The 118,799-nt window shown below is 45.9% G+C and overlaps 4 protein-coding genes across 4 annotated transcripts; 3 read left to right on the top strand and 1 right to left on the bottom strand.

Moving 5' to 3' along the window:
- Positions 1-2,059: 2,059 nt before the first annotated feature.
- Positions 2,060-68,817, top strand: ANTXRL (ANTXR like). Its single transcript, XM_082223148.1, has 18 exons — positions 2,060-2,276; positions 11,523-11,594; positions 11,705-11,776; positions 13,851-13,932; positions 14,702-14,732; positions 16,236-16,315; positions 16,671-16,739; positions 18,622-18,702; positions 18,798-18,858; positions 26,889-26,987; positions 28,438-28,507; positions 29,237-29,315; positions 33,071-33,166; positions 40,153-40,191; positions 42,280-42,378; positions 45,696-45,863; positions 48,061-48,141; positions 67,088-68,817. Exons 1-18 carry the CDS (start codon positions 2,089-2,091, stop codon positions 67,313-67,315), a joined length of 1,695 nt encoding a protein of 564 aa, XP_082079274.1. The 5' UTR covers positions 2,060-2,088; the 3' UTR covers positions 67,316-68,817.
- A 5,805-nt stretch (positions 68,818-74,622) lies between these two features.
- On the top strand, positions 74,623-79,264 carry NPY4R2 (neuropeptide Y receptor Y4-2). Its single transcript, XM_082223488.1, has 2 exons — positions 74,623-74,951; positions 77,759-79,264. Exon 2 carries the CDS (start codon positions 77,836-77,838, stop codon positions 78,940-78,942), a length of 1,107 nt encoding a protein of 368 aa, XP_082079614.1. The 5' UTR covers positions 74,623-74,951; positions 77,759-77,835; the 3' UTR covers positions 78,943-79,264.
- A 16,877-nt stretch (positions 79,265-96,141) lies between these two features.
- Positions 96,142-105,576, bottom strand: MSMB (microseminoprotein beta; the record flags this gene model as incomplete). Its single annotated transcript, XM_082223740.1, has 4 exons — positions 96,142-96,271; positions 98,678-98,780; positions 100,587-100,674; positions 105,403-105,576. The coding sequence occupies 4 exons, from the start codon at positions 105,574-105,576 to the stop codon at positions 96,142-96,144; spliced, it is 495 nt and encodes a 164-aa protein (XP_082079866.1).
- Positions 105,577-113,293: 7,717 nt separating this feature from the next.
- Positions 113,294-116,803, top strand: LOC309532955 (WASH complex subunit 2-like; the record flags this gene model as incomplete). The annotated part of the gene is made up of 3 exons (XM_082223739.1): positions 113,294-113,584; positions 115,829-115,993; positions 116,711-116,803. Exons 1-3 carry the CDS (start codon positions 113,393-113,395, stop codon positions 116,801-116,803), a joined length of 450 nt encoding a protein of 149 aa, XP_082079865.1. The 5' UTR covers positions 113,294-113,392.
- Positions 116,804-118,799: the final 1,996 nt, after the last annotated feature.

Here is a 118,799-nt window from a genome sequence, read left to right as displayed (position 1 = left end):
CCCCCCCTCCTCAGAAAATACTGTATTTTTCGCTCTATAAGATGCACCAGACCACAAGACGCACCTAGTTTTTGGAGGAGGAAAACAAGAAAAAAAAATTCTGAATCTCAGAAGCCAGAACAGCAAGAGGGATCGCTGCGCAGTGAAAACAGCAATCCCTCTTGCTGTTCTGGCTTCTGGGATAGCTGTGCAGCCTGCATTTGCTCCATAAGACGCACACACATTTCCCCTTGCTTTTTAGGAGAGAAAAAGTGAGTCTTATAGAGCAAAAAATACTTGAGGAGGCTGAGTGTTCCCAAGTTGCCATTCAAATGGTGTCCCTGTACTTGTCATATGATTGATTACGCGGGGTGCAGTTTACCTCAGTATTTAATTCAAGTTGGCACCCCCGGGCAGGACACCCATTCGTCACCATTCTCCGCCTGTCTGTCTAGGAGCTTCAGGCTGAAATGTCTCAACAGCAGTTGTTTTATTTTTATTTTTTTCAAATATATATATATTAAGTTTCACAAAATTATACACAAGCAAAACACACACACAAACATAAATCATTTCCTTATTAAAATTACACTTATTGTTAAGTGACTTCCTCGCTTCCCCTTAGTTGAATTTCCATGCATATCCTTATAACGGCTTTCCAAATCATAATTCTTATAAACTTAACTTAGTCCAATAACATCCTTATATCTTTTCAATTCGAAATTGTACATGTTAAACATCACTTAACTTACATAAATTCCTAAGCCAATCTGTTGCCTGCAAGCTATTTCCAATTAATTTAACTTAACAAATTTAGCTAAGTAATCGTTAAATTTTGTCCATTCTTCCTGATACTCCTCCTCCTTCTGGTCGCGGACTCTTCCTGTTAGGTCGGCTAGCTCTGAAAAATCCATCATCTTCATCTGCCATTCTTCCACTGTTGGCAATTCTTGGGTTTTCCACTTTTTAGCTAGTAAAATTTGAGCAGCAGTTGTGGCATACAAAAATAATTTAACATCTTTCTTGGGCAATTCCAAACCTTTTATTCCAAGAAGAAAGGCCTCTGGTTTCTTTAGAAATGTATATTTCAACATTTTTTTCAGGTCATTATAAATCTTTTCCCAGAAGTCTTTCACCTTGGGACAGGTCCACCACATGTGATAAAAAGTTCCTTCCTTTTCTTTACATTTCCAACATAAATTATCACAGTTAGGTTATATCTTTGCTAGTTTGACAGGAGTCAAATACCATCTGTACATCATTTTCATTATATTTTCCTTTAACACAGCACATGCAATGAACTTTACCCCTTTCTTCCAGTCTTTCCCAATCCTCAAACATTATATTCTGTCCTACATCTCTTGCCCAATCTATCATCACCAACAGCAGTAGTTTTAAATGACTTTCTTTTGGACCCCTAGTGCTCAGAAAACTTTCTACAATATCTACTTTTAGCGAAGTATGCTTGATTAAGGAAGGGCAACCCCGATTTCTGCGCTACGCCCGGGCCCCTCGGCGGTCTTCCCGCAAACGTCGGGGATGAAGCGCGCACGTGTGAACGCCGCTCTTGGCTGCAACCTCCGGAGGGCTGCGCGCTCCGCGATCCCCCGTGGGCTTCCCCTTCCCCGGGTCCTCCTCTGGCCGAGCCCCGAGGAAAGCCGCGGGGCTTTACGCGCCCCACCAAGGCGTCCGCCTCCCTCTCCATCTCCTGGGTCCTGTGCGCGCCTGTGCGCCCCGGTTCCCTGCCGTCCGAGGGAGCTCCGCGCCGCGCGTCCCGGAACAGGAAAGGTCCGCGCGGCCGGCTCGCCTTCTCCCGGCCTGGGCGCGCAGCAGCCCTCCTTCCCTGCTGGCCCGCTCCGTCCGGCCCTCCTTCCCCTCCCCGCCAAGGCGGGCGCGCAGGAAACCGGGGCCGCGCGGCAGACAGCCTCTTCCTGGGGCTTTAGGTAACGTCTCGCCAAGCGCCGCGGGCAGCAGCAGCAGCAGCCCAGCCTTCGCGGCCCTCCGCCGATCGCCCCACCCAAGCAGCCGTCCGCCGGGGCTGCTGAGCCGGGCGCGCACGTCGGAGGAGCGGCCCGCTGCGCGCTGCTGCAGCTGCTGGCGGAGGCGAAGATGGCGCGCCCGGGGAGCGGAGGGGCTCTCTTCCTCGGCGCCGCCGCCCTGCTGCTGGCCGCGGGCAGCCTGGCGTCGGGAGCCCGCCAGGAGAAAGACATCGGAGGAGGAGGGCACGGAGGCGACGGGCCAGGGGAGCGGCCCTCGTCGTGCCACGGCGCCTTCGATCTCTACTTCGTCCTGGACAAGTAAGTGCCTGCCGTCGGGGCTCTCCAAGAAGAAGCCTCCTCCCCAAAGTGCCCTGGGCGCTTACTCCCGAGTAGTCCGTCCTCCAGGGAGGCTGGCTCCCGAGGAAGCCGTCGTGGGCTTGCAGCCTCCCGGTGTAGGTTTCGTCCGGAGAGTTGCACCGTCGTTTTGTCTCGGAGCAACGTCCGCTGCGGGGAAGTGCGCAAACTTCGGGGTTGCACCGAAATGCGTGACAAGAAAGGGGGGGGGTGTCGTCGGGCTGCCCAGACTCCAGCCTAACAGGGGCAAATTGGAGTACTCTTTTTCTGCCAGCTGAAGTTACTCCAGGGTCGTTGTCTTGCAAATCCGTACCTCTTTGTTATATCTTGTGTGTAGTTGCAACCCGAGGGCAATTGCGTCCCCTCCCCTCCTCTCCCCTATGCATCAGCTGCACAGAGGCCCTACAGAGAGAGTTGAAAAGTGCGATTGATGGAAGCGTACAAGTCCTGGTTATTCCTGCCTCGTTGCTGATGTTGTTGTACAGAGGCGTTCATATTCTGCCAGACCGGATTGAATGGCCAGACTTTTTGCCAGTTTTCTGGTCATTGTGAGGAAGAACGATCACAAACAGAAATCCAAGCAGCACAAAGTAGGTTCGGCAGAAAGAGCATTTAAAAAGCACGATCCCAAGGAAATGGGTTCATTTCCAGCAATTCTCCAAGAGGCCAAGTTTTGGCCAGATGTGAAGACTTCTGTGTGCACTGTCAGCGCATGACGGTCTGCATTGAACTGCACCTGGATCGAGTTCCGGGTCTCCCTCATAGTTTGGCACTGAGCAACGCTGCTTTTATTGCATATTAAGATTAATATTCAGACTTCTTAAGCAACTTAACAGCCTAAGTGAAAACACGTTAGCTCCAAAAATTGTTCTTTGCTCGAGCAAGTATGGAGCTCAGACAAAGAATGTTTCACTTCCTAGCATGCACATCATGGAGGGACGCGGGTGGTGCTGTGGGTTAAACCACAGAGCCTAGGGCTTGCCGATCAGAAGGTCGGCGGTTCGAATCCCCGTGATGGAGTGAGCTCCCGTTGCTCAGTCCCTGCCCCTGCCAACCTAGCAGTTCAAAAGCACGTCAAAGTGCAAGTAGATAAATAGGTACCACTCCAGCGGGAAGGTAAACGGCGTTTCCGTGTGCTGCTCTGGTTTCGCTAGAAGTGGCTTAGTCATGCTGGCCACATGACCTGGAAGCTGTATGCTGGCTCCCTCGTCCAGTAAAGCGAGATGAGCTCCGCAACCCCAGAGTCGGTCACGACTGGACCTAATGGTCAGGGGTCCCTTTACCTTTACTTTATGCACATCATGAGCTGAAAGCATTTCTCCTTGGGAGAAATCGGTTCTGTGGACCCCATGAACAAATAGCTTGCAACTCTTAACTCTGCCGTGCGTTTAAGCCGCTCTGTTTAGAACCATGGCTGAAAAATATAGCAGCCGATGGAACAGACCTCCAGCAGCGGCAGCTTAAATTGTCTCACTAATCACCAAACAAACCCACAAAATTAAGAGAAGCCAAAAGAGTTGATTGTCACACAGTTGATGAAAACAACCGAGACACTTTCATTTCTCTTAATGCTGCGTGGCAATTTAAAATACATATATTCCATACAAACTGTCACTGTCGTTCAAGATCCTCCGAAAATGATACAATAATGGCAAGCCGGTGGTCAGTTTATGCTGGCCTAACATACCTAGTTGTGGTATAGAATCGTAGAATCATAGAATTGTAGAGTTGGGAGGGGACCCCAGGGGTCATCTATTCCAACCCCCTTTTGCCCAACGTGGGGCCCGAACCCACAACCCAGTTGTGTGCTGTCTGTACATGAAGAGTGTGATGGAGGGAGCTAGTCTGTGCATGGCGACAAAGAAAGGTTTCCATAATTTCGCTGCCCCTCGCTACAGGCTCAGCACACCAGTGTCTGTAGAGACAGATACCACAGCGCTGTGAGTCATTGTGGCACAGGCAGAAAACAGCCAGCGGCTCTTTTTAAAATGATCTTTTTAAGTTTTCAGCAGAGAGATTCCCATGTGTATTGCTCAGCTCCCAGTCTGAATCACTGGGTAGAACTGATTTATAGACTCTCCAATTCAACAAAGAGCACAGAAGGTACGGATTTATCAGACAAGGGGAAAGAAAAGAGAGACCCCCCCCCCTTACATGGATTGTCAGTCAAAGCAAAAATGCTGTTGAAATCAGTGAGGTTTACTTCTGAGTAGACTGGAGCTCTTTACCTTCCTCTTTCCAAATGGGGATAATAAAACGTAAACCAGCAACTTTCTAATAAGACTGTTATGTTCACCATTGAAGGCAGCAATTATTCATTTCCGCGTTTCCTTTCTTTTTAATAATGCTTAGCATTCATGTATATTTTATTATATTTCACCAAGTTGGTGAAGTAAGCCAGTGTCATTCTGTCACTAGGTTGGGGTGAAACCGTCCTACCGTCTCCAGGGGCCCTATTTGCTCCCCCAACCTCCTATTACAGTTTAATTTGTTTCATAGGGAGGAGTCCAGCGCAGTGCAAACGTTACAGCAGAGTGGAGATTTCTGCTTGTACAACGGACCATTCTCCCCTCTCCTCCCTGTCTCCCGCATGACCCATGAATCTGTTCTAGGGGTTTCCGTGACTCTCTGGAGCAGATTTGCAGGGGGCGGGACCACAAGAGTCATCTAGTCCACCCCCTTGCAATGCAGGAATCAATAATAAATAAATAAATAAATAAATAAATAAATAAATAAATAAATAAATAAATAAATAAATAATTTACACCAGAGTGGGAGATAGCATCCTTGCAACTGATGCAATTTTATTTTATTCATTTGTGTTCATTTGTTGTTTTTATGTATGCAATTGGTGTATATTTGTGTCCTTGGATGTATTCTCTGCTTCCCACCGGTTTGTTAAGCTTGTGTGAATGCTTAGCCATCCGCAAATGAAACCGCAACAGCTTAATGTTATTGTGGTGTGTCACTGACTGTTTTGCTCTAGCCAATTTCAGTGTTAATTTCCATCAGGCTTTCAGGGCTTTGAACGGTAATGGGGTGTTTTTTTCTGCTTAAATATTGTGGCTATGTTTTATGCAGAAAGATGGGGTAGAAATTATCAAAAGTGAATAAACGGTGTCTCCTCTTGAGAAAGCAAAAACTGAGTTCTGTGTTTCACCAGGAAAAGACGGAATGAAAAAAATAAATAAATACTGTTATTCAAAAAGAGAAAGCAAACCAAACCGTAAATAGCCCAAGATCCCCTAGTGGTTTTGTGTGTGTGTGATTTCAGTCAGTCTCGCTGAATTAAAAAAAACCTTGCCTGTACAGTGGTACCTTGGTTTGCAACTGTTTTGGATTATAACCGTTTTGGATTACAACCACGTCAAACCCGAAAGTGCTTGTCCCTTTTTTTGGATTACAACCCATTTTTTTGGGAGGGGGAGGCCCCATTGGTGAAAGCGCACCTTGGGTTACAACCTGTTTTGGTTTACATCCGGACCTCCGGAACAGATTATGGTTGTAAACCAAGGTACCACTGTACTGGATGATCAGAGAGAGAAGAAATAACAACAACAACAACAACAACAACAACAACAACAACAACAACAACCCTTTATTATTTATACCCCACCCATCTGGCTGAGTTTCCCCAGCCACTCTGGGCGGCTCCCAATCAAATGTTAAAAACAGTACAGCGTTAAATATTAAAAACTTCCCTAAACAGGGCTGTCTTCAGATGTCTTCTGAATGCCAGGTAGTTGTTTATCTCTTTGACATCTGATGGGAGGGCCTTCCACAGGGCAGGCGCCACTACCGAGAAGGCCTTCTGCCTGGTTCCCTGTAGCTTCACTTCTTGCAATGAGGGAACTGCCAGAAGGCCCTCAGTGCTGGACCTCAGTGTCCAGGCTGAACGATGGGGGTGGAGACGCTCCTTCAGGTATACTGGACCGAGGCCGTTTAGGGCTTTAAAGGTCAGCACCAACACTTTGAATCATGCTCGGAAACGTATGGAGAGCCAATGTAGGTCTTTCAAGACCGGTGTTATATGGTCTCGGCGGCGGCTCCCAGTCACCAGTCTAGCTGCCGCATTCTGGATTAATCATAGTTTCCAGGTCACCTTCAAAGGTAGCCCCACGTAGAGTGAATTGCAGTAGTCCAAGCGGGAGATAACCAGAGCATGCACCACTCTGGCGAGACAGTCTGCGGGCAGGTAGGGTCTCAGCCTACGGACCAGATGGAGCTGGTAGACAGCTGCCCTGGACACAGAACTGACCTGCGCCTCCATGGACAGCTGTGAGTCCAAATAGACTCCCAAGCTGCGCACCTGATCCTTCATGTTTTAACATGAAGCTGTTGAAAGGAAGAAGGACCCTGCCTAGATGGAATGTGACAGCTCTCCTGTTTACACTTACTTCAAAGTTGCTTCTGAGGAATTATGCACAGGAGCCAAACTAGCAGCAAGGCATGATGCCACTAAGTAATGGGTAGTTTGTCTTACCAAAGCACTTTGGGCGGCCCAATCTAACACCTGATTTGGAATTGCATGCCTGTTCTTGCAGCTTTCTCTGCTGTCTTCACGGGGCAGGGTGTGGTGACAATTATCACACAAGCTTTTCATTTTCTAGCAATGAAAAACTATTGCCAGGGGATAGTCATTATGGTAAATATACATTGGAGCAAAATCTAAAATCCATTGCACACATTTTCCGTTTGACGAGGGTCATGGCAGAGAGGGATGCAAAGGTGAAAATGCAAAGGTGAAAACATGCATCCCGTTTGTATAAGAGATTTACTTGCTCCCGAAACCGTTCGGACAACCTTTATATGCAAATATAACTTGTTCTTTTTAAAGCACGGTAATTATCCTAAGGGATAATCCTAAGGGACCCGGGTGGCGCTGTGGGTTAAACCACAGAGCCTAGGACTTGCCAATCAGAAGGTTGGTGGTTCGAATCCCCACGATGGGTTGAGCTCCCATTGCTCGGTCCCTGCTCCTGCCAACCTAGCAGTTCGAAAGCATTCCAAAAAGTGCAAGTAGATAAATAGGTACCACTCCGGCAGGAAGATAAACGGCATTTCTGTGCGCTGCTCTGATTCGCCACAAGTGGCTTAGTCATGCTGGCCACATGACTCGGAAGTTGTACGCCGGCTCCCTCGGCCAATAAAGCGAGATGAGTGCCGCAACCCCAGAGTCGGCCACGACTGGACCTAATGGTCAGGGGTCCCTTTACCTTTAGAAACTGCAAATCGCTATATCTTAACAAGTACAACTCCCCTCTGCCTTCTCTGTCTTATTTCTTCGCTATGGAGCAACCCCCCCTCCAAAAAAACCTCCACACATTGATAATTTTGCTGTTATCTCCAGGAGCGACAGTGGAGGATTTTCCAGGTGGACACTCATGTTGCATCTGATCTCCTCAATGTAGACCCTGAATTCGTTTCTGTCTTGGGAAACTTTTCCCCCTTGATTGAGGGTCAAAAAGCCAACTTTGGTGAGTCCCTCAGCTTAAAAAGCTCTTCTGTCCTGATCATAGCTGTCAACGTACAGATTTGAAAATAAGGGACCGGCAGCCTCGAAAATAAGGGATCAGCAGCCAAAATAAGGGATCAACAATTACTTTGATAAAATACATATTTTGTTGCGTGCAAATGGCTTTAGAATGCCTATTACAGTGGTGCCCCGCAAGACGAATGCCTCGCAAGACGAAAAACCCGCTAGACGAAAGGGTTTTCCGTTTTTCAATGCGCTTCGCAAGACGAATTTCCCTATGGGCTTGCTTCGCAAGATGAAAACGTCTTGCGAATCTTGCGATTTTTTTCGCTTCCCCCCCTTTTTCTAAGCCGCTAAGCCTCTTATAGCCTTTTAGCCGCTAAGCCACTAAACCGCTAATAGCGCTAAGCCGCTAAGCCACTAATAGGGTTGCTTCGCAAGACGAAAAAACCGCTAGACGAAGAGACTCGCGGAACGGATTATTTTCGTCTTGCGAGACACCGCTGTAGGTCCATAAATTACCATATAGCATATATTCAACACAAATAAACAGCAACAATTTGTTGCTGACAAAGCACAGCTGGACATAGAAAGGGCCCCATTACCTTCAGTAGCTTATTTAAGGAACATCATCAGTAAGGGACAGCAGCGGGACATGGCACTGGTATAAGGGACTGTCCCGCCAAATAAGGGACGCTTGACAGCTATGAGCCTTTAAGGCAGTGGTTTTCAACCAGCGTGCCCTGGCACTCTGGGGTGCCTTGAATGATGGTCAGAGGTGCCGCGGGCAATACTGGCCTCTGTCCCTCTTTCCTTCTCTCCCTCCTCTGATGCCCTCTTTTCAGCAGGGGGCTGGTCCACTGTCCCTCAGACCTTGTGGGGGGGGCGGACTACATTTTTTTTGGGTGGGGGAGAAATGAACGAATTCCTATGCCCCACAGATAACCCAGAGATGCATTTTAAATAAAAGCACACATTCTACTCATGTAAAAACACCAGGCAGGCCTCACAAATAACCCAGAGATGCTTTTTAAATATAAGGACACATTCTACTCATGTAGGGCTTGCATGGCTGTTTGTTGCAGCAGCCCTGGCTACAAGCTCCGCAGGCGAATGGGGCTTCTGGGGCTGGCCAGGGGTGCTGGTTGCCAGGAGCTGAGGCGGCCTTGGAGCAAGCAGGCGGGCGAGGGAGCCCAGCCAGCCGGTCCGCCAGCCCTTGCTGTTGGGAATGGACAGACAGATGGGAGACCAGGCAGGTGGGCACCATGCTGACCTTCCTTGTGTGGGAGCTGAGTGCCCGGCGGTGCCATGCAGGTCCGGTGGTGCCCGCTGCTGCCTCCCAAGGAGAGTAAGATGGTGGCCTCACATTTGGGCCAGTCTCTGTTGGGCCACTAAGGCTGGGGGCACCCTCTTCCCCGGCCCCTGTGGGGCAGTGTGAGAGACCAGGGATGGCGGCGGCAGATGCCCAGAGGACCCCCAAGGAGAGGGGAAGGGAGAGGAGGCTGAGGAAACACTCCCCAAGGGAGGGTGTTTGATTTCCCCCCCCCAATTTTTTTTTATTGGTTTTCACAACATTATAAACAAACAAACACATAATACAAACAAACATAAATCTTAGCCTTATTGAAAATTACACTTATTAACATTGTTAAGTGACTTCCTCGCTTCCCCTTGGTTGAATTTCATTGCATATCTTTTTAACGGTTTTCCAAATCACAGTTCTTATAAAATTTAACTTAAACATTAACATCCTTAGATCTTCACATTATGAAATTAAACATATTAATTCATCCATTAACATAAATAAAATCCTAAGCCCATTAAGAGTCTGCAAGCTGTTTTCAGTTAATTTAACACATTAAACTAAGTAATCATTAAATTTAATCCACTCTTCCTGATACTACTCCTCCTTCTGGTCGCAGACTCTTCTAGTTAGGTCAGCTAGCTCCGAAAAATCCATCATCGTCATCTGCCATTCTTCTATCGTTGGTAATTCTTGGGTTTTCCACTTTCTAGCTAACAAAATACAAGCAGCAGTTGTCGCATACCCTCCCAAGGGAGGGTATTTGAAAAGGGGTGAGAGGCTGCCAGCTCTGCAGGCAAGGTGTGACATAACTGGGCTCCTGAGCCCCACAGGGGAGCCGCAGAAAGAAGGTACAGTGGTGCCCCGCAAGACGAATGCCTCGCAAGACGGAAAACTCGCTAGACGAAAGAGTTTTCCGTTTTGGAGGTGCTTCGCAAAACGAATTTCCTATGGGCTTGCTTCGCAAGACGACAATGTCTTGCGAGTTCCTGCTGGTTTTTTTCCTCCCCCCCTTTTTCTAAGCCGCTAAGCCGCTTATCAGCTGATCCGATCAGCAGATAAGCCGCTAAAAGCCGCTAATAGCGCTAATCCGCTAATCCGTCAATGGGCTTGCTTCGCAAGACGAAAAAACTGCTAGACGAAGAGAATCACAGAACGTATTCTTTTCGTCTTGCGAGGCACCACTGTAGTTGGTCAACAGAGCCATGAACCCCAAAAGGTTGAGAAGCTCTGCTTTATGCTATTACCGTAATTATTTTGTTCAGGTAGCAGTAACCGAAAACAAATGCGCAGAGGAAGGTTGTTGGTTTTTTAATGATGATGATGATGATGATGATTTTATTATTTATACCCCGCCCATCTGGCTGGGTTTCCCCAGCCACTCTGGGCAGCTTACAACACACATAAAAAATGGTAGAACATCAGACATTAAAAATTGGTACCTCTGGTGACATACGCTTCAGGTTACATACGCTTCAGGTTACAGACTCCTCTAACCCAAAAATATTACCTCGGGTTAAGAACTTTGCTTCAGGATGAGAACAGAAATCGTGCAGCGGTGGCGGCGGGAGGCCCCATTAGCTAAAGTGGTGCTTCAGGTTAAGAACAGACCTCCAGAACGAATTAAGTTCTTAACCCGAGGTACCACTGTATAGGGCTGCCTTCAGATGTCTTCTAAAAGTCAGGTAGTTTTTTATTTCCTTGACATCTGGTGGGAGGGTGTTCCACAGGGTGGGTGCCACCACCGAGAAGGCCCTCTGCTTGGTTCCCTGTAACCTCACTTCTTGCAGTGAGGGAACCACCAGAAGACCCTCGGAAGAGTTCCTCAGTGTCCGGGCTGAATGATGGGGGTGGAGACGCTCCTTCAGGCCATTTAGGGCTTTAAAGGTCAGCACCAACACTTTAAATTATGCTCAGAAACATACTGGGAGCCAATGTAGGTCTTTCAGGACCAGTGTTATATGGTCTCTCCCAGTCACCAGTCTGGCTGTTGCATTCTGGATTAGTTTTAGTTTCTGGGTCACCTTCAAAGGTAGCCCCACATAGAGCGCATAGCAGTAGTCTAGGTGGGAGATAACTAGAGCATGCACCACTCTGGCAAGACAGTCCGTAGGCAGGTAGGGTCTCAGCCTACGTACCAGATGGAGCTGGACACAGAATTGACCTGTGCCTCCATGGACAGCTGTGAGTCCAGAATGACTCCCAGGCTGTGTACCTGGTCCTTCAGGGGCACAGTTACCCCATTCAGGACCAGGGAGTCCCCCACACTCACCCGCCCCCTGTACCCCCAAAATAGCACTTCTGTCTTGCCAGGATTCAACCTCAATCCGTTAGCCGCCATCCACCCTCCTTTTACTGAGTTTCTGCCAGAAGCTATAAGAGAGTTGAGTAAAAGTTGGCCATTGCTGATCTGAGTATAATTCACTTTCAGGTCTGGAAGCGTCAAACACCACTGGATAGAAATTTATTCCTTTGTTGAAAGTCTGGCTGAGAAGTTCATAAGGTGAGTATAAACACCGGGAGATTTAAGAGCAGTTGATTTCAGTATTTCTAATCTCCCTCCTTATTCATATTCACTTATTCACTGTGCTTTGCCCTGCCTTTGCCTCACAGTCCGATGCTTCGAATGTCTTTCATTGTGTTTTCCTCGCGAGGGACCACACTTATGAAGTTGACTGAAGACAGGCAAGTGTCTATATTTTTAATTAAATAAAGAAGGGGAGGGGAGGCGAGCAGAGGTGTTCCTGTGAATTGGTTGGTAATTACCTAGGATGAAAGAGGGGCTAGTTTTGGAGAGAGCGTTGGTAGTTACTGGTTTGTACAGTTTCCGCCCAGTTACAACTGGGGAAATAAGAAAAAACCCTCAGTTTGTATGCACTGAAACGTATTTTGCCATTTGGCGATACTTTTTCCAGTTCTGCTTGTTGTGTAACTTTCTTCGCAATCACAGAACGCTGGAAACTTGAGAGAGGCAGGCAATTAATTTTGCCTGAGAAAATAATAATAATAATAATAATAATAATAATAATAATAATGGTAATAGTCATACCCCGCCCATCTAGGCGGCTCCAAACAGAATATTAAAACCATTTAAACATTAAATATTTTAAAATATTAAAAATTAAAAATATTGAAATTAAGGTCAGCGTGCTAGAAACCAACTACAGTTACCACGGCAACAGATCCAGGATGCTGATGGAAAGACCCTTTAGGTAACTAAAAGCTGAAGATGCCCCTTCAGCCTGCTTGATATTGAGGCCATTGAATTGTAGAGTTTCAAGCGTAGAGGACATCTCAGTGATGGGCATCTTCAGATATTTGAAGGTGTCTGTTATATTGCATGTGGATAATCTCTCCTCCAAGCCAGACAGCCCAATCTCTTTGACCTTTCTTCATAGGCAGTGATGGCCAAACTTGGCCCTCCAGCTGTTTTGGGACTACAATTCCCATCATCCCTGACCACTGGTCTTGTTCGCTAGGGATGATGGGAGTTGTAGTCCAAAAACAGCTGGAGGGCCAAGTTTGGCCATTGCTGCTCATAGGTTTCCAGGCTTCTTGCCATCCTTGTTGCTTCCGTTGTGTTCTTGCTTGATGGTTAGTAAAGCTCGCTTGAAAGCAACAACCCCGATTTCATGAAACCAGCGGAAGCCGTTGAGGTTGCTGGTGGAGTTTTGTTAAGTTGTTGTCAGCTGGGTGGGATGTGTTGGTTGCTGGGTTTGTTTATTTTTAAAATAATAATTTAAAAAATCAGATTTTTTAATTTAAATCAGGGGTGTTTTTTTTATTTAAATTGGATTTTTAAAAATTTAAATCAGATTTTAAAAAATAAAATGCTTTTGGAGGAAAAAGCTTTCTAAAGATAGTTTTCTATTTAAGTTACATTATAGTCCAAAGGCTATTCATCAGGAAATAAGGGTTAGTTTTAAGTTTTTCATGTGTGCTAAAACTCAGTCTAAGTTGGGTTTTTTTAAAAATTGTTTAACCACATTAGTTAACAAACACGGATACATATGCTATAATGTTATTGTTTTAATTAAATAAATTGTTTAAATTGTTATTAAGGAAATGATTATTTTTCTCCTTCCAATAAAGTACAGCAGAAAAGTTCTCCTAATATAAACAGCTAACTTATTAAATCTCACAAATTTCATAATTATCTGTCTATGTATTTCTAATGGTATAACCAAATCAGTAATTTTTGATATAACTGTAAAAACCACTCTGAAATTTATCATTCCAGAAATGAAACCTTCATCTGGTTGTAAATATTAAGACGATACCAGCAGGAGTCTTTCTGTAAAAAAATAGTAATGATTTAAATCAAGTCTTACTGACGAGTGATTTAAATTGTGATTTAAATCGATTTGATTTAAATCAAATCCACCTTGGTTGGCTGATGGTTGTGGGTCGAAACACAAGGGCTTGTCGCTGTCTAATGTACGGCTTCCATTTTGTTGGGTCGTGTTGAGTTTGTGCATAATTTTCAATTAGATAGAGAGATCTAGAGATCTATGAATATGTTAATTCAGAGAAGCATTCCAGTTCAATAGGCTATGTAGCAGTGAACAGGACCACCTATTTTTATTTACGTGCACGCAAGTCCCCAGGGGGGATGCAATTCCGAGCGAGCTTAGGTGATGTACAACGCACGCTTTCCGGTCACTTTTTAGTCATGTCGCTTGCTGAGGGTTTGCTGTCTTATTGCAACGTTTTGCGGTGGCGAAGCAAAAACGTTGAAAAGCTCTGCCTTTTTCCCTAGGGAAGTCATCCAGCGAGGCCTTGCAGTTCTTCAGAGACAAGTGCCTGGAGGAGACACATTCATGCATGAAGGCTTTAAAAGGGTAAACGCTGCAGTGCTGTGATTTACACATACTAAGTGCTTCCAATTCATTTCGGGACCCAATTCAAAATGCTGGGTTTTTGGTTTGTTTTTTACCTTTAAAGCCCCCAAAGGCTTGAGGTTGGGCTATTTGAGGGATCACCTTCAAATGTGGTGCAGTATACCTGCCTGAGTGTTGAGACCTTAATAAGAGGCCATTTTTAGCTTAGTGAGGTGGCGTGGATGGCGAGCAGGGCCTTTGTAGCGGTGGCACCCAATATATGGAAAGCTGTGGTCTCTTGTCAAGTGAAGAATCTTCTTCTCCTCCCAAGGCACTTGCTATTCCCCTTGCTGACTTAATCTTGGTTTTAAGTTGTTCTTCGGTTACATTGTTTGTGTTGGTTTTAGCTATATTGGTATATTTGTAAATGGTTTTAGTGGGGTTTTTAAACCATTTAATTGTTGTGATGCACTTTTAGTGGTATGTAAAGGACCCAAATAATACATCATCATCATCATTTATTCTTTATACCCTGCCCATCTGGCTGGGTTTCCCCAGCCACTGTGGGCAGCTTCCAGAAAAATATTAAAATACAATAATTCATCAAATATTAAAAGCTTCCCTAAACAGGGCTGCCTTCAGATGTCTTCTAAAAGTCAGATACTTGTTTATTTCTTTGACATCGGATGGGAGGGCGTTCCACAGGGCGGGTGCCACTACCAAGAAGGCCCTTAGTTATGTGAGTGGTATGTAATATATGTAATAAATAAATTTGTATCCTCTGTTGCAGGCAAATGAACAGATCTATGAAAATTATGGAGGTAGGAGATGTTTCTGTTAGGAGCACTGTCACTTCCTACTGTAAGCATCCCAGGGAGGGATATGCGAGGGAGGAGGCCTAATAGGAGTTGCCATTAGATTAGGCCATGCCTACCATCTTGAATAAGGGACGCGGGTGGCGCTGTGGGTTAAACCACAGCGCCTAGGACTTGACGATCAGAAGGTTGGCGGTTCGAATCCCTGTGACGGGGTGAGCTCCCGTTGCTCGGTCCCTGCTCCTGCCAACCTAGCAGTTCGAAAGCACGTCAAAGTGCAAGTAGATAAATAGGTACCGCTCCGGCGGGAAGGTAAACGGCGTTTCCGAGTGCTGCTCTGGTTCACCAGAAGCAGTTTAGTCAGGCTGGCCACATGACTCGGAAGCTGTCTGCGGACAAACGCCGGCTCCCTCGGCCAATAAAGTGAGATGAGCGCCGCAACCCCAGAGTCGGTCACTACTGGACCTAATGGTCAGGGGTCCCTTTACCTTTACCTTACCGTCTTGAATAATAATAGTAATAATAATAATTGTTATTATTATGAATACTCTGCCCATCTGGCTGGGTTTCCCCAGCCACCCTGGGCAGCTTCCAGCAAAATATTAAAATGCAGTAATTCATCAAATATTAAAAGCTTCCCTAATTTATCTGTTTTGATTTGGTATTTTTTACAATTGCTGTCCAGAATATTTTCTTGAAGTCGTTAACTGTCTTAGGTCATTGCTGTTCTTATATGATAATCTGAAGGTATCATTTCACAGCCTGCAAAAAAGTTAGAGCAACCGACTATTGCCATTTTTTCTTATTACATCCAAGTGGGTTTTTAAAAAAACATTTGTGCCATGCAAGCTTGATCTTTTTAACATCAAAACTTAAATGGCTTTTGCTTTCCGTTTAGCCACATTTTCTAGGAACTAGACTATTTCATATGAAACAAAGGGAAGAACTGGATGCCAAATGATAATCCCCTCTCTTGCCTGCGTTTCTCCCAAGAAGCAAGACGAATGCGCCCGCTCTCTCTCTCCCTTCCCAAGGTCACCTTGAAGATCTTGCGTCTCTGTGACATGAACAAGAAAAGAATATTTGACATTAAGAACACCTGTCAACAGTGATCAGTGTCTTTAATTTCAAGCTAGACTGAGAGAGACATTTGAAAATACGATGAATTGTATTAGGAATGCACCCAGTAATAAAACAATATTTTAAACGACTGCTTAGCGGCGCTTTCAGATTGATGTATGTAACAAATTTCACAAAAGCGGTTTTCTTGAGATTCTTCATTGAGCTACCTACCTGTTGCTAATGGCTGGGTTTGTAGAATCCCCAGGCGCTTCAATGAGAGTGGCTACTGTATGTTGGAGTCTTGCTTCTGTGCATGTCATTCAGCCCCAATCCAGTTTCTCTGCTGGTTGATGCCCAAGTAAATTACTAGCTTTTCTCTTAAGCTGAAGCCTTTTTCTCTTTTTTAATTGAAGAATCTAACATATATTTTATGCTGCCGTATTGCAGGACTCCAGACAGCTAGCGTGATCATAGCTCTCACAGACGGGGAGCTGCAAGAGGCCCAGTTTTATTACGCAGAAAAAGAAGTAAGTTGAGCCTGAATTTCGTCAGACTATGTGGAAATGTTCAAGTGTGCACAACATGCCCCTTGGAAGTTATATAGAGTTTTTTAATACTGTTATGTACTGAAGTTCTCACCCTGGGCCAGCAGGGGGATACTGTAGATAGTTATGCAAATGAAGGATCGAAAGTGACGTTCAGTGATTGGATAGTTTTAGAAAGTTGCTACAGTAACGTTGTACTAGAGCTCTATATAAGCAGGCTGACTGAGCCCTTCAGCTCAGTTCTGTTCTGGCCTCTGAATAAACAAGAGCTTTGAAGAATCGCTGTGTCGTCTGATATGTTCACCCACAACTTAACAAATACTACCTCTCATTTTAGGCCGACAGAGCGAGAAGCCTCGGCGCAATTGTCTATTGTGTTGGTGTGAAAGACTTTAATGAAACTCAGGTAATTTTCCAAAAAAAAAAAAAAACGTTCTTCTACAAACGGAGTTTGATTCTTCCATTGCATTAAAGGACAATGGATGGTTCCTGTAAGACACTCCCATACCTGCAAACAAAGACAAATATTTTGTCTGAATAAGTAACACACACCTTTGTCTTTGTTCTCCTTTAAGGTCAAGCACCCTAATCCCCCCTTTACTAGTATTAGCATATGAACATCCATACACAGTGTCCTTCTTCAAATGACTCTGTCATACACATTTTCCTCTGTGCACTTTGGCCTCTTTGAATGGCTATCATTTCTTCTTTCAATTTCCAGTTCTACCTCATTCGCATCCAGACAACAAGAATAATAATAATAATACAGTGGTACCTCGGGTTAAGTACTTAATTCGTTCCGGAGGTCCGTTCTTAACCTGAAACTGTTCTTAACCTGAAGCACCACTTTAGCTAATGGGGCCTCCTGCTGCTGCTGCACTGCCGGAGCACAATTTCTGTTCTTATCCTGAAGCACTATTTCTGGGTTAGTGGAGTCTGTAACCTGAAACGTATGTAACCTGAAGCGTATGTAACCCGTGGTACCACTGTAGTAGTAGTAGTAGTAGTAGTAATAATAATAATAATAATAATAATAATAATAATAATAATAATAATTTATTATTTATACCCCGCCCATCTGGCTGAGTTTCCCCAGCCACTCTGGGCGGCTCCCAATCAAGTGTTAAAAACAGTACAGCATTAAATATTAAAAACTTCCCTGAACAGGGCTGCCTTCAGATGTCTTTTAAAGAAAAGATAGCTGCTTATTTCCTTCACATCTAAAGGGAGGGTGTTCCACAGGGTGGGTGCCACTACTGAGAAGGCCCTCTGCCTGGTTCCCTGTAACCTCACTTCTCGCAGCGAGGGAACCACCAGAAGGCCCTCAGAGCTGGACCTCAGTGGGTGAACGATGGAGGTGGAGATGCTCCTTCAGATATACTGGACCGAGGCCGTTTAGGGCTTTAAAGGTCAGCACCAACACTTTGAATTGTGCTTGGAAACGTACCGGGAGCCAATGCAAATCTCTCAGAACTGGTGTTACGTGGCGCCAGCAGCCGCTCCCAGTCACCAGTCTAGCTGCCACATTCTAGATTAATTGCAGTTTCCAGGTCACCTTCAAAGGCAGCCCCACGTAGAGCGTATTGCATGTGCAGAGAGTAGCACTGGTCTCTTTGGGTCACCTGGATCACGCCGCCTCAAAAATCGTGTGACCCCCGGCACCCCCCTTTTAAAGAAGGCTTTTATGATCTCTATTGCTGCGGTTGATTGATTGTGGTTCATCACGCTGCTTTCTTTTCTCTTGTTTTATTACTATGCTTTGTGCTTTATGTACATCTTATTTTAATGTATGCTGCTTTGAGGGTCTCCTCTGGCCAAGAAGCTGAGTATTAATGTAAGTAAGAACCAAATAATACTACACCTGTGTCCTTTCCAAAATGTTGGTGTATGGCAATAGTTAAGCTGTGTGGGTTGCAAGTTCAAATTTTGCATCAGCTCATTGATTGGCCTTTGGGTAGGTCATTATTTTCTTAATCTTGGTTGCCTCCCACCCATGAAATATTGGGAAATAGAACTGGCCTAATGGCAACGCCGTTAGGCAGATTACTGATATATGTGAAATGCTACAAACTTTCAAATGCATCTCTATAAATGCGAAGCCTTTTATGACAAAGAAATCTGCATGTATTTTAATAAGTGGCCTTAAATTCTTCCAGTCAGCCTCTACTCTGGGCACGCAATTCTACCATGTCTCTGGGTGGATATCGCTGGATAATTTAAGTCTCTGTTTATAATTTAATAGATATTATTTTCCCCACCCCACATTTATGAGTGTCTTGTCTTTGCAGCTATCAACTATTGCGGATAGCATTGATCACGTTTTCCCTGTGACTGGAGGTTTTTATGCTCTTAGAGGCACCATTGATTCAGTAAGTAGCTTATCCAATAAATGCGCCCTTTTCTCAATTTGTCAATCAGCGTCAGGCTACCCTTGACTGCAAACACCGTTCTTTCAATCCTACAGATTCTGAAGAAATCGTGCATTGAGATCCTGGCCGCCGAACCATCAAGCATCTGTGCAGGAGGTGAGTAATTGTCAGGGGATGGTTAGCTGCTTGTGCTTAAAATTGTGCCCCTTCAGAGTTTGTGCGACCCCACAAACCTCTGTGTGTGACAGAGCTCCTCAGACATGTCTGCTCTAGTCACTAGTAGAGTCTGACAGTGGCTGTCTGCGGAAGCGCTTCCAGCAAAGAAGTTCCTTAACGGAAACGCGTCTCCTGGACTCACGACGTGGCAGCTTCCGGCGAAGCATGGGTCTCCCTGCAGTTGCTTCTGACACCTCCCCGCTATTTTCGCTCGAAGTGTCTCTCACCCCTTTCTCTCCCCTGCTGCTTCCTGCCTGGGCTGCTGCGTCTCTCTCAGCATTACTGAGATCCTCCTCCAGAGACCCCGCGCTCCCCCTGCTGGTCCCTGCTTTGGCTGTTGACTCTCTCCCAGTCTCTGGGAGCCTTACCACTTCCCTTTCCTCCGATGTCAGTTCCCTGACATCCACCTCCCCTCCAGGGCCCCCCTCTCCCCCGCCCCTACTTTCTCCTCTGGGCGGTGAGGAGCTGAAACCCCTAAAAGAATCCTCTTCATCTTCAGACGTCTCGAACAATTCCCTCCATCGGTCTTCGTTCCGACTCGCTGAATCCTCCTCCACCTCGGAATCAGCGAACCCCTCCAACTCTTCTTCGTCGTCGGTGGTGGCGAAGTATTCCCTCCGGAACCTCGCCACTGGCTGGGGTTTTCTAGGGAATCTCTGATGAAAAGTTTCAATCAAAACCTCGTCATCTACATCCTCTGCCCTGACCCAGGTGTTTTCCGACTCCGGCTCCCCTTCCCACATTACCAAATACTCTACTTGCTCTCCCCTCCACCTGGAATCGAGAATCTCCGCTACATGGTAGCTGTGTTCTTTTTCCTCCATAGCTGGTCCCCTATTGACCCTCCCCTCTCTGTCCCCTATATACGGTGACAGCAATGATCTGTGGAACACTGGGTGCAACTTCATGTGGTTCGGTAACCGGAGTCTGAAAGCCACTGGGTTGACCTGTTGCGTGACTTCAAATGGGCCCAGTCTTTTGGGTCTTAACTTCTTACAACCTCCTTTAAATGGTAACCCTTGGGTGGACAGCCACACCTGGTCCCCCACCCTAATGCTTTCCCCTTCCCTTCTGGTTTTGTCTGCCTGCCTCTTATATTCCTCCTTCGCCCTGTTTAAATTAAGTTGGAGCTGGCGATGGATCGCTTCCATTTCTTCAACGAACTGTTCTGCGGCAGGAACGCTCCAGTTCTCCCCCTCCCCCCCTGGGAAGGCTCGGGGATGACACCCATGATTGGCCAAAAAAGGGCTCATCCCCGTGGACACGTTCTCTGCATTGTTATAGGCAAATTCTGCCAACGCCAGCTTCTCCACCCAATCATTCTCTCTGTCATTCACATAACACCTCAAATATTGCTGGAGGACACCATTAGCTCTTTCCGCCTGCCCATTGGTTTCTGGATGACGGGCAGTGGAAAAATTCACCTCTACATGCAATAAGCTCATGAGCTTCCTCCAGAACCTGGAAGTAAATTGTTTCCCTCGGTCCGAAACCACCCTCAAGGGGGCACCATGCAACCTAAACACATTTTCCACAAACAATTTAGCGGTTTCTTCTGCTGTGACCGCATGTGAGCAGGCTATAAAGTGGGCCATCTTGGTTAACAGGTCTACCACAACCATAATGGCTGTCTTCCCTTTGGACCTGGGCAGATCAGTCATGAAATCTATTGCCACTGCCTCCCATGGTCTTTCCGGCGTGGGTAGTGGTTCTAATAAACCTGCCGGTGCCCGCCTCTCCCCCTTGGCTCGTTGACATCGGTCACACCCTCTCACATATTCACGCACATCTTCCCTGACCTTGGGCCACCAGAATTCCCTGGTAACCAGCCACATGGTTTTGTGTTGCCCAAAATGCCCTGCTGTGGGGCTATCGTGCAGTTGCTTGAGTACCTTTTCCCTCAATTCCCCTTCAGGTATGTATAACGCTCCCTTGTAGTACAACGCCCCGTTTCTCTCCTCAAAACCCCCGGGTTTGTCTCCCTCCCTCCTGAGACCCCTGAGTTTGTCCTGGGCGTATTCATCCTGCACCGTTCCCTCTACCAGTTCCCTTTGCCCCACCAAAGCCACCCCACACACCCAGCGGTCCTCGGGAATGACATGGGTCTCTTCGGGTGCACCCTCTCCCTCCACATATTCAGGTTTGCGTGAGAGAGCGTCCGCCCTCACGTTCTCCGGGCCTGGTACGTAACAAATCTCAAAGTTAAATTTGGAGAACTCCTGGGCCCATCTCAACTGCCTTTGGTTGAGCACTCGCGCAGTTCTCCAATACTCTAGATTCTTATGGTCCGTGCACACTTGCACCTTCTGTTGTGCACCAATTAGTAGGTGCCTCCATCTCCGGAAGGCCTCATAAATCGCAAGAAGTTCCCGGTCGTACACCGTGTAGTTTCTCTCAGATTTGTTCAGCTTTCGCGAAAAGAAGGCACACGGTCGCCACTCTGACCCCTCCTTCCCCGGCTGCAGAAGAAGCACCGCCCCTATGGCTCTGTCAGAAGCGTCTGTTTCGACCCTCAGCTTTTTTTGTAAATCCACATGTAGAAGTTGTTCGTCAGAGGCGAAGGCCCTTTTCAGTTCCTCAAACGCTCGCTCCGCCTCCCCCGTCCAAACAAACTTCTTTTTGCTGCTGAGACAGTCCGTGATGGGCGCCGTCAGGTGGGCGAAGTTTCGGATGAACTTACGATAAAAGTTTCCAAACCCTAGGAACCTCTGCACATCCTTCTTGGTCTTGGGTGTTTTCCATTCCAGCACCGCTTGAACCTTGCCGGGGTCCATGGCCAGCCCCTTGTCTGACAAGCGGTACCCCAGGAATTCCACCTCCTTGGTATGAAACTGACACTTCTCCAGTTTCACCCACAGTCTGTTGGCTTGCAGCCTGCTCAACACTTCTCTGACGTCTCTCACATGTTGCTCCTCATTCTCCGAATACACCAACACGTCATCTAAGAAGGCCACGCAATTCTTGTAGAGCAAAGGCCCCAGTACATGGTTCATAAAGGCTTGAAAACACGCGGAGCCTGTTTGTAATCCAAAAGGCATAACGAGGTATTCAAATGCCCCCAAAGGGGTGAACATGGTGGTCTTCCATTCATCCCCTTTCCTTATACGTATCAGGTTGTACGCCCCCCTTAGGTCCAGCTTTGTAAAAATCTTTCCTTTTCGCACCCTGGTCAAAATATCATCAATCCTGGGCATAGGAAAAGCCGCCGGCTCTGTCACTGCATTTAGGGCCCGAAAGTCACATACCAGCCTCGGCTTGTCCGTGTTTTTTTTATCCACAAAAAACACTGGGCTACCCCCCGCTGCCTTGGACTCTCTGATGAAGCCTCTCTTCAGGTTCTTGTCAATGAACGCTCGCCACTCCTGCATCTCCCTGTCTGACATGGCATACAACTTGCCTACAGGAAGCTGTGCTCCAGGGAGTAAATTGATCTGGCAATCAAAGGGCCTATGCGGGGGTAGTTGGTCCGCTTCCTTCTCGCTGAACACGTCGCTGAGATCAGCATACTGTGGTGGCACCTTCCCCTTCTCCATTACTTCCGTCCCTGCTAGGGTGGCTTGGGCCCCTGCTGACCCCTTTTCCGCCCTGCAGTGTTCTAAGCAGTGTGCGGAACCGAAGGAAACCACTCTTTGATGCCAGCCCACCAGCGGATCATGTAGGGCTAGCCAGCTCATTCCCAAAATAATGGGAGCGCCTCCCAAGGTGGCCACATTAAACGCTATCAGTTCTGTGTGCCTTGCCACCCTCATTATCATTGGGACGGTCTGCAAGCTGACGCCTCCTCCCAACAGTTCCCTGCCATCGATCGTGGTCACCTGCAGGGGGTTGCTTAAAGGGATAGTCTGTATCTGGTGCTCAGCAGCAAACTCCTTGCTCATGAAATTGCAGGAGCTGCCTGAGTCCAACAGCGCCTTTATTTTTAGGGGGTGTCCATTTTGCAGCTCTAGCGACACTTCAATCACTAGAGCAGGTCGAGGAGCTTCTGGCACTGGCACTTGGGGAAGGGGCACTTTCACTGCTCTTTGGCCTGGCTGCAGTGCCCTGCTGGCAACCAGGCGTTGGCTTTTACCTGCTCCGTTTCTCCCTGCTCTTCCCCCTCAACAGCTCCCACCATCCCTTGCCATTCCTTCCTCTGGGGGCAGACTCTGGCAAAGTGGCCTGGCTGTTGGCAGAGATAGCATTTCCGGGCTCCCTTTCCCTCCTTCTTCGCCCCCTCACTGGGCTTTGAAACTGCGCGCGCGCGGGCTGTTCCGATTTCCATCGGCTCTGCCGGCGGGAAAGCTGGCTCAGGAATGTCTGGAATGCGTAACTCCTTCCAACGTTCCCCTCTCCCTTCCCGCCTCTCCAAGGCTCTTGCCTCCTGGCGCGCTCCAATGGTCAGCGCAGATTTGGTCAGCTGATCCATAGACACCGCCCTGGGGCTCCTGGCCAGCTCGTCTTTCACAGCTGAAGAAAGACCTTCTTCAAATAGCATCTGAATGGGTGCTGCCGATAAATCCCACCCCAATCTGTGAATCAGCATGGTAAATTCAGTCCAGTACTCACGGACAGATCTGCTTCCCTGCTTGCAAGCCATTAGCTGTCTGCGCACCACCCCTTCCTCAATATCGCTGGAAAACATGATATCCATTGCACGAAAGAATTTCATAGTGTCCTTTAGGATATCGTTGTGCGTTGCCATCAGGGGTCGAACCCAGTCCCGCGCCCCCTTCTCAAGATGCCCAATTACGAACGCAACTCGCGATTCCTCATCAGGGAACTCATCAAACTGCACATTCAGAGCATATTGCATCTCAGTCCTAAAGGCATGGTAATCCTTGGGGTCCCCCCCAAACTTCTGCACCAATCCTGGTACCTTTCTGGGGAACTGAGTGGTTCTCCCCTTTTTGTCAGCATCCTGAGCCCTTCTCTCCTCGAGCCTCGCCGTCTGCAGCGCAAGTTGGACCTCCAGAGCTTGATACCTTTCTTCCAAGCTTGGACCAGCTCCAACCCCTGCGTCTCCGGTTCCGACTGGGTTGCTCATGATGCTTTCTCCTGCACAGGCAGCGTACAGAGACTGTCAGACTGCTGTCAGGGGATGGTTAGCTGCTTGTGCTTAAAATTGTGCCCCTTCAGAGTTTGTGCGACCCCACAAACCTCTGTGTGTGACAGAGCTCCTCAGACATGTCTGCTCTAGTCACTAGTAGAGTCTGACAGTGGCTGTCTGCGGAAGCGCTTCCAGCAAAGAAGTTCCTTAACGGAAACGCGTCTCCTGGACTCACGACGTGGCAGCTTCCGGCGAAGCATGGGTCTCCCTGCAGTTGCTTCTGACACCTCCCCGCTATTTTCGCTCGAAGTGTCTCTCACCCCTTTCTCTCCCCTGCTGCTTCCTGCCTGGGCTGCTGCGTCTCTCTCAGCATTACTGAGATCCTCCTCCAGAGACCCCGCGCTCCCCCTGCTGGTCCCTGCTTTGGCTGTTGACTCTCTCCCAGTCTCTGGGAGCCTTACCACTTCCCTTTCCTCCGATGTCAGTTCCCTGACAGTAATGCTACCTCGTCCGTTATGGATTCTGGTGATCTTTCTAGATGGTGATGTGAAATGCTGGGCTCTTTTAAATAAAGTTCTGGCTTTGATTTTCCACACAATATCACAGAATCGTAGAGTTGGAAGGGACCTCAAGCATCATCTAGCCCCAGCAATGCAAGAATATCCTTGCTTAACCAACTAGTTTTTTGCAGCATGGTGCATCCACATTTTAGGAATATGCTTTCTTCTTCTTCTTCTTCTCTGTTTGTTTGGCAAGCCATAGCCTACGATGTGTTGTTGTTGTTCCCTGCTGAACGAAGGACTTGATGGTCAAATTCCATAACATGCAAATGGCTCCTACACTCGTGAAGGAACAACCATAGACTGCAGGACGCCATATGCATTCCAGATCACAATGTGCGAGATCAGAAGAACGGTCAGGTGTGTCCTGGAATGGGTTCTTCAGAAGACAATGGTTCCAGTTGACTTGCGAAAGCGAAGCAAATCATTTCGTTTCACTTTTAATTTGTATTCCGCCTTTCTATTTTGCTGTACGCAAGGGGGCTTACAGCAACAAAATATACAACAAAGAACACACGCCTTTATAATAATCTGACAGAAAGTCATAATAAAACATAACTCTGAAATGGAATGACTAGTATCAAATAAAGTAATATTAAGTAATCTATTAGAATATAATAGTACACCATTAAAATTAACTATCAAAACATCGGCAAACAATAATTGAACAGAAATTCACTCCCCGTGGAACGCCCTCCCGTCACGTGTCAAGGAAATAAACAACTATCTGACTTTTAGAAGACGTCTGAAGGCAGCCCTGTTTAGGGAAGTTTTTAATGTTTGATGTTTTATTGTGCTTTTAATATTCTGTTGGAGCCGCCCAGAGTGGTTGGGAAAACCCAGCCAGATGGGTGGAGTATAAATAAATTATTATTATTTATTATTATTATATTTATTATAAATAATGACTAAACTATGATCAGTAAAAATGACTGAGGGACCGTGAACCAGACCCCCCTGCTGAAAAAGTTTGCTGACCCCTATTCTAGCCCAACCCCCTGAAATATAATAATAATAATAATAACAACAACAATAACAATAATACTAATAATACTAATAATAATAATTTATTATTTATACCCCGTCCATCTGGCTGAGCTTCCCCAGCCACTCTGGGCGGCTTCCAAAAAAATATTAAAATACTGTAATATAGCAACTAGAATCTCAACTAAAGCATCCTTTGCGTTTAAGAACGGGTCTCTCTGTGTTTGTATTCATAGTTTTTCCACATATATTTCCACCTGCCTCTGTTGAATCATGGATAGCCCCCAAGGCTGGTTTTTAGCGATGGAGAGAACTGAATGTTGACTGAGCTGCTGTAGATGGATTAGTCTGTCTGGGTTCTGACAGTTCTCTGAGGCTTAATGTTTTGTGACCCTCCCAATCTGTAAGCCCCCCAACTCGCAGTCCACTCTGCAAATTTGGATCTTCCTTGATTAGAAGTGACCGAGATGCGCAGCCTGCGAAGAGGCCCATCAGTCTGGAGTCCGGATTTCCCAGAAGCTTCGTTGCTCTGATTATACTCACAAGTGCCCTGGCTTGATTGAAAGGTTGCGCTGGATGTTGGCACCCAACCGGCCGCGTCAACTCCCAGGTGTGGATGCAAGCCGTCAGCTCCTCATCAGAGTCACGGAAGCAAAACCGACAGCGCCGCCAGTGCGCACCAGTTTCAACCCACCCTCTCGCTGCCAGCGCTGCCTCTTTGGTTCTGCGCTGACCTTTTCCCCTTCGTTGTCTTGTCAAAATCGGCAATTTGGTTTCTGACAGTAACGAAGGAAGAAAAGGACGCGTGCCGAGTCAGGGACCCAATTTAAATAGAATTAGTCCTTTCAGTTGGCTTGGGTTCCCCGGAACTGATTCGCGCTGTATGGGATTAAGAACGGGGCAAAAAGGGGCACAGGCTGCAAACCCAACAGTTTCCACCGCTCGTCTAACCCGCAATGAAAAGGAATAGTTTCCCCCTTTTTTGTTTCTGTACCTGTTAATGGGAGTGGAAAATGCATAGTGGTCGTTTTCACAAACACCGATAACATAGGGGGTGGGGAATGCAGTCATTAAAACATAATATTTTTGTAGTGTCAGAAAAAGCATTTTTACAGGAGGTGACAGTAATAGTCAGGGAAGAGGACTGTGTCTCAAAAGCATAATTCTCCAGCCTTCAAATAGGTCAGAACTGAACGCTTTCCCCAAGAATATTTTAATGTTAATAGTGATTTCATAGCTCCTCGGCGTCGCACTTCTTGATTTCCTTTATCGTCTGAGGTTCTCCGTAAAATAGTGTTCCCATTTCACAGTCGGTGCACTGAGGACCATTCCCCGTGAAGCCCTGCTGTATGTTATTGGGCCACGCCAGTTTTCCTCATTGTAACGTTTTCTCTTGACAGAATCCTACCAAGTGGTGGTCAAAGGCAATGGCTTTTATTACGCAAGGAACATTGACCAAGTTCTCTGCAGTTTCAAGATCAATAACACCATTACTCTTAGTAAGTTGGCAGGTTAAGCCTTCCCACCCCAGAAAAGTGCTTTCACCATGTTGTGGTGTGAAATGGTAACGGGGAAGAATTTTCACCCTCATGGCTACTTCTGCATCATTCCCATCGTACCTGGGCTTGTCTTGCTGGTCGGAGAGCCAGTGTGGTATAGTGGTTAAGAGCGGTAGTCTCGTAATCTGAGGAACCGGGTTTGCTTCCCCACTCCTCCACATGCAGCTGCTGGGTGACCTTGGGCCAGTCACACTTCTTTGAAGTCTCTCAGCCCCACTCACCTCACAGAGTGTTTGTTGTGGGGGAGGAAGGGAAAGGAGAATGTTAGCCACTCTGAGACTCCTTCGGGTAGCGATAAAGCGGGATATCAAATCCAAACTCTTCTATGTGCAGGAGATGTTCGGCCAATGCATTTGTCATCGTTGGAATGGAAGTTACGAATTTGATAATCCAGAACACAATAGCACAGGCAGGGTTGCAAAGTTTCAGGAAGATGAGGAAACCTACACTAGTTAAATTTCTGCATGTTCTGCAGCTGATGTCAGTCTGTATTCTCTGTCAAGGAGTGTGGCAAGATAGCCACACTAAAAGGGCCTTTGCATTATTTTCCTAGATAAGGATTTCATGAACTTCATCCGAAAGAAGCAAGTTTGAACCTCCTTAACGTATACTTAGGGACGTGGGTGGCGCTGTGGGTTAAACCACAGAGCCTAGGACTTGCTGATCAGAAGGTCGGCGGTTCGAATCCCCGCAACGGGGTGAGCTCCCGTTGCTCGGTCCCTGCTCCTGCCAACCTAGCAGTTTGAAAGCACGTCCAAGTGCAAGTAGATAAATAGGTACCACTCCGGCGGGAAGGTAAACGGCGTTTCCGTGCGCTGCTCTGGTTCGCAAGAAGCGGCTTCGTCATGCTGGCCACATGACCCAGAAGCTGTACGCCGGCTCCCTTGGCCAATAAAGCGAGATGAGCGCCGAAACCCCAGAGTCGGTCACGACTGGACCTAATGGTCAGGGGTCCCTTTACCTTTACTTTTAACGTATACTTAGCACAAAAGGGCAACAACTCAACCAGCATCGGTTAGGGAATCAAATCACTCTAAAACAGAACAGACAAATAATTATCTATCTATCTATCCATCTCTCTTTCTATCTATCATCTATCATCTATCTATCTATCATCTATCTATCTATCTATCTATCTATCTATCTATCTATCTATCTATCTATATCTCAATTTGTTCTACTCTGAATGAAATGAAAGGGAAGACACACATATAACCTGTAACTCATTGGCTGAAATGTTAAAAAAAGCAGAAAGGAAACCTAAAACTATTTGCTGCTGTAACGAAATTTTTTAAAAAATGAAACAGGCACTCTTCATAAACTTGCCATCTAAAGTTTTTATGTCTGCTTTGTACTAGCATAGAAGTGATTTTTCGTTTCTTCCCTTCAGATGAAAAGCCAACAATTGTTCAAGACACATACTTACTTTGCCCTGCTCCAGTGATAGCAGATGTCGGACAGTAAGTACATTGTGCTTTTACCTGTTCCTCACACCACCTCCTGGATGCGGGTGGCACTGTGGGTAAAACCTCAGTGCCTAGGACTTGCCAATCGTATGGTCGGCGGTTCGAATCCCCGCGGCAGGGTGAGCTCCCGTCTTTCGGTCCCAGCTCCTGCCCACCTAGCAGTTCGAAAGCTCCCCTAAAGTGCAAGTAGATAAATAGGGACCGCTTTATAGCGGGAAGGTAAACGGCGTTTCCGTGTGCTGTGCTGGTGCTGGCTCGCCAGAGCAGCTTCGTCACACTGGCCACGTGACCCGGAAGTGTCTTCGGACAGCGCTGGCTCCCGGCCTCTTAAGTGAGATGAGCGCACAACCCTAGAGTTGGACACGACTGGCCCGTACGGGCAGGGGTACCTTTACCTTTACCACACCACCTCTTACTTGTCGTGTTTCCCCCCCCCCAAAAAAAAAAAACCCCACTGAAATACTAAAATGTGAAAACCGCCAACTGAAATATATCAGTTCTAAGGGGTTAGAAACTTGTGGGGGTGGGGAGAATCATTGATTTCATTGTTTGTTACGATAAATAGAGAACAGAGATAGTAAAAATTATAATTTATTATTTATACCCCGTCCATCTGGCTGGGTTTCCCCAGCCACTCTGGGCGGCTTCCAACAAAAGATTAAAAATACATTAAAACAGAGAGAAAGAGCACTGTTTTAATTGACGTCTCTGTTGGCTCTCCAGGGTGGTTTACCTGCAAGTTAGCATGAACAGCGGACTGACGTTCATCTCCAGCTCTGTCAGCATCACCAGCACCCGCTGTGTAAGTATGAACCAGGAAACCGAGGGAAGGAAGGACCTAAAACACAGAAACAAGGACTAAGGGGTTGGGTGGAAGGGTGTGGCTTTTTGACCACCGATCCAGCTCTCAATAACAACAACAACAACAACAACAACAATAATAAATTACTTATACCCCACCCATCTGGCTGGGCCTCACCAGCCACACTGGGTGGCTCCCAACAGAACATTAAAAACACAATAAGATATCAAACATTAAAAACTTCCCTAAACAGGACTGCCTTCAGGTGTCTTCTAAAAGTCAGATATTACTTGACATCTGATGGGAGGGCATTCCACAGGGCGGGCGCCACCACCGAGAAGGCCCTCTGCCTGGTTCCCTGTAGCTTCACTTCTCGCAGGGAGGGAACCACCAGAAGGCCCTCGGAGCTGGACCACAGTGTCCAGGCTGAACAATGGGGGTGGAGACGCTCCTTCAGGTATACTCAAGGGAACATGAACTGGGTTTGACAGGGGCAGCCAACATTGTTTATTCCTGACCCACTCACATCTAAAGCAGATTCTGCCAGGAACGGTTGTGGTTGGCTGCTTGCCAGCGTTATATTTGAAAACACACACAAAATTAAAACGAGGTTTTTAGCACTGTTTTTGTTCTGCTGCAGTCTGGAGTTACAGTCTCTGGGTGTCGAACCTAGATAGAGGGGGACACTGCTCTCTGAAAACTGTTTTGCACTAGAGAAGCTGTGTCTGGCTTTCAAAGAGATGAGCTTGTGTGGCTTCCTTCTTCATAACGAGAAAGCAAGGAAATTGATCTAATGTCCTGCCTGAGGGCCTGACCGCAGCCAAACGACACTCGCAGATGTCACAAGTAGCACATTTATTCGCATCCCATTTTTTCTTTCAAAGACGCATGAAGCAGCTTACAAAAAACGATGCAGCAGAGGTTAAATTGAAAAACGCCAACTAATATAGCAGCAGTAAGCATGGTAAAAGTCCATGATACAAACTTTCATTTAAAAAAACAACAACAGTGGGTCATTAAACGCTTGTTAGATAAAAAAAAATTAATGAAATGAAAAGAATAAAGATTTTCAAATTCAATGCTTAATTGCAAAGGACTTGCGATTAATGGTAGATTAATGGGGAAGAGCTGTAGCCTTGCAGAAGCTCCCTGCTTCACTCTCAGGAGATGGGAACTGTTATTGGTTATACTGGATGAGGGTGGCACTGTGGTCTAAACCACTGAGCCTCTTGGGCTTGCCAATTGGAAGGTCGGCAGTTCGAATCCCCACGACGGAGTGAGCTCCCGTTGCTCTGTCCCAGCTCCTGCCAACCTAGCAGTTCGAAAGCACACCAGTGCAAGTAGATAAATAGGTACTGCTACGGCAGGAAGGTAAACGGTGTTTCCGTGCGCTCTTGCTTCTATCACGGTGTCCCTTTGCTCCAGAAGCGGTTTAGTCATGCTGGTCACATGACCTGGAAAGCTGTCTGTGGACAAACGCCGGCTCCCTCAGCCTAAAAGTGAGATGAGCGCCGCAACCCCATAGTCGCCTTTGATCGGACTTAACCGTCCAGGGGTCCTTTACCTTTACCTATACAGTGGTACCTCGGGTTACATACGCTTCAGGTTACAGACTCCGCTAACCGAGAAATAGTACCCCGGATTAAGAACTTTGCTTCAGGATGAGAACAGAAATCGTGCTCCAGCGGCGCTGCAGCAGCAGGAGCCCCATTAGCTAAAGCGGTGCTTCAGGTTAAGAACAGTTTCAGGTTAAGAATGGATCTCCAGAACAAATTAAGTTCTTAACCCAAGGTACCACTGTACTGGTTGCAGCGAAGGAAGCAAGGTGGGGTTTGCAATGTTTCCCACCCAGCGCTGTTTCTTTGAACTAGTTGAAATTGAGAAGGCAGAGCTGCCTTAGTAAAGCCCTCAGCAAAAGTTCCTTGGCTGCATTTTCCGGGTGTCAAAGCCAGAAGCAATGGGCTCCCTGGGCTCAGCGGGGGGGGGGGGTGTCCCAGATGTTTTAACGAGTGCCCTGTGTACCGAGGGCACCTTGTGGCACTGATAAACAGTTGTGTGGGTGCCAGTAGTTCAACAAGCAGGGCAGCCGTGGGAAGAAGGAAGCTTTTGTTCCCAGCCCTCCTCCTCACCCTTCTCTGAAGCACTGCATGCTGGGTGATAGAGCCCAGTGGAAACCCAAAGGTGTTTGCAGTTAGAATCATAGAATAGAATCATAGAATCATAGAGTTGGAAGAGACCACAAGGGCCATCGAGTCCAACCCCCTGCCAAGCAGGAAACACCATCAGAGCACTCCTGACATATGGTTGTCAAGCCTCTGCTTAAAGACCTCCAAAGTAGGAGACTCCACCACACTCCTTGGCAGCAAATTCCACTGTCAAACAGCTCTTACTGTCAGGAAGTTCTTCTGAATGTTTAGGTGGAATCTTCTTTCTTGTAGTTTGGATCCATTGCTCCGTGTCCGCTTCTCTGGAGCAGCAGAAAACAACCTTTCTCCCTCCTCTATGTGACATCCTTTTATATATTTGAACATGGCTATCATATCACCCCTTAACCTCCTCTTCTCCAGGCTAAACATGCCCAGCTCCCTTAGCCGTTCCTCATAAGGCATCGTTTCCAGGCCTTTGACCATTTTGGTTGCCCTCCTCTGGACATGTTCTAGTTTGTCAGTGTCCTTCTTGAACTGTGGTGCCCAGAACTGGACACAGTACTCCAGGTGAGGTCTGACCAGAGCAGAATACAGTGGCACTATTACTTCCCTTGATCTAGATGCTATATTCCTATTGATGCAGCCCAGAATTGCATTGGCTTTTTTAGCTGCCGCGTCACACTGTTGGCTCATGTCAAAATAAAAAAATTCCTTCCTGTAGCACCTTAAAGACCAACTAAGTTATTTCTTATGGCTCATGTCAAGTTTGTGGTCAAGTTTGTGGTCATGTCAAGTTGTAGCTGTTTTAAAGAAAGAGAGGGAAGAAAATACCTGTACTTTATTTGTTTATTTATTTATATTTTTAAAATTAGTTTTCAGTTACAACAATCCAATAATAGCCTCATTATAGCAATGCCAAATTGTAATATAATTCCTAATACAAATCATTCAAATACCAAAGTACTGTATTTGTCACTCTATAAGATGCACCAGACCATAAGACGCACCTAGTTTTTGGAGGAGGAAAACAAGAAGAAAAAAAAATCTGAATCCCAGAAGCCAGAACAGCAAGAGGGATCGCTGCGCAGCGAAAGCAGCGATCCCTCTTGCTGTTCTGGCTTCCAGGATAGCTGCGCAGCCTGCATTCCCTCCATAAGACGCACACACATTTCCCCTTACTTTTTAGGAGGGAAAAAGTGAGTCTTATAGAGCAAAAAATACGGTATATAATTTAGGTGGCATGCTAGAATTAATGGTTTGATGGTTTACTTTGTTCCTGTGTTCCAAAACCTTACCGATTTCAATTACATGCCCGTCGTAATAGTGATCCCTTATGCAACAGCTGCAATATTAATAACTTCTGTTCATGTTGACACATAAAATAATTCATAAGCGTGCAAGTGAAGATCTCGTATTGAGTCATTGCTTTCCCGGTGTGTGACATTTATTCTGTCCGTGATGTATCTTCCTGCCCTTGCCACCATCACCCGTACACCATACGTCTGAAACCCGCGATTAAATCCGAACTGCGTTGATTGCAATGCGAAATAAACAATGCCCGGTTCTGTTGCAAAATCCGTAACCTAGGAATACCTTGCTTGCTTGCAGCATCGTGGGACGATTGTTTTCATTGTACTTCTGATCCTCTTCCTGCTCCTGGCCTTGGCTCTCTTCTGGTGGTTTTGGCCGCTCTGCTGCACCGTGGTAAGTATTCAAGGCTGTTTTTATTATTACCATATTTTTCGCCCTATAGGACACACTTTTCCCCCTCCAAAAATGAAGGGGGAATGTGTGTGCATCCTATGGGGCGAATGAAGGCTCCTTGGCTTCAGCGATAGCAACGCGAAGCCTGCGCTCCGGAGGCTTCGCGTTGCTTTCGCTGAAGCCAGGAGAGTCTGCTCTTTGAGGCTGGCGGTGGGGGGAAGCAGCGCCTCCCCCCACCGCCAGCCCTACAGGCTCGGGGGGCAGCGGGAAGGCGTGCGACGCCTTCGCGCTGCTCCCCGACCCGGCTTTGAGGCTGGCGGTGGGTTTGACCCACAAGCTGGGTCGAAAAGCCCGCAGGAAAAAGAGAAAAGCTCTTTAAAGGGTGCGTGGCTCCTGTGGGCTTTTGTGGGGGGTGGGGGAATTCCCCCACCTCATAGAAAAGCCCGCAGGAGCCACACAGCCTTTAAAGAGCGCGCCACTCTTGGGGGCTTTTCCCCAAGGAGGGAGAAGGGACTGACTGGCCGAGTCAGTCCCTTCTCCCTCCTGTAGGCTTTTGCGGGAGATGGGGGAATTCCCCCACCTCCCGCAAAAGCAGGGAGAAGGTCTTGGAGTAGTGCACAGGCTGCGTGTAGCCTGTCCGCTGCTCCCAGAGCTGTGGGGGGGGGGTGTCATATTTTTTTTCCTTGATTTCCCCCCCTGAAAACTAGGTGCGCCCTATGGGCTAGTGCCCCCTAAAGGGCGAAAAATACGGTATTTCTTTTTATATATAAATTTTCATTAGTGTTTTTTTTAACATACCATTTTCAACAGTAATTAAACATATTTTTACATCTTATTCAAATTTTTTTACTTCCATCAGTCCTGTCTGAAAACTTTCCAATCCAATCTCTTAGTATACATTTCTTATTTTCCCTGTTGCATTAAAACTCATAACCAGTGTCTCTATTCTTTATCTGCTTTGTTGCACTTCATATATTTCTCCCTACAAAACGTCTTGTAGTCCTACTAGCATAATTTGTTGGTTACAATTGCTCTTCAAATAATTCATATACTTCTTCCAATCTTCTGTAAATCTCTGGTCCCGCAGGTTTCGAATCCTTCCTGTCATTTTGTCCAATTCTGCATAGTCCATTATTTTCATCTGCCAGTCTTCTTTCGTCGGAATTTCTTCTTGCTTCCATTTCTGGACTAACAATACTCTTGCCGCTGTTGTTGCATATGATTTTTTTTTTTTTACATCTTGCCTGTTAATATCCTAACCTATAATACCAAGTAAAAATGCTTCTGGTTTTTTAAAAGTTGTATATTTCAACATCTTTTTCATCTCATATATCATTTCCCAGAAGTTCTTTATTTTCTTACATTCCCAGTATTCAAGGCTGTTATTTGGCCAGGGGCAGGATTTAAAGTCCAGGAGAAATGTAAAAGGAAGAGAAACACTCTCCCTTGTTTGACCTGAGAAATACAGTGCTTCCACCTCCCTTCGCTGCACGCCCAAAATTGTATTGCTTTCCAAATATAACAAGGCTTAAGAAAACAGCCTCCTCTCTTACTAGGTTCCTGAACTTTTAGCAGCAGGCCGACACGTGCAGATTTAGGAAAGGAAGGTTTTTCTTTTCACTTTAGTTTCCTGCCAGGAAAGGCTTCCTCATTTCTATGTGATAGACTGCTGTTATCCTGGGGTATTTTTTAATTTTTTTTCACCAAAGGGTCACATGGAAACATTTTAAATATATTAATAGCATCCTAACGCAGTGAGAGGTCTAGGTGCTGATAAAGACAGCCGTCCTTGTTTCTTTTGCTCAATTTCCATCCTTTTTTCTAACAATGAAGGCATAGGAGATGGGCCAGGATAAACTAGGTGAACATAGTGAGAGATTCAGTCTCAGATCAGTAATGAACTGATGGGACGACTTTGCCCTTTCCTGTTGCTGATCTTTCCCGTTTTGTAAAAAGGCGACAACAGTAAGCGTTCCTTGCAGGGATTTTGTGAAGATTTATTAAGGCAAAAATAGAGTTGCCTGTCCTTAAGCTTGGCTATAAGGAGGCAAAACAATAGGGTACTGAGTGGGAATGGTCAGAGAAGCATCATGAACAGGAGCAGGAAACCTGATTTTAAGAAATTGAATTAAATTAAATTAATTTGGCTTGATTTGTAATAATTGGGAAAATTAATAAAAATAATTTTTAAAAAGAAGTAGCAGCCGAACAATGATGATGATGATGATGATGATGATGATGATGATGATAATTTATTTGTACCCCACCCATCTGGCTGGGTTTCCCCAGCTCCCAATAGAATATTAAAAACACGATAAGACATCAAACATTAAAAACTTCCCTAAACAGAGCTGCCATCAGATGTTTTCTAAAAGTCAGATAGTTGTTTATTTCCACAGGGCAGGGGCCACTACCAAGAAGGCCCTCTGCCTGGTTTCCTGCCAAGATGTTTCCAGAGCTTTGGGGCTTATGTTTAACAAAAGGATGTCTTGAAGAAAGCTTGACTGTGAGCTCCTTTCTGGCAGGAATGGGTGCTGTGTGCTTTCATTGCACAGAGAGCCCTTAGTAGATTCTGCAGCCAGCAGCAAAGCGATTAGAGTCTCGGGCTACATGCCAGGATCCCACCCCAGAACTTGCACTTGCTTGTAAGTTTAGAAAATGAGTCACTTCCTTGCTGCTCAGCTCTGCTTTTGCGAGATACCCCTGGCAGGGTTTTCATCTGGAAGACACTTGCTTTTTTTCCTGGGCACTGGAAAAAGATTCGTGGCGGCTGAGCTTGCAGAATGATACAAAGCCCAGAAACCACGTTTCAGGCAGAGACAGAATTCACTAGATGTTAGTGGTCCACAGACAACAAAGCAAGGTTTGGTTTCTAAGGAGCAAACATATTTTTAAAAAATAAATCAATAAGTTATTTCTTCAGAAAAGGAATGCCAAACAATCCTATTTCAGCTGCCACTGAGGGCTGTTTCATATATTGTCAGCTAGAAAGCTGGGCCAGCAGCCAAGCTGACTGCCCTTGTATGATCTTTTTATTTCCTGCGTTTATACTTTCTGTGTACATTTTTAAAAAATCTTCAAGTATCCACTGCTTGTTAAACTAAATTTAGCAAGCCAGTAGAATTATATGAGTGGATTGCATTAATTTCCTCAGACCAATTACAGTGGTGCCCCGCAAGACGAAATTAATTCGTTCCGCAAGTTTTGTCGTCTAACGAATTTTTCGTCTTGCGAATCACAAAATCCCATAGGAATGCATTGAAAATCAATTAATGCGTTCCTATGGTCAAAAAAAGTCCAAACAAAGCCAAATTTGGTACAACAACAGTTTATTAACTGCTCTTTAAAGTCACACATACTGTAAAGAGCAGTTCAAAAATTGAAGGGAAAATAAATTAACTTTATAAACAAAACATGTCTTTGTTTTTAGACAAAGGAAACAAAGTTGCGAGACGTTTTCGTCTTGCGAAGCAAGCCCATAGGTGAAATTCGTCTTGCGAGGCAAATCGAAAATGGAAAAACCTTTCGTCTAGCGAGTTTTTTGTCTTGCGAGGCATTCGTCTTGCGAGGTACCACTGTATATCCGCGCCATCTTATACCATTAAAAAAAACTGTAAAAGAACAGTTTAATGAGATTGCCAAGAAGCAGAATACCTCTTAACAGGGAGAAGAATGTGAGCACACTAAAATGCGAGAAGCATAACTGACTCGTTCATGGCTGGTTCACGGTGGTAGTAGCCTGTCCTTCCTCGGTTTCTGCAAACTTCACATCAGGGTACATTTTCATTTTTGTCAAATTATCCCTGATTTGCCAGGGGTGTTTTAAAGAGTCACACCCACCACAGCTGCACAGCCAGTGGCAACAAGTTAAAGACAGGTGTGTGGGCTGGATGGCCGCCACAATTCTCCATGATTGTGATGGGATGATGAGCTGCTTGTGCGTAAAAGCCAAGTCCCTCAGAGTTTGTTCAAGTCCGCAAACCTCTGTCTGTAACGGAGCCCCTTAAACATGGCTCCGTCAGTCGCTGGCAGATTCCGACAGTGGTTGCTTTCGGAATCTCTTCCAACATAAAAGCTCCTTAACGGAAACACGTCTTCTGGACTCACGGCGTGACAGTTTCCGGCGAGGAGTGGGTCTCCCTATGGGAGGTCCAGAAACATCCCCACTGTTTTCGCTGGATGTGTCTCTGAGCCATCCCTCCTGCTCACTTTCCCTCAGAGACCCGCCTCTCCCCCTGCTGGTTCCCTCTTCAGCTGCTGAGTCTCTCCTAACCTCTGTGAGCCCTTCCACCTCCTGTCCCTCCGATGGCAGTTCCCTGACAATGATTAAATGCCTAAGGTTGCAATCCTAGCACCCAGCCCCAAATGCTGATTTTTGCCTCTGCTTCTGGGGGGAGCTCCATTGTCGCAGAAGCCCTGAGCTTTTACCCCTGTGGTCTGGAAGCTACTTTCCCGGGGTTAGACTAGATGGCCCTTGTGGTCCCTTCCAACTCTACGATTCCGTGATCTGGGAGTTTCAGGGCCCGATGCCAGAGGCTGGATCCCAAAGCCCCACAGATCTCCCAAGGAGCCCGATCTTTGGAGCTGGTATAGCGAAAAAGAAAAAAGTGCCTCCCTTTTGCTTTGCCCTTTTACAGGAGTTGGCAGGATTGTAAGCGCAGCAGTGAATACAAAACACTGAGGCTTTTCCATTGCCCCTCGCTAGGAATATTGGTGTTTTCCCAGTAGTGATGTATGGAAGTGAGAGCTGGACCATAAAGAAGGCTGATCGCCGAAGAATTGATGCTGTTGAATTCTGGTGCTGGAGGAGACTCTTGAGAGTCCCATGGACTGCAAGAAGATCAAACCTATCCATTCTGAAGGAAATCAGCCCTGAGTGCTCACTGGAAGGACAGATCCTGAAGCTGAGGCTCCAATACTTTGGCCGCCTCATGAGAAGAGAAGACTCCCTGGGAAAGACCCTGATGTTGGGAAAGATGGAGGGCACAAGGAGAAGGGGACGACAGAGGATGAGATAGTTGGACAGTGTTCTCAAAGCTACGAACATGAGTTTGACCAAACTGCGGGACGCAGTGGAAGACAGAAGTGCCTGGCGTGCTCTGGTCCAGGGGGTCACGAAGAGTCGGACACGACTAAACGACTCAACAACAACAAAAAGGAATATTGGTGGAGCAATCCCAACCTTAGGTTCATTTCCCATGCTTTAGCAACGGCACTGTTGAGCCTGGAGCAGGAGTGGCTAACCTCTGGGGCTGCAGATATTTTGGGACTCCCAACATCCATCAGCTCCAGCCAGCATATTCCTCCTCCCCCCCCCACATTATATTTTATTAAGTTTCAATATTTTAACATGTATAATACTACTACTACTACTACTACTACTACTAATAATAATAATAATAATAATAATTTATTATTTATTATTTATACCCCGCCCATCTGGCTGGGCCTCCCCAGCCACTCTGGGCGGCTTCCATAAAAACCAAAAATACAGTAAAATATCACATGTTAAAAACTTCCCTGAACAGGGCTGCCTTGCATAGTCACAACACGAATTTGTCTTTCATTTTTGTCGCCTTCCTGCCCCTTTTCCCATGGAGTTGTTATTGGTAAAACCTATTTGGTGTTTCGCAACTTTCTGACTAGTTGCAGGACCTTAGCCAGACCTAGCAGAGTAAACGCAGAATCCACGGAAGCAATTGGCGACTTGGCTGCAGACAGGATAGACGAAGCACGAACCAGGAACAGTAGTTAGGTGTTTATTATATACAGTGGACTATTTACAGGAACAGCACACGGATCTTATGCTAGCTCTCTCTGATACGACTCTCAGCTCCAACACCTACAACTCCTACTAGCTCTCATTCCAGTTAGTAGGCCATTAATTATCACTCCCTTGAGAGAGCTTGACCAATCAGGGAGCAGTCTTCATGTCTCTGTTATCACCAGGCAGACTTACTCCTTCAGATTGCCTTCTGGCTGTCTGCCAAACCTTAATTGACTCTGTGTGAGTAGCTGCATGTACACAGTTTCCCAACAGTTGTTTTATCCTCCCCTTCTGTCATACCTCATCTTTTATCTATCGCATCATAACCACAATATTATAATCTAATTACTTTTGTTGCTCATAGGTCAAATCCTACTGGCAGGTTCATTATACTATAATATTTCTTTAACTAGTCTGAAAAAAGGCAACCATTCTTCCACAAAACACTCATCATAAGATTCCCTCAGTTTTCCTGATCATTTTGTTGGTTCTGCTTAGTCCATTATCCATTTTTCTTTGGTTGGAAATTCTTCCCCTCCATTTCTGTGCATATACCATATTGGCCCGAATATAAGCCACACCTTTAAAATTCGGGGGGGGGGGGTGGAGGAAAAAAGGCAATACCTGAATATAAGCGACTCCCTTAAAATTCCACAGGCACTCACACCCGTAAATGGCAAATGTAGAAGAAAATCCTACGGCGATATCATAAAAGCCAATTTTTGTAAGATCACGAATTTAAGCTGCACTTTAATTTTTCACGGTCGGAATTTGGAAAAAAAAGTGTGGCTTATATTTGGGGCAATACAGTAAAATCCTAGTTGCTTTAATATTTTTGGGGGCGGATTTCTGCCATCATATTCAACATATGATGTATCTGAAGAAGTGTGCATGCACACGAAAGCTCATACCAAGAACTAACTTAGTTGGTCTTTAAGGTGCTACTGGAAGGAATTTTTTTATTTTGACTATGGCAGACCAACACGGCTACCTATCTGTAACTGGAATCATATTCAACAGTCTGTGATTGTGGTCCAATGGCATCTGAGGGGCACCACTGGTCTAAAGACATTAAAGGGCTCAGGTAAAGCCAACCTTTGCGAACTTTTTGTAGAGATGAAGTTGATGAGCCAGACTGTTTCATTGAGTGAAAAGGTTGTATGTTGATGGGGGACAAAGCTTGCAGGCACTGACAGGCCTGTGTGTGTGTGTGTTTCAGGTCATCAAAGAACCGCCACCGCCACCCCCAATGGAACCTGTAAGTATGTTGTTACTCAAGCTGTTACCCTGGAAGCAGCACCATTCCCATAGGGCAGGAGTCAGCAACCTTTTTCAGCTGTTGGCCGGTCCACTGTCCTTCAGACCATGTGGTGGGCTGGTCTATATTGGGGGGGGGGGGAATGAATGGATTCCTATGCCCCACAAATAACCCAGAGATGCCTTTTAAATAAAAGCACACATTCTACTCATGTAAAAACACCAGGCAGGCCCCACAAATACAGTGGTACCTCGGGTTACATATGCTTCAGGTTACATACGCTTCGGGTTACAGACTCCGCTAACCCAGAAATAGTGCTTCAGGTTAAGAACTTTGCTTCAGGATGAGAACAGAAATTGTGCTCCGGTGGTGCAGCGGCAGTGAGAGGCCCCATTAGCTAAAGTGGTGCTTCAGGTTAAGAACAGTTTCAGGTTAAGTACGGACCTCTGGAAAGAATTAAGTACTTAACCCGAGGTACCACTGTAACACAGAGGTGCATTTTAGATAAAAGCACACATTCTACTCATTCTACACGCTGATTCCCGGACCGTCCGCGGGCCGGATTGAGAAGGCGATTGGGCCACATCCGGCCCCCCGCGCCTTAGGTTGCCTACCCCTGCCGTAGTGGCTTCTGGGAATGGCAGTGAATTGGGCAGGCTAGGTAAGGAGAAGAGTCTCCCATTAATTTAGCCAGTAAGTGAGCGATTGCAAACTGAAACTTCCAGTTCTCTGGGAAGGAAAACAACACGGTTTCCATTTCGTTTTTATGGGGAAAAGAAAGGGCTGTCTAGCTCAGGCTTCCTCAACCTCGGCCCTCCAGATGTTTTTGGCCTACAACTCCCATGATCCCTAGCTAGCAGGACCAGTGGTCAGGGATGGTGGGAATTGTAGTCTCAAAACATCTGGAGGGCTGAAGTTGAGGAAGCCTGGTCCACCTCTACCATTGGAGCTTTCCTCTTTTTTTCCCCGTCCCTCAGAAGGAAACAGGAATGGTGTTGTTTTCTTTTCCTTCAGATATTTGAGGTCACACTGGGCTGCACTCTGCTACTAGCTTCCTTTTGCTTAACGCAGGTTTTTGTTTTTAAGGAAAAGGAAAAGAGGTGCCTTCTCCAACCAGTATCTACATTAGAGATACTTGACACTTTTCCGGCTGAATCTGTTTGGCTGGCGCAGGGTAATGCCTGTTATCCGTGCCAGAGCTAGCACACTTAAAACAGAAGAGGAGTCCCAGCAGCGCTAAAAATGTGTAAACGGGAGCGTGGGTGTACGGGTGCAGGCGCTGTTCAGTGTAAATAAGTGTAACATGATGCACATTGGTGCAAAAACACCTGATACAGTGGTACCTCGGGTTAAGTACTTAATTTGTTCCGGAGGTCCGTACTTAACCTGAAACTGTTCTAAACCTGAAGCACCACTTTAGCTAATGGGGCGACTGTCGCTGTACCACCAGAGCACGATTTCTGTTCTCATCCTGAAGCAAAGTTCTTAGCCTGAGGTAATAGTTCAGGGTTAGCAGAGTCTGTAACCTGAAGCGTATGTAACCTGAAGCATATGTAACCCGAGGTACCACTGTACAGACTAGTGGAGTTTGAGCTGACAGTGACAGACCAGGAAAGTCTGAGGGGTAATTTGCTTCCAGATGCAGTAGCATTTTCCACAAGAAACCATGATCAAAATAATAGTTGTATAACTGGAGCAATTAATAAACAGGAGTTTGCGAGAAATGTGGATAGTTTCAAAAGTATATAATAAATAAGATCATATTTTATTAACGCATTGCCCTTTGAAATATCTAGGATTATAACGTACAATACAGCTTTAGAATCTAAATGGATTTTTGAAGCTCTCTCTGTATTTGATTACAGATAAACAGCCTTAACTAAAAAGGCAAAGAGCCCCTCTCTCCTTTTTTTATGCCCTGGAAGGAGCTGCAGCTGGGAAAACAACGAGGTTTCTGTTTGCTGCCAGGCTATGAATGCAGACATGCAAAGCCACGAATAGAGATTTCAGTTGCCTCCTAGTTGACCGAGCTGCTTCCTGAGAATATACACACACAGATCACTCTCCCTTTCCGTATCTTTCCCACAGGAGTCAGATGATGAAGATGGGTTTCCAAAGAAAAAGTGGCCTACAGTGGATGCGTCATATTACGGAGGGAGAGGTGTCGGTGGAATCAAAAGAATGGAGGTATTGCATTTGTTCTGAAGCCTGGGTGGGGCTCCTAATTCATAAAATCATAGAATCATAGAGTTGGAAGAGACCACAAGGGCCATCGAGTCCAACCCCCTGCCAAGCAGGAAACACCATCAGAGCACTCCTGACATATGCTTGTCAAGCCTCTGCTTAAAGACCTCCAAAGTAGGAGACTCCACCACACTCCTTGGCAGCAAATTCCACTGTCGAACAGCTCTTACCGTCAGGAAGTTCTTCCTAATGTTTAGGTGGAATCTTCTTTCTTGTAGTTTGGATCCATTGCTCCGTGTCCGCTTCTCTGGAGCAGCAGAAAACAACCTTTCTCCCTCCTCTATGTGACATCCTTTTATATATTTGAACATGGCTATCATATCACCCCTTAACCTCCTCTTCTCCAGGCTAAACATGCCCAGCTCCCTTAGCCGTTCCTCATAAGGCATCGTTTCCAGGCCTTTGACCATTTTGGTTGCCCGCCTCTGGACACGTTCCAGTTTGTCAGTGTCCTTCTTGAACTGTGGTGCCCAGAACTGGACACAGTACTCCAGGTGAGGTCTGACCAGAGCAGAATACAGTGGCACTATTACTTCCCTTGATCTAGATGCTATACTCCTATTGATGCAGCCCAGAATTGCATTGGCTTTTTTAGCTGCCGCGTCACACTGTTGGCTCATGTCAAGTTTGCGTCTGCAAAATTTCTCACATACACAAGCAAACGGTTTGCATGTGACCGTGCACATTCAGATGATTGGTGTTAAGGACAGGCAGGATCCAATCTCAAAGTTTGAGAAATCTTCGTAATTTGGGGCCTTCAATCAATCACCTGTTAGTGCCAGGCAAGCTGATACATGGGTGTCACAGGGACACGGGTGGCGCTGTGGTCCAAACCACTGAGCCTCTTGGGCTTGCCGATCAGAAGGTCAGCGGTTCGAATCCCCACGACGGAGTGAGCTCTCGTTGCTTTGTCCCAGCTCCTGCCAACACAGCACTTTGAAAGCACGCCAGTGCAAGTAGATAAATAGGTACCGCTGCAGCGGGAAGGTAAACGGCGTTTCCGTGCTCTGGTTTCCAGCATGGTGTTCCATTGCGCCAGAAGCGCATGCTGGCCACATGACCCGGAAAGCTGTCTGGGGACAAATGCTGGCTCCCTTTGGCCTGAAAAGTGAGATGAGCGCCACACCCCCAGTCGCCTTTGACTGAACTTAACCGTCTAGGGATCCTTTACCTTTACCTTTTACATGGATGTCAACATGGGCAATTCATTTATCAAGCCAGATTCTCTACTGATGGCGTCAGTGGCGCAATACTGGTGTTATGCCAGATAGTTCCTGGCCCACACATCACAAACTAACAATTTTATAATAATAATTTTATTATTTATTATTATTTTTACCCCGCCCATCTGACTGGGTCGCCCTGGCCACTCTGGGTAAACCCCAAAGTATTTTGCACTTGGACCCATGGGAAATCCCAAGGTAATCCAGTAGTGACAGGTTTTTCAGGTTTCACAGTTCTACTGAAATCATATGTTTTTTTGGGGTGTGGTTTTTTTAAATGTTTAGGGGTACTCTTATTTTGACTCAAGAACATCACCATTTTATAGTTCAAATCGGGAAAAGTAAATAAAGCAAATGGACAAAAGTACAAAGAACATGCATTACCTCATATTGCACAGCTGACAGCTCACAGTAACTTCCACATTGGCATGAGGTTGTGTGCACTAACATCTTCCCGAAACTGACCAATCACAGTCCTAGATTCCAATTCCTACTTCACACATTAAATGCTCGCTTCCGCCTGAGACTCATGAAACACCATGGCAGGATATGAGTCCGCCATCGGCGGTAGCACCGGAACTGACAATTCACTGCACTAGAGAAGAAACTAATTTTTTTTTAAAAAAATAGTTTCTTCTCCCGTTAGATTCACAAAATGTTTTAGGGGTACGCATACCCCTGCGTCCCCCCAGGAAAAAAGCACTTCATATAACGAAATTAGGATGAGATCACTGTAATTCTTCAAAGTTCAAGGACATAACCAGTTTTAAGCAGATGCGAGTTCATAATTAAAAAATAATACTGAAGTATGGAAGCATAAATGGTATAGAATGAGACTACCCCTTCCCCCATCCCCCCCCCAAATAAATAGAAATTCAATCTGAGATAGAAATTCAAAATTATATATATAATGTGTATTAGTTTTTTTAACATATCGTTTTCAACAGTAATTAAACATAGTTTTACATCTTATTCAAATTTTTGACTTCCATCAATCCTCCCTGAAAATTTTCCAATCTAATCTCTCAGTATGCATTTCTTATCTTCCCTATTACATTTCAAACTCATAACCAATATCTCTATCTTTTTCTACTTTGTAACACTTCGTATATTTCTCCTTACAAAACTTCTTCTAGGTCCTACTAGCGTAATTTATTGATTACAGTTGCTCTTCAAATAATTCATATACTTCTTCCAATCTTCTGTAAATCTCTGGTCCTGCAAGTTTCGAATCCTTCCTGTCATTTTGTCCAATTCTGCATAGTCCATTAATGTCATCTGCCATTCTTCCTTCGTCGGAATTTCTTCTTGCTTCCATTTCTGGGCTAACAGTACTCTTGCTGCAGTTGTTGCATATAAAAACAATTTAACATCTTGCCTATTAATGTCCTGACCTATAACACCAAGTAAAAATGCTTCTGTTTTTTTTTTAAAAAAATGTATATTTCAACATCTTTTTCATCTCATTATATATCATTTCCCATAAGTTCTTTACTTTTTTACATTCCCACCACATATGATAAAATGTTCCTTCTTGTTCTTTACATTTCCAACATTTATTATTTGTCTTATACATTTTAGCTAATTTCACTGGTGTAATATACCATCTATATATCATTTTCATCATATTCTCTTTCAAAGCATTACAGGCTGTAAAGAGATAGAAATTCAAAATGACAAAAACATAATATGCATGACTTGGGGGGGAAATTATGAAAAGTGTTAACCATGGGTAATGGTAGTGCCGTTAGAAAAATAATAGAAGAGTCTTGTGATAAGACAAAAGAAACTGCATAAACATTTGTGGACTAAAGCCTTATCAGGTGCATGAGGAAGTCTTATTCTCTTGCACATACAGCTGTGGAGGGGGGAAATGTAAAACAGTGGGGTCAGATGGCAGTGAAATGCAAAAACAAGACCTGTGACAATTCATCTGGCTATTTCCCCAGTCAAAATCACAAACACCTCACACACAAAACCCCGATTTCCCACCTGCAAGAGAGAATATCCCATTCCGTTGTGTTTTACCTTAATCAGGTGAGATGGGGTGATAAAGGATCGACAGAGGAAGGAGCAAAACTAGAGAAGCCCAAAAATGCCGTCATCAAATTGCCAGAAGAGGAATTTGAGCCCTGGGAACCCAAGCCAAAGAGAGATCACCCCCGGAGGTTGCCCTCCGAAAGGAAATGGTACACTCCCATTAAGGTAACGCACGTATTTGATTTTCTTCTAGTTTTGCCAGACACCCGCTCCCAGAATTGAACACCAGAACGGCCATCATCGTTCTTTGCCATGATCTTCTTAGGGACTTGCTCTCATGCACATATTAACTGTAAAGAAAGAAACCAAACCAGTTCTTAATTTTATTAAATTTTTATATGCTGCTTAAGAAGCAGAGAAGTGGGAGCGGTTTCAGGCAAGATCTCATGTGATCTCGCCAGAACCTGCCACCATTGTTGCTGCTTCGTGGGCACAGGATCCAGGTAAGAGTGGCAGTGGCAGGAAGACAATTTCCTGTTTTGCCTCAGGCGGCAAAATGGGGTGGGCTGCCTCACTGCAGAACAGTGATACCCCCTTTTTTCTGTGATTGCAAGTTGTTTTCAACTCTTTTAATCTTGTGTTTTGCCGCTGTAACCTGCCTTGGGACCTTAGGGTGAAAGGCAGGTAATTACGATTCATAATAAAGTCGTACCTTGGTTCTCAAATGCTGTGGTATTCGGACGTTTTGGCACCCGAATGCCAAAAACCCAGAAGTAAGTGTTCCGGTTTTCGAACGTTTTTTGGAAACCGAACGTCAGTCGCGGCTTCCAATTGAGTGCAAGAAGTTCCTGCAGCCAATCGGAAGCCGTGCCTTGGTTTTTGAACGGTTTCGGGAGTCGAACGGACTCCCAGAATGGATTAAGTTCGAGAACCAAGGTTCCACTGTAATAATAATATAAAAGTCCCAAGGCAAGGCAAGCAAATGCTGCAAGCAGTCCACTAAAATTATGTCAATCGAGCAAGTTATGATAATATCTGTAAATAATATCTGCCTGTTTAATAGGCCCTTGATCTGATTGCCATGTTGTTAAGATTTCTGAAATATTTTTCAGAAATGTGAGTAACAGTTGGGATTCCAGCCAAATCTAGCCAATGTGGTTAATGATCAAGGATGACGGTGTTGCTGTCCAACCACACCTGAGGAACCAGCGTTGGGAAATGCTGTTTTGTCCTGTCCAATATGATTCCTATGCAATAGATTAACCTGTCTGAGCTGCTTAGAATGGCTAAAGACCTCAAATGTTGTTTCTAAAGACTGGTGCACCTTAATTCTGTCTTAATTCAAAGTGTTGGTGCTGGCCTTTAAAGCCCTAAACGGCCTTGGCCCAGTATACCTGAAGGAGCGTCTCCACCCCCATCGTTCAGCCTGGATGCAATTGTATGCAATTGGTGAATTGTATGCAATTGATGAAATTGTATGCAATGGAGGGAGACTGAGCATCATTCCCTCCCCTCCTGTCTTCAAGACTTACACTCCATCACTGCTGGGACTTCTCTCAAAGCCCGGCATCAACACGGACAGTAAGATGGGATAGAAAGAAGAGTGTTACAGGCTGCAGGTGGCAGTGAGGTAATAAGGAAACAAAAGGGGTCTTACACTCACAGATCTCTTTCTTGGTTTTAAAATTAGCCCCCCACCCCATCCACCCAGTCACTGCTTTAGATGTGAGTGGGTCAGGAATAAACAAGGTTGGCTGCCCCTGTCAAACCCAGTTCATGTTCCCTTGAGTATCCCTGAAGGAGCATCTCCACCCCCATCATTCAGCGCCGAGGGCCTTCTGGCGGTTCCCTCCCTGCGAGAAGTGAAGCTACAGGGAACCAGGCAGAGGGCCTTCTTGGTGGTGGCGCCCGCCCTGTGGAACACCCTCCCATCAGATGTCAAGGAAATAAACAGCTATCTGACTTTTAGAAGACATCTGAAGGCAGCCCTGTTTAGGGAAGTTTTTAATGTTTGATGTTTTATTCTGTTTATTATTGTGTTGGGAGCCGCCCAGGGTGGCAGGGTATAAATATTATTATTATTATTATTATTATTATTATTATTATTATTATTATTATTATTATTATATTTGCTGTCCCATTTGCCCCAGCTGGACTGATTCCTGATTATTAATTAATTCTGCAAAGGCTACGAGACTTGAAAAGCCAGGTCTGTGACCAGGTACAATAACAACCCTAAACTCCAAGTCTAAGTTTTCAAAGGTAATGCAACCCCTTGTTTAACATGCAAGATAAAAACCCTACTGTTTGGTAGAACCTCTTTCTTGCCTGAATTTAGTTTCAGTTTGCTAGTCCTCATTAAGCTCAGTCTAGGAAACCCACCGTTTCCAATGTCCAATATGTCAATCATTTCTTATTTCAGGGCAAGCTGGATGCCCTATGGGCCCTTGTTCGACGAGGCTATGATCAAGTTTCTCTAATGAGACCACAGCCTGGGGATAAGGTAAAGTATTATAAGTGCCTTGACACGTCACTTCCTTCTTGTCAGAGGCTATGCTTTTCATCTTTCTTTCTGTCTTGTGTGTCCTTCTAAAAGTATCTATTATCATTCTGCATTAGTCTGAACCCCAAAGCCATAGCTGGATCCTGTTTTATTATTTAACACGCAATCAACAATATCTTCCAGCTGGTTCGCAATGAAAAAAATAATTAAATACTGCATTCCAAAACTAAAACAATCAGTTAAAAAACAGACCAACAAACAAATCACCATTGATACCAAGAAAGGTCCTAAAACAGATAATTGAACAGTTGGTCTGTGAGCACTTAGAAAATGCTGTGATTACTAAGCGGCAGCATGTTTTTCTCAAAAACAAGTTATGGCAGACGATTCTCCTTTTTTGATGCAGTTCCAGCTTGGTGGATCAGGGGAATGCTGTGGATGTAGTAAATCTTGATTTCACTAAGGCTTTTGGCAAAGTCGCCCATGATATTCTGGCATAGAAGCTGGTAAAATGTGGACTAGATGAGTAACTGTTAGGTGGATTTGTAGCTGGTTAAATGACCGAACCCACAGAGTGGTTTCTCATCGTCCTGGAAAAAAGTGACGAGTGGGGTGCTGCAGGGTTCTGTCCGGGGCCTGTTGTTCAATGTCTTTATAACTGACTTGGATGGAAGAATTGAGTGGATTCTTGCCCAATTTGCAATTTGCAAATGTCACCAAACTGGGAGAGACAGCTCATACTTGCAGAAGACAGAATCGGGATTCGAGATGACCGTAAGAGATTGGGGAACTGAGCCCAGACTAACAAAATGAATTTCAATAGGGACAAATGTCCGTTTGTGCACTTAAGCAAGAAGAACCAGGTGCACAAATATAAGATGGTTTGTCTGCATCAACCAAGTATAGTGTCCTGATCAAGGGAAGTAATAGTCCTCTTCTATTCTCCAGTGTGGAGGAAAAAGCAACCAAGATACATTCCAAACATCGTGATATATCAATGTATCACAATATTTAGCTGCTGAGGTGGGGTGAAATAGCACACAATTTTGTTGCCCATAAACAGGCAGATGGAACGTTATGGGTTATTTGAAGAGGAGTAGTATGCCAGCATGTTTGGAAAACTCAGCAGTGGCCAGATGATTGGAGAAGATCGGTCTACATCCCAATCCCAAAGAAGGGCAGTACCAAAGAATGCTCCAACTACCGAACAATTGCACTCATTTCACACGCTAGCAAGGTTATGCTTAAAATTCTACAAGGAAGACTCAAGCAGTATGTGGACCAAGAACTCCCAGAAGTGCAAGCTGGATTTCGAAGGGGCAGAGGAACCAGAGACCAAATTGCAATCATGCGCTGGATTATGAGAGCTGGACCATCAAGAAGGCTGATCGCCGAAGAATTGATGCTTTTGAATTATGGTGCTGGAGGAGTCCCATGGACTGCAAGTGATCAAACCTCTCCATTCTGAAGGAAATCAGCCCTGAGTGCTCACTGGAAGGACAGATCCTGAAGCTGAGGCTCCAATACTTTGGCCACCTCATGAGAAGAGAAGATTCCCTGGAAAAGACCCTGATGTTGGGAAAGATGGAGGGCACAAGGAGAAGGGGACAACAGAGGACAAGATGGTTGGACAGTGTTCTCGAAACTACCAGCATGAGTTTGACCAAACTGCGGGAGGCAGTGGAAGACAGGAGGCCCTGGCGTGCTCTGGTCCATGGGGTCACAAAGAGTCGGACACGACTAAACGACTAAACAACAACAATACAAAAATTGTGTTATGCTGCATTGCATTGCAATGCAGCGCTGTGCCTTCCCTTCCCACTCCTGTCCCTAAAGTACTGTGTGCAGTTGCAGTTATGCCACAATTTTATGACTGTGGCAACAATGAGGCTTCTGGCATAAGAATGGGGGCAGGCTTCCCATGTAAGCTAAATCTCTGCGGGTAGCGGGGGGGGAGGCGTTGGAGAGAAGCTTGCCTTATGGAACCCTGACCTTGTCCTTCTCAGATCCTCCTTTGATTTGGTTTTCGAAAAGAATCTGCCCTAGTATGCATTTCAGCAAATAACCACACAGGAAATTCCCCAAGCCCTGGTTGACCAAAAACCTCAGCTGAAAAGAGTCAGCATTCATGTTTACTCCAGCCCAGATGGAAAAGCCCGCCATTTGTCTCTGAAAAATGCATGCCCTCTGTTGCTGAACACCATCCCATACATGTCTACTCCCATCGTATTCAATGAGGTTTCTTTTTTAATAATAAAAAACAACAACCAGTGCTAAGTGTGGCCTAGCCACTAATCAGAACCATAGCTGTCAACTTACAGATTTGAAAATAAGGGACCAGCAGCCTCGAAAATTAGGGATCAGCAGCCAAAATAAGGGATTTGGCTTAGCTTATACAGAAATCCCACACTCGTGCAGCCATGCTGCTTTTGCTGCGACTGACTGTGTTTTGCAGGGGTTGGACTAGATGATCCTAAGGGTCTACAACTCCCACCAAAGAAGAGTGGCAGACAAAACTGATGGACGACGTCCAGATGGCAAAGCTTACAGGCAGAATTAGAAACCAGGAAGAGGACCTCTTTAATAAAGAATGGGGAAAGTTTATAATTTAGTTGAAAAGCTATTGTCAAGATACATTGTCATTACATTGTCAATACATTGGTAGGATTGACAGAAAACTTGTAGTAAAAATTGGAACTATGGATGGACAAATGATTTATAAAAATAGAGTTATGAAAGGGATGCAGAGGGGGAAATCACTACATTAAGATGCTGCACTGGTTGGAGGGGATGCTAAGCAGCATGTCGGGGCTGCCGTCGTCCTGGTGCAAGGAGTTCCATTGGCCCTTCCCCGCCCAAGAGGGGGGGAGGGAGAGAGACTGTCGCCCACGCCGCCCGTGAGCCTGGCATGAGGCGGTTGCGGTGCTACCGCGGCCCTGAAGTGCTGCCCTTCGGCGTCCCTCCCTATCTCCTCCTTTTCCTCCTCCCTCAGGCCACCTCCTCAGCCGCCGCTGCCGCCTCTGGCTTCCCCTGGCAGCGCGGCGGAAGTATCGCAAGAGAGGGGCTCCCTCGGCCAATAAAGCGAGATGAGCGCCACAACCCCAGAGTCGGCCATGACTGGACCTAATGGCCAGGGGTCCCTTTACCTTTACCTTTAATACGTACAAGCGTTTACAATGTAAGTGAATTAAATTGCTGTACTTAACAACCTTTGCTTAAAAACCTCCCAAGGAAGGAGAGTCCACCACCTTCTGAGGGAGACTATTCCACTGTCGAACAGCTCTTACCGTCAGAAAGGTCTTCCTGACGTTTAGTCGGAATCCCCTTCCTTGTAACTTGGAGCTGTTGGTTCCGGTCCTGCCCTCCAGAGGAGGAGAAAACAAGCTTGCTCCATCTTCCATGGGACAGTCCTTTAGATATTTGAAGATGGCTTTTAAAAGAAAATAGAAAGAGCAGGTGGGAGCACACTCAAGGACTAGTGTGTGGTTTTTATTTTTAAAAGCCATCCAGGTAAAATCGTCACCTGCACAAAGGGCACATCATTTAGTTGAGCTCTGAGAAAAGAAGGCACAAAGGCCATAGCCCTTCCCCTCTGCTTGACCCCAGCATCAGATTGAGAGTCATGGCTAATATCTGTAGAATAAATCTGTGAATTTATCTAATTTTCCATGAGTTTGTGAGTCACATGTGACCAGCTTGCTTCCCTGTTACCGCCGCGCAGTTCCTGCGGGGTTTCTGATCCCGCCAGTGTCTCCTGCTGTTTTTGAAAATGACAACATTCTGGATATAATAGATAATTCGCTGGAGAGAGCTTTGCATAGCCTCATTGCTCTCTTGCAGTGCTTCCTAGACTAGACTTTTGTTGCCATGACAAGTGACTTGTATGCCTCCCAGCTTGATGCATATGCTTAATATCAGTGACACTGTCTTAATGTTTCCTGATGTTTGCTGACCGTGATGTCTGGGTGTCCTAGTCTAGGGGTAGAGCACTTCAATGATATAAAGCAATTGGGCCCAGAAGTATAATAGCTAGATGACTGCAGTCAACAAATCAGTTTTTGGCATAGGCCGGTCTGTGTTTTGGGTGCTCAAGAATCCGGAGCGTTCCATTCTCTGGCCAGGCATTGTTTGGTTCCTTACCCAGAATGGAGGGAAGTGTTTCATAGGTGAGGAATCATGGAATTCTAGAGTTAGAAGGGACCCCTAGAGCCATCTAGTCCATCCCCTGCAATGCAAAAGCAGATCATTTGCTGGTCGTAAATGAATTGGCTTTCAGTGATTTGCCAAAGAGCACCATGGGCTTGCAACACAGCTGAAAATCTGCCTCTTATGAGACTATTTACAGAAATATTGCAAAATTAATGAATGTTAGAATGATGTCAGAATGAAGTTAAGTGGTTTAAGCAGCAATGTTATAAAGGTGTATGTAAAAATGGATTGTTAACAGGTGAGAATCCAAAGATATAATATATTATGTTAAAGGACTAAGATAAAAACAAAGAGGGAAAGAAATTGCCGAATTAACTAACTGAATTGGAATACAAAAAAGGGAGGTGTGAGGAGGTCAAGGAAACAAGGAAATGAATGTAAGGTATGGAAAGACTGATGTATTTTTTTAAATGTTTTTTATTTATTTTTTGTATTTTGTATTTTTTCTTTTATTTTTTCTTTTGTCTTTCTTTTCTTCTTTTTTTCTAATTCTTGTAATTCTTTTCTTTGAAACCTTAATAAATATCATTTAAAAAAAGAAAAGAAAATCTGCCTCTTATGTCCCATACCCCTCGAGTTTTCAAGTATATTCTCTGCTGCTTCGAGCAAGGCATTGTTGTTTTTTCATGTAAGGATGAAACCCCACCCAGTGTGGAAGGAGAGGATGGTGAGAAGATTCAAGGACAATCAAAGAAACATTTAAACATTTCAGTGTAGTGTAGTACAGTGACATTTTTTTTTTAATTTGCAGAATATAGACCAGGGGTCAGCAACCTTTTTCAGCCGTGGGCCGGTCCACCGTCCCTCAGACCATGTGGTGGGCCGGACTATTTTTTTTTTTGGGGGGGGGGGGGGAGATGAACGAATTCCTATGCCCCACAAATAACCCAGAGATGCATTTGAAATAAAAGGACACATTCTACTCATGTCAAAACACCAGGCAGGCCCCACAAACAACCCAAAGATGCATTTGACATAAAAGGACACATTCTACTCATGTAAAAACACTCCGATTCCCAGACCGTCCGCAAGCCGGATTTAGTAGGCGATTGGGCCGCATCCGGCCCCTGGGCCTTAAGGTTGCCTACCCCTGATATAGACATATTTTCAAGACGAGAGCAAGAGTATCAAGTGATATGGAGAACAATCCTAGTTGTATTTTCCGATGTATTTCTAACAGGTGAAAAATTTGGTGTGCTGCGAGCAAATTTTTATGGCCCAGAGAACAAAGTTTGAGAACCACTGGTGTACCATACTGAAGATGACTTCTCAGCCCAAGCCCTCCTGATGATTTTACCCAGCAGTTTCCAATTGCATGGGAGGCAAAAAATTGAACCTTGTGGCACAGCATAAACTCTCCTTCCATCACTACCCCCGAGAACCGCCAAGCAAGAGGCAGGATCAGTTCAGCTCCCTCCCAGTCCCATTCCTTCCCAGCGGGATCTCTAAATCAGTCCAAGCAAAATCTTTCAGTCTCTTGAATCATCCATGCCAACAGATTTCAGAAATATTTCTTGAAAGCTATGTTTAATACCTGAAGCTGTATGGCCTTTTTGACAAAAATTATGGACAGTACTGTTGGGGACGCGGATGGCGCTGTGGGTTAAGCCACAGAGCCTAGGACTTGCCGATCAGAAGGTTGGCGGTTTGAATCCCCGCGACGGGGTGAGCTCCCGTTGCTCGGTCCCTGCTCCTGCCAACCTAGCAGTTCCAAAGCACGTCAAAGTGCAAGTAGATAAATAAGTACCGCTTGGGCGGGAAGGTCAACGGCGTTTCCGTGTGCTGCTCTGGTTTGCCAGAAGTGGCTTAGTCATGCTGGCCACATGACCTGGAAGCTGTACGCCGGCTCCCTTGGCCAATAAAGCGAGATGAGCGCCGCAACCCCAGAGTCAGTCACAACTGGACCTAATGGTCAGGGGTCCCTTTACCTTTACCTATGGACATTACTGAGCTGGGGACAAACTTCCGCAAAAACCCCATCACCTAGTTTGATGCTAATAATTCTAGAGCTGCTCATGTTCTGAGGCTCACCATTTCTGTCACCTGAAGAATTGGAGCGTCTGATCCTCTGAGACAGTCCAGCTTATAAAAATAATTTAACAAAAAATAATTTTCAGGGATGTGTGGATTAGCATTCTAAAATGTTTTATTAAATATGTGAAGTAACTGCCTTTTTTCAGTGCAAATGTCAGTTGATTGTGCTCATGTGGGAAAAGATTTGGTTAAATATAGATCTATAAAAGCCCTCCCATTTTTTTGTTTCCTCTGATAAATCGTACTGCGTAAATGCACTTAGCAATTAGCAGAAGCCCAGTTATAGAAACTGTTATTTTTTCTACCTTTTCAGCTGTGAAGAGTTGGGTTAGAGAAAGCAGGCATGACTGAAAAACACACTACTGTCTTTAAGTTGCAGCTGTTTTAATCACCCTTTTGATTAACGCTGAGGCAAAAACTGATTTCTAAACCCAAGGCTTTGTTTCTTGCAAGCTGCAAACTGGTGTGAGTTAACCCAGGCATACATTAAGTGACCAACTGCGCCAGTGGCTTCCTAATTTCCAACTCTGCTCTCTATGATAATCAGTAAAATACCACGGGAAGCAAGGGAGGTTTTTTAATCGGCCGTGACAGCCAGCCCATGGCTTTTAGCAAGCATCAATTTCCTTAAAGCGCAACCTCCGATACAAGCCATCTAGTTAACATGAATTGCCAGTGATCAACTTTATTCCAAGTCCGTCTATCTTAACAATAAATCTCATCACCTTCTTTTCTGCTTTGCTGGCACTGCAAGCCAGACAGAGCCAACCCGGCAAGGACCTGCCCATCAGAAAGAATAACCTCCCGGACTTCATTGTGTTGGTATCATCAGTTGACAGATATGAGATGCGTTTGCCAAGTGCCCGGGGCTGCTAACTTAGAGCAGAGAGGCGCATGGTGCTTGCGTCCGAAGCAGCGTCTCCTCAGCAAGTTCCTACAGAGACGGACAGTGTGAAGTATTTCTAAACCAGAGGCCTTGCAGTTCAGGGCACAGAAACTGAAAAATGCGGAGACGGGCATCCATTCAGTTGTTGTTGTTTAGTCATTTAGTCGTGTCCGACTCTTTGTGACCCCCTGGACCAGAGCACGTCAGGGACTCCTGTCTTCCACTGCCTCCCGCAGTTTGGTCAAACTCATGCTGGTAGTTTCGAGAACACTGTCCAACCATCTCGTCCTCTGTCGTCCCCTTCTCCTTGTGCCCTCCATCTTTCCCAACATCACGGTCTTTTCCAGGGAGTCTTCTCTTCTCATGAGGTGGCCAAAGTATTGGAGCCTCAGATTCAGGATCTGTCCTTCCAGTGAGCACTCAGGGCCGATTTCCTTCAGAATGGAGAGGTTTGATCTTCTTGCAGTCCATGGGACTCTCAAGAGTCTCCTCCAGCACCAGAATTCAAATGCATCAATTATTTGGCGATCAGCCTTCTTTATGGCCCAGCTCTCACTTCCATACATCACTACTGGGAAAACCATAGCTTTAACTATACGGACCTTTGTTGGCAAGGTATCCATTCAGTAAGCCGCTCTGAATGTTACTGCTGCAAAGTGGCATTCCTGAGATCGAGACGTCAAATCTTTACAGACAAGCCCTGTCTTTTTCAGATATTTTTTTTTTTATGTGACAGGCCTCGTGTGGCCACCCTGGTTCCATTTTGACTGGAAACGCTTCCGGTTATTGTTTTGTTTTGTTTTTATTTATTCATATCTCGCCTTTTCTCCAGAACCAGGCATCTCACAGATATTTAAAATTCAGGTAGGTAGCCGTGTTGGTCTGACGCAGTACAAATATATAAAAAAATTGTCCAGTACAGTGGTACCTTGGGTAAAGTATTTAATTCGTTCTGGAGGTCCGTACTTAACCTGAAACTGTTCTTAACCTGAAGCACCACTTTAGCTAATGGGGCCGCCCACTGCTGCTGCGCCGCCGGAGCACGATTTCTGTTCTCATCCTGAAGCAAAGTTCTTAACCTGAAGCAATATTTCTGGGTTAGCAGAGCCTGTAACCTGAAGCATATGTTACCTGAAGCATATGTAATCTGAGGTACCACTGTAGCACCTTAGAGACCAACTACAGTCATACCTCAGGTTGCGAACGTGATCCATGCGGGAGGCACGCTCACAACCGCAGTATTCGCAGCCTGAAGCACCACGTCTGCACATGTGGTGATTTGGTATTTCTGTGCATACGCGAGCGCCAAAACCCGGAAGGAACCCGTTCTGGTACTTCTGGGTTCGGCGCAGTCCGCAACCTGAAAACGCGCAACCCGCAATGTTCGTAACCCGAGGTATGACTGTAAGTTTGTTCTTAGTATGAGCTTTCATGTGCACGAAAGCTCATACCAAGAACAAACTTAGTTGGTCTCTAAGGTGCTACTGGACAATTTTTTTATTTTTTAAGATATTTTAAAAATACAGATAAATACACATAGCTTTTTAAAAGCATGTAATTATTGTTACTGTTAAAAAGCAATTAAACTGTCTATGGAATTAAGGCAATGTACTACTAAAATTGGATGCGGGTGGCGCTGTGGTTTAAACCACTGAGCCTCTTGGGCTTGTCGATCGGAAGGTCGGCGGTTTGAATCCCCACAACGGGGTGAGCTCCCATTGCTCAGTCCCTGCTCCTGCCAACCTAGCAGTTCGAAAGCACGCCAAAAAGTGCAAGTAGATAAAAAGGTACCACTCTGGCGGGAAGGTAAACGGCATTTCCGTGCGCTGCTCTGATTTTGCCGGAAGCGGCTTAGTCATGTTGGCCACATGACCCGGAAAAACTGTCAGCGGACAAACGTCGGCTCCCTTGGCCTGTAAAGTGAGATGAGTGCCGCGACCCCAGAGTCATTCGTGACTGGACTTAACTGTCAGGGGTCCTTTTACCTTTACTACTAAAATTATGATTAGTTATGGGATTTGTATAACGAATTTGCATAATAATAAGAAATGTGTATAATACATAGTAATCAATCATCATTCTATACTGAAATGCAGACAGTAAACCAAAAATAAAGGAAAGCACACTATTAGCCCTTCCCTTAAAAGCAATCAGTTCCCCAGAGAGTTAAAATAACTATTCATCTGTCAGTGGAAGGACAACAAAGAAGGAGCCAGTCTAGCTTCTCTAGGAAGTGAGATCCAAAACCTGGGAGCAGCCATCACTAAGAAGGCCCTGTTGCGCATCCCTAGCAAGATGTGCCTTTGAAGGTGGCAGGCTTCATGTCTTCGCTGTGATTCTTATTTTGGCTTCGGGCAACGTGTCAAATACGGAGGGCAGTTTCTGTTGAGCAGGGGACTTCCTGTTTAGAAGCTTAGTGCCTCTGCCACTTATGCTACCCAAGTCTCTTTTCAATAGTCCACCTTGGCCGAATTTTCCCTTTGCTAAGCAAAGCCAGCCCTGGAGCGCTCCTCAGGCTGCTTTTACAGAAGAAAGAGGTTGAGAACAGATTATGCTGAACCAACGCAGGATAAAGCGCCATTGCTGTCTCAAGGGTTTTTCATATGGCGGCTTTAAAATTGACTTATCCCTGCTGGGATTTGCCATTCTTGTAAAAAGAATGACAGCGCTGGCTTACATTTACATTGTGCAGCTAGGAGCACATTTCTGTGCATGGCTATTCTGAAATAAGTTCAATTGGGCTTGCTCTCATATAAGTACAGGCCCCAAAACCCCTTAACTGTTCTGGTGAATGCAGGCTGGCATCAAAATTAAAAGAATTATTAATTATTTGTTGCTATCTTTCACCCTTGTAGCAATACAAGGCTGAAATTCACCTTGATTTCTTGAAGTCTCATCTCCTTTGAGCACCACAGTACAAAACGAGACGAGACTCCTGCGATATTTTGCAAGGAAATGTCACACTAGATCTGTTGATGACCGGGCCCGTTTTGTGTCAGGCATTCCAGTCCAGCTTTATTTTCCAAGACAAACGTAGCACTTGGCCTTTAAATTACCCATCTGTCCGACAAATCAAGTGGTGTGGCAGGAACTGGCAATAGTTTGACGTTGCCCATCAGTTTAATTGAAGTGTAAGTAATGCAAAGTGATCATCCTACAGGATTCACTTTGATTATGGACTGTGAATATATTTGGTGCAGCGAAGGAGGCAGAAAGCAAAAGCTAGCGTCAGGCAGCAGTGCTTCTAAGCTTTGAAATAATAATAATCCAGGCATTAGCAAAGATTAAGAAGCATCTTGTTAATCACAGAGCAATCGGTAACACGACTGATGTGTCTTTGTCTCTGTCTTTTAAAATGGAATCCCCCTCACACACCCCTCTCTTACAAATGTGCTGTAACCCGGTACGATCCATTCTACTAGAGCAGGCATAGGCAAACTCAGCCCTCCAAATGTTTTGGGACTACAGTTCCCATCATTCCTGACCACTAGTCCTGTTAGCTAGGGTTCATGGGAGTTGTAGTCCCAGAACATCTGGAGGGCCGAGTTTGCCTAGGCAAAGCAGTTGGAGTATTATTTCATTGTGGAGTTAAGAGTTTCAAGTAAAAACGAAATGGGTGTGATTCCACCCCACTGCGTCCCATGTAGCATTAACCAAGTTAATTCTCAAAAGTAAAAAGTGCTCCTGGGTTGAGGTCAGGCGGCTGAGACGGAATGGCCGCTTGGTGGATTTCAGATTACCGTGCACCACAAGCCTGCAGAACCAGAAAACATCAGGCGTACCTGGAGCCCGGATACCACACTAGCCTCTGGGGTTATTTTGACTTGTGGGAGCAGTTTCAACAGCTACCAGCCAAGAGCCACAGGTTCATAGCAGCATGTTTCTGCCTGAAATCCGCCGCAGCTGCTCAGCCATTCAGAAGTAATGGACTATGTAAAACACAGGCTTCATAGTTACTTAGGGTTTGCCAGGGCTTGGCAGATGAATTGTGGATCCTGCCCTGTATGTTGGCATTGGCATATCTGCCATAAAAGCCTCGCGGTGCCAAATTAACAGGTCTATGAGACATGAGCCTAATCTTTTAATTAGGCTGTTAGTTGCGGATGTGGCTCCCCCTGGATTCATATATCCCAAGGAAAGGGGCAGTTAGTTAGCACTGTGCGTTGGTAGTGCTGTATTGATGACTAACCAATTAAAGGATTAAAGTGGTACCTTAGTTCTCAAACGCCTTAGTGAAAGGGACTTCAGAAATACAGACCAGGAATGAAAAAATCAGGCAGCAAACTTTCTTAAAGAAAAAGTTTTTTTATTTGGATTTTTGTCAGACAAAAAGCAAATAGGGTGCATTCAGGAAAATGAAGAATGCCCGCCCCTCCTTGGGGGTAGCTAACTCATATACCTTCTTGCAAAGCACAGTTCAGCCCCTTGGCACCCCTTTAGCCAATGATTGACAATTTCCTATGGTCATTGATGCATATTCATTAAAGCTCAACCAATTAATAAATTGGTGTGTCCTTTCGGTTCCAAGTTGCCTATTCCACTAGGTGGCGCTACTGGCTTATAACCTATTTACCAGTTCCTGGAACTGGGCTTGAGCAGGTGTTTACTGGAAGCGCATCCTGTGGTTTTGACAGTTTCTCTAAGTGGTTAGCTATGTCCTGTTTGTCAGGGGTCGTTTCTCAGAAATGGCTTAACCTCAGGTGCAAGCTACCCTAACCGCATCCTTGCAAGCTAGCTGCCTCTACAAAAGGTGGCAAAGTGGTAAACAGGAGAAAGAGAAATGTGCTTTTTTTTAGATGGCTCTATAATATGGCTTCAGAGGTTCTTAGCCTGGCTTTAGAGGTCCTTAGCCTGGCTCTCCATTGGTCATCCTGACCTTCAGCCCTGCATTCCCCCCTTTCCATCACGAAAATGCTGACCGGTCACGGTTCCCCATTTTCGCTTGATGGACCTATAGGTACAATATCATAGAGAGCCAGGAAATGTACACTTCTGTGGATACACGGGCCTCCCTCTATGACCCTGTCAAGTCTTCAAATATGGTGCTGGGGAACCACGTAGGTGGTGTTCAGAATCTTGACCTCGCACGCATACCCAGCACTCAGACCTGTTCAGGCTCTTGGCCACAGCTGTGGTCATGTTCAGGAAGGTGTTCTCCCTCCACCCTGTGGCCATCTGAGAGGTGAGAACCATCCGGAGGCGGGGTATGATCCACATCCTGATTCGAGGAATGTTCGGTGGCCCAGAACAAAGAACTGTACCACCAACACAGAAATACCACAGGCCAAAGGGATGGTGGCCCATGAAGGCCAGGTCATGTGGGCCTCTAACTCCTGGCCCTACTGAGGCGTGAACAGCGTCTACACACAAAACGTTCCCACTCTACACAAGGAAAAGTGGCCGCCTGGCACTGATACACTGTTAGGCCTCGGGAGTTATAGGGATGGCAATAGACTCTGTAAAGTTCAAAGGCTGGTCCTACTGGGTGGAGGTCACCTACGTGGTCTCTGACCAGGGCCTATGGAGGCTGAAGCCTGGGGTGGCAACCCTTATGCAGCCACAAGAATACCCTACCACATTCAAGGGTATTATGTGTGGAGTTACCAGGCCAGGTATTCTTCTGGGATTATGGGAGGCTCGAGCCACCACGACAACCACAGGTGGGGCTGCAGGATTTACTGACACTTGTTCAGCAATTTCAATGCGCACCTGGTTCAGGCTCCCTCCCCTGCAATATTTGCATTAAGATAGGCTCCGTCCCATGCAACACCTGGATTAAGATTAGGACCTGGTCTACCAGATGGGGTTGGTACAGTGCTCTACCCCCCCAAGTGACAGTTGGTTACCCCCCCCACAACAGCAAGAGCGGTCCAGAACTCGATAGATTTCGACCGTCTCTGCAACTTCCCGTAGGAATAGTACCCATGTGCACTGGACAGTGGTGTGGAAGAAAAGCCACAGTGGGGTAGTGGGATGTTTCAATACGGCAACCTCATCAAACCCCTGTTCCCAATAGCCAATGAGCACGCCATTTCTTACCACTGGCAAGACGAACCAGTCATAGCAGAGGTCCGCAGGCCAATAGGGTCGGTATGGCTCAATGGGGTCAGGACAATAGGACATAGAGCAAATCAATACAGAACATAATAGAGAAAAGGGGAAAGTCCTTGTGAAAGTCCTTGTGATGATCAGTCGCAGGATCGCGTTGCCCGTGGCCCAACGCATTCCCGGTAGCGTCAGACACAAGGTGATGATCAGACGCGTGTGATGCACCCAGGGAATCACGTCGGCTATTCTCACCGCAGTTGGGATGGAGAGGAGGACGGTATACGGGTCTCGCCACTTAGGGATGAGGGGGTTGCGCTTCCATGCTGTCACCCGGCTGGAACTGGTGGACCGGCTCAGCGAGACTGCACGGTGTAGGCTCGAGGTAGTACCTGGAAAGGGAAGCAAACACACACGGGGACAGGAATTGCACTTGTTCCTGAGTGATGTGATCTCCCACCCGCCCCAAACTGGCGGGGATGTCTCGGACGAAAGCGGGTGGTCTGCCATACAAAAGTTCAAAGGGTGATAGTCTCAGTCTCTTGGTTGGAGCGCTCCGAATCCGAAACAAGGTAATGGGCAGGACATCTATCCAGTGTAGTCCCGTCTCCTGGGTCAGCTTGGCCAAGTGGGTCTTCAAGGTGTGATTCATAAGTTCAGGTTTTCCCGAACTCTGGGGTCTGTAGGCTGCGTGTAGCCTTCAGTTTATCTGCAGTGCCTTGCACACTTCTTGCACAACTTCATCAATGAAGGCAGGGCCATTGTCACTGCCAATACTTCTGGGGAGGCCACTGTCCAACCCGTCAGGGTGCAGACAAACACAAGCAGGTATTTGATGCCCCTAACTGGAGGTAGTTCAGTGAAGTCCACAATCAGGCTTTCCATAGGGGTGAAGCCCACGTGTTGTACGCCCGGTGGGGGAAGGTGGCCTTGTCTGGGGGTGTTCTTGGCGCAACAGGACACTTTTGGGATATAGCAGCAACTAGTTGAGAAAGGTTAGTGATATAGAAAAGTCTCCCAAGGTGTACTCTGGCAGCTGGACCCCCTAGATGAGTGGACTCGTGGTAGTTTTTCACACTCGTGGTAGTTTTTCACAATCACGCTAGCCAGATGTTGGGGCACAAACACACGGTTGTCTGGTAGACGGAACCATCCCTCCTGGAGTGTTGCTCCTTCCTGGCGTGCCCACTGTTGCTCCTCCGGTGTGTAGCGTGGTTCCACATCGTCTGGAGTGAGTTGTGGGATGAGGGCTGCGTTGAGTGCTGGTGGAGGTTTCAAAGCTGCTTCACGAGCTGCGTTGTCTGCCTTCCGGTTGGCCCTAGTGACCATGTCCTGGCCTCTCCGATGGCCTTTGCAGTGCATCACGGCAATCTCTTCGGGACCCCATGCTGCTTCCAGTAACGTCTCAACTTCTGGACGTTAGCCTTGCATCCAGTTGCCAATTGCAGGGCAATGCCTTTTGCTGTTGGACTTCGCCTCAGAGCACAAACAACTCTTGGAGACTTTGGCTTTCTTAGAACTCTTGGAACGGCTTGCCTGGCTTGCACCCCCACTTCTGGGTGCTCTGCTGCCTGAGGAACAACTTGTAACTGCCTTCCTCTTCCCTTCTCTCAGCCTCTTTCCAGCCCACAGTCCATCACACAGATTTATTGAAGCGTAGAAACAGCTTCCCAAAACAGCCTCAGCCCCCTCTGGGCTTGGTACTTTTTCTGGGCATCCTCTAGCCCCCTCTGGGCTTTCTGGGCGTCCCACAGCCCCTTCTGGTCTGGCTGCCACTGTGGCCTGACATGCTGTCTTCAGTTCCTGCCACACGACCCAGGGCTTCCTCCCTTGGAATATTGGCAACAGCCAAGAATCAAGGCTGGCCCTTAAAATGGCTAGGACCCTTTGGTCTCTCTAGAACATCAGGCACGTCTGCTTCACAAGCTTCCACTGCGCCTGCAGACTTCTCAATGGGTTGGGCAAAGCCTGTTTCAGCCTGTATAGTCCTTATATTCCATAAGGGTGAGAACCGAATGGGGCACATTCACATGCATCTCCTGGCCAAACATGAACTTGCCTGCTTCTTCCACTAGTGTGACGGTGGCAGTGACAGCCCGCAGACAGGGTGGCCAGCCTTTCGCTGTGGAATCTAATTGCTTGATAGTCTCAAAGGCTTCTTGTTGGGCCGGTCCCCACTCAAAGGAGTCTCTTTCCCTTCCTCTGGTATTCTCATTTAGAGGTTTTGTTAAAATACTGAAGCCTGGGATCAGGATTTTGCAAAAGCCTGCTGCTCCACAACTTTAAACTTGTCTTTTAGGGATATCACAATCTCTGCCTTTTCTTCCAGTGACCTTCTGACAATTTCTAGATGGTCAGTATGTTCAGCAAGTTGTCTGGATAAATTAGCTAAATCTTCATCCCTTCTTTTGCATTTTGTAAAGTGAGCTGGTTGTGTGAATCTTTCACTGATTTCAGCTCATTCACAAAACTTTGTTCTTTGTATTTCTTTTAATTTTAATAACTTGTTCAATGTCTCCTTTGCAGAGATATGTTCATCAACCTGGGATTTAAGATGGTCTGTTCCCTCCTTACATTCTATTTCTGTTTCTTGCAAATTTTTAGCTGATTTACTTATTTGTTCTTTAAGCAATTTAATTTGTGACTCACACTCCATGAGTTTGTTGTTGTAAGTAACATCACAAGTATTGATTGCAGAATGAAGATCTTTAACTGTTTGGCTAGTCTCTTTGTTTTGCCTAACAAATTCTTCATTCTCTTTTGTTTTACTAGAGTTTTCAATTTTTTTTTTCTCAGCCAGTTATGATTTTATTGCACTTAACTGTTCAGAAAGTTCTGAAAGCTTTCTGCCTCCACTGTTCACACCTTTGGTTTGTACATCTTTCAGCAATTTCCCTGTCTTGCATTTCATACTCTTTGCACTTGATCTGACATTTCAGAATATTAATCTGCTCAGAATACACATTTGTATTTGAAATAATAGCAGAAATTTCTTTGTCTTTCTCAGCTAAAACCTCTCTGAGGTTGTCAAATTCTCTTCCATGCCTCTGGAGGTCTTGAATTAGTTGAGACCTCTCTTCTAAATGACTTGTGTTTAATCTATTAAGTCCTTCATTTGTCTGCTCAAGATCCTGTTACATTAATTCTATAGCAGCATCCTGTTTCATGGTCTTTTCTCACAAGTGGGTATTTATTTATTTTTTCCTCTGTTAATGCAGTAATAACTGCTTACTGTTCTGTACACTCTTCTCCATAAACACTGCACTTCTTTTGGACATCTTCCCTCTCCAAAACCTGACATGAGGGAGTGACTTTGCAATGTTCAGTCCTGCATTTCTTCAACCAGGGGGGGGGGTTGTCATCTACAACCTTCAGCCAGTTGTCTATATAGGGGATCTGGTCAGGATGTCCCCCCCTGGTCTATGCCATAGTCTCCGCTGAATCCTTTCTTGAAGTTGTTTAACATGCATTGAAGGGGAATTACTGGACCTTTCAAGCCTTTCGAGCCTCCCCCCTCCCATTTTCAGTATGGCCCTGTACAGCGTCCCCACACCAAACACTCACACATTCATTTCGCAACTTTTCTCGCCCAGGTGCGGTCGCCCGACTGGGAAACGGAGTACTTGTTGATACGACCCCAGGGGAATGCCCCGGGGTAACACACATACATGCACAAAATGCCTCTCTCGCCAGACGTTGTACCATACACTAACCACCCTGTGCCCCCCCTTTCTCTCCTTCCTAATACCAAAGCGTGGGTGGTTGGGTCAACCCTTCTCCTTAATGCCACTATCCACGCTGGAGATTTGATCAGAACCTCCCTTCTCCTTAATTAAAAGGAGGATTTCCTATCCCCTCAGGGCTTGTTGCCATGTACTCACCCCAGCCGGCTGTTCTCTGCCCTGTCCTCCCAATCTCGGCTCTTCAAATCCGTTGTCCTCTGTCCCAGGATACAGCAAGAGGGTCAAGTTGCCTTCTGTCCCCCTCCGAAGAAAAGGTTCGGTGTGCACTTGGAAGCCAGGAGGTCTGTTGGCCCTCCGCCGTCACTGCCCAGAGGGCAAGGGAGCTGCCTCCTGGTCTCTGAGGACACTTAAAGTCCTTCTGATCCGAGTCACTTTTGGCACCAGAAATGAAAGGGACTTCAGAAATACAGACCAGGAATGAAAAAATCAGGCAGCAAACTTTCTTAAAGAAAAAGTTTTTTTATTTGGATTTTTGTCAGACAAAAAGCAAATAGGGTGCATTCAGGAAAATGAAGAATGCCCGCCCCTCCTTGGGGGTAGCTAACTCATATACCTTCTTGCAAAGCACAGTTCAGCCCCTTGGCACCCCTTTAGCCAATGATTGACAATTTCCTATGGTCATTGATGCATATTCATTAAAGCTCAACCAATTAATAAATTGGTGTGTCCTTTCGGTTCCAAGTTGCCTATTCCACTAGGTGGCGCTACTGGCTTATAACCTATTTACCAGTTCCTGGAACTGGGCTTGAGCAGGTGTTTACTGGAAGCGCATCCTGTGGTTTTGACAGTTTCTCTAAGTGGTTAGCTATGTCCTGTTTGTCAGGGGTCGTTTCTCAGAAATGGCTTAACCTCAGGTGCAAGCTACCCTAACCGCATCCTTGCAAGCTAGCTGCCTCTACAAAAGGTGGCAAAGTGGTAAACAGGAGAAAGAGACATGTGCTTTTTTTTTAGATGGCTCTATAATATGGCTTCAGAGGTTCTTAGCCTGGCTTTAGAGGTCCTTAGCCTGGCTCTCCATTGGTCATCCTGACCTTCAGCCCTGCATTAGTACTCAAACTGTTGGCTTTTTGCAGTATAGTAACGCTGCAGAGAGCTTGCTGGGGAGATCATGCATTAAAAAGAAAGGACTCAAAAATAACTTAAAGAAGGTTTTAATAAGAAAAACAAAAACTCCATTTACACTAAATATATTAACAAACAAACATGACCCAACCACCAACCCATCCCCCAGGGTAATGGGAGAGCTAGGTGCTGCTCCTTATATACTCTACCCAAATGCTGACACGCCTTAATCAAATACAACTCAGCAGCACCTGCTATGTTTCACAGCTGTAAAGCTGGGTCTCGTTATCTTGCTCTGGCCCTTGCTCCGGCCCCTTAAAGACATACACATGGAGTGGAACAATGATGAACCTTTACATTTAAAGAAACCATTCAACACAAACAACTTGGAACCCAAACACTGCAAACCCAGAAGTAAGTGTTCCAGTTTTCAAACATTTTTTGGAAGCTGAACGTGCTCTGATTTGAATGCCACACTTCCGTTTTCAGTGTTACGCTGAGGTCTGTCTGTTTCTGCTATTTATTCTTTATTTATTTTTGCTCTTTTGTTTTTGTGACTGTGTGAAACCCAGTTCAGCTACTGATTGATTTGATTGATTGATTGATTGATTGATTGATTGTGTGACTTCAATACATTGTTTATTGCTTCAATTGATTGATTGATTGATTGATTGAGTGACTTCAATACATTGTTTATTGCTTTCATTTTGTGGATCAGTGGTCTCATTAGATAGTAAAATCCATGTTAAACTGCTGTTTTAGGGGTTGTTTTTAAAAGTCTGGAACAGATTAATCCATTTTGCATTACTTTCTGTGGGAAAACGCACCTTGGCTTTGGAACGCTTTAGTATTGGAACTGGCTTCCAGAACGGATTAAGGTTGAAAACCAAGGTATTACTAAAAAAATAGCGGAAAGAATGATGTCAGTACTTGGAAAGAATAACCTTCCCTTTGTTTGCCTCTGCAGGGACGATGCATAAATTTCACCAGAGTGAAATCAGATGGGACGGTCATCTCGTACAGCGCACCTCAGCAGCCAAGAGAACACCACACCCTCAACAATGCTCCAAGAAGCCCATCTTCTCCCGGGCCTATGCAGCCCCCTCCCTGCAGGCAACTTCCTCCCGCGCCTCCCCCTTCGAGATGTCCACCGGGGCCCCCTCCATCCCGCCCTCCACCTCAGCTTCTGGCTTGAAGCGTGGGGAACCAAGATGGGAGCAGAGCATATCCAGTCTTAGTTTATAATCAAGAGTTTGTTGCTGGTCAGCAAAAAAGCAGAACAAAATGCCAGGCGTCCTTTTGTACTGTCGAGTATATTTATGCCACATGTGCCGTATAAACATTCCATGATTGAATTTTGGGAACTGCTGGGTATTTGACAAAAGAAAAATATCCAGGCAGCGAGTGATAATAGATTATGCATTAATGATTCACACACACATACCCTCAATATGTTTTATAAGTCGTTAGCCAGATGGCAATAGCCTGCGCTGATGAATGGGGTTAGGTTTCCCCGCGAATAATTTTGCTATCCCTAATGGTAATGCTAGGAAGGGTCCGATAAAGTGGAAGCTAGATTCTGTAAATCTCCCCCACCCCCCACTGTCTCAGGTTCTTTCAATGCCACCGGGAAGGTCCTGCTAATTTTAAGCTGACTAAAGTAACGACTTCATATTGCGGCGGTGTCTTAAACATTTGCTCGTTTTGGATTTGGTAATGAGGAAAATTCAGAAAGCTTCCCAAGTCTCCCATTTCTTTGCACCTCACAGTTGATGGGGCAGCAACTACCAGGCAGCAACTCTTGCAGGGTACGAGGGGGGGGTCATTTTGCACATAAACCGACTTCTGTTGGACTTCCGTTGCATTGCATCCTTCGTCGATGGGCGCCAGTCTTCTGATAAATTCAGCTGGGCGTCTCCTTTCCAATATAGTATCGTTCCTGTTTTTTATTCACTGATAAAACTGTTCTGCTTCCATACATAGAAAAGAAAGATAGATGTGGAAGAGATGGTACACCTTCTACTTTACTGCTGGACAGTCAAAATAACTTATTAAATAGTACTGCAGGCAAATGTGCGTCAAAGGCGCCACACAATTATCAGTTCAGGTGCGATCATGCTGCATGTGCTGTTATCAAATGACTCTCCAGCTTTGAGCTGGGCTAGGGGGGAAAACATTGGTACTTTTTCTGCATTTTTAAGAGCTTCATCCAATTGAATCATGCAAATCTATGCAAAGTATTAATAGCACCAAGAGGGCCAGGGATTTGTGCACGCGCAACAAAACTGTAAAAGATACAGCGATAACAAAATAAATTAAAAGAGGAGGATTATACAGATGGCCTTTTTTTAAAAAAGGCATACGCGTTGCAGTTGTGGCCTGGTGAGGGGTTTTGAGAAAGTAAAAAGACGGCGTTTGGCTGTGTAGCGTCTTGAGAATTTAAATAGGGTATGTGTCAGAGCAGGTCATTGAATGCCTTCCACTGGTCCATCTTGTATACAACTTTCTGTAAGTAACAAAGTGCTTCCAATGTTATACTTGTGTAAGATTTGTGCATTGTGCACATCTCGTTAGCAACATCTGCAAGGGTAAGTATGTGGCGATGAAAGCTATGTAGCAAAAAATATTTCATAATCCAAACTTTTATGTAGTTCTCATGGATTTTAAAATAGCAATAAAACTGCTAAATTAGCTACAGATTGTCTTGGTGAATTAAGAAAAAGATAATTCTGACTTTCTACCTGCGTTCCTATTGTTGTTACTGAGTTTGTTTACTGGGGGGGTTGGGATTTGTAAGATCAATAAGGGGAAGAGTTGGCTGGCCTGGCCACCTTGCCCTGTTCCTTAATTCACATTTTTTTATTTCCTTAATGCTTTTTCCAGGCTTCTTCAGCCACTGCTTCTCTTTCGCTTGGTGTCTTGAACAAAACAATGCAGAGTTTGCAATGTGCGCACAAATTCTTAACATGCACACAAAACCAGCAATTACAGATGGTGGAGGAAGTGACCTTGGAACCAACTGAGCTTAAAAATAGCCCTGGACTGAGGTCTTGCCAAAACCTCTCTCTCTCGCTCTCTTTCTCATTGCTGAGTCAAACTATCCCTCTCCAAGTCTCTGTCGTTCCTGCAGCCACAAAAATTGATACTGAACAAACCAAGAATTATTTCCTTTCCTTTCACACCAACGGTTTGTGGCAGGTCGGACTGTCTACTGTCAGTAACCAAGAGGGAGGCCCAGGCACTCGAGAGCTATAACATTCCTTTCTTTCTTTCTTTCTTTCTTTCTTTCTTTCTTTCTTTCTTTCTCTCTCTCTTTCTCTCTCTCTCTCTTTCTTTCTCTCTCTCTCTCTCTCACACACACACAAAGAGAGAGAGAGAGAGAGAAATTAGACACAGTATTCCAGATATGGTCTGACCAAGGCAGAATAGAGTGGGACTATTGATCTGGACAGGGACGTGGGTGGCGCTGTAGGTTAAACCACAGAGCCTAGGACTTGCCAATCAGAAGGTCAGCGGTTCGAATCCCCGCAACGGGGTGAGCTCCTGTTACTCGGTCCCTGCTCCTGCCCACCTAGCAGTTCGAAAGCTCATCAAAGTGCAAGTAGATAAATAGGTACCGCTCCAGCGGGAAGGTAAACGGCGTTTCCGTGTGCTGCTCTGGTTCGCCAGAAGCAGCTTAGTCATGCTGGCCACATGACCCGGAAGCTCACTTGGCCAGTAAAGCAAGATGAGCGCTGCACCCCCGCAACAACTGGACCTAATGGTCAGGGGTCCCTTTACCTATTGATCTGGACGCTATACTTCTGTTGACGCTATTTTTTGCTGCTGCATCGCACTGTTGACTCACGTTAAGCTTGTGGTCCACCAAGACCCCTAGATCCTTTTCACACGTACTGGTAGTGAGCCAGGTATCCCCCGTCTTGTATTTGTGCAGCCGGTTATTCCTGCAAAAGTGCACAACCTGATATTTGTCCCTACTGAAATTCCTTTCGTTAGTTTGGTCCCAGTAATCTAATCTGTGGAAGGTCATATTGAATCCTGGTTCTGTCTGCTGCGGCATCAGCTACTCCTCCCAGTTTGGTATCAACTGCAAATTGGATGAGCATCCCCTCAATTCCTTCGTCCAAGTCGTTTATAAAGACGCTGAACAATCCAATACCTGGTTTAGTTGTACAGTGGTACCCCGGGATTCGAACAGGATCCGTTCCGGAGCCCCGTTCGCATCCTGAACAGAAAGTAAAACGAGATGGTGCATGTGCGGGTTGCGTTTTGTGCTTCCACGCATGTGTGTGATGTCATTTTGAGCGTCTGCGCATACGCAAGCGACAAAACCCAGAAGTAACGTGCTCCGTTACTTCCGGGTTGCCGCAGAGCGCAACCCGAAAGCACTCAACCTGAAGTGCATTCAACCCAAGGTATGACTGTATAGTACAGTGTTACCGCAGCTTAAGTACTTAATTCGTTCCGGAAGTCCATACTTAACCTGAAACTGTTCTTAACCTGAAGCACCACTTTAGGTAATGGGGCCTCCTGCTGCCGCTGCGCTGCCGGAGCACAATTTCTGTTCTCATCCTGAAGCAAAGTTCTTCACCTGAAACACTATTTCTAGGTTAGCAGAGTGTGTAACCTGAAGCGTATGTAACCTCAAGCATATGTAACCCGAGGTACCACTGAAGAAGTGTGCATGCACACGAAAGCTCATACCAAGAACTAACTTAGTTGGTCTTTAAGGTGCTACTGGAAGGAATTTTTTTATTTTGACTATGGCAGACCAACACGGCTACCTATCTGTAACTGGAACCGAGTTACCACTGTAATTCCATTTTTTCTCAAGGAACACTTTTGCCTTTTGGCCACTAGGTGGCAACCACACCAGCGTATCTTACAGAAAGGACCACAAAGTCAACATGATACGAGATGCTATACGTAATTAAAAGAGGAATGCACACTTGAGCTTCTAATAAATCGAGATGAAGCCAAATGAATGGAAAAAGGAGCTCGCAGAAGTGACCCCTGCAGTTGATGACTCCATGTTGGGGTTGACAGGTGAAGAACTTCTGAGATGGATAAGAAATCTCATTAGCAATGGCCAGCAAAGTGCAGCTCCACAGTACCTCACACTTCGTTAACGCTGAACTAAATGCTGTTCCCGGTCTGAGCAAAATAAGGCAAAAGCCAACTGCGTAAGATGTGCAGTGCTTCGAACTGGACTCCCTGGTCTAGGCATGTGCGCGAATAAAGGCGCATGCAGAAATGTTTCGTTAAGACATAGCCACTTCACTGTCATGGCTGCTACTGAAGACGAAGATGAGCCAACGAAGAAGTAGGCCTTATGCCACCAAAATGTTAAGTTTTACCAAGGCCAGATTTAGGTTTGATGAGGGCCTAAGCTACGGAAGGGAATGGGGCCCTTTATACGTCCAGCTGTTCTTCGTCAGCAACGAATTGTTGCTTTTTTGTGTGTTTAATATATGCTATATATGGTAATTTATGGACCTAGGGCGGGATGCGGGTGGCGCTGTGGTCTAAACCACTGAGCCTCTTGGGCTTGCTGATTGGAAGGTCAGTGGTTCGAATCCCCGCGACGGGGTGAGCTCCCGTTGCTCTGTCCAAGCTCCTGCCAACCTAGCAGTTTGAAAGCACGTCAAAGTGCAAGGAGATAAATAGGTACCACTCCGGCGGGAAGGTAAACGGTGTTTCCGTGCGCTGCTCTGGTTTTGCCAGAAGAGGCTTAGTCATGCTGGCCACATGACAGAGAAAAACTCTGCGGACAAACGTTGGCTCCCTCGGCCAGTAAAGCAAGATGAGTGTCACAACCCCAGAGTCATTTGCGAATGGACTTAACTGTCAGGGGTCTTTTACCTTTACCCTTTAATTTATGGACCTAATAGGTATCTCAAGCCATTTGCACATGTTGCCGTGCAACCAGTCCATGCAGAATGTAGGCACCCTATGTATAGAAATGAGCAAACCAGTGATATATTAGGGAGCAGGCTAGCAGGCAGGGCCCATTACTTACATCATAGGAGCCTACACAACACAAAAGACTGTTGCTGTATGAAGGTTTTATTTTATTTGTTTTGCATCTTATATTTTGGAAATGTACATCCAGTTTACTTCTTTTAATTTTGGGGGGGGGCCAAAAGAGTGGGGCCCTAAGCTATAGCTTGTTTAGCTTATACGTAAATCTGGCTCTGAGCTTTACCCCTAACTCCAGTCCCAGCTGGTGTTTCTGTGTGGTCCAGGAGCCTTTAATTCATCATCCTTTGCCTTACGCTAGAGTGGAAAAGAACAGATTGGGAAAATTTTGGGGGAGAACAATAATTTGACAAGAGGCAGGGCTTTCCACCCGTGAGGGGAGTGCATACTAGGGAGCCAACATCAATTGCACCTCCCTATCAGAGTATGTTGTGAATGAGTGCAATCCTGCCCAACCTCCCAACTTTTCTCCAGTGAAAATAGGGACAGTGTCAGGCTTCATTTACAGTAAAGAAATAAACACCCCAGGCGTTTCCTAAGAAATGGTTGGCTGCTGAAGCCCTGCCATTAAAGAACTTAAAGCGGATTGTTGACCTTTTACTTTCAGAATTATTGGAAGGGCTTCACCTTTTCCTTCATTTGGTACAGGTGTTCTGTTTTCACTATGAGCAGGACTAAGTTTTTGCACACACGCACAGCACTTTTAATTGTTCTCTGATATGTGGAGGGGGGGACGCGGGTGGCGCTGTGGTCTAAACCACTGAGCCTCTTGGGCTTGCTGATTGGAAGGTCAGTGGTTCGAATCCCCGCGACGGGGTGAGCTCCCGTTGCTCGGTCCCTGCTCCTGCCAACTAGCAGTTCGAAAGCACGTCAATGTGCAAGTAGATAAATAGGTACCACTCTGGCGGGAAGGTAAAAGGTGTTTCCGTGTGCTGCTCTGGTTCGCCAGAAGCGGCTTAGTCATGCTGGCCACATGACCCAGAAGTCTCCCTCGGCCAATAAAGCGAGATGAGTGCCGCAACCCCAGAGTCGGCCACGACTGGACCTAACGGTCAGGGGTCCCTTTACCCTTTACCTTTTATGTGAAAGGGAGGAAAAAGGAAAATCGGGACATTCCGGGGTCAAATCAAAAACCGGGACGGCTTCTGTAATTCCGGGACTGTCCCAGGAAAAGCAGGACACACAGAAGTTAGGAGCCTTTTATTACCCTCCTGGATAGTTGTCCAAAGAACAGCAACATGACTTCTATCGAGTGCTTCATGTTCCTCCTGTGTAGCTCTCATTTGCTTGCATTTTGGACTCACAGCTGTCCATGGAGGCGCAGGTCAATTCTGTATCCAGGGCAGCTGTCTACCAGCTCCATCTGGTACGCAGGATGAGACCCTATCTGCCTGCAGACTGTTTCGCCAGAGTGGTGAATGCTCTAGTAATCTCCCGCTTGGACTACTGCAATGTGCTCTATGTGGGGCTGCCTCTGAAGGTAACCCAGAAACTACAACTAATCCAGAACGCGGCAGCTAGACTGGTGACTGGGAGCGGCTGCCGAGACCACATAACACCAGTCTTGAAAGACCTACATTGGCTCCCAGTACGTTTCCGAGCACAATTCAAAGTGTTGGTGCTGACCTTTAAAGCCCTAAACTGCCTCGGTCCTATATACCTGAAGCAGCGTCTCCACCCCCATCGTTCAGCCCGGACACTGAGATCCAGCACTGAGGGCCTTCTGGCGGTTCCCTCATTGTGAGAAGCCAGGTTACAGAGAACCAGGCAGAGGGCCTTCTCGGTGGTGGCTCCCGCCCTGTGGAACGCCCTCCTGTCAGATATCAAGGAAATAAACAACCATCTGACTTTTAGAAGACATCTGAAGGCAGCCCTGTTTAGGGAAGTTTTTAATGGTTGATGTTTTATTCTGTTTTTAGTGTTCTGTTGGGAGCCGCCCAGAGCAACTGGGGAAACCCAGCCACGTGACAGGGTATAAATAATAAAGTATTATTACTATTACTACTACTACTACTACTACTACTACTACTACTACTACTATTACAGTGGTACCTCAGGTTAAGAACTTAATTTGTTCTGGAGGTCCGTTCTTAACTTGAAACTGTTCTTAACCTGAAGCACCACTTTAGCTAATGGGGCCTCCTGCTGCTGCCGTGCCGCCGGAGCACGATTTCTCACCCTGAAGCAAAGTTCTTAACCCGAAGTACTATTTCTGGGTTAGCGGAGTCTGTAACCCGAGGTACCACTGTCTTGCTGTCCCATTTGCCCCAGCTGGACTGATTCCCTTGGGTGCTCCAAGCCTTGGTCTGACTCTGAGTCATTGTAAGGCAAAACCCCACCCCTGGCTGACGTGCCAAGCCTTGATGCTGGGAGTGACTTTCTGCAGAGCCATCTGGTAAACAGATCAAAGATGCCCCGTTGGTGACCAAAAAAACCACCACCCCAGATTGCAATGCCCAGGCTGCATATAAGGATGAATGCGGCCAATCTGAGTTGTTTATACTCATTTGGCTGCCATGCTCATTGACTCGCTGCTTCACATCATTTGCATGTTCCTTCTCTCTTTCTCCTGCAGCTAAGAGTTTGCTTCTTCTTTTCTAAGGAGACAACAAGAGGGAGCCAGAAATTTGCATTCCCATCAAAACTCCAGGACTAAAGTCCCTTTGGAGGTAGAGATTGAGGCGAGAAGCTGGCACACATTTTTTCATACTGAAAGAGAAAAGAGAGGGACAAGATTTAAAGCCCAGGAAGGTGATCGGATGCTGGTTTTGCTGGCCTGTTGCTCATTTGATTCTGCCGGTGGAGATCCCTGGTGTATGTTTGCAGCAGATATGCTCCTGGGGGTATCAAAGGTAAGTCTTTTTGCACATACCGTATTTTTTGCTCTATAAGACTCACTTTTTCCCTCCTAAAAAGTAAGGGGAAATGTGTGTGCATCTTATGGAGTGAATGCAGGCTGCGCAGCTATCCCAGAAGCCAGAACAGCAAGAGGGATTGCTGCTTTCACTGCGCAGCGATCCCTCTTGCTGTTCTGGCTTCTGAGATTCAGAATATTTTTTTTCTTGTTTTCCTCGTCCAAAAACTAGGTGCGTCTTGTGGTCTGGTGCGTCTTATAGAGTGAAAAATACGGTACTTTCCCCACTCAGCATCCACAAGAGCATGGAAAAAAGCACTTAGAAGTGGGTGGCGAAGATATGCCAGAAAATCAATTTGCTGCCCATGCCCCTAGAACATTCTAGAATTAGTGGTATGTTATCCACTCACTATTGATTTTTTAAAAAGTATTTTTAACCCACTCTTTGGTCAAAAAAGGCTCCCGGAGTGGTTTACAACAATCGTTAATAAGCCAGACAGGAGTGACGGACGGGTTTCTTGGAAATTCCCCGTGTGGCCACTCTCTCCAATCAGTTAGCACGATGAAAGAACGATGAAACCCCTGCTAAGATTGTGGTTTTTCCAAACAAACAAACAAATAGTTTGTATTTTCCAAGGAGGCATCAGGATCAGGCGCACAGGAGTCGCCCTCAGAGCGCATTGTGCGTGTGAAGACAGACGGGGGAGAAATGTGGTTTATAGGTGAAGGAAAAGAGAGCGTTTCTGTGTTCCGTATATGATTGAGGATGGCGGCACCCTGGTCCCTGATGTGGCCCTGGGAAAGGAATATAATGTATGCCACGGATGGCACAGAGAACCCGCGAGTAGAAATGTTATGGTAGGATATGCCTTGCTGTTTTCCCCCAAGGCATTTTAAGACATGGAAGCAGTGAAACCATGCCGTAATTTTAACAGATTTTAACAAAATCAGATATTTCTATCCCTGTGCCTTCAGAACCTTCTGGCAATTGATCATTCTGAAACATAGACAGGCAATACTGAAACTTCTTTCTCTCCTGAACCCAACATAGATCTTTAAGGCTTATTATTTAAGGCTTGTTGTTGTTGTTGTTGTTTTGTTGTTGGCTGGCAGGTAGTGAGAGTAGAGACCCTGAATGAGTAGAGAAAATGAGTATTTCTGTGTTTGCTGAAAGATAATGTGTAACATTTAGGTAAGTCTAGGGGAAGCAAGCCTTAAGAAGAACGTTCAAACAGCGCAACCCATCAGTGTCTTATGTGTATGATTTGATTTCTTTAAGTTACAAGGTCAGTTCTAAGGCATACACAGAGAAATTTGGATTTGAAGAAATGTGTGCAGTTTTCCTTGGGGCTTTCTAAAAGGAATTTTTACTGAACTCCAAATGGATGAAATCATCTGAAAGTGCATTTTCAGCCTTCATTTTACATAATTAAGCATGCACTTATTTAAATAAAAAGTGTCACAAAATATGCATTCATAGTAAATTCGTACAGTTTAAAGAAACTTGGCTTTTAAAATATGACTTTGAAAGTCCAGAACACCAAAAGGAACTTTTCTACAAAATCCCGCTCAGCATAAATCTCTGGACCTGGCTGACCTTTGTCTCCTGTCTCCGGTTGAAAGAAAGTGGAAGCTGGGATCATAAACTGTCCCAATCCCATTCAAAGCTATGTTTAGCTGTGCATGAGATGTCTGTGTTGTCATACTTGATCAAGTGTCATCCACCCTGAGATTATGCAGGGGCAGAAATCTATAGGATTTGCATTAGGGCCAGAGCCACTCCGTTATGTTTGAACCAGGGGTAGGCAAGCTAAGGCCCAGGGGCCAGATGTGGCCCAACCGCCTTCTCAGTCCAGCCCGTGGATGGTCTGGGAATCAGTGTGTTTTTACATGAGTAGAATGTGTCCTTTTATTTAAAATGCATCTCTGGGTTATTTGTGGGGCATAGGAATTCGTTCATTTTCCCCCCTTCAAAATATAGTCCGGCCCACCACATGGTCTGAGGGACAGTGGACCGGCCCACAGCTGAAAAAGGTTGCTGAGCCCTGGTTTAAACCCTTTCTTGTACCACTTTTAACAGTCATGACTGTGACATTAACATAAGAGAGAGTGCTGGAGGTGAAATAGTTAAACAGGTTGCCCAGTCAGGACCCAGGGGGTGGAGTCAGTGGGACTATAAAACCAGCTCTGGGAGGAGTTCGTTGGGAGTTGTTGGTGGGTAGTTGGTTGGTTTTAGTGGGTTGGCTGGTTGGGAAAGTCAGCTGGTAATAGAGAGACAGTTAGGGCAGTGGGTTCTTGAGTGTGGGGAGGTAGAAGAGATAGAGAGAGGAAAATAAGACTACGAAAGTAATGAGCAACAACATTTGGAATGCCGTAAAAGTTTGGTTGTGTCTGAAATAAAATACACTCTTCTTTATTAATTGAGAAGCTGACTGAGACTGAAGTGATTTTACCAGGGAGGACCTGGTTGGTGGCAGCGGATTAGTGGTGTACGGGTCAATAGTCCGTGAGACGACTGGGGGCTCCGTACGAACGCCACAATGACTTCCCCCAAAGGATCTTAGGAAGTTTGTTATGGGTACTGACCTCACAAAGTTGCCATTTCAGCATCTTTAACAAGCTGTCGTTGCCAGGATCCCCCACAATTGTTAAAAGGAGGGTATAAGAGAGCTTTGAATGCAGTGCGGATGTGCACAGAGTCCGCTGAGAAAGTTGTGACTGCTGCAAGATGTTTTTACATCCCCTAGTCTGCTCCAGTGTTGAGACTGTGTCAGTAAGAAATAAAACCGTCTCTCTCTTTTGCAGATCACCCCGACAGATTGTAGTAAGATCACAGGAAGTTCCTAACCCTCAGACCGACGACACACCTCTTTGGCTCCATAATGAACAGGACTGTGGCTTCTAACACATCGTCTCCACCCCAGAGCAACTGGAGCTTCCCTTTCCACGCCATCCAGCCATGTAGAAACAGCACAGATATTACTCTGTTTCTAGTCGCCTCTTACAGCTTGGAGACCCTGGTAGGCATTTTAGGAAACTTGTGCTTCATTGGTATCCTGGCCAGACATAAAGAGAAAGCCGCCGTCACTAATGTATTTATTGCCAATCTGATAGTCTCAAGCTTGACTATGTGCATATTCTGCTTGCCGTTCACTGTCACCACAGTCTTGTTGAAGCACTGGATATTTGGCGAAGCCATGTGCAGGGTGACCTTGTTCATCCAGTGCACGTCTTTGACCGTCTCCATCCTGTCGCTTGTGCTCATTGCTTTAGAAAGGCGCCAGCTCATCATAAACCCCACCGGCTGGAGGCCCAGCCTCTCCCAAGCCTACCTGGGCATTGCCATCGCTTGGATCTTTGCTTCTTTCTTGTCCTTGCCTTTCGCCACTTACAGCATCTTGGGCGATGACTTCCCGAAGCAGCTCCGCAGAACGGATTCTTTGGCGAGCAAGGTCGTTTGCTTCCCCTCCTGGCCGTCAAAGGTTTACAAGCTCACCTACACCACTGTCTTGCTGCTCGTACAGTACTGCATCCCTCTTCTCCTCATCGCGGTGTGCTACCTGAACATCTACCTGCGCCTCCGGAAGAGGGAGGACATGTTTCGGAAGAAGCATGAGTGCAGTTGCCGGGCGAGCCACCTGAAGCAGATCAATATTCTGCTGGCGTTAATGGTCGCCGCCTTCGCAGTCTGCTGGCTGCCGCTTCATGTTTTCAACACCATCGATGACTGGAACTACAAAATCATCCCCCACTGTATCCACGATCTGATCTTCTCCCTGTGCCACCTGGTCGCCATGGCATCAGTCTGCATCAACCCCGTCATCTACGGCTTTCTCAACAAGAACTTCAAAAAAGAAGTGAAGGCCCTGATTCTAGGTTGCCATCACCGCTCCTCGGCGCAGGAATATGAGATGATACCTGTATCGACCAGGCAGATGGAGCTCTCCAAGGATTCACTGAGGATAAGCTGTCAGCAGAATCCTATCTAACTCCTAGGCTGAACCTTCAGAGTCCTGAGGGTTGGAGCTCACCTATGTCTGCTAGCTCCTCCATCATCATCACCACCACCACCACCCACCAAGTTGCAGTATCTGCCATTCTCCAATTTGCAGAGGACAACTGTCTGAAGGAGACTTGCAGGATAAGGCATCGGACTTCCCATACCCCAACCCATATAAATAAGAGACCGATCAGACTGGGTTTTGGGTAAAAACAGGCCACAACTTTATTGAATACAGATGGAAGAGGTTTGGCTTGGGGCAGTCTAAATACTTCCAGCCTACCTGCTGGAAGTGACGCGTGGTCAATCCAGGTGGGGGTTCCTAATAATGGGTCCTTCACTAAGACCTACATCCAATAGGGTGACCCCCACAGGGACCGCCGTCTGGGGGAGTGCTTTCGGCCCCGGCCCCACCTGGGCAAACAAACATGGCCACTCTGCCCGGATCCCTTTAATGGGATACCCCAACGTTTGGAGGGGCAGGTGGGGAATACAACCTCCCCTCTGCCCAAAACAAGGGATTGCCCCCAATGCCCAACCAGTTGTGAGGAATTGCTATGAAGCACGTCCAAGTGCAAGTAGATAAATAGGTACCGCTCTGGCAGGAAGGTAAACGGCGTTTCCGTGCGCTGCTCTGGTTTGCCAGAAGCGGCTTAGTCATGCTGGCCACATGACCCGGAATCTGTACGCCGGCTCCCTCGACCAATAAAGCGAGATGAGCGTCGCAACCCCAGAGTCGGCCACGACTGGACCTAATGGTCAGGGGTCCCTTTACCTTTTTAGGCAAAACCACCAGGTAAGAGCCAATTATCCTGGTGGGCAAATTCCTACCCGGCCCTGTAAAGAATGGTGCAACCACAGCAGCCACAGCAAAGCAATTGACTATCAGCTTAAACTGAGGGTGGGTGGGATGGGGAAACCTGGCGCAGGAACAAACAGGCTGTGCCCCAGGTATGGGCTGCTTAAATGGGCAAGAGGCTGATCCGAGGAAAGCCCACTGTCGGCTCCATCAGCTACGCCCCCTGGCACAGCCCATATCCCAGGCTGTCTCCCCATTTGCCAAAGAGGGTGCAGGCTAAGATCTGGGTTCCCATAGGCGGCAGGGGCTTATGCCCCCTCCACCTATCAGGAAGGGCGCTGCCATTTGAACTCCACCATCGGTGCCCCAGTGAAGCATCTTCCGTCCAGCAATGCCGCCATTCTCAAGTTCTGGAAGCTCCCCACACATTTTAGAACCAAGGATTTGGCAAGTAATTGAGTTTGCGCCCTGCAGCATAGAGGACATGAATTATCCTGTTCCTCCGTTTTTTAAAAAATTGTCGTTTCGCTTTATTTATTTAATAGCACACACGGAACCCTAGTGTTGCAGGTTCCACTGCTATCTTGACATCCTAAAAGAAGTGACTCTTGATAGCCTGGAATGAGAACATTCAGTGACTCTGAATTTCAGGAGTGGGAAATCTATTCCTGCACTCTCATCCTTCACCCGCTTTGCTATGTGGCACTGGAGGGCTGCCCGATCTAAACTTTCGCGTTTTTAAACTTAATTTTAAAATACAATTTTGCGAGGGGATGCAGTTATTGGAGATAGACTCATCCATCATCCATATCCATTGGCTATGTTGTCTGAAGCCGATGGGACTTGGAGCCCGGCAGCATCCTGCTGCTGGGCCAAATATTCCCCATCCCTGTTATGAGCAGGGAATTCCACTTCTTCCACCGTTTTCCCTTTTTCTTTTGCTGCCGGCATTCAGCATTGTGATTCAAGGACCCACCACCCGCTTGAGGATAAGAAAGACACATGGACACAGTATATTAGGTTAATGGGCTAAAAAAGCCCACAACTTTATTGATTACAGCATGTGAGAAGTATTGGCTTAGGCCCTGGATAAAACAACAGAGCGTGACTCCACCCCCTCGGGGAGGGGTGAGTCTATCAAGGGTTAGCCACCAGTGGGAGGAGCCTGTTGATGCAAATACAACTGAAAGCTCCCCCTGATGTCACCAGGGGTCGTGCCATGGCCCTAGCCACCAGCAAGGGCGTTGGACAGGATCCCCATGACCGCCAGATTCCTTTACCCATAAAATGGAGGGGTAGGCGATGGCCACACCCTGCCCTCCAACACACAACCATATTCCAATGCCTAACTGCCAATACCCAAAAGTTGTGACGATTTGCTATGAGGTAGGCGAAAAACCAAGTGGCCGGTGCCAATTTGCCAGTTGGATAAAAATTCCTACCAGGCCCCTTGGCCAACCAAGGCGACCAACCACAGGTCCATAGCAATGTCACGAACCAAACAATGAACTATGGGAGGGAAGGTGGGTGATCCACGAGAAGCAGCCGCACAATGGCTGAGGAGCGCTGCCGGGCCGCGTTTGAGTGGCTAAACCCCACCCCCAAGCCTCCAGCTGATTGGCTGGCCACCTGAGGGGCGTGGCACAGCAGCCAAAGCAGGAAATGGCTCCTGCTCAGAACTCCTCCCCTCCCTAAGGAGGAGAGGCTTTCCAGGGTGACTGACAATGGTACTGCCAAGTCTGAGGATTTCCTAAGCAAGATGCCCTCTAAGGGGCCCCCACCCCTATGCCCACCCCCACCCCACTGCCCTTCTATCTAGGTGGTGGGTCTCATGCTAGCTGCAAAGGGGTGCATGGGTGTGATTGAAAATCATCCTGTCATTTCCTCCCTCCTCCTTGCCTGGTAGCAGGAAGGGAATGAATGGGCCTCTTTCCTCATTCCCAAACAAAGGGGGATCCATGCATTCCATCTCTGCTCTCCACCCTCAGGTGGCAGCAATATGTTTCCTTTTTAAAAATGTTTTTATTTTTTAAAAAAACCATTTTGCTGAGCAGGTGCTTTGCTACTGCAGAGGACAGAACCCACATGAGCAAAGCACCTTGGGAAATAAAAATGGCGGATGCAACTGGAGCGTCTTCATTCTGCAGCAGCAGCAGCACACCTGCTCTGTAACAAGTGGGGAAAAGAAAGCAAAGCTATCGTGCCCAGGGCCACTGAGCTGCAATTGGGACCTCTCTCGGTTGTGGGGCCCAAGAACTGCACCCCATTGTCAGTGGCTTCTAAGCATCACCAATCCTAACACTGCTCTTTTGGGTTTCTTTGTTTTTTCCTTACCTCTGGGTTGTGTGTTTTTTTAAAAAAGGTATTTTCTACTTCTCCAAACCTCTGGTGTTTTGTAGCACGGGGACCCCTCTTTCTTGTTTCTCGGTGCCCCCGTTTTGCCTCTATTTATGCCATTATACCTATAATGTTTGCTATTGGAGGAAGTGCTTAGCAAGCACCTACAAAGCAAAGCTGAAATTAGCAGCGGTGGCCCAAGGTGAAAGACTTCTCGGAAAAGATTTATAATGAATTGAAAAAAATGGCAGATGAAGATGATGGATTTTTCAGAGCTAGCCGACCTAACCGGAAGAGTCCGCAACCAGAAGGAGGAGGAGTATCAGGAAGAGTGGAATAAATTTAATGATTATTTAGTAAAATTTGTTAAGTTAAACTAACTGAACATAGCTTGCAGATACTTAATGGGCTTAGGATTTTATTTATGTTAAGTGATGAATTAATATGTTTAATTCCATCAGGTAAGGTGAAGATCCAAGGATGTTAATGTTTAAGTTAAATTTCATAAAAATTGGGATTTGGAAAACCGTTAAAAGGACATGCAATGAAATTCAACCAAGGGGAAGCGAGGAAGTCACTTAACAAAGTTAATAACTGTAATTTTCAATAAGGCTATGATCTATGTTTGTTTGTCTTGTGTGTTTGTGTGTTTGTTTGTTTGTTTGTTTGTTTATAATATTGTGAAAACTAATAAAAAATGGGGGGGAATGAAATTAGCAGCGGTGGACTAACAGTCAACCGGCAATGTTCGAACGTATAAGAAATATTCACAGACGCAGAAGAAAAGGAAGCCAGCCCCTGCGAACTGCCACGCTGGATCAGCCAGCTGGCACATCTCACTCAGCTGTTATCTCCTAGCATTCAGCAGCCAGATGTTCCAGGAAAGTCGATAAAGAGTCAAAATGGAAATATTTGTCGACGGGGCTTGGCAGTCAAAGTCTGAGGATGTGCCGTGCAGTTCTGTCTTCGTTAAGGCACCTAATCACGCCTGTAGGCTGTGCGCACACAACCCACCCCATCATTCATTGGTTTGCAGCAAATAGTAACCCCATCCTGAACTTCAGTGTTTGCCCTGGTTCGCTGTTGTTTCAAGGCTTGTTGCAAAAAAAACCCCACCCCACCTAAACTCTGAAGCTGGATCTTGTGATATGGGGAGAAGCATAGCTGTCAACATACTGATTTGAAAATAAGGGACCAGCAGCCTCGAAAATAAGGGATCAGCAGCCAAAATAAGGGATCAACAATTACTTTTATAAAATACATATTTTGTTGCGTGCAAATGGCTTTACATACCTATTAGGTCCATAAATTACCATATAGCATATATTCAACACAAAAAAACAGCAACAATTTGTTGTTGACAAAGCAAGCTGCACATAGAAAGGGCCCCATTACCTTCAGTAGCTTATTTAAGAGACATCATCAATAAGGGACAGCAGTGGGACATGGCGCTGGGATAAGGGACTGTCCCGCCAAATAAGGGACGCTTGACAGCTATGGGGAGAGACAAGTGATGGAAAGGACAACTGTACTGCTTCAGAAATGGCTGCTGCTTCAGAAATGGCAGTAGAAGAAAATGATTATTTCGAAGCACACCCTGTAGGGGAGAATGTGAACAGAAAGGCCAATTGGTGGTGGTGTTTTTCCTGGTCAGTTGGCAATCCAGTAACGACTTGGCAACCCTTATTAGGCTTCCTACTTAGGAAGAGAGTGAATCCCAGCTACTGGAAAACTTCGCTAGATTTATTTGCGCAACGCGGGCTGCTATTAAAAGCTCGGAAACAGTGACAGGAGCTACTCGACTCTTTTCTTGTATCTGATATGAAAGCAGATTTGAAACCAGGATGCTGGTTTTTAGAAGTGCAGGGGCCCCTGGTTTATTAGAAAAGCAAATTATATGGCTCTGTCCAGCTAATCAGTGTTTGCTTGGGACAGTAGAAAGGAGTTTGCATTATGATTATTGCTATCATGAATAAATATTATTCTGTATACAGAAGCTGATTCAAAAGGAACAGGAGCAAAGGGAAAGTTATTTAATTCCCCCCCCACCCCCCCCCAGGAGTAGTATAGCATAAGAAATCGATTTAAGATGCTGTGTTAGGGTTGGCAGTACATATAGGTGACTCCACAAGACTGGGGTGCGGCAATTAACCTTTAAGACGCAAAAACAAATTGTTGTTGTTGCTAGAATTTCACCAAAAGCTTTGCTAAATATGATTCCGTTGATCTGAACGGTTTATTGGGTGTGTTTGTGTAAGCAAGACAATCAAAATACATGTTTATCTTAATGCAATTCCAAATCACTATGTCATATTAAACCAATTTTTAATAAACAATATTATATGTGAATAAATGTGGGGGGGGGGATAAAAGATTTCAGCCTATCATATAGCACTTGGGATCCCAAAGGAAGTGATTTGATTATATATCAGTGAATATTTGATTATATTCAGTGATGAATTTGAACGCATCCTTCTGTTGTAGGCATCTGTCTGTCTCGAAAGACAATGGATTGCGACTCCGGGGGTGAAGTCAAACCACTGCGTTAGCAGCACTCAGATGAGCTCCTCAGGGTGCAGTCCTGGTCAGTGTGTATATTGGTCCTGGGCTGCCCAGACAACCTGACCCCCCTCAGCCTCACTGATGTGGTCTAAAGGAAAGAGGCGCAATACATTTGGCGGGAGTTGCCAGCCATCTTAGGGACTCTATTAAGTAGTGGGTGGACATAGCAGACAACACAGAGATTTCTCCAAGTAGTTCTTTATAAATAAGCTGGAACTGAACTGAACAGCAAACAGCTCAGCCGGTCTGCTTTTATAGGCAGCCGGCTGTCAACATCGTAACAACAACAACCCAGGGTTTCCCGCCTAAATTAACTGACGTGGACCTGAGTGAAAACTATATTCAGTGGCACCTCTGGATACGAACGGGATCCGTTCCGGAGCCCCGTTCACATCCTGAAGTGAACACAACCCGTTCTGGAGCCCCGTTCACATCCTGAAGCAAACTTATCCCATGTCCAAGTGTCTGCGCATGCCGCGATTTGCCGCTTCCGCACACGACATCATTCTGAGCGTCTGTGCATGCGCAAGCAGCGAAACCTGGAAGTAACATGCTCCATTACTTCCGGGTCGCCGCGGAGCGCAACCCAAAAATGCTTAACCCGAAGCTACTTCAACCCGAGGTATGACTGTACACAATATGCCTGGTGGCCAGGGTGAGAACTTCAATACATAACAGACTCCCCTCTGGAAAAGTAGCTCCAGAGGAGAGCATCTCCCATGGTAGCGAAGCCCTAGTTAAAAGGTGGACTCGTGTCCGGCATTTCAGTAACTAGGAGGGAGACATGCGGTCAGAAGTAGGACAATGGGTTAAAGTAAAGGTAAAGGGACCCTTGACCATTAGGTCCAGTCGTGACCGACTCTGGGGTTGCGGCGCTCATCTCACTTTTTTGGCCAAGGGAGCCGGCGTACAGCTTCCAGGTCATGTGGCCAGCATGACTAAGCCGCTTCTGGAGAACCAGAGCAGCGCACGGAAACACCGTTTACCTTCCCACCGGAGCAGTACCTATTTATCTACTTGCACTTTGACGTGCTTTCGAACTGGTGGGTTGGCAGGAGCAGGGACTGAGCAACGGGAGCTCACCCCGCCGCAGGAATCGAACCGCCAACCTTCTGATCAGCAAGTCCTAGGCTCTGTGGTTTAACCCACAATGCCACCCGCATCCCTAGGACAATGGATTAGCCTATCACAAAATCAACTCTACAAAGATAAGCTCTCAGGTTTTCTTTCACCCTGGGGAGTCTTAAGAACCCTGGGGAACAGGAAATAAACTGTCTGCATCTGTCTGTCTGGAGAGACAATGGAGTGCGCCTCTGGGGGTGACCTGCTGCCCAGGCACACTGGGCATGGGGGTCCTGGGCTGCCCAGATGACAGGCCTCTTAGTCTCGCTGATGTGATCCAAAAGAAAGCAGAGCAATACGTTTGGCACCAGCTTGTCCGCGGGAGTTGCTGGAAGGAGGCGTACAAGACGCCATCCAGCCGTCTTAGGGACTCCACTCTGGATTTGTGTAGGACCTCACATAGCCTTTTCTTCTCCTGAAGATGTTCTACGAGGCAGCAGGTACAGATTTTTCCTTGGCGTTTATTTCCACAGCCTTTCTTATTCAAACTTTCATCTGTTTCCCCCACCACCACCATTCTGCACAGGTCTTCTCTTTCATCATCCAGTGAAGTGGAAAAATACTCTTTTCCATCTATTATAAAACACAATAGAAATGCATATCTCAACCATCAGCAAATCAAATAAATCACCTTCCCTGCGTGTTTCCTTTCAAGAGTAATGAATTTGCAGAGGGGTGTCCTCTTGGTCTTTTGCAGCAAAAACAACAAGAGTCTTGGCACCTTAAAGGCAAAGTTAATGAGGTGGCTAATGGCCCATCTCGGGGACGTGGGTGGCGCTGTGGGTAAAACCTCAGTGCCTAGGACTTGCTGATCGTATGGCCGGCGGTTCGAATCCCTGTGAAGGGGTGTGCTCCCGTTGCTCAGTCCCTGCTCCTGCACAACCTAGCAGTTCGAAAGCACTTCAAAGTGCAAGTAGATAAATAGGTACCGCTCCAGCGGGAAGGTAAACGGTGTTTCCTTGCGCTGCTCTGGTTTGCCAGAAGTAGCTTAGTCATGCTGGCCACGTGACCCGGAAGCTGTACACCAACTCCCTCGGCCAATAAAGTGAGATGAGCGCCGCAACCCCAGAGTCGGTCACGACTGGACCTAATGGTCAGGGGTCCCTTTACCTTTACCTTTAATGGCCCATCACAAACTCATCTAGGGCAGCAAACCGCACCATGCCTGCTCAGTAGCAAGGCCCACTGAATTAAGTGGGGCTCACTCCCAGGTAAGTAGGCTTAGGATTGCAATTTAGCTATCTTGATTTTACACTTTGGTGTGAACTGAATCCGATTTCATTTCCCTCACTCAGGCATTAACGAAAGGGCAGTTTAGCACCCTGTTGATATTTTACTAAATAGACCACCTTTGTATCCTGGATTGCATGAATTCCCGTAGTCATATTAAACATTTACAGGCCTTCTCCTTTGCTCAGTTTAATTCACTTATATTTCTCCTTTGTAATGCAACATTTCATAAATGTGAAGCTCAAAGTGGCCATGAGTTCGTGCCCATCTGTTGAAACGTAACATGCAAAGTAATGTAAAGGTAAAGGGACCCTGACCGTTAGGTACAGTTGCGGACGACTCTGGGGTTGCGGCGCTCATCTCGCTTTATTGGCCGAGGGAGCCGGAGTACAGCTTCTGGGTCATGTGGCCAGCATGACTAAGCCGCTTCTGGCGAACCAGAGCAGCACATGGAAACATCGTTTACCTTCCCGCCAGAGCGGTACCTATTTATCTACTTGCACTTTGACGTGCTTTCGAACTGCTAGGTTGGCAGGAGACACGCAAAGTAATGGGTTTTAAATATTTGTAATGAACATGCTTCTGTGTTTGACGGCTTGAAATCCTCAGACTTTAACTGAGGAGCACAGTTGAAGTCTACACAGGTAACAATGGAGATTTCCACATGAAAACAGCTACAGTGGTACCTCGAGTTAAGAACTTAATTCATTCGGGAGGTCCGTTCTTAACCTAAAAATGTTCTTAACCTGAAGCACCACTTTAGCGCCGCCGCACCGCCGCCGCGCGATTTTGGTTCTCACCCTGAAGCAAAGTTCTTAACCCGAGGTACTATTTCTGGGTTAGTGGAGTCTGTAACCTAACGCGTCTGTAACGTGAAGCGTCTGTAACCCGAGGTACCACTGTATAACGAGTGATGCGTCCTACTGGTTTTTAAAATTTGTGGTAAAAAGCAAACTAAGGCTGCAGTCACAACCCCACTTACCTGAGGGCAAATCCCATTGCGTAAATGTGGTTCGGCTTTCAGCCTTAGTGCCCGTCTAGCGACGAGGAACGTCTACGCACGCAAAGTCAACAAGCAACACTTCAGGGCAAGTGGAGAGGCAATGAGACCCCTTCCTCCATTGGAACAGCAGCAACTATCTATCAGTGCGGGGTGAGACCACTTCTGAGGCCACGTGAGGTGACCGCCTCAGGTGGCAGGATCCACAGGGGCAGCAGATCCCGATGTAGATCTTTAGCCCCCCCACCACCTCGTTCCCTAGGGGAGAGGAGGGGTGCCGTAGTGTAAGGTTACCAGATGTCCCCATTTCCCGGGGACAGTCCCCAGATTTACAAATCAGTCCCCATAGAAAATCCATTGAAGTTGAAAAGTGTCCCTGGATTCATAAAAAAAAATCTGGTAACCTTACCGTAGTGTGGTTCAACTCAGGTGCCAAAAACCTTCCATTGAAGAACGAGGGGTGTGAGGGAAGCATTCATGGCAGGAGTCATGCCAGGATGGGCAGGCAGGAGAAAATCTGCTTGATAAGTTTGTGTCGACAGGAGATGATATATAATGAGATGAAAAAAATGTTGAAATATACATTCATAAAGAAACCAGAAGCATTTTTACTGGGCATTGTGGGGAGTGATATAAATAGAAAGGAATGTAAGCTCTTTTTATATGCAATAACAGCAGCAAGAATATTACTGGCCCAAAAATGGAAGCAAGAAGAATTACCGACGATTGAAGAATGGAGAATGAAGTTAATGGACTATGCAGAACTAGATAAACTAACAGGAAGGATTCGAAACCGGCGGGACCAGAAATTCACGGAAGACTGGAGTAAATTTACGGACTACTTGAAAAGTATTTGTGAAGATCAGACAACGTTTGTAGGTTTTCAAGAAGTTTTGTGAGGAGTATTATTGGAAGTATTGCAAAAATGGAGAAGGGGAAGGATGATTTGTTAAGTGAGGTAAAGGCAATATAAAGTTAAGAAATGCATAAGAAGTGGTTAAAACGGTGGATCATCAGAGGTGCTGATGGAAGTCTAAAAAGAGTGTATAAGTTTTGTGGTATATTTTATAATTTATATGTTAAAATCTATCTATATATATATATAGTGTGTGTGTGTGTGTGTGTGTGTGTGTGTGTGTGTGTATATATATATATATATATATGCAGGTTTTGGTGTCTTCGGGTGTCTTCCCGTGTAAGAGTCGGGGTGTCTGTGCGACGTTTCGACGAGGTCTCACTCGTCATCTTCAGGCTGGTGCTTTCGGCTTCTTGTTACTGGAACAGAGCAGGGTCTGGTATTTGAGTTCCTATAAATACTGTTGAGGGGTGTGGTGTATAGCCTCCAACGTTCTGGGTAGAGAGGAAGTTCCTAGATTAGTGTGCCTTTTCTTCTTTTGTTCCTTAATTACTTGAGGGATATCTTGGGTGATTTCATGAGTGATATTCTGAATATCACTGGGTGGGTCATTAATTACTTGAGGGATATCTTGGGTGATTTCATGAGTGATATTCTGAATATCACTGGGTGGGTCATTAAGTGTAGATTAGTTGCTAAAGCTCTCGTGTCTTGACCTCTTGAGCTTGTGAAGAGTTTTTCTGAGAAGATGGCTGTGCTGCATTTAGTTGTGCTCTGGCTTGGCTTCGTGTATAGGGGCGAGCTATGGTTTTGTGCCTTGTGCCAGCCAGATCTGTGTAGGGATTGCAGGGGGGTGCAGCATCCGGAGGTGCCACTATAGTTTGGTTGCTGGATGGAGTCTGTAATATGTCTGTGGAGAGGGTCTGGGTTTGGGTCTGGTGTGGTTGATTGGTGACGGCGTTCTGTGTGCCTCTGGTTCTGGTGTCGGTTTTTGTGGGGAGGGCTAATTTCCAGATGTCTGGCAGGCGGGACGTGTCGTCACGCTTGTTCATGTTGTGAGGGTGTTTCTCTATCTCGATGGCTTCCATGATTATTCTCTTGTGGTGATGTTCCATGTTAAAGAGCAATTTGGAATCTGCAAAATTAATTTCGTGTCCTGTTTCTTTCATGTGTTGGAAAAGAAGAAAAAACTTCCTCTCTTTTCTTTTATATATATATATACATATATATATATTTGTGTTGAGAGATCCCTCCACCATCCCTAGCACTCCACAGAGCTATTTTTCTAGAAAAAGAGGTGCCAGATCTCCCCATGAACACCTCCCTTGTTCTCCTGGTAATGGTAATGGCGCCCACCTGAGAGGTTCAGGCAAGTTCCGGCTGAAAGAAAGCCCTGGAACTCCATGTCATGAAGTTTCTAGTGGCTGCTTGTGCCATAACGATGCCCTTAAATTCCCTGTGAGAAATGTATCTAGGAACAAGACATGACCTTAAGTACATGATCTGGCCAAGCTCATTCCAAGTGACATTCCCTTCCTCCAAATGGCTGGAATTGATGCTAACCAAACATTTTCAATTAGCACGCTGATTCGATTTCTGGCCTTGGTTGCTATGGATAGCTGTTTTGCTCGGTTTGTGGTAATTTTATATTCTTCTTCGGGCTACCTCCATTCTTCAATTCTTTGTTGTTGCTTTTTTGTGTGCAAAGAATGGATATAGTCATCTCAAAAGCTGAAGCTGCCTATATAGCTTTGAGCAAGATGGACTATGTTGGTGTTATGAAAGAATTCAAATAAGAGGCCAAGATAGGGCAGGAGTTACCGTATTTTTTGCCCTATAGGACACACTTTTCCCCCTCCAAAAATGAAGGGGAAATGTGTGTGCGTCCTATGGGGCGAATGCAGGCTTTTGCTGAAGCTTGGAGAGCGAGAGGGGTCGGTGCGCACGGACCCCTCTCACTCTCCAGGCTTCAGGAACACATCCGCAGCCTAGGCAGCCCTACGGGAGGTCCGGCAGGGATGTCTAGGCTGCGGATAGCAGCCTGCCGCCCAGTGCCAGGAGCGCCCTGAAGCAGAGCGCCCCCCGCGCCCGGCAGACATCCGCAGCGTGGGGAGCCTTGCAGGAGTTCCCCGCAGGGCTCCCCACGCTGCGGATAGCAGCCTGCCACCCAGCGCGAGGGGCACCCTGATGCAGAGCGCCCCTTGGGCAGGTCAAACATTGGCCAGCCCCACAAGCTCGGGGGACAGCAGGGAGGCGCAGCGCCACCATCCCGCTGTTCCTCGACCTGGTTCGGTTTCCCTGACCTGCTTTTGGGGGGGAAATAAAGGGGGGAAAATTTCCTTTATTTCCCCCCAAAAAAACTAGGTGCGTTCTATGGGACGGAGCATCCTATGGGACGAAAAATACGGTATTCAATGCTACAAATGCAGAGCATTGAGAGGAACTCTGTAAGAATTAGACTGATATGGGGAAATGTGAAATTTGGATGCTGCAACATCTGGCAGAAAACGCAAAGTTAATCACACTATTGTGAAACTTAAGGATTTATATGCTTGGGTTGTTTCTGTTAATGAGGGATGGTTTTAATTTTCTGTTTCCCTTTGTCCCTATTTTGCCTTACAAAGAAATGTTGGAAATATTTTCCTAAGAGTTGCGAAGTGGGAGGGAGAGATGGCTATTCCTTGGACCTCGGCTCCTGCCAGATCTCTAGAGGTTAAATCTCTGAGTGGAGGTTGGATTCATCTTGACTCTTGTACATTCGGTGTCAGTGTACACAGAGAGACACAAAATAAACAGCTTCCCCTCCCATTTCCTCTGGCAATAACTGCTTATTCAGACAATCAATGTTGCTTAATTTGTTTGAACCGCAGCTCCACTATAATATTAATCCAAATACACTGAACTTGATATTTTCATGGGAAACTATATTGTAAAAACCATTTTACTCCATTGTATCTGACTTGGAATCCCGATGACATGGCAGAAACACTGGAATGTCCAATGTTTGATTGCCATTTCCACGGACCATTACCATACTACACGGGGAACAATTACTCTGGGTCTTGGCAGCTAGCTAAAAGTCAGAAGCAGAAATATTGAATACCCCCCCCCATCCCGCCCACAATAAACTTACAAAACATATAAGGTGATAAGGAATGAATATTCAGCTTCTATGAAACGATCATCTCGTGGTCTTTTCTAATGTCTACCTTTACAGACTTTTACAGCTTTCCCACAGCTTGCTTCCTGCCTAGCTAATATTTGCTGTGCGGAAATTTGATTAAAGCCCATTACCGTGGAATGTTCCCCATTCATTTCCAGCGCTGCCTCTAATGAATAGAACGATTTCATTCTCCATTGGTAATAAGATACCAAATTAAAAGGTATCGTCCCATGGAACGGCTTAGTTCCAGATTACTCCTTGGATTTGGCAAGATCCGTTAGATTTTGCGAGATCTGTTACGTGTCTTTTAAAGATAGGGGAGAAATTTGGTTCAATTCACATTTTAATTCCACTGATTGGGGCGAGGGCTAGGATAGGACCAGCAACACATCCTCGCCCCTCACTACTGTGGGTTAAACCACAAAGCCTAGGACTTGCCGATCAGAAGATCGGCGGTTCGAATCCCCGCGACGGGGTGAGCTCCCGTTGCTCGGTCCCTGCTCCTGCCAACCTAGCAGTTCGAAAGCAGACCAGTGCAAGTAGATAAATAGGTACCGCTCCGGCGGGAAGGTAAACGGCATTTCTGTGCGCTGCTCTGGTTCTCCAGAAGCGGCTTAGTCATGCTGGCCACATGACCCGGAAGCTGTACGCCGGCTCCCTCGGCCAATAAAGCGAGAGGAGCACCACAACCCCAGAGTTGGTCATGACTGGACCTAATGGTCAGGGGTCCCTTTACCTTTACCTTTAGAAGTGCTAGAGGAGAGAAAGAGCATATTATATCACCTAATCACAATGGCAGCTCCCTCACCCAGGCTGCTGCATGCCTGCATTTGGGATGGGTGAATCTGTCCTTATTGGTTTCCATAAATACTGTGATGGCCTGGGATTCAGACTCGGAGGCTGGACGTGAGGAATCCCAGCCTGCACAGGAGTCCCCACCTCCAGAACCAGCTGAGCCGGGGCTGGGGCTTGAGCCTGAAGGGTCCTCACCTGTGCTGGATCCTCAGGTGCAGGCACCAGCTGAGTCTGCTCTGGCTCCTGAGGTGATGGGGGACCCATTGCCTGCAGGTGCTCCACTCTCAGCCCCGTCAGGGGGAAGCTGAGGTTGCCTCTGGGTCCGGTAACCCTCCAGCCTCTCCTGAGCTGCAGAGGCTCAGGGCAGAGAGGTGGAGGGAACTAAGTTCTCGCAGGAGGAGTGCTCGCCTCCAGGCCAGGAGAGGTGAGTCACCCGTGGACCGGGGCCGCCCTATGCCTCGGGGCAGATAAAAGCCAGCCAGCCCCAGTCCCAGGTTGCGGGAGCAACGTTGTTGGTAGCCTGTTCCTGTCTGCACCCTGTCCTGCTCTTCTGCCAGAGTTCCTGACCTTATCTGACTCCTTGCCTTGGACCCCGCCTCAGCTTTGACAGACAGCCTCCATACCACACCCTTGACCTCAGACTGGACTCAGACGTCGCCGCATGGTTAGCCCTCGGGACCAGCACATATACCTTTTTATTTCAGTTTTACTTACCGTATTTTTCGCCCTATAGGACGCACTTTTCCCCCTCCAAAATGAAGGGGAAATCTGGGTGCGTCCTATGGGGCGAATGCAGGCTTTTGCTGAAGCTTGGAGAGTGAGAGGGGTCGGTGCGCACCCACCCCTCTCACTCTCCAGGCTTCAGGAAGACATCCGCAGCCTAGGCAGCCCTATGGGAGGTCCGGCAGGGATGTCTAGGCTGCGGATAGCAGCCTGCTGCCCGGCGCAAGGGGCGCCCTGAAGCCGAGCGCCCCCCTCGCCAGGCAGACATCCGGAGCATGGGGAGCCTTGCAGGAGTTCCCGGCAAGGCTCCCCGCACTGCAAATAGCAGCCTGCCGGCCCGGCGGGGGGGGGGGGGCGCCCTGATGCAGAGCGCCCCTCGCGCGGGGCAGACATCAGCCAGCCCCACAAGCTCGGGGGACAGCAGGGAGGCGCAGCGCCGCCATCCCGCTGATCCTCGACCTGGTTCTGTTTCCCCGACCTGCTTTTGGGGGGGGAAATAAAGGGAATTTTTTTTCTTTATTTCCCCCCAAAAAAACTAGGTGCGTCCTATGGGACGGAGTGTCCTATGGGGCGAAAAATACGGTAATATATAAGTTGAAGTGTAGGTGGGTTCCCAAGAGGCAAGACACAGCAACGACAGCAAGAACCTTTATTGAACCAACAGAACTGGACAAGAGAGGCAAAGCAACTGCTTATATACATTTCTGAAGGCCTGGGCCACTCCCACTCCCTACGTGATTGGCTGTCTAAACTTCCAAGCTGTGAATCATGACTCGGAGTTTAAGGGCCAATGGCGGAGGCCCAAATCCTGAAATGTTCTGTGATTGGATATCATGTATCGAGAACACAGGGGCTCAGAATCCTTAGTCCAGACTCAAGCTCAGGCAAACACAGACCAATAAATATATAACAAGTTTTCAGACAATCTGTTTGTGTGAACTAGATTATCCTTGGGGTCCCTTCCAACTCTACAATTCTGTGATTTTGATGATTCTCACAGCGAGAGAAGCTTCAGAAGGCCCTCAGTTAGGAGATCATGCGTGGGGAGGGACTGGTTGCAGGGATCAACATGGAAAACCCCTTCTTGCAACTGCCGTACAAGAGCATTTTAATGCTTTCCACAGGCTAAAAATGGGCTACTTGGGATTTAGAATCATAGAATCATAGAGTTGGAAGAGACCACAAGGGCCATCGAGTCCAACCCCCTGCCAAGCAGGAAACACCATCAGAGCACTCCTGACATATGGTTGTCAAGCCTCTGCTTAAAGACCTCCAAAGAAGGAGACTCCACCACACTCCTTGGCAGCAAATTCCACTGTCGAACAGCTCTTACTGTCAGGAAATTTAAAGAAGGGACTAGTGGACACTCAAGGCAGTAGAAACATGAGATGATTGGACCCTACTGAACTTGAAGCATGGGAACCCCAAACAAAAAAAATCATAATTTGACAAAATATTTGGACTTTATGATATGTATTTGTACAATTTGGAATATTCAATGTGATGTGATTGGATTGTTGAAATGGAAAACTTAATAAAAACTATTATTTAAAAAAATGGGCTACTTGGTTCCCTTAACAATTTTGCACAAAAGGTTTCATATCATTTGAAGTTCCTGGGATTTTTTGAGGGAAATCATGTGCTTTAAATGTGCATGAGATGTGTGTGGTGTGGACCTGCCCCTTGTTAGGTTTGCGGCCACGGATGGCTTTGTGGTCGGTCACTTAGTTCATTTTGTCTTTAAAGCGCTTTATTTATTTTTGCTGCAAAATGCTAATGGGGCTGCCCCTCTGGAACACACAGGGAAAGTACTGGATTTGTAAATATCTGTTGGTGGTTGGGATATGTCTTTCTATTGTATCCTAAATAAAAAACAGAACGCAAACTTGTGCAAAATAAACCAGTCGCAGTAGAATAGAAAATACCAAGTGTCAGTTCAAATGAATATTGGAATGGATTCAGGCATATTCATCCATCCCTCAGCACAGACAAATCTCTCTCCCAGATCACCATTTCTTCCATTTCTTTGGATGCTGAAACTACCAAAAGATCTCTTTCAGCTTATCTTAATATGGAAGTTGGTCTGAAGAGATAAAGACGGTCTTTCAGATATTTGAGGTTTAATATTAATGCAAGTATTGAAAGATATACTTTCTTTTTGAAATTTGACTTGACACCTGATTGTTCCCATGTTGAAAAATTTCAGTTTGCTTTCCAATGTTTTCGTACTAGAGTAGTTAGAGAATGTTTTCTGTAGCTCGTTCCTACAGGGGAATTTTTGTTTCAGGAACTGTACTAGATAATGAATGACCAGGAAATCAAACTAAATCATTGCATAGTGATCTATGATAGCTTTTGGGTGCATTTGAGTAATCAAGCTGCGATTCTTTTTTTGATTAAAAAAACAATGAATGAACTCATCTTACAAAATCAGAAGCTGCTTAGTAATAGAGGTGGAGTATTTGAGAAGATAACAACCAGGAAAGGTTGAAATTAGTACATTTGTGGTTCCCTAAATAAATGTGAAGAATTACATTCCTTGACCTATTGCCCCTTGTCTTCCTAAAAGACCTGGCCAGAATAGAAACCCACAGACAGGTGTTAACCAACGCCAGCAAAGACCTCGCAACGTTTTGCAGGATCGGTCTTGTTCACCACACGGATAGAGCAGCTTCGCTTGTGGAACATGGCAACACACTTCTCCCTGTCGTAGTTGATAGGTCTGAAAACTCTATAAACAATGAAGACAGAGAGTCAGGCCATATGGCAGAGATGACAGGAAAACTAAGACGACTAGAGTCAAAATCAGCACAGTCTCCAGAGGGCCGCAGCGTTTGTGGTTTTAAACTTTAGGAATGGAATTTAGACGAAGAACCACTTCAGAGGCATGCGAATGCATTCAATGGCAGAAAACAATCTCTAACCTGACATATTAATTATTACAGGCGTTACTTTCCAGCAATCTTACATACAATTGCACTCCCTCCAATATTTATCCAATGAAAATAGGAACATCCTATTCCAGGCATAGGCAAACTCGGCCCTCCAGATGTTTTGAGACTACAGTTCCCATCATCCCTAACCACTGGTCCTCTTGGCTAGGGATGATGGGAGTTGTAGTCCTAAAACATCTGGAGGGCCGAGTTTGCCTATGCCTGTCCTATTCCATACCCTTCAACGTTTCTCCAATTGTTATGTACTGAAGTTCTCACCCTGGGCCAGCAGGGGGATACTGTAGATAGTTATGCAAATAAGGGATCGAAAGTGACGTTCAGTGATTGGATAGTTTTAGAAAATTGCTACAGTTACATTGTACAGTGGTACCTCGCAAGACGAATGCCTCGCAAGACGAAAAACGCGCAAGACGAAAGAGTTTTCCATTTTTTGAGTCGTTCCGCAAGACGAATTTCCCTACGGGCTTGCTTTGCAAGATGAAACGTCTTGCGACTTCTTGCGAGTTTGTTTCCTTTTTCTTAAAGCTGCTAAGCCGCTAAGCCGTTAATAGCCACTAAGCCGCTAATAGCCGTGCTTCGCAAGACGAAAAAAACCGCAAGACGAAGAGACTCGCGGAACGGATTAATTTCGTCTTGCGAGGCACCACTGTATAAGCAGGCTGACTGAACCCTTCAGTTCAGTTCAGTTCTGGCCTGTGAATAAACAAGAGCTGTTTGAAGAATCGCTGTGTCATCTGATATGTTCACCCACAACTTAACACCGATGAAAACAGAGATGTCCCTTCCAACATTTTCTGATGAAAACAGGAACATCCAGTGCTATTTTTCTAGAAAAAGAGTTGCTGGAATTCACCATGAACACCTCCCTTGTTTTCTTATAATGGCAATGGTGCCCACCTGAGAGGTGCCGGAACTGAGTTCCAGTGAGTTCTGGTAGGGGGGGAAAGCCCTGGGGACAGCTTCTGTAAATCCAGGACTATCCCTGGAAATCAGGGACACTTGGAGGGTCTGCAAGCGCAGTGGCTGAAAACATGTGCTAAAGTTCAAACACCTGAACTGGCATTTCAGTGTCATTAGCTAAAATAGGAGAGAAATCTGCTTAGCCTCATTCAGTCCTGAAAGTACAGACACATGGCTCTTATGCTATTCTTGAGGAACATTAAAGAGGTGCTTTAGCCGATAATTTACCTGGAGATGCCAATGCAAAATTCACTAGCCCCAGGACCGCAAATGAGTTTGGGGGCTGAGGTAATTCACACCACAAAGGAGAGGGGAGCATTCGAAGTGAAAGCAATGTTGTTGATTTCTAAGTATATAAATAAAACAATGTTCTTACATTCTCAATGTTCAAGAGCCCCAAATCGTTATTGAATATAAATTAAATGTGCAGAAAGGTAGCGTTGACTGGTATTTTATGTGTGATGGTTGACTGGGATATGTTGGCTTGGGATGCAATAAGTAGCAGGTGGTAGTTACAAAAGAGTAAAAAATTTACTGTATTTGGAGTAAAAAAAGCAGAGACATCACCTTGCCAATAAAGGTCCGTATAGTTAAAGCTATGGTTTTCCCAGTAGTGATGTATGGAAGTGAGAGCTGGACCATAAAGAAGGCTGATTGCGGAAGAATTGATGCTTTTGAATTCTGGTCCTGGAGGAGACTCTTGAGAGTCCCATGGACTGCAAGAAGATCAAACGCATCCATTCTGAAGGAAATTAGCCCTGAGTGCTCACTGGAAGGACACATCATAAAGCTGAGGCTCCAATACTTTGGCCACCTCATGAGAAGAGAAGACTCCCTGGAAAAGACCGTGATGTTGGCAAAGAATGAGGGCACAAGGAGAAGGGGACGACAGAGGACGAGATGGTTGGACAGTGTTCTCAAGCTACCAGCATGAGTTTGACCAAACTGCGGGAGGCAGTGGAAGATAGGAGTGCCTGGCGTACTCTGGTTCATGGGGTCACAAAGAGTCGAACACGACTAAACGACTAAACAACAACAAGTCCCATAGAATTCTATGCAGTTACTCGCAGGTAAGGCTATAAATGGCATTGCAGCCCCAAGCATGTACTGGATAAACTAGGGTTGCATATGTAACCACGTGTCTCATATGTTCTTGGGTACTTAGAAAGAAATGCCAGCAATTAAAAAACACCCATAAACTTGTTTTTAGAACTTGAACTTACAAGCTGCAGCATATCAGTTCTTTTGGTTTGCATTCACATCTTTGGCAGTTGTTAGTTTTCCATACAGCATTCACACGGTGCCACCTCCCATGTTTAAAGCATCCTGAAATGTGCAGAACAAACAAACAATGCTGGTTGGACTCTAGAAATTTATAAAAACCAGAGTCAGAAACTGGGGTTTTTGCTTGCTACAAGACGACTTGCTTCAGTGAAGCTTCAGTCCACCTGTCCATGACTTTTTGCTATTCGCTTATGAACTGCTTTGAGCTTCTTTTTCTTACCATCAAGCTGTTATATAAATGTTAAAAAGGTAAAGGACCCCTGACAGTTAAGTCCAGTCACAGAGGACTCTGGGATTGGGGCGCTCATCTCGCTTTACTGGCCGAGGGAGCCAACGTTTGTCCGCAGACAGTTTTTCTGGGTCATGTGGCCAGCATGACTAAACCGCTTCTGGCGAAACCAGAGCAGCGCACGGAAACACCGTTTACCTTCCCGCCGGAGCGGTACCTATTTATCTACTTGCACTTTGACGTGCTTTCGAACTGCTAGGTTGGTAGAAGCTGGGACCGAACAACGGGAGCTCACCCCGTCGCAGGGATTCGAACCGCCAATCTTCCAATCGGCAAGCCCAAGAGGCTCAGTGGTTTAGACCACAGCGCCACATGCATCCCTTTTATATAAATGTTAAGAAGCAATAAATAAACAAATGTTTTCTATCATTCCATGTAAGCTGCCTAGAAGTTGTTTTTTTAAAAAACAACAACTACAGTGGTACCACGGGTTAAGTATTTAATTCGTTCCGGAGGTCCGTACTTAACCTGAAACTGTTCTTAACCTGAAGCACCACTTTAACTAATGGGCCCTCCCGCTGCTGCCACGTCGCCGGAGCACAATTTCTGTTCTCATCCTGAAGCAAAGTTCTTAACCTAAAGCACTATTTCTGGGTTAGTGGAGTCTGTAACCTGAAGCGTATGTAACCTGAGGTACCACTGTAGGCTGTTTATAAGCCTTGTCAAATAAATAAATAAATAAATTTAGAATATCTTGGAGGCCACGGTGTGGGTCTCAACTTCAGAACATCCATTCTTGCTTCTTGTGTTATACATCACTTCTGTTTACACAAAAACAGCCAGCCAGATCTACTTGTGCCAGCTCTCTCTCTCTCTCTCTCTCTCTCTCTCTCTCTCTCCCCCCCCCTCCCTTTCTCTTTCTCTCTCTTTCCTCTTCCTGGCCCTTCTGCTGCCTCTGGTCCCACTATTTGCTGCCATGATAGTTTTGGCACCGAGGTGCCAAACTTTGAATACAGGTAAAATGCGGCTGATATTTTGCCTGCCGCTTCCCAACCCAGCAAAAGGTTTTGAAAGCCCATATTCACTCCGAATATGCCAAATTCTAAATTTACTGTCAAAGTTCCTTCTCCACAATTTTCTTCCTAACCCTGATGGGAACTAAAAAAATTCCTTCCAGTAGCACCGTAAAGACCAACTAAGTTAGTTCTTGGTATGAGCTTTCGTGTGCATGCACACTTCTTCAGATACACTGAAACAGAAGTTGCCAGATCCTTCTATATAGTGAGAAGGTGGGGAGGGGTTCCTGATGGGAACTGTAATCCAAAACACCTGGCAAAGGTTGCAGTAGAGCATAACCCTAGAATCAGAAGACACGCCTCTCCTATGGTGGAATTGGGCAATATAGATAGCAAAAGGCTCAATTCTCACTGTCTGCAAAGAGAGACTCTAAGCTCAGGGCATCACTCCAGCAATTACTCTGAGTAGCATCAGAGTAACTCATGGGACTGTCCTTCTTGTGCAACCCTAGATCATGCTGGAGAAAAATCGTGAGGAGCATCTTCTGCCTCTGTAAATCCTGTTTTTCTAAGCATGGCAACATTCAAACACTGAATTCTTACCCTTTTCGTCAGCTGCTTTTATTGAGCACTGGGCGTTACACAAGGTCCCCAAGAGGGCAAGGATCAGGAAGAGGAACAGCAGGAACTTCTGTGGGGGAGAGAGAGACAGAATTGGAACAAGCGTCTCAGCTGTTACAGTGAATTGTTGGAATGGACATGCGAAGCAGCAAACACCATAGAAAGCAAAAGAAGAAGTAAAGTCTAAAAATATTGCTGGAAGATTAAACATTTCTAACAGCCTTTCCCCAACCTTGGGTCTCCAAAACCAGCATTGCCCCCCAGAGAGCCTGGCCAGTGCTGAGAAAAGAAGCAGGTTACCGTAGTTCAACCACACTGAGAGCCAAAGCTTGGAGAAGGCTGCTCCTAGGAAGATAATCCTAGTTGTATGAAAGTAAAATGCTCAATGACAAACCTGGACAGCATCTTAAAAAGTAGAGACATCACCTTGCCAACAAAGGTCCGTATAGTTAAAGCTATGGTTTTCCCAGTAGTGATGTATGGAAGTGAGAGCTGGACCATAAAGAAGGCTGATCGCCGAAGAATGGATGCTTTTGAATTATGGTGCTCCAGTTTTCAAACATTTTTTGGAAGTCAAACGTCCGACACAGCTTCCACTTGAGTGCAGGAATCTCCTGCAACCAATCGGAAGCCATGTCTCGGTTGTCGAACATTTCAGAAGCCGAATGGGCTTCCGGAACGGATTACAGTGGTACCTCGGGTTACATACGCTTCAGGTTGCAGGCGCTTCAGGTTACAGACTCCGCTAACCCAGAAATAGTACCTTGGGTTAAGAACTTTGCTTCAGGATGAGAACAGAAATCATGCTCTGGCGGCGCGGTGGCAGCGGGAGGCCCCATTAGCTAAAGTGATTTCTCAGGTTAAGAACAGTTTCAGGTTAAGTACAGACCTCCGGAACGAATTAAGTACTTAACCCGAGGTACCACTGTACGTTCGACAACCGACTGCAATATTATATTAGTGGATGGAGAGTTTAATGACATAACTGCCCTGAGACCTGTGGGTATAGGGCAGTATACAAATTTAAATAATAATGATGATAATAATAATAGTTTCATCAGAAGCTGGACTGCAAAAGAAGAGAAACGGAGCTGTATGAAAAGACTGCAGAGCAGAACACAAATAAATGCCTTATACATCCCTAGGAACCCTTAAGCCAATTTAAATCAATGAATTTGTGTGTGCCTAACTCTGCGAAGGATCAGAGTGATATTTGAAAGTACTGAAGTCATCATGAGTTGCTTCCATGAAAATATATATAAGATCACATTCTTAATCTAATACCATACATTCCACAAGAGTGTGACTCACCATCACAGCAGTGTTCCACACGTCCGGAGACCTCTGAGGCTTTTTCCAAACATTGTTTGTGAATTTATACTGGGGGCATCAACAATAGTTGCCAAATTGCAGGAACCTGAACACAATCGGACAATGGGCAAGCTTGTCTCATTTGTCCTGGCCTCGTTTTCTAGGAGGGCAGCCTTCCAACGTTATTTTTAGAACCGTAGTGTTAGGCCAATGGATCATTAATACGGATCACCTGTGTTTGCCTGTAACCTCAAGAGAATGATGAAGCAGTCACCTCACTTTGATTCAAAAATAAGCGAATTAAGAAGAATTAAGTTCAAGGGATCTGTGTTCTGGCAGACCATCAAAGAGATATTTGGGGAAAGCGCAAATGCCGGGGAGAGCACATTTGGGGAAAGCTATTGTTGCACTGACCTGCTATGAGTAAGCTATTCAAAGTTTAAATAAGTCACCTGGAATAAACAATGAATTACCCCTCGCAGTCGTTTTATGTGATAGTCGTTTTATTTGGATAGGAATGAGACATTTCAGTTCTAGACCACTGATTCCAAAACGCATGAATAAAAAGTTATTTTATTTGCTTATTTGACTTGAACTCTTTGCCTATGTGACTTTCTCATTTGTTCTAAAAATGGCTTAAATATTCCATGTTCAGTTTTAGTGCCCATAACAAGTGTCCCAACAGCGTTCTGTTCTTTGACAACACAATAAACTAGATCACTGTCCTACATGTCTGCTCCATTGAGCTCAATGGAGCTCACCGCTGGATAACTTGAGTATAGGACTACCGTCTTAGACTCCTGTTTTCCAGTATAAAATGCCATTCCCCCACCCTCAACCTTTATCTGTCTTTCTAATTACCGTAACTAAGTTTGCTGCTTTTGTCACCATAGCATAAGCAATATAACCAGGATAAAAGCTGCTAAAATAAAATAAGTGAACAGATCAGCTACTTTGGTTGACCGAAACATGGAAGCATACGCTTATGAATAAACCAGGACTGGCCCACACATGAGGCCAAGTGAGGCCACTGCCTCGGGTGGCAGGATCCCCAGGGGCAACAGATCCTGATGTCAATCTTTCTTCCCCACTTGTTCCTGATATAGATCATCATTCACTCCTTCTTCTCTAGTGGGGAGGAGAGGACCATTTGGGGGTTTGCCTCAGGGGCCAAAATGTCTTGGGCCAGTCCTGAAATAAACGAACATATTTGCAAGAATACCAAAAAGGCCTTTCAGTATAACAACAACAACAATTTTTTATTATTTTATATGCCGCCCATCTGGCTGGGTTGCCACAGCCACTCTGGGCAGCTCCCAACAGAATATTAAAAACGGAATAAAATATCAAACATTAAAAACTTCTCTGAACAGGACTGCCTTCAGATGTCTTCTAAAAGTCAGGTACTGTAGTTGTTTATTTCCTTGACATCTGGTGGGAGGGTGTTCCACAGGGCGGGCGCCACCACCGAGAAGACCCTCTGCCTGGTTCCCTGTAACCTCACTTCCCACAGTGAGGGAACTGCCAGAAGGCTCTCTCTCTTAAATACTCTCTCTGCTAAATTCTTTTTGCACAAGAAGAATATCTGAAGAATTCTAAGTCCTCAGTTTGGGTATATTAACATTAAATCTGAGCAGAGGAGGGCTGCTTATCAGTGGGAAATAACACCCCCTGTGTTATAATGTTATAATATTATAATTAAGGTAGAGGTAAAGGGACCCCTGACCATTAGGTCCAGTCGTGACCGACTCTGGGGTTGCAGCGCTCATCTTGATTTATTGACCAAGGGAGCCGGCGTACAGCTTCTGGGTCATGTGGTCAGCATGACTAAGCCGCTTCTGGAGAACCAGAGCAGTGCACGGAAATGCCGTTTACCTTCCCGCCGGAGTGGTACCTATTTATCTACTTGCACTTTGACATGCTTTTGAACTGCTAGGTTGGCAGGAGCTGGGACCGAGCAACGGGAGCTCACCCCGTCGTGGGGATTCGAACCGCCAACCTTCTGATCGGCAAGCCCTAGGCTCTGTGGTTTAACCCACAGAGCCACCCGCATCCCTTAATGTTATAATTATATGGATGTTAATGGCACACCATGTTTGTGTTTTTTAAACTGTGAGGTTACTTAGACAACAAATAGGTTTTTTGTGCCTTGTATTGTGGCATATTGCTGACCCTGATGATTCATGTGTAATTATATTATCTTTTGGGGAAACGGAAGGTCTTACGCTGATAAAGTCATGGGTTTTTTGTTTTTAAATTGAAAATGGTGTCCTGCTTAATAACTTTCAAGAGGCATTTTATTTGTGTGACTTTCTTTGGGGTACATCTGAAAGTCAATTTTCCTACTGGTGGAGAAGTTAAATAGGTGACCAAAGCTGAAGGAAAATCAGTTTTAATAAGTCCCATACTCTGGGGGACCTAACTTTGCAATGTCAGGCCAGATGGACCAGTGAAATGCCACATTGTTGTTTAGTCATTTAGTCATGTCCAACTCTTCGTGACCCCATGGACCAGAGCACGCCAGGCACTCCTGTCTTCCACTGCCTCCCGCAGTTTGGTCAAACTCATGCTGGTAGCTTCGAGAACACTGTCCAACCATCTTGTCCTCTGTTGTCCCCTTCTCCTTGTGCCCTCAATCTTTCCCAACATCAGGGTCTTTTCCAGGGAGTCTTCTCTTCTCATGAGGTGGCCAAAGTATTGGAGCCTCAGCTTCACGATCTGTCCTTCCAGTGAGCACTCAGGGCTGATTTCCTTCAGAATGGATGTGTTTGATCTTCTTGCAGTCCATGGGACTCTCAAGTGTCTCCTCCAGCACCATAATTCAAAAGCATCAATTCTTTGGCGATCAGCCTTCTTTATGGTCCAGCTCTCACTTCCATACATCACTACTGGGAAAACCATAGCTTTAACTATACGGACCTTTGTTGGCAAGGTGGTGTCTCTGCTTTTTAAGATGCTGTCAAGGTTTGTCATTGCTTTTCTCCCAAGAAGCAGGCGTCTTTTAATTTCGTGGCTGCTGTCACCATCTGCAGTGATCATGGAGCCCAAGAAAGTAAAATCTCTCACTGCCTCCATTTCTTCTCCTTCTGTTTGCCAGGAGGTGATGGGACCAGTGGCCCTGATCTTTGTTTTTTTGATGTTGAGCTTCAGACCATATTTTGTGCTCTCCTCTTTCACCCTCATTAAGAGGTTCTTTAATTCCTCCTCACTTTCTGCCATCAAGGTTGTGTCATCTGCACATGGGCTTCAGCAACTGAGCTCTTTGATGCAAGCACCTTTGGTTCCCTGAAATTCTGGCCCAGTTTGTTAGTTGCGATTTGACCTTATACTTAATTAAAACGAGACAAGTGTAAACTGCAGCCTTAAAGCTTGGTACAATGGTGGGAGTGTTGCAAAATAAAAATTTGCTTTAAACAAACAGGATGGGTAAAGAAAAGGTTCCTGCTAGTTCTGGGAAAATGGTGTATTTGCCCTCAATTCTTTTTACCCAGCAACCTTTGAGAGCGTCTGATGCTGACAATTCCACCGAACTCAGTTCTGCGGGTGGCAAAGCTTCTATATTGAAATCTATGGAACCCAAGAACCATTCCTCGTACAAGGTTCCTTCCACTTGGTCCCAGTGCAACACCAGCAGCGTATTTTCTTGGAAATCGCCCTGCATTTAGCCTCCTCCTCCACCCCAGATTTGTATGGAATTCCCCTGTCATTCTTAGTAACTAAACAACAACAACAACCACATATCTGTGAACACGTTTGCCAAGGTCATCTGAGGAAGCTTGCCAACATTCCTTAGATGAAAATAGGGACATTTCTCACTCCCCACTGCCAACTGACCCTCCTTGACCGTTCCATTTTTTTGTCATCCCCCAGAGCGTTTATACCACCCTTATACCAACGACACACACGCACCCCCTTCCCAGGCCTGAGAAAACACATTAATTCTGATTTTATTTTATGCTGTGCTGTTCTTTGGTAGATTAACAAAAAGGAAAACACACACCAATCTATAAATTTTAGAAGGAAACAAAATTAGATGCAGATGCACAAAGCATTGAAAATAATAAAATAAAATAAAATAAAATAAAATAAAGACTCCTTGTGCTCCACTCCCCCTTTCTTCCCACCCTGGGGGCTCTAACCTCTGCCTGCCCCCCCCCCAGAGCTGGTGCATTGCATGGGGCTGGGCTGTGGTGGTTGCAGCCCAAGCGAGGAGGCAGGCAGCAGTAGCCATGGAGAAGCCATGGAGGGCATGCAAGTTATTCATCCTGTATGTTTTGGATGCAGGTGGCGCTGTGGGGGACGCAGGTGGCGCTGTGGGTAAAACCTCAGTGCCTAGGACTTGCTGATCGTAAGGTCGGTGGTTCGAATCCCTGCGGCGGGGTGAGCTCCCGTCGTTCGGTCCCAGCTCCTGCCCACCTAGCAGTTCGAAAAGCACCCCTAAGTGCAAGTAGATAAATAGGTACCGCTTTATAGCGGGAAGGTAAACGGCGTTCCGTGTGCTGCGCTGGCTCGCCAGTTGCAGCTTCGTCACGCTGGCCACGTGACGCCGAAGTGTCTTCGGACGGCGCCGGCTCCTGGCCTCTTGAGCGAGATGGGCACGCAACCCTAGAGTTGGTCACGACTGGCCCATACGGGCAGGGGTACCTTTACCTTTACGTTTTGCCCATTGGCTCAGCAGCCTTGTCTGAACCAACCCGTTTAATATCTCAGAAATCTGCGACTAGGGTGAATCTTAAATGCAGGAATCTTTAAACTGCCACTGGATTCTGATCGGGCATCACTGCCTTTCCACCATGTTGCTGCAGCAAGTTGAGCATTTCTTCCCCTGGTGGCAAAATCCAATTAAATCCTTGATAGTGTCCATCTATAAGCCCAGATGTCAAAGCTTAATGCCAGATGGAGTCTGAAATGATGTTAAGTAGCACAGAGAACAGCGCAATTTCCTAAATGAAACACTTAACCCCTTGAGTCACATCAGTCGGTGGAGTGAAGCAGCCTTTGATAAACAAAATGGAGAATTACCGAAAACCGTTAATGAGAACTCCGGTATATAACAGCCTGGGAGCCCTGAGGGAGAGAGAAAGGGCAAAGTGGGGGTGGGACTAAAGTGGGATGGTGGGACAAGGAAGGAAGAAGCCCCCTCTCTGAAAAGAGCAATTGGTCCTTCTCCTGCCAGCCTGTTGGATGGGAGGAAGCAAAAGAAGGAGAAAGCAGAAAACAAGAGAGAAAAGGGATGGTTCTACCCTCTGGCCTCTGGTCTCACCCACCGCAGGCTCTGGACTACCCAAGGCATGTGGGCCGCAAGGAAATGGCACCCACGATAATAATGCAAAAGGTTTCTCATCACTATTGTATGCTACTGGTTCCCAGAGCAGCTCCTGATCATAGCTGTCAACCGTCCCTTATTTGGCGGGAAACTCCCTTATCCCAGCGCCGTGTCCCGCTGCTGTCCCTTATTGATGATGTCCCTTAAATTTCCTGGGTTTCCTCCCTCCTCTCCCTCCCTCCCTCCCTGCCGGCCAGGGAGGAGGGAGGCTCCAACTGTGTTGCTTGGCTGCGTTGCTCACCCAATAAGGAGTCTAAGAATGACTGGGGGTGGAGCTTGCATGCCTTGTGCCGATCAAATCGGCTGCGTTGCCTGGGGACTCGCCTTTGCTCAGCGCTTCCCAGCGGAGAGGTGACGTGGTTTCCCTTGCTGCATCCCCTTTGCCGGGTTGCTGCGCTGTGGGAACCACCGCTTGAGGCTTCGTTTGGCTGCTGGCTGGGCTTTCTGCCTTTGGCTTGGAGGGGCTCAGAAGTTGAACATACCTGTGCCCTGAAAATCCCTTATTTTGGCTGCCGATCCCTTATTTTTGAGGCTGCTGGTCCCTTATTTTCAAATCTGTAAGTTGACAGCTATGCTCCTGATGTTCCCCACTCCCAATATGCTTGCATCTGAATATGCTCACCTACTACGGCTGGGTCACCTAGTCTACATTTGAGCTAACATATTCTGGGCCGGCCCACCCATGAGGCAAGGTGCCTCAGGCAGCAGGATCTACACATAGGGTTGCCACTTGTCCTATATAATACAGAGCAGACCCCTTTCCCCTCTGCAATGCCCTTTGATTCCCACTTCCTGCTTGTTCCCAAAGTTGATCTTTATCCCCCCCCCTCACCTGGTTCCCAATGTATAGGTTCCTTCACCCCTTCCACCCAAGATGGGGAAGGCACCATTTTGTCGTTCACCTCGGCTGCCCAAATCTCTCGGGCCAGCCATGAACCTATTGATCCCTCACTTGTTAGACTGGGATCTAGGGCAGGGAGATAGTTAAGCCAGAGCCTTCATGGCTCTGTGGCTGGAGCTGAGATTTTAATTGCATTGTCGGAAGAGTCCACTTTGGTGATTTTAGCCTGAAGAGCCTGAGTGTCTAACCTTTTTCAGAAACGGAAAAAAGAATTGAGAATGAACAAGTTAATATGTCTACGCTATCATTTCACCCCTTGTAACAACTAATTATGTCAGAAGAACAGGATGAAAGGAGCCTGAATGTCTGAACAGCTAGTCCTTTTTTCTTGCCTGCTAGAATGGGAGACAGGGAAACACATTTTTGAGGCTTACTTAATTCAAGGGTGAGGGAAGCTGTCCTGATAAAATAATCTTGGATGCTTGATTGTGGAACACACACACACACACGGTGATGTAAGGCTAGAGAGGATTCTGGTAATCTTTTACTATTTTTTCAGGCTTTTAAAGATAAGTTTTCAACTGGAACTGATGGAGAGTGTTTATGAAGTAAACCCCTATCCAATAAAATCTATATATCAGTGTATCAAATACAGTACAGCCCAAGGAAATGTTTATTAACCTATGTCTCTGGAAAAAAATGTTACTCAAAATCAGAGCAAATTGATACTCCAGACTGCTTGGCATTTCCAAGAGTAATTCAGTGAGGGGACGGCTAGAGAACAGCACTGGAAAGGGCTACAAACCAACTGCTTTTGCCAGTCAGCCCAAGAAAGGATTTTTGCACCTGCTTTTTGCAAGTTGCCCAATTCATGATCACATCAATAGTCACTTCCAGAGGTTCCATGTTCCCTTGCCCCACCTTGTGGCCAAGACTAGGTAATTTCATGTAAACCCAACTGGCTTTAAAAACAAAAACTTTTTTGCCTTCATATACAGTACTCTGCAGAATTGCTGTAGGAGTTTAGCCCAACACTTGCAAGATACACCACATAAAATGGTTTTAGTCCATCCAGTACACTATTAACTAGGTACCAGAAGATCACAAAGCTGAGTTCTGGATTCCAAAGGGCAGAACTGCAGATTCCAACATTAATTACAATTAATTTGAGGGTGCGGATTTGAGGGTGCAGATGTTATACTGAAATCATGCTGGCGAGACCTTCTGGAATAATTCTTGACATGTTTATTACAAGATAGTGTATATACTGGTACACTGATCATGAAGAGTTTTGAAACCTACTGCTATGTGAGTTTTCTTTTTTGTAACTTTTGTAAAAATAATATACCATTTTGTTCATATCTATACAATTTTCACAATCAATAAAACATTACATTTAATTTTAAAAAATCAGAGACCTTATATATATATATTTATTTATATTTATTTATTTACGGCTATTAGCCCATAAAGTATGTACAAACATAAAAGGACAGAGGCATAAAAACCGATATATTCGGCACCAGAAGGAGAACATCACGATGCAAGGGTGGGTCATTGAGCAGAGCCAAATAACAGCTTGGGACCCGGGGAGCTCCAAGGGACGGATGGCAGAAAAAGGAAAACTGAAGACGAGATCCGACATGCACTCTCATCATAACTGTCCAACCTTGAATCAAAAAATCTCTGCGTGCTAAGTCCCTTTCTCTATTCTCTGTACACATTTGATTGCACCCCACTGTATAAGTCCAACACAATCATCAAATTTGCGGATGATACAACAGTGGTGGGGCTCATCAGTGAGAACGATGAGACTGCTTATAGGAAAGAAGTACAGGGGTTAATTCAATGGTGTAAAGAAAATAATCTTATGCTTAACACCAAAAAAACCAAAGAACTCATAATTGACTTTAGGAGAAAGAAAAGTGTATTGTTACCATTGCACATAAATGGCGAGGAAGTGGAGAGGGTTGGTAGTTTTAAATACCTGGGCATTTATATCTCGGAGGACCTCTCATGGACTGCAAATGTTAATATGGTTGTGAGGAAGGTGCAGGGGAGGTTGTATTTCCTGAGAATGCTCAGGGGACTGAATCTATCCCAGCACCTACTCCTGTCCTATTATCATAGTACCATCGAGAGTGTCCTAACCTATAGTATATTATCGTGGTATGGGAGCAGCTCTGAAACGGATAAAAAAGCTTTACAGCGAACAATTAAAATTGCCCAGAACGTTATTGGGCTCCGACTACCAACCCTGGATGAGATCTTCACGTCTCGCATCTTGAAGAAGTCACATAATATTCTGAGAGATCCCACCCACCCTGCTCACAACTTCTTTGAACTATTGCCCTCAGGCAGAAGATATAGGACAATGAAAACACGAACCACACGCCTTCTGAATAGTTTCTATCCAAGAGCTCTGATTGCACTAAATAATGATCTCAGGGCCAGTTGCAAGGTTTAGTAAGTAGGGAGTGGAAGGAATGAGATAGGTTTTAGGTTATGTTATGTTTTTAATAGGTCATGCTATATTCTGGATTATGTTATGTTTTATAGATTATGTCTAAATAGGATGAGAGTTCGGAGATACGTGCAAATGTATATGTGAACCCGGTCTTTGGGTGGGTGTTTGATTTTCGTTGTTGTGTATACTGTGTATATACGGACAATGACAATAAATTTATCTAAATCTAAATCTAAATCTAAAAACGCTGTTGTAAATGTCGGCAACAGAATGCAACGGATTTGTAAAAAGTTGTCAAATTAAACAGAACAAACACTTGGTTCTTCTTGTAAATTCAACAGTGTAAAAGGGTTTTGATGGATGCAAGAATGGAATACTGAACAGTATAGTTTTTGTAAAATATGCAGGGATTTATGATACGTAAAAGGAACCATGGAAAGAGGAGAAGAAGTCATTGATAAGGATGTAAAATGAGTATTTTAAATTGTAATATATATAATATAGCTTGGGTTTTTCTTCTTTTCTTTGTCCTCCCGTTTGTTTTGAGCTGCTCTTATTTTAGTTGCGGGGGGGAAAGGCAGGTTATAAATAAATATCTTCCTCCTCTTCATCGCCTTCACTCTCAGAACCCCACATGCTTTGGTTGAGATTCCTGCACTGCCGGGGCGCATAGCTGTCAACCGTCCCTTATTTGGTGGGAAACTCCCTTATCCCAGCGCCGTGTCCCGCTGCTGTCCCTTACTGATGATGTCCCTTAAATTTCCCGTGTTTCATGCTCGCCCGGCTCGGGAGGGAAGCTCGGCTCAGGGTCCTCCACCGTGAGAGAGCGCGTGCGCACAAGCTGACGCATCTCCGTCTCTCCCTTTTCCCCCTTAGGGGCGCATCATGAGGAGATAGGTGGCGGTGGGCGGGCAGGCAGCCCCTCTCTTGCGAGACTCCGCCGCGCTGCCAGGGGAAGCCGGAGGCAGCAGCCGAGAAGGCGGCCTGAGGGAGGAGGAAGAGGAGGAGATGGGGAGGGACGCAGAAGGGCGGCACTTCAGGGCCGCGGTAGCGCCGCATCTGCCTCATGCCGGGCTCGCGGGCGGCGTGAGCGAGAGTCTCTCTCCCTCCCTCCCTCTCTCTCAGGCGGGGAATGGCTGATGGAGCTCCTTGCACCAGGACGGCGGCAGCCCCGACGTGCTGCTTAGCATCCCCTCCAACCAGTGCAGCATCTTAATGTAGCGATTTCCCCCTCTGCATCCCTTTCATAACTCCATTTTTATAAATCATTTGTCCATCCACAGTTCACATTTTTACTACAAGTTTTCTGTCAATGTATGTAACTCTTGACAATAGCTTTTCAACTAAATTATAAACTTTCCCCATTCTTTATTAAAGAGGTCCTCTTCCTGGTTTCTAATTCTGCCTGTAAGCTTTGCCATCTCAACGCTGTTCATCAGTTTTGTCTGCCACTCTTCTTTGGTTGGAGTTGTAGACCCTTAGGATCATCTAGTCAAACCCCTGCAAAACACAGTCAGTCGCAGCAAAAGCAGCATGAGTGCTGGATTTATGTATAAGCTAAGCCCAAATCATGCGAAAGCTTGGGCTGGATAAATCCCTAGCCGGAATTAAGATTGCCGGAAGAAATATCAACAACCTCAGATATGCAGATGACACAACCTTGATGGCAGAAAGTGAGGAGGAATTAAAGAGCCTCTTAATGAGGGTGAAAGAGGAGGGCACAATATATGGTCTGAAGCTCAACATCGAAAAAAGAAGATCATGGCCACTGGGCCCATCACCTCCTGGCAAATAGAAGGGGAAGAAATGGAGGCACTGAGAGATTTTACTTTCTTGGGCTCCATAATCACTGTAGATGGTGACAGCAGCCACGAAATTAAAAGACGCCTGCTTCTTGGGAGAAAAGCAATGACAAACCTAGACAGCATCTTAAAAAGCAGAGACATCACCTTCCAACAAAGGTCCATATAGTTAAAGCCATGGTTTTCCCAGTAGTGATGTATGGAAGTGAGAGCTGGACCATAAAGAAGGCTGATCGCTGAAGAATGGATGCTTTTGAATTCTGGTGCTGGAGGAGACACTTGAGAGTCCCATGGACTGCAAGAAGATCAAACCTGTCCATTCTGAAGGAAATCAGCTCCGAGTGCTCACCCGAAGGACAGATCCTGAAGCTGAGGCTTCAATACTTTGGCCACCTCATGAGAAGAGAAGACTCCCTGGAAAAGACCCTGATGTTGGGAAAGAAGGAGGGCACAAGGAGAAGGGGACGACAGAGGACAAGATGGTTGGACAGTGTTCTCGAAGCTACCAGCATGAGTTTGACCAAACTGCAGGAGGTAATGGAAGACAGGAGTGCCTGGCGTGCTCTGGTCCATGGGGTCACGAAGAGTCGGACACGACTAAACGACTCAACAACAACAAGCCCAAATCCATTATTTTGGCGGCTGATCCCTTATTTTCGAGGCTGCTGGTCCCTTATTTTCAAATCTGTAAATTGACAGCTATGCCGGGGGGCGGGGGTGGACTAGATGACCCATGGAACCCCTTTCCCCTTTCTGAACGATTCCATGAGAAGGGGGCGGGGCTCTATGCGGAACGTACAGCCCTTTCTCGCGCAGGCGCCCTCACGGTTCCCTCCCTCCCTCCCACCGCGCTTCCGAAATCTCGAAAATGAGGCCGGAAGCCGCGGAGCGCGGGGCGGCTCTGCCCTTTTTTCCCCTGCCTCTAACAGCCGGCAGCCCAGTCACGCGACCCGCCCGGGAGGAGTCAGCTGACCGCTGGGCCGAGGGCGGCCGTTAAACCGCCGTCGCGAGGGGCGCCTCGGCGTCTTCCTGTCAGCGACCATGTCGTCGTCGGCCGCTTCTCCTCCCGCCTCGTCCTCGTCGTCGTCCTCGTCGGGGGCGGCGGCGGCGGCGGAGGCTCCCCCCGGGGCTACGGCGGCGGCTGCGGCGGCGCTGCTGCTGTGGGAGCGAGCCTGGTCCCTGGAGGAGGTCCGAGCCGGGAGCCCGTGCTGGTCCTTGGCCGCCGACGCGGGGGTGAGAGGCCGGGTCCGCTGCCGGATAAACGCGTCGTTAGGGGGTTTGCCACCCTCGCGGCGGCGGCAACAGCGCTCCTGAGCGCGTGCAGAGAGCCCAGGGTGCCTGCGGAGGACGGGGGGCGTTGCTGTCGTTCCCCTTGCCCTGCCCTGCTAGGGTCGCCCCCTGTCCTGTGTAATACGGGATGGCCTCCTGCTTCAATGTAAAATGCTACGTCCTGTGTTGATAAACAGTTTTCGTCCTGTATTTCAGGTCTCTTTCTCTCTTTGCCAAGTTAGGGATCCTCTCCAAAAGCACGTTGTGTAGTTTTTTTAAAGATACAATTTATTAATTTTGTAATAACAACAACAAAACCAAAATAACATCATATCCAAAATTTAACTCATATATCTTAATTTACTTCACTCCCAGTCCTGGTTCCATTATTTTATACTTATTCATGAACATCTATAGAATCTTATATTCTTAACAGTCCAATTTTAAAATCTTACTCATCATGTTACAAGTGATATTTAGAAGTTCGACTAATGTAGAAGCCTATACACAAAGCTTGCAATATATGCCTTAAACATTTTCCCTTTTTAAAAAAAAACACCAATGTCCTTTTCTCTCTTGGGTTTCAAATTGTGTAATATGTCCTGCGTAGTTCATTAGTTTGTTTTGCCAATCTTCTTCATATTCTTTGGCCAAAAGCATGTGGTTTTTTAAAGGGGGTGTGAAATGTCGTGTGTTTAAGCTCCAGATAGCCAAGCACAAGATTTGCGAATTTGTGTGCATGCGTGACAAATTCCAGAGGGGCCATCCCGTTAGGCTGCTCTAGGTTGTAATGTAATTGATTGTTTTGAAGTCACTTCAGAGCCAGATGAAAAGAAAAGAAAAGAAAAACCCAGCCCGCTCTATGTTTTGCCAGAACAAAGGTGGCAAACCCTACTTCTTATGCTTTAAAAGCCTTGGCCGCCATAGGGAGAAGGGCACGACATGCTCCAGGTAGCAGGCATGCACTGCCAGAAGAATAAGAGGAATTGTAGAACTGTAGGTTTATAAGGGACCCCAAATCTTAACTACAAAGCATCCATGACAGATGACCATCCAAACTCTGCTCAAAAACCTCCAGTGAAGGAGAGTCCACCACCTTCCAAGCAAGTCCCATTTTGCTGTCGGAACAGAAGGAAGAAGTGGCTTGTGTCTTCCTTTCAGAAATGAGCCGCCCTTCCGCTGGCGGTGGAGTTGCAAAAGTGGTGCAATGTTAGTTCCCCACCTATCTTGTTTAAGTGTGGTGGTGCCTAAAGGCAGTTGGGATGCCAAATTGTGGCACTACCACCTGTGTATTGTATGTGTGGACATTTGCAAGTCACCCAGGAGACGGACGCAGCCTTTCACCCCATTGCTTTGTGCATCATAAGAGATGATCCCTTACACCCATGGAAAGAATGTGTGTGTGTGTGGCAAGCTCTGCCCACATGGGCATGGCCAGGGAGTTGCAGGGGGGCAGCTGCCACCCCCCAAATCAAGTAGAAAAATAAAAATACTAAGCTAACTGACCATTTGTGTTGCTGATAGTTTGGTTCTGCCCCCCACAACAAAAGTCCTGCAGCCCAACATAAATCCATGCATACCCACCCCACTGTACCCAGCAGCCATCTCCCCCACCGCCCACCCAGAGCTCTGAACATAATACTCCTCCTTACAAGTCATCCTGATCTGGTGCTATGCCAGAAGGATAGCTAGCTGCCAGATGTGTTGGTGGGAGTGGCAGGGTTGACCTATTCATCCCTGCAAGCACGTACTTGTTTTTACAATGTGTATGGGAGTGGTGGTCATCTGAACCCTCTTAATGTCCGACATGTGGGGTGTGGTAGGGTATAAGAGCTCTTCCCAATAGCCATGTTTTGCCTGTGGAATTCCTTGGGGAAAACAGCCTTGTAGGCCAAATGGGCCTGTGAGCCAAGTTTGGCCTGTGGGCTGGAGGTTCCTCACACCTTCTATAGTACATAGAGATCTTTCTTTATTACAGTTCAGATTCTACTCTCAGTTCATTCTCCAAAAATATGGTTGTTACACAGTTGGTAGTATATTTTTAGTTGCTTTCTATAAACTGCCTGTGTTGCATTTTTTAGTTGCTGGATAGCAAGCTTGATTATTTTGTAGGAAGAACACTTCCCTGTTCTCCTTGTCTTACATCATTACTTCCGTTTCTAAGCTATGGCTTCAAAGTCTGAGCAAGTGCATATTCTGTTTTTGTAGCTGTTGCGGTTTTTGCAAGAATTCTCCCAGCAAACTATCTCCAGGACACATGAAATCAAGAAGCAAATGGACAGGCTGATCCACGAAACCAAAAGTGTAGATTGCCGGCTGCACAATGTCTTCAATGGCTTCCTCATGCTTTCAAATACACAGTTCATTGAAAATGTGAGTGTGCAGTAATTGAATACTATGATATGAAGTGAGATATGCTTAAGCCAACTCTGGTGTAGTATGAGAAGGCATCATAGAAGGAAGTGGTCGTAATGAACACAATAGTTCTAATAGATCTGATTTGTGTGCCTATCCCTTGCAACTCCGAGTACAATATCATGTAAGCATGTAATTGATTACTGGGTGCTTTTGAATTCCATAATGCAAGGATAGATTCTTGCTCTCTGAGATGTGTAAGAAACGGGATGCAAATATGAAAAAATGAGGAATGGCTGACTTGTTGAACAGTAAATTTTCAGATTATGCTATAGCATAACTAGTTTTAAGTGAAAGGGAGCCAAAGTACATGGGTAAGAGGAGCTGAACATACCTCCAGACCACCAGATTCACAACCCCCAGCTCCTTTCTTCACTATCATATTTTCCACTTGGGGATCATGTACATGAAGTAAAATAATCATTTTAGGAGAGGGGCTATGGGGGAGGGGGTATTGTTTGTCTCTTTGGCTTGAAAACTCCCCCCACCCACTTTACCTGTGACGGTGCAGGCTAAACAGAAGCCGTAATCTTGTTTCATTGGGCACTTGCTGTTCAGCTCTTCCACTGAAAAGTATTAATAGTACAGGTAGCATGGTGGCTTGCCTTTGCTTGTGAAGGCTATTTGTATCAGATGCTGAAACTTAATTAAAAAAAACCTGAATTAATTTTATAGAGAGTATATGACGATGAAGTGGAAGAAACCATATCCAAATCTGAAGTGAGCGACAGACCAGAACAGGCAAGTGGATTACATAAGAATATGTAATAATACATAAGAATATGCAATATATTGGTAATGGTAACCTTCAATATTTATTTGCAATGCTGAAGATTACAAATTGAAAGTTCAGGGAAGGTGGGAGGAGGTTTTTATCAATGGCAGACTCTCCCCACACTTGCCAAAAAATGAGTTCTGCTTTAATCATGGAGGATTCAGTTGCAGAGGGCAGTGATGGCTGGTAGGAAGCTTCTCCTCTGCGAGAGCAAGACTGCAATATTTGCAGGCCATTGTTATATTTGTCAACCACCTCCTGCCTACCAGTTCCTGGGTCCTCTCTGGAGCTGCCAAGCAAGCACATTCAATCTCTTTGAGGGCATGCTCTGCCTCCTTACACCTCCCAAATTACCTTTCTCTTTCCACCATTCTCTCCCTTTCTCTGAGGTGGGGAGGGTGGGAATCTGCTTGTTGAAAGGTTCAGGAGGATGAGCTATAGTTTCAGAGGGTGGTGTCCAATGATATTTTGTTCCCCTCTCAGCTTCCCACTTCCTTTCTCTAATGTGTAATAATGGATTTCATGTGCTTGAGGCACAGGTGAATCATTCCATTTGAAAGCCTTCAGATGAACGGTGTTCCTGAGTGCTAAAGATCCTATTTTTTATGGCTTTAGTCTTCGAGAGAGACTGTAATTCCATCTTTGGCATTTCCTGCCCTGTGTTGTGTTATCATTCTTGAGTGCAGTTTAAAAGGCAGACATGTCAAAGACTGTGAATTGTTTCAGGATTGAAATCATCCCATCCCCTCCCCAACATGATATATGATATACACACTCCACTCATGCTCCCAGTTGTGTGGATAGCTGGTGTGGATAACTTATCTGCGCAATCGCAAATGGGGAAACATCAGTTTTGAGAACCCATGTGGATTGCCCATAACATGCATGAAGTTATTTGTGTGGTGAGAAAGAGGGGTACCCACTTAACCACCACATGGAAATTCTCACCCCAGCAAATGTCTAAACCTGGTCATCAACTAGTCAAGCTGCAGTTATATATAATTATTATCACTCAAGCCAAGCAGTAGTTCTGCAGTTGGGTACTGTAAATGTTATTTGGGGTCCTTTTGTTTTTCACTTTTGTTGGGAAAATGAGCACACTTAAGTAGAGCTGCCATCAAAGGCTGTTTGTACAGTGCAGAATGTCCTCTTGCAATCTAAGCCTATTCAACTTGGCTTGAGTCTACTGAATTGGCAAACTGCTGGCTTGTAGGCACAATTCAAGCTGCCGCTTTTGAATTTAAATGCTCCAAGTTCTCTTTTTGTCCATTACAATCTTTCTACTTATTAGAGAAGGACTGTTTTCAAGGACTGGCCCTAGTCCTGTAAAATCTGCCTGTATTTGAGTTAAAACTTGTTCATTGTTGTTCCAGAGGGCAGGATCAATGGGCCAAAATTCAAGGGAGGCAGATTTTGACTAAAAAATAGGAGAAACTTCCTAGTGTAATAGCTGTTCAACAGAGAGGTAGTGAACTCTCCTTTACTGGAAGTATTTAAATAGAAACTAGATAGCCATCTGTCAGGAATACTGTAGTTGCTTCCTGTAGATTCTGCACTGAGACAAGAATCGGACTAGATCAGAGATAGCCAATGTAGTACTCTTGAGAAATTGTTGGACTCCCATCCTCCTTGACCACTGGCACTGCATTGTCTACCCCTGGAGTAGATGATCTCCAAGGTACTTTGCAGTCCTGTGATTCAAGAAAGCTTTTCTTTCCACCCCTTCTCTGTCTTTTAAACTCAGTCTTGCCGTATATGCCTTAACCTTGTGTATTTAGCCCAGGGTGGGGAAGTTGTAGTTCTCCAGATGTTATTGTACTATATTTCCTGTCATCCTTGACTATTGGCCATGCTGGTTGGGGCTGATGGGGATTAAAGTCCAAAAATAGCTGGAGGGTCACAGGTTCCCCTTTTCTGATCCAGCCTCATGATTGTCAGTATTGCTGCTCATTACTGTCAATTCTGAGTACTCGTCCCTTCCATGTCTTG

The sequence above is a fragment of the Podarcis vaucheri genome (genome assembly GCF_965113315.1).
Source record: "Podarcis vaucheri genome assembly, chromosome: 5".
NCBI lineage: Eukaryota > Metazoa > Chordata > Lepidosauria > Squamata > Lacertidae > Podarcis > Podarcis vaucheri.
This window is presented reverse-complemented; position numbering and strand designations above follow the sequence as displayed.

What these genes read in the sequence shown, in the direction of transcription:
- ANTXRL (XM_082223148.1), top strand. Translation starts at nt 2,089, where the DNA reads ATGGCGCGCCCGGGGAGCGGAGGGGCTCTCTTCCTCGGCGCCGCCGCC. An exon ending in CAATAACACCATTACTCTTA is followed by an intron (nt 26,988 to 28,437) that starts GTAAGTTGGCAG and finishes TCTTCCCTTCAG; the next exon opens with ATGAAAAGCCAACAATTGTT. An exon ending in GCATCACCAGCACCCGCTGT is followed by an intron (nt 29,316 to 33,070) that starts GTAAGTATGAAC and finishes GCTTGCTTGCAG; the next exon opens with CATCGTGGGACGATTGTTTT.
- NPY4R2 (XM_082223488.1), top strand. Translation starts at nt 77,836, where the DNA reads ATGAACAGGACTGTGGCTTCTAACACATCGTCTCCACCCCAGAGCAAC.